This window comes from Rhinolophus ferrumequinum, chromosome 10 (genome assembly GCF_004115265.2).
Source record: "Rhinolophus ferrumequinum isolate MPI-CBG mRhiFer1 chromosome 10, mRhiFer1_v1.p, whole genome shotgun sequence".
Taxonomy (NCBI): Eukaryota; Metazoa; Chordata; class Mammalia; order Chiroptera; family Rhinolophidae; genus Rhinolophus; species Rhinolophus ferrumequinum.
Genome location: NC_046293.1, coordinates 41,934,269 through 42,078,447, shown reverse-complemented (window position 1 = coordinate 42,078,447; position 144,179 = coordinate 41,934,269). Strand labels below are relative to the sequence as shown.

General features: G+C 35.6%; 1 protein-coding gene and 1 pseudogene across 1 annotated transcript; one reads left to right on the top strand and one right to left on the bottom strand.

Annotated features, from left to right (window-relative positions):
- Positions 1 to 24,127: 24,127 nt before the first annotated feature.
- Positions 24,128 to 26,544, bottom strand: LOC117028607 (cytoplasmic dynein 1 intermediate chain 2-like; annotated as a pseudogene).
- Positions 26,545 to 47,499: 20,955 nt separating this feature from the next.
- Positions 47,500 to 105,706, top strand: SYT10 (synaptotagmin 10). Its single transcript, XM_033117427.1, has 7 exons — positions 47,500 to 47,949; positions 64,592 to 64,949; positions 78,854 to 79,421; positions 96,429 to 96,549; positions 99,719 to 99,890; positions 102,353 to 102,482; positions 104,291 to 105,706. Exons 1-7 carry the CDS (start codon positions 47,799 to 47,801, stop codon positions 104,360 to 104,362), a joined length of 1,572 nt encoding a protein of 523 aa, XP_032973318.1. The 5' UTR covers positions 47,500 to 47,798; the 3' UTR covers positions 104,363 to 105,706.
- The last annotated feature ends 38,473 nt before the right edge of the window (positions 105,707 to 144,179 follow it).

The following is a 144,179-nucleotide window of genomic DNA, read 5'->3' as shown; positions in this document are numbered from 1 at the left end:
AAGGATGACATTGGAAGCTATGACCTGGTCTCTGTCTAATTTGGATTATTAGTCTGTAGACTAATTTCCTTCAATCCCCGCCTCACTCCTTTGAGAAAACAGGGCATGTTTTCTTGTCTTCATGCCTTTATGCACCAACTGTCTTCTCTCTACCTCCTTTATCTAGTTAAAGCTAACTCTTTCTAAATACTACTCATGAATTAGCTACTTTCAGGGGCCTTTCCCCATCCCACATATCGGGCTAAACGTCTTCCTCTGGGCTACCAAATCTATACACAGAGAAAAGACATGAAGCTGGTCAAGGGTCAAAATGCCCATGTCCCAAGGCCTAAATTTTTCTCTTAATTTCAGCTGGGACCTCAGGTAAGTACTCACTTAACCCTCTTAAGTTTCAGTGTCCTCATTTGTATTTCAGAAATAAAAATAGTAGCCACTTCATGGAGTTAAAAAGAAAGAATGAGAGGAAGCCTCAGAGTTGCTACTATTATTATCGTTATTGTAATTAATAGTATCCATTTTGCCATTCTAAGTTCCCATAGAAATGAACATTTATTAGGTTTTCAATAAACAGTTGTTGACTGGAACTGTTCTCTTTTGCATATCTAACAGTATTTTTAGTTAGAACGCAAGAAATGACGTCAAATAGTAGATGCTGTAAAACTAAAATGTTAGAATTATGTAGATTCTTGTCAAGATTCAATTTTCTTCAGTTATCATCTAGATATATTTCAATATATTTACATATTTTCATTTAAATTGTCTTGAGCAATAAATTTTAGAGGCAGATAACTGAAATTTATTATCGTTAGAATATTACACTTCTCTAGTATAATTAAGCTGTAAAATCTGTCATGTCTACAGGAAAATCAATTTGTCTTAAATCTTTAAAAGTTATGTTTTCATTTTATGTAATCAAGAAGAAAAATTAAGATTAAGTGTCTAAATTCACTTTATTTGCAAACAAACAAAAATGGATCCAAAACTGAGATTTTACTCAGCTATTTTCTGCTAACAGCTTTGAGCAGCTCATCTCAAAATTCCTCTCATCTTTTTATTCAACACCAGCTTCATTCCAATGCTGTCCTAGTCACTTCACCTTCTTATGGCACCAACTCCAGCCCACTCCTACCTTCATCACTCTCAGTAGACGATTTCCTTCCATGCTTACCGGAGGAAATAAATACCATAATATTCCCTCAACTTCCTGCCGGACTTTGACATTTCCAGATAGTCTTACTGGGGGCTGAAGTAACTCTCTTCCTTAAGTTGACCCTATTCCCCACTTCTGAAGAATTTTTCATCAGTTGCCCTTTCTTTCTTCTGCGTATTTAATCTTTCTCATTACAATTTCTTAAGTTCCATCTACAAAAATGTTCAAGGTCTCATTGTCCTTAAATAACTTTCCCTTAATCTTTTTTCCTTCTCCAGCTCCAGCCCCATTTCTCTCTGTTCATTTTCCTACAATATTTTTTTAAAAGATAAACCTACATTTATTCTGTTTGTATATTTAAACTCTCACTCATTTCTGAATCTTACTACACACATGGTTTCTACTTTCATACCACAAAAATTATTTGTCTCGTCACCATGGCATCCTAATTTGCAACTGCTACTTATAATTGTTTCTCTTCATCACATAGCCTGTTTCACCTCTCTGTAATATCTATTTATTTTTGGTTATGTCTTCTTCTGAAAGTCTATTTCAGTATTTTCCATGACACTGCACTTTTCGAACTTTACCCTATATTCACCCACTCTTTTTCAGTCTCTTCTACTCTCTAAATACTAGTGTTACAAGTATCTGTTTCCTAAATTCTTTCCTGCCTAAAGATCTACCTAAGCCAGATCATGACTTTAAATTCTATCTATTCACCAAATCCTTTTAAATCTGTAGCTCCAGTTCTCTTTTCTTTTCTCCAGCTTAGAATTTTCTTGTGAGCTACAGATCCACATTCCCAAGTACCTACCACGTTTCCCCGAAAATAAGACCTAGCTGGACAATCAGCTCTAATGCATCTTTTGGAGGAAAAATTAATATAAGACCCAGTATTATATTATGATATTACATTACATTACATATAATATATAGTATATTATATATTATATATATAATATATACTATATATATTATATACTATATATATATTATATATAGTATATAATAATATAGTATATTATTATACTATATAAGACCCGGTCTTATTATAACAAAATAAGACCGGGTCTTATATTAATTTTTGCTCCAAAAGACACATTAGAGCTGATTGTCCACCTAGGTCTTATTTTCAGGGAAACAAGAAAGTAGGCATCTCTAGATGGACATTTTGCATGCATTATAAACTTAAAATTTTTAAAATAAAATTACCTCCTTCGAAACCAGCCTCTTTTCCAGAGTTTCTTAGCTCTGTTAAGGAAACCACTATCCTACAAATCCACAGTAGTTAAAATTCTGAAAGCCATGTTAGATCTTTTTCTGCCTTCTAACCTATCTGTTCAACAATTTTTGTGGATTCTCTCTGTATAAGATATATATGCATATGTGTATGCATGTGTATGTATTCTACCTAATTAGAATTATTCATAGAATCATAGAATTTAATAACTTATCCAAATATAGGATCACTGTACAAAAATATATTTGTTTTTAATACAGAGGTAAGTACAGCTAGAAAAATAACTTCAAATATAATATGCCTATAAATATCACAAGAATTGTTTAAATCTTTATAGATTAAAATATAATTTTGAAAACTTTAAGTCCTAAATAAATGGACATTTTTATTGGGCTCATGAACAGAAAAATGATATCATACGGATGTAAGCTCCTTGAAGTAAAGTACTTATTCATCTTATATTATCTATAACATATAGTTGAGTGCATTACACCGAGTTGCTACTCTATAAATGTCTATTGAGTGAAGGGGGTGGGTTTTAGAATGTCTTAAAAATTAGCTAATCAATGGATATAAAATTTTATTTACGCAAGATTAGTAAGTGCTAGAGATCTGCTGTACAACATGTGTCTATAATCAACAATACTGGATTGTACATTTAAATTTTATTAAAAGGATAAATCTTCTGTTAAGTGTTCTTACCACTACACACATGCATATCAGAGTGAAGATGAGATAAGTAAGTCATATCATATAAATTCACTTGTCTAGCATGCTTTCAGTAATTTTCCCCACAGTTTAAACCTAAACTATCTTTAATTCCTTTTTTTATCTAACGTTATGCCGAGATTTGAACAAAAAAGAACAAAGAGAAAGTAAAAGGAAAAAGTCAGGACAGAGCTTTCACTTGAGCAAGAAGAAGGTCAACTGTCAGGTAAGTCGGTAGGAACAACGCAGCAAGAACTTGGGAGAGGTTAGGAAGCACTCACAGCTAGAATGGAATTTGGCGATGGGCCCACTTCTTTATTGAGGCAGCTGTGCCTTTATGTTTCCTTCCTGGTGGCTAGCTTAATTTGATCCTGCAAACATACAGAGAAGAGAACAGTCCTTAACATTGCATTCTACTAATAACCATTTTTCAAACATAGGTCTCAGAGAACCAACACCATATCTCCTACACTTATATTGTGCTCAGCCAATAACACAGAGAAGTGATCACAGAATAAAGAATTTTTCTTCTTTTGGAGGCAGGTGAAATTAGAAGGGTTTCTCCTTTAGGCAGAATGATGAAGGAGGAATCATCAAACTACCAGGGGAGGAGTGGTGCTAGTAAGGGCAGGAGGTAAAGATGATTCTTCTTTAAATTCCTGAATACATTTTTTCTTCTCTGCTTTGATGACGATAACCCAATTCACTTGAAAAGAAAGTTTAATAGGTGAAGAAATGAAAAACCCTGCTCATCCTTTGACACAACTGAAATAAAGTTCTAATAAAAGAATGTGGAATGAAACAATTCCCAGTAATACCAACTATTTTTGGACTTCTTTTCCATTTTCCTCCACACCTGAAATTTTGTAAATTACCAATAACACTTGGTTTGAGAGTCCTATTAAAGGAACATGGAACATTAGCTATAAAAATAAGTATAAGCCCATTTGGGCAGAGCTTAAAAGAAAATTGCAGTGGTCTTACTAAGAATCGGAAGATAATCTTAATGAGAATGAGCCAGCAGACCTAAAAAGAAAACGTAAAATGCTTCTTGCTCTTTTTCATCTCATTTTAACTTGATATTTTTTCTGTGTTCCTCTGTGTTTTGAAGACTACTCAATGTGTTTTGAAGACTACTTATGAGCTCTAGGAAAATTTTTAGTTTTCTATATATTGAGCTGGGGAAGAAGAAAAGAATGATAGAAATGGGAAGAAGTGAAAATTTTTTCCCCAGGCATATGCGTATTGTTTTGAAGATGTTGACATGGCTATCTGTGCAGGGGAAATTATAAAAAGGTCAAAGACTTATTTTCTATAAGCTTAAGATATAACCTTACTCTAGAAATAACCTTGGCTTATTTCTAATATAACTCAGTCACAGGCCAGGTTAAATTTTTTAAAGCAACAACAGCATTACCTGGGTTGCATATTATTGCACTTTTAATTATTTGGGGTTTTGTTTTGTTTTTGGTTTGGGTTTTTGCCACCAAGTATAGGAAACAAAGGATATAGCTAGTTCTAAGTCTGTTACTGACTTATCACTGATTTTTGTTCTGTTATTTAAGAACAAAAGCTAAAAACATGCCTTAGTTTCCACATTTATTAAAGTGAAAAAAATAAATTTCATTTTATTGTACAAGAATATTGTCAAAGCATTTAAAATGCCTTGCATCAAATAAAATATCTGAGTAAATAGGAAAATGAACATAAATAATACTGCTAACAATTATTCAGACTCAATGTCATTTAAAAACATGACTTATTTGAGGGAGGAAAAATTGTAATTGAACCTAGCTGATGTTAGAAGGGTCAAAATTGCCAGGATATCATCTTGCTTGACCCAAGAACTTCCAATGCAATTGTGAATTTTAAGGATTATCTTCATTCCATGAGACCAATATTACCTTAAGATTAAAACCAGACAAGGACATCAAAAGAAAACTAAACATCAATACCTGTCATGAACATAGATCCAAAATTCCTCAAGATATTAGCAAATTTAATCCAACAATCTATAAAAAGAATTATACACCATGACCAGCTGGGATTTATTCAAGGTATACAAGACTGGCTCAGTATTCAAAAACAAATTAATGTAATCTATCATATCAACAGACTAAAAAAAAAAAAAAAAAAGCATGATCACATCAATAGATACAGAAAAATCCTTTGATTAAATCAAATAGTCATTCATGATAAAAACTCTCAGCGACTTAGGAAAGAAAGAAACTTTCTCAATTTGGTAAAGAATATCTACAAAAAATATACAGCTAATGTCATGCATAATGGTGAGAAACTCAAAGCTTTCCCACAAGATCAAAAACAAGGAAATGATGTCCCCTCTCACCACTCCTTTTCAACATTGTACTAGAAATCCTTGCTAATGAAATGAAGCAAGAAAAGGAAATCAAAGATATACAGATTGGGACGAGATGATCATGTCATCAGAGATGACATGATCATTTCTACAGAGAGTCTGAGAGAGCTGACAAAAAAAAAAATCTCCTAAAACTAATAAGTGATTAGAGTAAGGTTGCAGGATGCAAGGTTAATATACAAAACTCAATTGCTTTCCTATATACTAACAATAAACAAATGGAATTTGAAATTAAAAACACAATACTATTTACATTACCACCCCCAAAATGAAATACTTAGGCATAAATCTAACAAAAAATACATATAAGATATATATGAGGAAAACTATAAAACTCTGATGAATAAAATCAAAGAACTAAATAAATGGCGAAATATTGCATCTTCATGAATAGGAAGACTCAATATTGTCAAGATGTCATTTCTTCCCAACTTAATCTACAGATTCGATGCAATGTCAATAAAAATCCCAGCAATTTACTTCACCAATATCAACAAACTGATTATAAAGCTTATATGAAAAGGCAAGAGACCCAGAATATAGTGTGTGTGTGTGTGTGTGTGTGTGTGTGTGTGTGTGTGTGTGTATTCATAGAAAAATAAAGTGGGAGGACTGACACTATCCAACTTGAAGACTTAAAATAAATCCACAATAATCAAGACAGTCTGGTATTGGGGGAAAAAGATAAATAGATTAATGAAACAAAATAGAGAGGCCATAGATACAGACTCTAACATATAGTCAATGGATCTTTGACAAAGGCAAAGACAATGCAACGGAGCGAAGACAGTTTTTTCAATAAATGGTGCTGGAACAACTATACATCCACATGCAAAAATAAATAAATAAATAAGTCTAGAACAGATCTTAACATCCTTCACAAAAATTAACTCAAATGGATCACAGACCTAAATATAAAACACAAAACTATGAAATTCCTAGACAATAACAGGAGAAAGCCTAGGTAACCTATCTAATTTTTTTTAGATACAACACCAAAGACATGATTTATAAAATAAATAATTGATAAGTTGGACTTTATTAAAATTAAAAAATTCTTCTCTTTGAAAGACTTTATCAAGAGAATTAGAACACAAGCCACAGACTGGGAGAAAATATTTGCAAAAATACATCTGGTGAAAGACTGTTATCCAAAATATACGAAGAACTATTAAAACTAAAACAATAAGAAAACAAGCAGCCCAATTATAAAATGGGCCAAAGACCTTAGCAGACACCGCACAAAAGAAGATGCAGAGATGGAAAATTAGCATATAAAAAAATGCTCCAAATCATATGTCATCGGGGAAATGAAACAAGAGTGAGACACCACCATACCTCTATTAAAATGCCCAAAATCTGAAATACTGACAACATTGAATGATGATGAGGATGTGGAGCAACAGGAATTCTTACACATGACTGGTGGGGATGCAGACAGTACTGCATCCAAAATGGTCCATTTGGAAGACAGTATGGTGGTTTCTTATAAAACTAAACATTCTTTTACCATAAGATCCAGCAACTGTGCTCCTTGGTATTTACTTGAGACATTGAAAGCTTATGTCCATACAAAACCCAGCACAAAGATGTTTACAGCAGCTTTATTCATAATTGCTAAAACTTGGAAGCAACCAAGTTGTCCTTCAGTGGGTGAATAAATAAATTGTGGTACATCCAATGACATATTACTCAGCACTAAGAAGAATGAGCTATCAAGCCATGAAAAGACATGGAGGAATCTTAAATATATTTCATTAAGTGAAAGAAGCCAATCTGAAAAGCCTACATACTGCATGAGTCCAACTATGTAACATTCTGGAAAGGGCAAAACTGTGGAATCAATAAAAAGATCAGTGGCTGCAAGAGTTAGGAGAGATGAACAGGCAAAGGTCAGAGGATTTTAGGACAGTAAAAGTACTTTGTATGATACTATAATGATGGCTGTATAATTTACATACATATAACTTACACCACCAGAAGAGAACCCTAAGTGGACCCAAAACTATGGGTTTTGAGTGACTGTGATGTATCAATTCAGGTTCATCCATGGGAAGAAAAAAAGAAAGAAAAAAAGAAATGTCCCACTCTGGAGAGGGATGTTAATAAAGGAGGAAGCCATGCATGTGGGGCAGGGGACACATGGGAAATCTCTGTCCCTCCCTCTAGATTTTGTTGTAAACCTAAAACGACTCTAAAAAAATAGTCATTAAAAAAAACTTTGATGCTTTATTTCCATGGTATCTTAAAGTACCAGAAAACATTCTCAGACTTATTAGATTATGATTTTTGTTTCTATTTTGTAATTGTTAATTTTGGGTTGATATTGGCTAGCACTTCAATTCTCTTTTTTACCTGCTTTGCTCTGGCTCTTCTATTTGCTCTCCAGACAGTAATTTGTTCCCATGGAGTAGAATAAGAAATATGTGAGCAGCCTGGCTTAATAATATGTTTTGCTCTTTTGATGGCAGTACATCCATTATATGAAGCAAAAATAACACTTAAAACTTGCTGCTGCTTACTTTTTCCGGCTGTACATTTTGCATAAATTGGATCATTTCTTCAATAAGAAAATTTTTCTGTTTGAGTTTAAAATATAGAACAAACTTTGATTTAATTAAATGTGTAACTCATCATTCTGCATTTGTAAATGCCCACCTTTGCAAACACTGAGAGCATCAAAGATGTTTTTCCCTGCTGAAGGGAATATGTAATAAATTGTGAAATGTACACAGATGTTACAACATAAATAAAAATTAGAATTCAAGAATCATTTCAACAGAATCCTGAGTGGGTAAGAAACTACACTAAAATTTCTAGTATAAATTATTATTTCACAAGATCACTAATTCTTACCTCCCATACAGACTGACACAAAAATTTAAATAAAATAACCAAACAGTTTGCTTTTGTTTAAAATATGTTTATTAGCAAAGTAAGAAATTCACAATATTTAGTATTCTAATTTTGGTTATTTTTTATAATCATGCATTTTGTCTTAATTTGAAGCTGAAGCCTTCAACAGAACTTCAGTCTCAATTTTATAATTAGTTACTATGTAACTAATTTTATAAATAGTTACTGCCATGTTTCCCCAAAAATAAGACCGGTCTTACACTAATTTTTGCTCCAAAAGATGCATTAGGGCGTATTTTCAGGGGATATCTTATTTTTTTTATATATACAACAGTCTACATTTATTCAAATACAGTCATGTCATCTTCTGGAACATTGTCATAACGTACTTAAATGTGTCTGTCTGGCTGATGATCTTACCTGGAGCTTATTTTCGGGGCAGTCTTATTTTTGGGGAAACACAGTATGTAACTATTATAACTGCATTACTAAAGTGAAAAAGGTACCTCTTTATTGAATACTCAAAAAAGTTTATTATTAAAGCCATTAGAAGTCTTGCTATCTCTATTAAGTGTAATGACATAAAGGATCTTTATAGTTATCATCTTGCTTATGGCAGAAACACAGCTAGAATGCTTCCATATCATGCATATTTCTTTAATTCTTTTTTTATTAGCTTCAGATACACAAAACAATGTAATATTTAGACATTTCACCCCTCACAAAGTGATAACCCCTCTCCCCCAATCTATTGCCCCTCTGACATATCATGCATATTTTAACAAACTCGTACAGAACAAAACAAAGTGTCAGTTTCTGAAGCCTGGAAAATCCATTTATTATGTGTAAGAAGTAGAAAGACTTAATTTATTAAAGAGCTGTTGAGTTTTTATCATATCTAGATACCTAATCTATTTAAATGAGTAAGCTACATTGTTACTGTATTATAATAGGTTACTTGTATCATACTGTGAATGAACAAAATAGGTATTTTGAAGACTGCAACAGAAACATAAGTTGCCACAAATTCATTACAGTGTAAAATACTGACTTAAAAAATGTTGATACCTTTATCAGTTGTCCCTTTATAATTGTCTTATTTTAAAACTTTTCCGTGTGTTGATTTCTTTATTCCATTAGATCAGTTTGCTCCATATGTTCCAGTGCCCTCTGATGAAAACTAAGATGAAGTTGCTATTTATTTAATATACAATGTTAAAAACTGTTCGAAATATAATAAATTATAATTCCTATAGGTAACTGATTATTCCAAGGTCCTGTTGTATGGATAATAACACACATATATCAGTGCCTTAAGGAGTTTTATTAGGATGGAGGTGAAAATCATCACATAAGTACTTGTATCTATCTAATATACATGTTTTACTTATTTATTCCATTATCTTTCTCTCCAAAGGAATTTGGTTTCTTTGTGACTATGTATTATTATTGATGTGCACAAAATTTTCAACTATGTACACTTTTCATAAAATACATAACTACAAGTTACCTTTAAATTATCTTGCTTATAGGGATTTGTTCTCTTAAGCTCTTTTAGTTTTAGTGCCTATTTTCTGAATCCATTAGTATAAATGTCTATTTTTAATGCATTGCTTTTTTAAATAGTTCTATACTGAGTATTCTTATTTTAGTGATTATTTAAAAATAAACTCTGATGTTCCATCTTGAAAATAGACATGTGCCTTATTTAATTCTGCATCTAACTAGAATATATCTCTAATATCTTATGCTATGAGTATAAAGCAAGAACCCTATTCATGAATATCTGCATACCCACCACAGAGGGATCTTGGCGGTAAAAATGAGGTAAGGGTAACTTTTCCAAAGTTAAACACCTCTTATAAATTATATCATAATACAATAGTATGATGGCTACTGTTATCCATTCCCTTAAAAAGGTAATTCTATATTGTTTTGAGCAGCTATTATGGATATCAATCATTGTTTTCAGGCATATTGTATTTGTGCTGGACATAGGCAAGGAAAGCAGAAAATGTAGTGATCACATTTGAATGATCCAATTATTCCCTATATGAATCCTAAATAGCCATGTATAGAAAAGAAATAGTAATTGTCATTGAAGTTGCCCATATGGAAAATATACATAAACTTCTTTTGATGCATTTCATATAACATTTAAATGTAATGTCTAGATTAGAATATTTAAAACATTGTCAAATTATTTCCCTGAATTCTAGTCTTAAAAACAGTATTCTTATTGTAGTCCATCTCATAAACAATCTCTTATTCTTTTAAAAGCATAATAATAAACAATGTTTTTATTTTTTTATTTTCAGACACCACTTTTACCTCTTGGTCACATACCATAATAAGATATACTAGATGTTATAAGTTACAATCAGGTTCCAAGGTAAACTGTGGTCTTCTGAATTTTATCTGCTTCCATAAATATAGATGTAGATATAGATATATAGATAATATAGATATTGGTAATATAGATATATAGAGAGAGATAGGTAGAGATAGAGAGATAGATGAGAGAAAGAGAGAGAGAATTTCCCCATTATTCTAGTAGCAATTTAGTGTATCCAAGGACAAATGTTAATACCTTTCCATTTTGCATTTAATCTATGACTATTAGAGCCATATTACTGAAATAATTAAGAAAAAAATATAGGTGCATTTTGATCCAGCCAGGAAAATAGACATTTATATATTTCTACTACAGGATTTCAATATAGAAAATTGGTTACTTAAGTTTGGGAGCGTTGAAAAAACAAAATGGAGATGCTAAGATAACTCAGAGATAATAACTGTAGAAATTGGCTACCACCCCAAAACTGGTGGAATAAAAGATTGGGGTTCTCAGAAATTAGGAGCTTGGAGGTGAGGTTTTGTGTACTAGGTGCTCATGTTTTTGAAGGAGAGAGCTGTCTTGGGTCCTACTACACAGGTAGTACCTTGACAGTGTGAAGGAGTATTCTCCGACTTGTGAGGAAAGGGTAGTGGCATCAACAAGTTTATGCTGGTACCCTTGAGGGGACAAAATGAGAGTGGCTCTGGAAGCGCACAAAAGAGGCTGGAAACTGGAGCCAACTGCCCCTCCTGGGTGAATGCTGCTGCTCCTTTGGTGATGAAGGAAGACCAAAAACAGAAGGAAAGACGTTCTCTGGGACTGCTATCTGGTAGTATTATATAATTATTCTTAATCTTAGCCACTCATTGGAATCACTTAATTTAAAAAACCCAGATACCCAGTCCTCACTTGTAGACAATGAAATCTGAATTTGTAGATGTGGAAATTAGGCACTAATATTCTTTAAAGTTCCCCACATGTATTCTAGTGTGCAGCCAAGGTTGAGAACCACTGCCCTCGTGTCTCTCATTGTCAGAGGCCCTCTAGCAAATGAAGTAATATAGTTTGCAGTTCCCGCTCCAGAACTGTTGTCACGCAGCAGCCTACCCGTCTGTCCCCTCGTACCTGCCCCAAAAGAAAGGAGAGTCTGTGACACTGATCCCTTTCCTGGACTTTGCTTCACCTTTGTCTCCCTGTTTGGCCCCAAAGGATGGCTGGTTAGTCGATGATGGGTAAGATTCCTCAAGGAAGGAACAACCTAAGTCAGGCACAGTCACATGGGGGCCATCTGGAGAACTCACGGGGTTGACAGAGGTGGGCACAGACCCCCATCTTCCCCCGGCTAAGGAGAGCTCCTGCCTCTGTGGCTGCATCCCTTCCCACATCCTGCTTGGGAAGAGATTCAATGATGTGATAACACCAGCTCTCCATCTATTCATATGCATAACGTTTTGTCCCTTGGGGAGGTTCATACCTCCTGAGACTTACGGTTCCGCTGACTGCAGGCAAGGGTGATTTGTTTGAATCAGTTTCCTAGTATAATATGTGAGATTCACAGATCTTGAGATTAACAAGCTTTACTTCCTTTATTTCCCCATTTGTTAATCAATAAAAGCTATGTGTTGGCCTGATTTGGGGCTCAGTCCTTGAGGCTGGATTCCCTTGGCCCTACTTGCACTCTATTCTTGGCTACTGTATTTCTTAACCCTACACCGCCCTTCTCGCTTCCCACAACTCTTGTTGCGCTGGACACGACACAGAATCATAGAAAAGAGTATAAAAAGGTGGATGTGGAGTAGAGAGATAATAGTTAACTAATCAGCAAAAATGTGAACAACATTTCTTGGCAATTAAGGCAAAAAAATTTGCAGAAATTGTATACAGGAAATTATTTATAATGTGTTTAACATATTGTACAGTACCTGTCAGAATGACTCAATTTAAAACTCATCTGGTCCAGACTATATGATTTGTAAATTCATTTATTACATAATGAGTCAAACTTCTATAATATTGTTAATAAATATGTTCAAATTATAGAAGTCTAGGAAAAAATCTTTAAGATATAATAAATGTGATTGTACTACCTTGATTATCTTAACTCCCATCACATATTTCTGAAATCAAACAATCTTTCATACAAATGAACCATTTTAAATCTAAAATATTAGCCCCTTTCATAATGAAAGAGAACGTAGATCACTTATCTCAGTGTCTGAAACAATAAAATAGTACATAAATAACCAAAATAATAATTTTCTCAATATTGAACTTTAAAAAATTCTAAATGACATTGTCACTTCCCAATAGATTTGTGTACTGAATAAAGAAGCCCACCCACATCACAAGTCCTTGGACATAAATTACCATGCTGCCTTTAGTGAGATATGCTTGAAATTCTACACACACTGAATTAGAGACAGTCAAAAAGATATAAACACACACACACAATTTGATTTGATTTCCTTAGTTGAATGTATTAATAAATCTTAGATGGTAATGTATTATTCTGAACTGAGGCTGACCTGCTAGGAATCTAGATAACCAGAGACTCAGTAAGATAGTTGGAGTTGGAACTTGCAAACCTCTTAACTTAATATCAGACTCTTTGATCTCATTGACTTGGATGTATAAGCCATAGAAGCTGATGCTATTAAACATAAAATGTTATTTGTAGCTTTCATTGCTTGGAGCCTCTGTGTATACACTGAAAGAAAAGTCCCTCTGACAGTTGAACTGCATCTGTAGTCTTTCTGGTGTGAAGCATCTACTACTCAAGATGATTCACCAGGAATTATCTGCATCACTGGAAATTAAAATGAATGAACAAATTGGCATTCTACATTACACATGAAAAGTCTCATAATTTTGGTTAAGGTGAATGATTTGGTTATTCAACATCAAGACTTTAGATTGAAAGCCCATCATATCTTGCCCTAAAGATTCCTGAACTTGCTGCCTGCCTCTGTATTCTAACATCTTTACTTATAAAATGAATTGTTTTAAACTTTGATTAACACTTTTTAAGGCTATCTGTCTGGTATCCTAACATACCATTTTCTTATCTCCTTATTTGGTTATAAATGACCGGAAGTCAGATCTCTCTTGTAAAAATTTGTAACATAGATGGGATTACAGAACAAGAGGCCTCAAACACTTCAAACATCCAAACCTGTCTCCTCCACATTTTCATTTTATGAAGGAAGTTCTGAGGTCATGTGTTGTGGTAGACCTTGAATGCAGGTCTTTAATTCTACTGATCACTTACCAAAGTGAATGCATCTTCTACCAGGTGATCAATATATTGTTGTTGAGGAAATGAGTGAAGGCATGAATAAAGATATTAAAGAAATAATGGATGAGTAAATTATAACATCCTAAATTCACACAAATATAGAAGCTCAGTTCTCATAGAGACAAGATTTGTTGAACGAGCTCCTGAATGTTATCATTCATGACCCTGTCAGCAATTCCTATTTAATCACATGTCACCTTTAAAATACATAACACAGATTACTCAATCTGAATACCAAAGCGATCTTCCCAGTTTCAGATAAGGCAATAAATCTTGAGGTTGATACAAAATAATTATACTTTGGACTTCTGTAATCTTGGACTTTGCCTGCCTCCTTGTTAGCCTAAGAAAATCTACTGCATGTGTCAAGAACACAAGAAATCGTGTTGTTTCCACTTAAAAGATATCATATACTTATTCTTTGATATATCATTAAAATAATAACAATACTAATGTTTTAGGGTCCAAGATGGTGGATTAGGTGAATGCTATGCCCACTGCATCCCAGGATCACCAAAATTACAAATAAATTATAGAACAATCAACATCAAGAATCATCTGAAGACTAACTGAACACATCCCCTATAACTAAGGATATAGAGAAAAGACCAGTAGATGCAGGGGAGACACAAAACAGGCTGACCCCAAACCTACAGACAGTGGTGGAACACCAGGAGGGACACCTCAATGGCAGAGGTCTCCCTGGAAGAGGAAGGGGTCACAGACCCATACCAGGCTCCCCAGCACAGGGGTCTTGTGCCAGGAAGAAGAATTTGCACAACACCTGACAGTAAAAATCAGTGAAGACTGTCTGCCCATCCCAGTGAGACGGATGGCAGCTGGAAACCCAAACACCCTCTGAAACGGCCAGCACACAGATTCATTCACTTCCAAACACTCACCTGGTCTCCAGTGGATGGGCAGTAACTCAAGAGGTACCAGAGATGTGTACTGAGTGAAGGCATGAGTACTGATATGTGGCTTCAGAGCAAGGGCTAAAAAGAGCGCAGCCATTATCTTTGTATGGAGCCTGCCTCACATATAGCCTACAGGAGGGCACCATCTTTTCTATATTGAACCCTCCCCCAAAGGGCCAAATCTGAGACCACATCGGTCTAGTAAAATCCATGCATGTGCACCACCTGGGTGACACCCTGGGTCCCTGCCTGCCCACCACAGCGAGTACTGTATCACCAAAGTCACTCTTGGCTACTGAGTGGCCAACAGCACCCTACAAGCTGTGGAAGCCATTTTCAGTAGCAGACGGCCTACAGCACCTTGGGGAACTTTTGGGGATGGCCAGGCAGTGAGATGAGTCACAACTTCTGCCACAGTCTCTCTTTGGGGGCTATTAGGAACCTGCAGGCCTGGAGTGAGTAGGGACTGGCTGCAGTGTTCTCAGGGTGTTTTTGTGAAGTGGTCATGGGCCAGCACTGATGTAAGAACTGAAATTGCATTAATTTTGTAAAAACCACCACCCACAACCTATAGCTCCCTGGAACCTCACCCTGCCCAGCTAGTTCTGCATCATCAAAGTCACTCTCAATACCAGGTCAACCAGTCTGGCACACACACCTAAAATAGACCCTTTCAACAGCTCAGGCTTATGTGCAGCCAAGAGGTGGCAATAGGCCTAAAGATCCCTGGGCCTTTTGCAAATATGCCCCAAGCCCAATACTGGTGGGAACCAGAATTGGCTCAAAGTGAGGCCACTCTCACACACCTCGATGTCCAGTATAAGCAGCAGCCAACCACATGAGCTTTCTGCCTCATATCAGGTAACCACAGGCCAGTCACAAGCGAGGCTGAAATTGGCCTGCATGGGAGCACCTCCCAAAAGACACCAGAAACAGCACACCCAGAGGCCAGCTTCAGAGCACTATCTGATGAGCCACACAAGCAACACACCCAGAGGGTGGACTTTACAGGCACAAGAGCCCACAAGGGCAAACCCCACTCAAAGGGGTCAGCTCCCACACAGCAGCTCATACACTGTGGGCAAAGCCAACCCTCACAGTCAATCAGCCTGGGAGTCAATCGCACCACTGATGCACTGAAAGAAATCTAGGCTCAACTATTAACAGGAGAATACACATAAGGGACACTCCTAAAACAGACACACAGGAGATCAGGGAGAATGCACCATTGGGCTATGCAGGACACATACTACATAAGGCTACTCAGCAAAGACTGAGAGACATAGGAGATCTACCTAATAGAAGCAAACACAGAGTGACAGCCAGAATGGGGAAAGAAAGAAACATGTCTCAAATAAAAGAACAGGAGAAACCTCTGTCTCTGGTAGGTTGTTTGCCTCCATTTTGAGTTTAAAACAAAGAGTTTAAAACACTGATTATAAGAATGCTTAAGGAACTTAGTGAGAATTTCAACAAAGAGATAGTAGACATAAAGGAGGACATAGACACCATAAAAAAGGACCAGTCAGAAATAAATAATAAAATAACGGAAACAAAGAATATATTGGAAGGAATCAACAGCAGATTAGATGAATCAGTGATTTGACAAACAATGTAGTAGAAAACACCCAATAAGAACAGCAAAAAGGAACAAAGAATAATAAAAAACAAAAAACAAACAAAGTTTAAGGAAACTTTGAGACAACATCAAATACAACAACATTCGCATCATAGGAGTACCAGAAGGAGAAGAGAGGGAGCAAGGGATCAAGAACCTATTTGAAGAAATAATGACTGAAAATGTCCCTAAACTGGCAACGGATATAGACATATAAGTCCAGGAAGCTCAGAGAGTCCCAATCAAGATGAACCCAAACAGGTCCATACCAAGACACATCACAATTAAAATGGCAAAGGTTAAAGACAAAGAGAGAATCCTAAAAGGAGCAGGAGAAAGACAACTAGTTTCTCACAAGTCGCAGCATTCAAAATTGCATCAGAAAAAAAAAATACTAAGGAATAAATTTAAGGAAGTGAAAGACCTATACTCAAAAAATTGTAAGACATTGAAGAGATAAATTGAAGAAGATACAAATAAATGGAAACATATACCATGCCCATGAATCGGAAAAATTAATATAGTTAAAATGTCCATATGACCCAAAGCAATGTAGAGATTCAGTGCAATACCTATCAAAATACCAATGGCATTTTGCACAGAGCTAGAACAAATAATCCTAAAATTTCTACGGAACCATAAAAACCATGTACAGACACAACAATCCTGAGAAAGAAGAATAAAGCTGAAAATATCATTCTACTGATATCAAACTATATTACATGTTATAGCAATCAAAACAGCATGGTATTGGCATAAAAACAGACACATAAATCAAGGGAACAGAATAGAGAGTCCAGAAATGAATGCATGCCTTACAGATAGGTATGGAGAAAAAGGCATTTGACAGATCCACAGCTGAATTCCAGTTACTGGGGATGTGTTAATTTGCTCATGCAAATTAACCACATCTGGTATAACAGCTGCAGTAGGAGTCACCACATGGTTAAGTTTACAATAATCCATTGTCATTCTCCAAGATTCATCTGTCTTTCGCACAGGCCAAATAAGAGTTGAATGGGAAAGTGGTAGGAATCACCACTCCTACATCTTTCAAGTCCTTGATGGTGGCATTAATATCTGTAATCCTTTCAGGGATGAAGCATTGCTTTATATGTATCATTTTCCTGGGTAGAGGCAGTTCTAATAGCTTCCACTTGGCCTTTCCCACCATAATGGCCTGCACTGTATAGGTCAGGAAATCAACTTGTGGGATTTCTGCCAACTTCTAAGTACGTCTATTCTAATTATGCATTCTGGAACTGGGGAAGTAACCACAAAATAGATTCAGGGACCTACTGTCCCCACTGTGAGATAAATCTGAACTAAAACTCCATTGATCACCTGACCTCCATAAGCCCATACTCTGACTGGAGGGTAACGAAGTCACTTTGGGTCTTCTAGAATCAGTGTCAGTTCAGAGCCAGTGTCCAGTAGTTGTTGAAAGGTTTGATTTCCTCTTCCCCAAAGTACAGTTACCCTGGTAAAAGGCCATAGGTCACTGGGGAAGGCTGGGAGAATGATTAACAGTGTAAATCTTTGGTAGTATACCTGGGTATGTATTCCTCAAGGGAACCTGGCCTTGCCTTTATTAAAGGGTTTTGGGGTATGTAAACTCGCTCAAGTCAGAGAATTAAATCAAGGCCTATGACTCTCTGTTTTTATGATTTGAGTTAGACTTTTGTTCACTTGACCTAGAAATTTTCTTCTTACACAGATCCAGTAAGAATTTTAAGCTTACCATCTATTTCACTGCTAGGAGCACCATGATTAAATAGTCAATTCCGTAAGTCTGTAAGATACAAGAGTCAGAAAAGTTTGATTACTTCTTTGTCTCCGCTGGTTATTACAGTAACCACACCCACCGTGTCTTTGGCCATTAGGTGGCCCTTGCCACCCCAGGATCGACGTACTCCCACTGGGGTGAGATTTTCCAGTTGAATGGCTATGGTTCCCACTCTCAGTTCTGGCCTACAGAGAAGAGTGATCACATTGCTCTTCAAGAATGCTGGAACTCCCTTCACAAATTTATTTCTCGAAGTTTTGGTGAATGGTGTATGTTCTACGTGCAGACCATCCCAGTGTAGGTGAGTAGGTCAGACATAACAAATCCACTCTAACATTCCTATCTCCCTAAACGTCTGCATCTTGTTCTCTACATTCAACCAAAGGAGGCCAGGCATTTTCACTTTGCTCACAGTGAGACATCTTTTGGTCCATGTTTTAGCGGACCAAACAAATAAATTGTTAGATCCCTTTCTAACTCCCCAAGATGCAACATTAAATGCAAAATCTCCGGGTCGTGAGCCCATATCATTAAATTAAGCCTGATCCCACTTTATGTTCTTTCCACCATTATCTCACACCCTTAGTATCCATTCACACACGTTCCCTGGATTTGTCTGCATAAATCAGAAAACAAAAGTAGTTCTTTTGAAAGAAAGTGGACCTCCCTATGGATCACATTTTGTACCTCACCTTTAGGGGCCTGTTAGGACTTGAATCTAGATGAAGGTTTAGAAGCAAAGAGAGGTGGTAGAGATGAGCACTGAGAAGAATTAGCATAATATTACATGACAATCTTACAGGAGGGGCCATTTCTATTTCCTCAGGCTGTGCAAGATTAATCCTCTCAAATGGAGGTGGAAAGGCTAATTATCACTGTGGGTGGAGAAGATGCTATCAGTGGAAGTGGAAAGACAACTTCCACTAGGGCTGGAAAGGCCACCGTAGCTGGGAATAAGGTGGCCAATTCCAGTGGGGTCGGGAAGGCTATTTTTACTGGTAAAAAAAGACTCATCTGAATTTAGGGGACCAACGTCCTGAGCTTTGTCAACGTCTTCTCACACATCCTCATCCCAACTTACAGGATCCCATTCTTTTCCAATCAATCAATGTAGACACCCCGTGATGCCAAAAGTTCAACTTGCATGGTAATTAGCCCAGCTGCAGAACGAGGTTCTGCATTTGATTTTCAGCAATTTTAGTCCTGTGGCTACATCTTCAGATTACTCTCAAATTTGAAGCATTCCCCTTGGAGGGATCGGGTGCAGTTCATTCATTCACACATTTAACAAGTATTTTTTTATGTGTGTGAGTTTTTACCCTATTCTAGGTGGCGGTAATAGAGAAGTCAACCAAAAAATGTACTCGCCTTTGTGATACTAATATTATAATGAAGGGACCGAGATGTTAAGCAACAAATATATTTATAAAATTATCACAGAGTCATAAATGTGGTGAAGAATGAAAATCAGAATAACAGGATCAAAGGTAATTGAAATTAAGGGGGAAGGAGGCTATTTAAGATAGAATGTTTGGATAATACCTTTTTCACAAGGGACTTTGGAATGGAATTATAAGGAGAACACCATGTGAAGATATGGAGCAGGATACAGTGCCAGGCAAGAAGCCTGGGGCTCAGAACCACATTCCTTGTCTTTATTTGGGAAGGGGAGCACAAAGAATGGTAATCTATGGCAGAGAGGAGTAAAAAGGCAGTTCACCACAAAGGAAAAACTTAGCACAGGACAATATATTCTATTTTGGAAAGCCTAACAGGTTAAGGAGGTAGTACATCTTTCCCTCAGGAGCACAAGATCTGAGCTAACAGGCTGGAGAACTTTGTGAGTTCTCTCTGTAAGAAGACAGAAAGACAAAGGCAGAGCAATTAGAGCAGAGGCCACCAGAAGCAAGATGACAAATCTAAAGAAAATGTACATTTCCTTACATAGTTTGGAAAAGGTGTATCTCTTCTACATGGCCATATTTCCCTGAGGATAGGATCTTTCCCGTTTATTTTTGATGTGGTCATCTGCTTTCTCCTTCTGTTGTCCCCCAAAAAACAGGATCTATGAATGATTATGGAGGAAAAACTGCTTATTAATATCTATACAAGATATTCATGAAGTGGGAGACATTTAGGTAAAGACTACGGAATGGCACTCAGAGGTTATTTGAAAGAGACAGATATACCCCGGAGAGAGGAACTGTAGGGGCCATGATGGCCATACCAACACAGTGCGTATCAGAGGCAATTTTAAATACCTGAAGATTATTTTTGAACCACTCGAGATGATCACAGTAGCTCCAGAAACCTTTGCGTGAAGTATAACCTTTGTGTAAGTTTCACTTTTAACTAAGATTTGTGTATTTTCCAGACTCATCAATGAGGAAGGAAAGAGCAATCATACAACTGGTAAGAGCTAGCATATACAGCACACCAGGCTCGAAATTGGTGGTAGCAAAAATAATTAACAGATAATGTCAATGCACTGAAGTGTTGACACAAGATAATGGTCTCCTGCTGCTACATAAATGTTGAAGCGAAGCACGTTTTTCAAAAACAAACATCAAAGTTGAGACAGGAATTTTTATCACATAAAATAATAACCTTTAAACAACATTCTACTGCAATAATTTATTTGATACATTATACGTTGCCCTAAAAAATGCTAGAAAAAGTAATTATTTTATAATAGGAATGTTATAATCGTGTCCTAACAATTATTTGTTGTTATATTCAATGTTCTAGTTATTCAACTTGATCATAATCTGGCTTTTTTGTTTTTAACAATTTAAAAATATTTATTTGAGTGCATGTAATCTAATGGCAGATCATGCCCTTTATTATCAATAAGCATGTCTCATTGATAATGTTTTTAAATTCAGTGTTATATATTTATCTAATACTTTCAATTGAACATTACAGTTTAATATGTTTATTTTAAAAAAAGAACTAACTTATACTTTTTTCCTAAGGAACATATCTTTTCAATTCCCGAATGATTAGAGGTAATATCACAAACCCGATGACAACTAAGTAATTGCATAATGATTATTACATGCCTCTTGAATTAATACTGGAGGCTATTATCAAAGTTGAAGACCTTTGTGTATTATAACAGAGAACTTTGTGTATTATAACATTTCACCTGAACTTAAAAACAATTTAATAAACTTGGAAATAACTTTGTGTCAGTTATCAATTTGCTGTTTCTCAGCTGAAGACCCTCTTTTAGTTTTTGCAATAATGGACATAATAATGTAAACCTTTCTCCTTTGCCAGTTGGCACCATGCTAAATGTTCTTAGTGTAGAGTGCTGGAGGGACCCAGCAGGAGGAAGGAGCTTCTCTTCTTGCTTTCAGGGAGCTCCTCTTAGTGAACTCCTGCAGTGTGCTGCAGTCAGCAGCATTTCTCCTTGGATAGCTTCCCCCAGAAGGCAACTTTTCCAGTTCATCACCTTTGCAGGAGGATTACCAGTCAGTTCCACGGCACAGGGCCTCAGGGGACATTTCCACCATCCTATGGGCCACTGCCACACCCTCTCTAATCAAGTCTGAGTCTCAGCTTTGGGAGGCAGGTTCTTGCATATTTGTCCCTTTATGGGGTGTTCTGTCTCAGCCAAAAAGGTAGGTGCTCCCCCTTATATCTGTTCTTCTTGTATTCTGTAGACTTCTCTTTTCCCATTAGTAAGTAATCCATTATAATTAATAAATCTTTATATTAAACATTCACTGTTAAATTACCCTGTGGTTTCTGTCTCGAGTAAACCCTGACTAGTACAACTTTCAGTTTCATCACTGGGTTTTGTTTTTGTTAAGGTCAGAATATAGTGACTTATTTATTTTCTTACGGAGGTGCTATTTATTTAATATAAAGTTAATCACTTAAAAGTGTATAATTCAGTGTATTTAATACATTCACAATGTTGTTCAACCACTACCTATCTCTGTCTAGTTCCAAGACACTTTCATCTCACCAAGTGGTCACTCTTCATTTCCCCTTTGCCTCAGCCCTTGAAAATCACCAATCTGCTTTCTGTCTTTATAGGTCTACATAGTCTGAGTATTTCATATAAGTGGAAGCATATGATGTAACCTTTTGTGTCTGGCTTCATTCATATAAATGTTTTCAAGCTTCATTCATATTATAGCATGTATCAGTACTTAATTTCTTTTCTTTTTTTAACTTATCACCAACTGATACATCGGATAAGCCTGGATGTTTATTACCTGTCTCCCCACTACTAAAATGAGAATGCCCCATGAGGGTAGGGACTCTGTTTTATTCACTGCTGCCTGCCTAGGATATCAAACAATGTCTGGTCATAGCAGTCCTTAAGTAGAGATTTGTTCATAGATTGAAGAAATGAATAAAGAAATCAATTCTGACAGCTGCTTTAATTACCCAATGCTCTTGATTCAGAGCTTTACGAAAGCAGGAAAATTTAGTGTGAATATCCATATGTCCATAGATTTGGTGCTGGATATGCTTGTTTTATTCTCTCCACTAAAGGACTGCTATTAAAATAAAACTATGCCTTGTTTAACCAGACGTATCCATGAGCAACAAGAATTAAATTATGAGTCACCATCAGATGACATACTAAAACAGATTATCCTACCAGGAATAGTTTTTCTGTTTTTGTGATTATAAAATATAGTAAAAAACACAAGCTAGATTTATTAAATTTTAAAACTAAGGTATGTACTGTTATGAAACAGTTTTCCAAGACATATTTTTGTGAGAAACAACAACAACAACAACATGAAGAATAGTGTTCACGATGTGCTTTAATCCTAGTGGAAAATAATATGATGGTTATTGACAGCTTACTAGGTGCCAGGCACTTTATTATATATGCTAGATGAATTATCTCATTTAATTATTTCAACAACACCATGTCCTAAGTACTATATCTCCAATTTTTTTCCAATTATATATCTTTTCTTTGTTTTTTTTTCTTTTTTCTTCTTTTTTGTATTGACCCCCTTCATCATTTCTCCACCACACTGCCTCTGGTACCCACTAATCTGTTCTCTGTATCTATGAGCACATATTTTGTTTGTTTTTTAGATTCCACATATAAGAGAGATTATATGATATATGTATTTCTCTGACTTATTTTACTTAGCATAATTCCCTCAAGGTCAATCCATGTTGTCACAAATGGCAAGATTTCATTCCTTTTATGGTTGAATAATATTCCATATATATATAATTCTTTATCCATTTCTCCATCAAAGGGCACTTAGGGTGTTTCCATATCTTGGCTTTTGTAAATAGTGCTGCAATAAATATGGAGTAGATATATTTTTTCTTTTTTTTAAAGTTAAACCGTATTTGTTTTTATTTATATATAGCTATCCATAAATTATAAAGAAGAAGGATATTAGAATGTAACTTGGATAGATGTATGCATGCTATGGTTAAGAATAAAAAAATCTTCCTATATATTACAGTTAGTGAGAACATTAACAGTACAACAGGCGATTATGATTATTTAAAAATATGTGAACTATTTAATTTGTGGTTTAGAAATAACTGTACATAGTGTTAAAAGTTGAAAATAATTCAAAAGAATAACTAATACCAAATATACACCTGTATATACAAATTCAAAAATGGCTGCATTCAGTAAAGTCAATCAGTTGTATTAAAAATGACACTAATCCAAAATGTAAAAAGGGACACTTTAAGATTTGCTCGCTTCATTAAATCCATAGTTTAATACATAGAATTTCCTTTTAACTATCATTTAGACAGAAGCATGCAAATAGTCTTAGGATCTACTTAGAGTTTTCTCCAAATCCACTATGACTACAAATCCCCTTTTCAGGAGCTACGCGGGGATTTGGGTAGCAGCCTCCTTCTCTTTATCAGGTCGGTTTGCACCAATTTCTGCAAGTGTTCAGCTGAATCATGCCCATTCATCATTTTAGGGGACAGCATTCTGCTCTCCCTCATCGTATATAACAATCTTTCCTTCAGAATCACCCATAGCAATCTCTTTTCCAGAATGGTTCCATCTTACGCAAATAAGGGCAGGATTTCCTTCCACGGAAATTCTGGTAGTTGGTACCATTGTGTTATTATTGAGATTCCACAGATCTAGCCTCCCCATGCCATCCACACAGGAAAACAGGGCTGGGTGGGTGAGTGACCATATAACATCATAAAAATAGTATGAATTCTCTTCAAAGGAGTATAAAGGCTTGCTATTCTTAGCTGTCTAAAGGTTTATGGTCCAGTCAAATGATGCAGTGACAAAAAGATGTGAGAATTCTACTGCCCCAACAGCTGCATGACAATGGATGCCAGTGATTGGTCCTTTTTGCCCCTCAAACATCTCAAGAACTCCAGCTTTGCTGCCTTGGCGGAATGCTGTGTACACAGAACCTTCTTCACTCCCAACAAAAGTTTTTGACATCTCCAACAGGGAAGAACATAGATGTCACAGCTACTGCCTTTGTTTATGAATCAATCCCATGCTATCCTGTGGATGGGAAAGCATGTATAGATCCCATGAACAATTTTTTTTATCAGTACAGATGCTAATCAGATTGTGAGCATTTTGTGTTCCAATAACATTTACACAATATAGAGGATGTGTGAGCACAGCAGCTGACAGTGGAGTTCTTCTCACTGTGGTTCTTTTAGTGCTACACTCATCCGACGGCACCATTTGGCCTGAATCTGTACCACAAAAAAAAAACAAATTTGGATGAAATTTTGCAAATGTAGCAATCATCACAGCTGGCTTGCAGTGAAACACATACACTGGGGCAGTTTTTTGTATTTCATATTCCATATAAGGGCCACATCATCAGGCTCATAGGGAGCATCCTCACTGTTAGTATAGGAAGACACCAGTAACTCTGGATACTGAGTTGACCAATCCAAACAACTAACAACCCGATGCTTTCACCAATATTCATCAAAAAATTGTTGGTTTAATGACAGTTTAGCATCGGCATGAATATCTCATTTTTTGTCTTCCAAATCTCTTCCACTGTAGTCAAAGAAGATGTCAATCTGCTCAGAAAGAACTCTTTCTACAATTCTTGTAGAAAGGTCAAAGAAACTTAAAAAAATTTTCTCGGAGGGCAAGATCGTTGCTTTTCTTCTTCAGTCAGTTCATGAGGGGGCGCTTTACTATCATTTTCCTCATCTTTTCAAAGATTTCTCTTCTTCACTTTCAATAAGTGGTTTAGGAGTCACTAAATCGTCTCAGACTGGAGACGACATCTTTGTGTTCACCCATAACTGGAGTCTGAGTTTACTTTGTACAAGCTCTGACAATTTAGTTCATGAACTTGTTCCAACGATGTTGCTAATCTTTTTTGATATTAGAGGGATTAGTAATCATGAATTTGTACCAACTGGACAAACAGTTAATCAAGTTGACTATTTGCAAGTGCTAAACAGGCTGCATGAAAAAGTTAGACAACCTGAAATTTCGTCAACAATTCATGGCTCTTGCATCACGACAATGCACCGGCTCACACGGCACTGTCTATGAGTGAGTTTTTAGCCAGTCAACAAATAACTGTATTGGAACACCCTCCCTACTCATCTGATCTGGCCCCCAATGACTTCTCTCTTTACTTGAAGATCAAGAAAGTATTGAAAGAAAGACATTTTTATGACATTCAGGACATCAAGGGTAATACGACAACAGCTCTGATAGCCATTCCAGAATCACTTTGAAAGGTGGACTAGGCACTGGCATTGGTGCATAGTTTACCAAGGGGAGTACTTGGAAGGTGACCGTAGTGATATTCAGCAATGAGATATGTAGCACTTTTTCTAGGATGAGTTCGTGAACTTAATTTTTAGACCTCGTATGTCACGATTTCTCGAGGAGGAGGAAAGTCAACTTGTGTCATTTTAGCCATTCCAAGTTTAATATATCCTTGTCTAGATCCCACTGAACCATCTACAGAATCTTTGCTGCCAACTTCACTTGGAGTGCTCACAGATTTGGAGGATGGAGACCTAGTAGGAGGAGAGACAACGGGGGATTCTGGAATTAGCCCCATGCTTTGAAGCAATGCTTCAGTTTCTCTTTCTTTTTTTTTCAAGATCCGATTCTTCTTGCACAGGAGCAACTGCTTCCTTCTTCTAATCAGTTTCCTTTTCTTTTTTTATCCCTTTCTTCTTCTTTTGTCTTCTTTTCCTATCTGACTTGGGCCAACTGCTGCTTCTTTTGTTCCAACTCTGCCTTTAATTCACTTTTGTCCGACATGTTTGTGACCTGTCAGGTGGTGGGATGGGAAAGAGTCCTCCTGTCTGCAAGTGCCGGGTAATGTCCTTTCCTTCACTCTCAATGCCAACTATTGCCACCACTAGCTCCATGACTTCCTGAAGCACCTATATTTTCTAGTTAGTGTTTTCATTTTCTTCAGATAAATACCCAGAAGTAGAATTGTTAGATTGGTAGTTCTATGCTTAATTTTTCAGGAACTTCCTTACTGTTTCCTCTAGTGGCAGCACCAATAACACTCCCACCAACAGTGCACCAGGGTTCTCATTTTCTACATCCTTGCCAGCACGTTTTTTCTTTTTGACAATAGCCATTGTAACAGGTATGAGGTGATATTTCATTGCAGTTTGCATTTGCATTACCCCAGTGATTAGTGATGTTAAGCATCTTTTCATGTACCTGATGGCCATCTGTATGTCTTCTTTAGAAAAATGTCTGCTCAGATCTTCTGCCCATTTTCTAATTCGTTGTTTCTTTGCTACTGAGTCGTACAAAATTCTTTATATAATTTGGATATTTGTCCCTTATCAGATATATGATTCGCCAGTATTTTCTCGCATTAAGTAGGTTGCCTCTTTGTTGATGGTTTCCTTTGTTATGCAGAAACCTTTTAGTTTGATGTAGTCCCACTCATTTATTTTTGCTTTTGTTGCATTTGCTTTTGGTGTCGCATTTACAAATCATTGCCAAGACATATGTCAAGCAGCTTACCACCTATATTTTCTTCTAGGAGTTTTCCGGTTTCAGGTTTTACATTCAAGTCTTTAAACCATTTTGAGTTAATTTTTTGTAAGGATGTAAGACAGTGGTACGGTTTCACTCCTTTGCATGTGTCTGTCTAGTTTTCCCAACACCATTTATTGAAGAGACTAGTTTTTATTATAAATGAATGTTGAATTTTTTCAAATGTTTTTTCTGCATCTTGAGATAATCATATGATTTTTTTTGCCCTGCATTCTGTTAATGTGGTGTATCACACTGACTGAGTTGCAGATGTTGAACAATCCTTGTATCCCTGGAATAAATCCCAATTAATCATTTTAATGTAGTGTTAAATTCAGTTTGCTAATACTTTATTGAGGATTTTTGCAACTATGTTTATCAGGGATATTGGCCTGTAATTTTCTTGTGGTGTCCTTTCTTGTTTTGGTATCAGGACAATGCTGGCCTCATGAGTGTGGGAGAGTTCTCTGCTCGTCTATTTTTTGAAGAATTTGATAAAGAGTGATATTAATTTTTCTTTGACTGTTTGTTAGAACTCACTAGTGAAGCCATCTGATCTTGGACTTTTGTTTGTTGGGAGGTATTTAATTACTGATTCAATTTTTTTTTTACTACTAATTGGTCTGTTCTGATTTTCTATTTCATCATGGTTCAGCCATGGTAGTTTCATGTATCTTTTAAATTGTTCAGTTTGTTGGTATATAATTGTTCATAGTAGTTTCTTATGATCCTTCACATTTCCATGGTGCCAGGTGAACATTCTTTCATTTCTGATTTTAGTTGAGTCCTCTCACTGATTGTTTTATGCATTTATCTTTCAAATCATATATGAAAACAGGAAGTGCTACAAACAAAACATACAATAATTCTGGCTTTATATTTATTTACATAGTTACCTTTACTGGAGTTCTTTACTTCTGTGTAAGCCTTCAAGTTACTGTCTATTATCTTTTCACTATACCATAAAGGACTCCCTTTAACATTTCTTGTAGGACAAATATATGCTTTTGTTTCTCTATGAATGTCTTAATTATGCTTTCATTTTTGAAGAACAGTTTCATCAGATACAAAATTTTGGGTTGACAATATTTTTCTTTCAGCACCGTAAACATGTCCTCCCACTGTTTTCTGGCTTGTCTAATTTCTAATGGGAAATCAGTTATTACTCTTACTGAGAATCACTTGTAGGTAATGAATCATTTCTCTCCGGCTACTTTCAAGATTCTCTCTTTGTCTTTAGATAGTTTATTACAATGTGTCTCAATGTGAATCTTTTTTACTTTATTTTATTGGAGGTCAATGAACTACTTGGATTTGTAGATTCATATATTTCATCAAATTTGTGAGGTTTTTCAGCCATTATGTCTTCACATTTTCTTTCTTCCTTTTTAACTCTCTTTTCCTTTCTAGGGCTGCCATAATGCTATGTTAATACAATTAATAAAAGGTTCCTTAGGACCTCTTCACTTTATTTCACTTTTTTTTCTCTGCTACTCACAGTGGATCATTTCAATTGTTCTATCTTTGAGTTTATTCATTTTTTCTTCTGCCTACTCAAATATACAGTGTATCCCTATTAGTGAACCTTGCATTTTATCTATTATATTTTTTTCACCAAAACTTCTATTTGGTTCCTTTTTATACTTTCTATGCCCTTATTGATATTGTGTTATTTCCTAAGACATCAGTCTCCTGATTTCATTTAGTTCTTTGTCAATGGTTTGCTCTTTGCAAATTTAAGACAGTTGATTTTAGGTTTTGTCTAGTAAGTCCAATGCCTGGGTCTTTTCAGTTATGGTTTCTGTCCTTTTTTTTTATTTTTTCCCCTCTGTGGATGGGCCAGACTTTTCTGAAGTATTTATTTATTTATTTATTTATTTATTTATTTATTTATTCACTCATTCATTTTAGTATGCCTCATATTAAAAACTTGATATTTTGAATACTGCCATGTGGGAACTCTGGAAATCAGATTCTTCTTTCTCTCAATGTTTGCTATTTTAGCAAAATTGCTTTCCTTGTTTTATGTAGTCACTGAATTCTCTGGTTCATTATCTCTGCATTCAGCCATTTACCTGACAGAGATTTCCTTAAATGCTGAAATTTAGCAGTCTTTTCCTTCATTAAGCACTTCCCTGATTGTTATTAGTTTTTCATTAGATTCTAGAGTTTTTCAAAAAAGTTTATTCTGTCAGTTTTTGTCAGTTTAATAATAATTGTTTCAGTGGAGTGAGTTCCCTACTCTGCCATCTTCTATGCTGTCATTCTTGAAGTGTATTTTTAAAATGTTTTATACAAAAAAGTGAGACAAACTATTAAGACAGAATTCATGAATTACAAATGGAATTATATTATTTGCACTCATAAATTACTTATGGAACATATTTCCTAAAGAATCTAGATGATTAACCAGCTTTACTAAACCTTTAAGTACCATAAAATAATCAAATTATTTTCCACATATACCCTTTACACAACAAACATTATGTTTTGTAAAAATCTATTCAGAAGAATTTAAAAGTAGTAAAATTTCTTGAGCAGGTATCTTTTAAATGGATATTGTTCTAGCTATTACAGTACATTTCAATGAAATTCAAGTATATGGTATTATATAAACATTCAAGAAAATTGTAATTATACAAAAATTGCAAGATAACTTTTAAAGGACTTACCATTTTCTTTCAATATAACCATGTCTAGAAGTTTTCAACTGATTAGACTAAGGTTGGATATATGAAAATTTTCAGGCTATCAGTGATTACAAATACATAAATTCTCCTCTAAAGCATCATGCTGCTCCCAATAATATGTGAGAAACCCATCTGTGGAAGAGTGATGCTGCACTGCACAGACTAGCAAACCAGATAATTCTTTTTCCTTTATGTTTTATTTCAATCCAAATGAGAAATAAGCTCAAGAAGACATCTTATTTTGTAATAAATTTTTCCAATCTTAATTCCATTTTTGTTTGTTGTGCTATTCAAATGTTAATTAGAAAATTGCACATATATAACAAACACAATTTTGTCCATTTACCAACATTTATGTTACAAAAAAATAAGAGATATGTTGCCCATCTTTGAATTTTATTATCCACACAAAATAAAACAATGCAAAAATAATTATAAACACATTTAAAATGAGAACATTCAGAATGGGTGTGTTTTTTTTTTTCAATTTGATGGCTCTGCACAATTGATTTCTGATGTTCTTCCAGAATTCAGATAATGGAAAATAAGCCATTTATATTTGTTCTCAAAGGGATTTTTTTTTTTTCCCTCCAAGGAAGCAAGCAAACAAATTAACTCAAGGAAACAATCTGGGCTAAGCCATTTGTAAACTAAATATACATGAATTTAAAAATCAATTTAAAAATAGACTCACCAAACCAGAACCAATATATTCCAGGGATTTACAAAGTCTTTAAGCAAAACAAGAAGCCAGAATTAAAGAAAATGTTCCTGTATGCCTGAGAGGATGGAGTTAAACAGGAAGTCCAAAATTAAAGTGGTGGCAAGAGTGAACCTAAAATATATGATTAGGAATACATGTGTGGAATGGAGGATTTGGCTCACAAAGGCGGAGCAGGATAGACGATCAATCAATTCAATTAACTGACACAAATTTTAAAGTCTCTTTTTTCTTACCTCTGTATTTTTACACCCTGAATTGAAAGCCACTGTGGCATTTTGTAAAAATGCAGGTTTCTGGAATCGACCCTTGGATAATCTGATTCATAGGTCTGTGGTATGATCTACATGTTAGTATTTTAGAAAGCCCTGAAGATACCTCTGGTGAATGTCCAAGGGTGCATACCACTAATTCATATTTGTACGTTTAATGTTAATACACACAACTTTATATATCTGTACCCATTTTATTAGGCAAAATTATAATCTTGATTTTCTAACTCCACATAGTAATAGATGCATGAATTTAAATAATTTATTCCATGAGCTAGTTTAATTTTTATTTAATGATCAAATAAAAATCAAACTGGGATATTTTATAGCCCTACAGAATAGTAGAAGCATCTCTTCAAGCCCTAAAATTCAGGAACTACTCAATGTAAACTATGAAGTTTGCCTGCCCCAACCTCAGAGTCATTGCCTAGAAAGTCAAATAAAACTTGAAGTGCATATAATTCACTTCCTCCTATTTCTGATATGGAAGCAGAAATGCCTGCTATGTCCTTTCTCATGGCTTGCTCTGGCCTCTTAGTACAATGTCATTTCAAGCACCAGGACCTTTGCCCCTCCTGAAACAAATAAGGGTATAAATATGACAGGAAAATTGAGTTTTTACTCTATAAACAGATTGAAGGTAGCTACTCTGCGGACAGAAGGGCAACCTTAATTATAGAAAGTGTGAAAGAGCAGCAGGGCAATGGTGGAGTAAAAGTCATTCTCTGAGTGGATTGCGACAGTGACTCTTAAGCTTGCTCACCCAAGAAAACGATTTCCAAAAAAAGGCTACAAGTATCTATCACTCTAGAAGACTGAACTAGTGTTCATGCAGTAGAAAGGTCACATGTTTTAAGAGTCTGAATAAACAGCATTTATATTCCAGCCCCAGTATTTCCTATGTGGGTAACTTTAGGCAAGAAACATAACCTCTCTGTGCCTCTATTTCTAATTCTATAACCTGATGATAAGTATATTTCAACACTGTAGTGAGAATAAGAGATTGTGCGTATGGGTGTGTGTGTGTGGGGGTGTGTGTGTGTGTGTGGGGGTGTGCATGCGTGTACACACACACACACACACACACACACACACAGATATATCTGTTTTTCTGAACAGGCCAAATAGGCAAATGGGGTTATGGTAGGAATCACCACCCCTGAATCTTTCAAGTCCTCAATGGTGGCACTAAGTTCTGTGATTTCTCCAAGAATGGAATATTGCTTTTGCTTTACTATTTTCTTAGGTAGAAGCAGTTCTAGTGGCTTCCACTTGGCCCTTCTTACCATAATAGCCCTCACTCCACAGATCAGGAAAACACTGTGGGGATTCTACAAGCTGCGAGAACTTCTACCCCAATTTTACATTCCAGAACTAGGGAAATTACCACAAGATAGGTTAAAGGACTCACTGTGAGACAGACCTGGGTTACAATGCAGTTGATCACCTGATCTTCACAAGCCCCAGCTCTGACTGGTAGAACACAGTAACATTTTGCATCTCCTAGAAGTAATCAGTCCAGTAATCCTCTAAAAGTCTGATTATTTCCTTTTCCCCAATGCGTAGTCACCCTGGTGAAAGTCTATAGGTTCCTATGAGAAAGGCTGGGATAAAGTAACAGAAAAAATTGGGGGCAGTGTAGTGAGGTCCTTCCTCACTACGGAGTACCCATCCAGCTCCCTCTTCCTTCAAGGAGTCTGGGTCGATAAACTCACTCAACTCTGGGAGAGCCATGACTGTCATGAGGATTCAAGTTAATTTCCGGTTCACTCAATGTAGAACTCTTCCATTTATACGTATCAATTTAGAATTGAGTGCTATTCATCTATGTCTTTTCTAGGTACATTGTGATCAACTAGACAACAATACAGGCCTCTGGGAGTCAGACTATTATGATTACTAATTTGACTCTGCTGTTTATTACAGTAACCATGTTCACCTTGTCTTTAGTGATTAAGTGCCATCACTTGGCCCCTGCTACCCCAGGATCCAATTATTTCCATTGCATTTAGGGATCCCAGTTTAACAGAAGCAGTTCCCACTCTAAATTCTGACCTACTGAGAATAACAAACAGAGCTCTATAAGGACGCTGAAGGCTCTTCTCACAATTTTTCGGTCACAGTCATGGTGGAAGGAGTATTCTCCCACTTCCCTGGGAGGCTGAGCAGGTCTTACATGATAACCTGCCCTAATATTTTGATCTCCCTAAGATTTTGGATACTTTCCTCTACAGTACAACAAGGCAGTTCTGACATTTCAATCTCATTTACTGTATGCCATATTTTGGTCCGTATTTCAACCAATTAAATAAATGAACTGTTAAAGAGTCCTTTCTAACCCCTTAACCTAAAACACAAAATCCAGAATCTCTGCTTTGTTGACCCTTATCAATAAATTTGACCTGATCCAACTTTATGTTCCTTCTACCATTATCCCACACACTTATTAGACATTTCCACACATATTCGCCAGATTTCTATCCATCTAAATGGAAAACATCATGTAGTTCTTTCGATGTCTAGCACATCTCTTTGTGGGTCACACTTTGTACCTTACCTTTCAGGTATTAAGTACGTATTAGGTTGGTGCAAAAATTATTGCAGTTTTTGCAATTATTTTTAACCTTTTAAACCCCAATTATTTTTGCACCAACCTAATAGTTATAGGTCTAGAAACAAAGGAATTGATGAGGTATGTCCTGAGGAGAATCAGTGATGTCTCACCAGGCAACTACATCACGAGAAGTCATTACAGATTATTCAGGCAAAGCACAGCAAATACCCTCAGACAAGGGTGGATGGGCCGCTTCTACTAGAAATGAAGACTCAGCAGAATTTAGACATTCAATGTACTGAACTTCACTGAGATCTTCCCATATGTCCCCATTCCAATTTTCAGGATTCTATTCCTTCCCAGTCAATTCCTTCACTTTAATAGAGAACAGCTACAAAATTTGGAATTTTGTATTTGTGTTGTAATCCAACCAATGTTAATGAAATATGAGTTCACATGGAGATAGAATGGGTTTGGTATTCAGAAATCTCAACCCCATGACTACAGGAGTTAAATCTCAAGGCAGACACAGAAGTTTTCAGATCATTTATGCAGAACGGAGCTGGGAATTTGAAATCCTGAGCTCATCCTTTTTCTTTCTCACTTTCCCCAATGCAGTTAGGAACAATTACTCAATTTCATTATACTCCTTAGCTTGACTAAAATGTTCTAAGTTACCAAATGCAAGGTCACCCAGAACCTTGCCATTTGTAAGTATCTGGTTTGGAGTATCCAATAGCAATATTTTCTATTTTTCTATAGCCACAATCATGCCATAGATTACCATTCTTCGCTTTACAAAACAAGGTGCTTTGAATTCACTGACAGTTTCTGAGATCTATCTGTAATCACACAATATTCAGGTGTATATTTCATGGTAACAATTATTCTATGTACTCAGAACACTTGAGTTAAAAACAATTCAGAAGCATATTTTTATTTTAAATTCCTAGGAAATTCATTGTGTGCCTTCATTTGTTATTAACTCTGCTAAGAGTTATGCATGTCAATCCACGGAAGCATAGACTCCTTAATTATCAGACATTGATATGTTGTTGTATTTTGAGTACCAGGCTGGCACTTGTTTCAACTTAAAATAATCAGTGAGCTGAAAGAATTCTAAAGACATTTAAATCTAAAGTAGAATTTGTTTTCTTCAATAATGCCAATGGTAATGAAATATGAGCTCACATGTAGAATTTTCATATAATATTTTCATGATGGTCCTTGCATCTAATTTAAGTGAGATTAGATTTATCTAAGATTTATTTCGATAATAAATATGCAGGATAATGAAATGCAGTTCAAAACAAAGCATTTAAGAAAGACATGCATGGATGTTCTTTTGATCACGATGGAGAGATAGATGTGGTCTATGAAAGTTTAAGGGAGATTGGAAGGCTGCCACCATTTATCGAATTCCTGTCAAATGTAAAGCACTAGGATATGAGCTTTACATACATAATCTCATTTAATCTTCAGCCCATAAATAAAGTGTTACAATCCTCAGTTTACAGAAAATGACTGAGGTGTTGGAAGGGTTATTGCATACAAATACTTATAGAGGAAGTAGCAGTAGGGATTTAAACCTACAATGTCTATGGGGCCCAAACTCTTAATTACTAAACTATAATACCTTGTTACAAAAATTGTAATCTTAAAAGAAGCCCCTTTGTAAACTTTAGATTTATTTCAAACATTATTACTATTATCATTACCATTGTTATATACATAGGTTTTTATATTAAATAATACATGATTATTGTTGAAAATTTGTATAATACATACACGAGGTCAGACAATTAAGTTCACGAACTCATCCTAGAAAAAGTGCCACATACCTCATTGCTGAATATCACTACGGTCACCTTCGAAGTACTCCCCTTGGGAAGTTATGCATGGACGCCAGCACCTAGTCCACACCGCAAAGCAATTTTGGAACTGTTTTTCTGGAATGGCCATCAGAGCTGTTGTCGTATTACCCTTGATGTCCTGAATGTCATCAAAATGTCTTCCTTTCAATATTTTCTTGATCTTCGAGTAAAGAAAGAAATCATTGGGGGCCAGATCAGATAAGTAGGGAGGGTGTTCCAATACAGTTATTTGTTTACTGGCTAAAAACTCCCTCATAGAGAGTGCTGTGTAAGCTGGTGCATTGTTGTGATGAAAGAGCCATGAATTGTTGGCGAAAAGTTCAGGTCATTTTAGTCTAACTTTTTTGAGCAGCCTTTTCAGCACTTCCAAATAGTCAACTTGATTAACTGTTTGTCCAGTTGGTACAAATTCATGATGAATAATCCCTCTGATATCAAAAAAGGTTAGCAACATCATGGCAACAAGTTCTCAAACTTAATTGTCAGACCTTTGTATATGGTTACAGGATGTAAATAAAGTACAGCATAGGGAGTATAGTCAAAGGTATTATAATAGCCATATATGGTATCGGATGAGTAGTGGACTTGGGTTTATCACTTTGTGAGGTGTGTAAATGTCTGATCATTATCTTGTTTTGTACTAATACAAAATACAGAACGAAAAGTAAAATCACTTAAAAAATCAATTGTCCATAAATGTAAGGTTTTATTTCTGTACTCTGAATTTTATTCTATTGATCTATATGTCTATCCTTATATCAGTACCTCAGTCTGAATTACTGCAGAGGTTTGTAGTAAGTTTAAAAATGGGAAATGTGTGTCTTCCAACTTTCTTCTTCTTTTCCAAGATTATTTTGGTTATTCTGAGTGCCTTACATTTCCATATGAATTTTAGGATCATTCCATCAATTTGTGCAAAAAAAAACAGCTGGGGTTTTTATATGAATGGCATTATATCTGCAGATTATTATTTTTTTACTAATGAACTCGAGACACTTCATTAATTAAGGTCTTTAAATTCAGCAATGTTTTGTACTTATCTAGTCTTGCACTTTCTTCATTAACTTTATTCTTAAGTGTTTTATTCTTTTTTTTGCTGTTAAAAATAAAACTGTTTACTTAATTTCATTTTGGAATTAATTTCATAATTTCATTGCTAGTGTACAGTAATACAGGTTTTAAACATTGGTCTTGTAAACTGCAATCTTGCTGAACTTATATTGTAGCTATAACTGTTTTGATATGGATTCCTTAGAATTTTCAAAATTATGTCCTCTGCAGAGATTATTTTACTTCTTCCTTTCCAATATGAGTATCTTTTATTTCATTTTCTTGCCTAATTTCCCCAGCTAGAACTTCCAGTACAATGTTGAATAGAAATTGCAAGAGTGGGGATCCTTATCATTTCCTGATCTCAAGAGGAAAGCTTTCAGTCTTTCACCATTATGTATGACGTTAGATGGGGTTTTTCATAGACGCCCCTTATCAGGATGAGGAAGCCCAGTTCTATTCCTAGTTTGTGGAATGTTTTTATCATGAAATTTTTTTGTACGAATATCTATTTGTTCCTACAGTCAAGACTTAGCAGCCAGTATTCAAGATTGATAAATAAAATATTTAATCAAATTACACTATTATGATTTAAGTTTTTTGTTTTGTTTTATTTTAAATGCTGTTATCCTGAAGTTCTCTGGTTTTGTTGATAGCATCTGAATTGACTTTGAGGTCAATTCCAGAAAAAGCAATCACCAAAATGTTTTTTTGTAAATGTAGCATTATGGAAACTAGTGGTGATCCTAAAAAAAACAACTACTCAGAAAAACAACATGCTCCTTATTTTATAGGCACATTCTATGTTCTAGTACTTACTCATTAATGTTTGGAGCCAAGATTACAAATGCTTCTGCAGAAAACTTATTCATAAATTAAAATGGAAATATTGTGAGAATAGTAATCATTCTCAGACAGTCGTTTATCATATTAAGCCAAAGCTGCCTTCCTGGAACTTACACCATTTACCTTACTTCTGCTCTCAAGAGTGGAACACAACTTTATTGTCTCTCCTGATGGGAAAAGTATACTTGATATTAGGAGATTGGTTCTAGGCTAGTTGTCTTGCAAGAACAGAACTTGGAATTTAAAAGTTGCTGAAATGTACATACTGTATATTTTCTCATATATAAATTGTATGAATATTTGTTCAATGAATGAATAAATTGTAATCACAGTGCTTTACAAAGCATTTGATCAATGCATCCATCTTCCCTGAAACTTTCCAAAATAAACCAGTAATGTTTAAATTTTGGGGTATTTAAAAATTGGCATAGCACATCTAAGCTCCTATTTCAAATTTGTCAGTCCCAGATAAAATCTACCTACAAGATATTAAACAGTTTCATTTAGTAACTAAAAAGCTAAATTGTTGTTTTCTTCCTACTCTGTGCCCATCATTGTTCTCAGTTCTGGAGATGTAGTGGGTGAAAAAGTCAGAGTTTGTACTGTAGTATGGGGAAGATAGACTGAAAACAGATAAAAAAGCAAGAGGTTCAAACTTCCAGGTATAAAATAAGTTATGGGGATGTAATGTACAGTACGGGGAATATAGTCAATAATATTGCAATAACTTTGTATGGTGACGGATGTTAACTAGACTTACCATGGGGATAACTTTGTAATGTATATAAATATGATGTATACTTGAAATAGGATATTGTATGTTAATCATAAATCAATTTTAAAAATACGTTTTTTCAAAGAGGGGCTAGAACCTCCCCAATGAGTAGAAATCAGAGAACATTGTCTCAAGAGGAATTTTAGAAAGGTAAATGGTGTGCTGTGTGAGGTTATTCATCATTCTCCTCTTGAGAAAGGTATACAGTTACTTTTCAAAGACTGTGTGAGTCTCAACTGTTTTACTTAAAAATGAGATGTCAGTTTGAGTAAAGCCTTGGCATAGAGTAATAAGAATGAACTGTAAAATCCCCACCTTGCTTTCCCCCACCTCCATGTAATCTTCCTTATGTTCCCTCTTTAATTTTAAATGCACAAAAGAAACTGCAAGGAAGGCAACCAAGATGGCACAGTAGGTAAATGCTGTGTTTACCTTTTCTCACAACCACATTGAAATTACAACTAATCTACAAAACAACCATTATTTAGAATTGCCTAAAATCAAGATGAACTGAAGCCTTTCAACTACAGATGTATAGAAGCCACCTCCTGACTGATAGAAAGGGCAGAGACGCAGAACGGGATGTGGGCTTGTTCCACACCTGTGTGTGACCATTAAAGATCGGGAGGGCTATTTCGGCTATGGGAGTCCCCCCATCTCCTAAAGGAGTGAGAGATCCCAGCCCCACCCAAGCCCAGAGTTCCAGTGCTGGGGAAAGAAGTCCCCATAATTTTTGCTTGTGAAAACCAGTGGAGATTGTGACTGAGACAGTATGGCTGCACTGCCAGGTGCTCCTCTCAAAGTGACTGTGCATGGACTTACCCACCAATGGAATCACTTGTTTTGAGCTCCAGCACTGGGGCAGCAGTTGGAAAGGTTGCAGGGGCAAATGATGGGGGATTGAGTTGTCTGGCTTGGGACGGGAGCTGTAGAGGTGGCTGTCTCCTGAACGAAGGAGCTCGTGGAGGCCATTGTTTCTTTGTTGAGCCCTCTTCCTTCCCATAGCTCTAACACAGGTGACTGCCATTTATGAGTCTCTGCTGTTCATTTGCCCGGCCCTGGCGATTTAAGACCTGGTACTGCCCAACTTTTGGACACACCCAGGCTGCTTTCAGTGGCCTCTTGCCGTGGCTCAAGCTGCACTTTCCTAGGGTCTCTCAAAGGTTCATGGAACCCAGACAAACAGCATCTGGCTTGAGCAGCTCTAAGCTGCATTAGTGGGAGCCAGCCTTGGTTCGTGGCTTGGCCTCCCAAAGTCACTTCCAAGCACAGCAGAGGCGGCAGACATCTGCGGATTTCTTCTTGGCTCCTGCCAGGTGTCCCCAGGTGGGGCACGGGCTATAGCTGAAGTAGACCTACAGCAGATCTCCTCCAAGGTGATCCTGGGGCTGGCGCCCACATTGGACAGCTTCAAAATGAGCTGGAGCATCACCTAGCCATCTCCAAATATGACACATCCACGGGGCAGATTGGGTAGGCACCAGAGTCCTGCTGAGGCAGATCCTGCTATGTAGGGTCAGCCTCTGCACAACAACCCTTCCACTGTAGTCAAAGCCAGCTCTCACAACCAGTGAGCCTAAGGGTCAGTCCCTCTCACTGATGTGCAATTATCAACCAAGGACCAATTAGAAGAGGAGGGCACACACAACCCACACAAGAGACCCACCTGGAGCGCATGGCTCAGGTGACCAGAAAGAGTGAGCCACTGAATCCACTGAACCCCACAGCACACCTTATGTAGTAGGTGTCTACTACATAAGGCTACTCTGCTAAGATCAGAAGACATAGCAGCCCTACCTAATACATAGAAACAAACACGGAGGCAGCCAAAATGGGGAGACAAAGAGACATGTCCCAAATGAAAGAAAAGAACAAAGCTCCACAAAAAGAACTAAGTGAAATGGAGATAAGCAATCTATCAGATGCAGAGTTCCAAACACTGGTTATAAAAATGCTCAGTGATCTCATAAAAATGGAGATGGAAACCATGAAAAAGAATGAGTCAGAAATAAAGGATATAATAATGAAAACAAAGAATATGTTACAGGGAATCAACAGTAGATTAGATGAAGCCGAGGATCCAACCAGTGGTGTAGAAGATAATGTAGCAGAAAACACGCAACCAGAACAGCAAAAAGAAAAAAGAATCCAAAAAATTGAGGAGAGTTTAAGGGGCCTCCAGGACAACATCAAGCATATCAACATTCACATTATAGGGGCACCAGAAGGAAAAGAGAGAGAGCAATAAATTGATCTAATATGGGGAATACAATCAACAATGTTGTAAAGATCATGTAAGGTGCCAGATGGGCAAGGACTTATCAGGGGGATCAGGTCATAGACTGTGTAGATGCCTGACCAATGTGCTATATACCTGAAGAGCTGAAGTAGAATAATGATGAATGTCAACTATAACTAAATATATAGTCACGGGATGTGGAAGATAGGGAAGACAGTCGATGGTATTGTAACAGCTATATAAGATGTCAGAGGGGTAGTAGCTTGGGGGGTAGGTTATCACTTTATGAGGGGTTTAAATGTCTAACTATTATATTGCTTTGTACACCTGAAACTAATAAAAAATTCATTAAAAAAGAATGAATTGTAATGGGTTTGCATATCAAATAATCCTAATCCAAAGCATGGTGGTGATGATTTGTATTTGCATAGTGTTTGAAACATTTTTTTGATCATTTCCATATTCATGGCCTCTTTTGAGCCTCAGGGCAATCCTCTGATAAAAGTAAAACACAGTATTATTCTTACATTAGAAAAGAAAAACTAGGTTCACAGAATTTGAGTAAGTTATATATCACACAGCTCCAAAACGATGGAACTTAGACCAGAGGTTTCCTACCTAACTTGACTAACACACTCAATCTTTTATTTGATTGGTTATTTGAATTGATCAGGTATGAACGTTGGGGAACTTACTTCTGATGTAAATTCTTAGGAATACTTTTTGGTTTTTAAAGAGGCCATATGGAACATTGGTTCTCAAAGTGTGGTCTCTGGACCAGCAGCATTATCACCTGGGAAACTGTCAGAAATGCAAATTCTCAGACCCTACTTCTGACCTATTGAATTAGAAACTCTGGAAGTTGGGCCCAGAATTTATATTTTTACAAGCACTCCAGGTAATTCTGATACATGATAAGGTTTGAGATCACTAATTTAAAAGATAAGTAATGGCTACCCCATATTCCTTGTTTTATTATTAAAAATAAATGATTTAAACTTTTTAAACTTCATTTATATACATACACATTACATAGAGAAAAATTTACAAATATGTCTAAATATGACCATATCATTCATGATTTTTTAGTGCAGTCTTTGAAAAATGTACTCAAAATAATGGCAAGAATTTAAAAGTAGGAACATCGTTTTTGTAAGCAGGGGATGCAAAGAAAATGATATTGTTACATATTTCTGATGGAAACACAAATTGAATGTGATTTCATATAGCAGAATTCTCCCCCTTGGAAATCTAGATCACATAAATGAAATTCTAAGTATGTAAATAAATATTACAAGGTTTACTACAAAATGCACTATGCACTAGTACAACATGTGCTACTAAACAACAGAGGGATCCATAGTGGTGAGTAATAAAAAATGAAGTGAATTCCCATGAGTAGAGAAACAGTTGGATAAATTATGGTGTATCATCACACTGAAAAATTTATAGTCATTTAAAATAATTAATTAAAGGTACCTAGTTGAACTGGAAGGATTTCTGTTGGGTAAGAACTGCACCTTTTTGGGAAACAGACAAGACAGAACAACACCGATTCATTCATACACACATCTATCCATATGCTTCTTTAATTATACGAGAGAGGAGAAGAATATAACAAGATGCATGCAAAGTTTTTAAGTGGCATAACTACTGGGAACAGGGATTGGTTGATAATGTGAATGGGGAAGTTGGTAAAGGGCATGCTTTTATCATCATATGCTTTTATCAATTATAGCTGCCTGGCTGAAGAGCCTTTTAATCTTTTTCTGCCTACTGTACAAGCACCTCATGAGGTTAGATGAGAAGCAGCAGCACACTGCAATACTTAAGAACCTAAATTCTACAAACTAAGGCCTTAGTCCAAATCCAGGCTCTACTACCAATGGCTATATGCCCTAAGAAAGACTACTGCAGCCCTCTGTAGCTCAGTTTTCCAACCTGTAAAATGAGAAAATAATAGTACCTATATCACAAGTCTGTTGTGAGAATTAAGTGGGTTAATATATGTAAAAAGCTTAGAACCATGCCTGTCACTGTTCTAAATGAGTTAATATCTGAGTTACTATAACAATTCGCTTGCAAAGTACTTAGTTTTATATAGTAAATATAAATTATCATTATTAAATCATATGTATAAAATATATAACAGACCTGACACAAAGCAAGTGCTCAAAAGTTAATATCTAAGTTAATACCTAAGATACAAATGACCATCTTCTGCTTTCTTGAAGGACATATTCCATTCCTATCGCACACTCTTCCTTCTAACCCATCTTTTCCCAATTTCCCTAGGAATAGAACAGTTTCGAACAGTTTCTACCATACCCTACTATTTCTGAAACAAGCAAGTAAAGGCTTTTAATTGCTGACAGCTAAAAGAAAAAAGACAAGGTTAAAAAGTGACACATATTATTCATTCAGCAAATATTTATTGAGTGACTATTACTGCTGAAACAGTGCAAGACACATAGAAAAGAGCAGTGATAAGAAAGAAAGGTTCTCCACTTACCAGAGTTTATTATCAAATTAGTTATTTGACTTAAATTACATGTGCTACAAAAGAGAAATAGAGAATGAAAAGAAAGCACAAAGTCAAAGAATTTAGAAAAGAACAAAGAAAATAGGCAGACGCCAGGTAGAATAGGGCTGTTACAAGCCACTTTCAACGTCTTTGATGTATCTAAACCTCGATGGGAAGGCACTGAGAATGATGCAATCAGAACTGCCTTTTAAACAGTCACGTATGATGGATTGGAGACATGCTTGTGTTCCTGTCCCTTCTGAAATGACAACAGACCAATAAAAAGACAAAAAGAATACAGGAAGAGGACCCAGGAGATGATGACAAAAGGCCAAAAGCTGTCAGTAGGTTTATAAGGTAGAAGCAGGTGAAGGAGCAGAAACGGCCTTGCTGAGCAGAGGGAGCTTAAACCTCTAGAGGGAGACAGCAATAAGAAGCGACAGCTTCACCTCACAGAACCTCAGGAAAAAAACAAAAAAAAACAAAAACAAAAAAAGAAATGGAAATGACTTGTACTGATTCTGTAGAAGATGGGCGGTAGGGTAAGAGGCTAAAATAGGGGAACTGGTGCACTTCTTAAGGTATCTTCAGGCTCAAGTTGCCACCCACATAACTCTTTGGTCAGGTGATTACCCTTCCCCAAACTTGCAAATAAAAGACTTTAGCCTGAAGATATTACACCAGAAAGGCTTCAATCCAAGACACCAAAATTACAAGAGGGAATAATGAAGCCCCAGTTGGAAAATGGAGGGTTAAGTAAAAGCCGATTTTAATTATTACCCCCCACATCCCTAATGAAAGATTAAATATTACCTTCTAATATTTGGGGGTGCTCCAATTCAAAATACCCTGACTTACCCTTCAGTTAAGCCCTTTGGTTATAAGCTTTACTAATGCACTTGGGATTTCAGCTCCATATTGTAGTGCTCTGAAATATAAATGGAGAGCACTTATATTTAGTCATTTATATCAGCAGACACCTGAGATAATTCTACAACATGAAGAACAACAACTAAAAAAAAATTAAAAAGGAAGTTAATCAGAAAAAAGACAAGACAGAATCAGAGAGAAGAGAGTTAAAAGTACATTATCAATATGGTTAGAGAAATAAGTACAGACCGTGTATTCATAAAATAAGAAATTAAAAAATCAGTAAACAAAAAAGCATGCATATCTTAAAACTATAATAGCTAATAGCTGAAATTGTAGTAATTTAATAGGAGATTCAAAAGAGAAAGTCAAGGAAATCTCCCCAAAATTAGAGTACAAAGAATAGGGGGTGGTAGAGATGGAAATAGAACAGAAGTGAAACTTTGCACTCAAAATCCAAAAATAAATGAGTTCTGGTGAGGGGACTACACACACAGACACACACACACACACACACAGACACACACACACACACAAATAGGCAGAGAATTATTGAAGTAATAAATCAATAGAATTTCTCAAAACTGAAGAACTCAAAACTGAGTCTGTTTGAAAGGCTCACTGTGTACCTGTCAGGATAAAATGAACAAAGTGAACACAATGGAAAGAGAGAACACCAAACCTTGAGAGTGATGAAGCAGGTTGACTAACAGGATCTGGAGTCAGAATAGAACTGTACTTCTCAATAGCAATACCCACTCATGCAAACTAGAAGTCTGGTCATCATCATCACCAGTTGGGAATGGTGATGCCATTCTCTGAATCAAGAAATATAGGAAGTATGTACAAGAAGTTAGAATTACAATTGGGCTCTTATGAATCTGAGCTACTGTGTTTTCCCTGAAAATAAGACTTAATTGGAAAATAAGCCCTAGCATGCCTGATTTTTCAGGATGACATCCCCTGAACATAAACCCTAATGCGTCTTTTGGAACAAAAAGTTAATATAAGACCTGGTCTTATTTTGGGGGAGACACAGTAGCTGTAGAACACAGAAATGGAAGGTAGGGATTTTTTAAGTTATAATGTAATATTTGTCACTGATCTTCATTAGGGTAAACCTCAGATGTTCTGAGATGTCCTCATTTACCCCCTACCCTCTTAGTTCCTGTCTTGGAGGTCAAATAATAGTTGAATTTGTAATGATTCCCAAATTCCTCTTCCTTTAAGGAGATTTCTACCAAAGGAGATAACTCTTTCCCCTCCAAATTTTGAAAGGGCCATGGGAAGGGGAGAAAGAAAGAACTGGAAGAGGACTGAGCAAATGGAGAAATGAGTGTTGAACATTCAGTGAAAATTACCACTCAAGAGGCTAGCCTAGCTAACACAGGAACTATCTCAGGTCTTCAGCTCCAAACCAGTTCTTCCTCTACTTAATGCAGAGGTCACTCAGAAGGAAGCTGTGAAGGTGACCCTTAAAGCCTGTATTTGATTATCAGTATCTCACAGGAGTATAGCACTTTGCGCAGCACATGGTGCGCAGTAAATGTCAGTCAAACCTGCTCTCCCCTCTTTTACTATTTTAGAAACTCCTTCAGAGTGTGGGTGGGGAAGTATATGCAAATCTGTATTGTGTGGTTTACTTGTTAGGCTCTTGTTAGTTGAAATAGCTGGCAAAATTGTTTTTTAAAGATTGTGGATTGGAATTCTTGTCATCTTACCTTCAACACTGAAAAAAAGTACATTGACTGTAGTTTCTACTTTTCCCATAACTGTTACCAGAGCTGTTAATAAGTAAGAAGAAAAACTGGTTTGATTCACCTGCTAATGAGCTGTGAGATGGTCTGAAGCACAAAAAAACATCATTAATTTTAGATGAAAGCAAATATATTTCCAACAAATGAATTCATACAAATGAATATACACGTGAAATTAACTCTGATTGTTGCGGAAACAAGTAAGAGTAGCAACAGGCCAGGCACAGCAAATACCAGAAGGATATTTTCAGAATGTTTTTACTTAATATTTACCGAAATCAAACATAAGAGGGTCATTAAACAGACCTGCCGCATTACTCCACTTAAGCAATTACCATTTGTAAGTAGAATGAAGACAAAGTACTCATTTGGCCCTCCCACGCAACAGTTTGTTCATACAGTAAATATGAAAGCACAGCATTGCATTGCAGGTTGTTTTACGTATGTGGGTCTGTCTGTCTAGGTCATGGAGGCGTGGAGGGCAAGGACAACTGCAAAGGGCCTTATTAAGGTGTGTTACATCTCTTCAAACATACAGTAGATATGTAATATTTTTTAAATGACAGTGAAATTATTTCTTTAGTCAATCTGTCTTAAAAACCACCCAAATTAATGTGCATAAACACAAAAGCAAATAAAGCCTGCACGTTTTAGTTTGTTTTAATTCGTGATAAAAAATAGTCCTAGTTATTGTCCTATGAATCAGGTCAAAATGCTTCAATTAATGAATGCTTACCTACTGGGATGCTATGCCTAATATTTATAGCAAGCTTTACCATCCTGTCCTTACAGAGTAATTTACCATCAACTGTCAAGCAGTTTAAAATAAGACGACCTATTCTACTAGCAAAAATACGCTAACAAGTTCAGGATATTTCATTTCAGAAATAAAGAATCCTCATCTAATAAAGGTTAAATCAATCCTCGGGTTATAATACAGCACCACACTCTGCCTGAAAACAATTTAAAAAGAATGTAAACGCATTTACTGTAACCTGTGGCACATGTTTACAAACATTATTTTGCAGCTTTAGCTCCCTTAATGATTTGCACCTGTTAGCAATGCACCTGTTTGTAAGAACAGGCGAATTCAAGCCCCTCATTTTACAAATGAAGACCTGAAAGCAAGGTCTTCAAGGTTAAGCAGAGGTGTGTGAATTTGAATTTAACCCTCGTCTCCGTTAAACCCATGCCTTGTCTTTTCAGTATTTAAACCACCTGTAAAAGGGATAAAGGGAGTCAAGTTGTGCATTCTCAATTGCCAATCATGGATTAATCAACAGAATCCTGACTAGTAACCCAAATAACATATTTTGTTTGATCTCCTAAGAAGGTTAAAGAAATAAAAAATAAATCAAAGGCAATAAATTTAAAATCTGCCCATTCACAGTATTTATGCATAAAGAAAATCTGAACTGTATGAAAGTAAATGTACCTTATGGTGAATTTCATTACTAGTAATAAAAAGACCACTAGGGTTAAATAGACTGTCTAAATCATCATCGTTACAAATCATTTTTAAAATGATTTCCAAGGACGTCTGTCTTCCTCCCATGGACGTCTGGTTTGACTATGGATCTCTATTTTTTTTAATTTAACTTTTTCAGTTTGTCTTCAGACAGAATGACTTTTCAGAAAAGTAGAAGTGGATAGAGCAAAGAGAGGAGCACGCGTCTGTAATAAAGTTGAAGGCACACGGGACAAGGGGGTTGGGGTGAAGGGAGACTGAGTCTGAGAAAAGTACAGAGAAAACCGAGATTTCTCCTCCACGCTGCATGCCAAGAAGAGCCTCCCCGGGCTCCGTGGGGGGACTCAGCCGAGGCGGCGGGCCGCCCCCCCCCTCGGGTGTCAACCCCCTCCCCAGCTGCCCGCGGTGGGGGGGTTGGAACTGCGCGGACCGCCGCGGGTCGTCCGGGCCCGCGCCGGTTGCCATTGGACGCGCCACCCCCAGGCACCTGCCAGAAACACAAACGCGCCGGGAACTTGCGGGGGGCGGTGGCGTTCTTGCGAGTCGAGGGCTCTGGCTTTTCTCCGTCTCCCCCCTCCCCTCCGCACTCCAAGCCCGGGCTCTCTCTGCAGCTCGCCTCGGCTCGCTCGCGCGGCCGGGAGTTGGCGCAAACCTCGCCGCCGCCGCCGCGCGCGACTGCCCGCCCCATCTCTCCGCTCTGCTCGGCTCCCTCCGCTCCCGCCATGGGGCCAACTTGGGGCTCCTAAGAGTTGCTACCTCTCAGCAGCGCGCTCTCTGGCCCAAGTCCCCGCGGGCGGGATATGGCTTAGGGCGCAAGAGGGGCCAGCCTCGAGGTAACGAACAGGGGAGAGAAGTCGGCTAACTGAGGGCAAAAAGGCCAAACGATGAGTTTCCACAAGGAGGACGGAGTGAGCAGCCTGTGCCAGAAGGCTCTGCACATTGTTACCGAGCTGTGCTTCGCGGGCCAGGTGGAGTGGGAGAAGTGCTCGGGCATCTTCCCTCCGGACAGGGGCAGCCAGGGCGGAGGCAGCACAGGTAACCGGGAAAGGGCACCGCTCGCGCCCCGCGGGGACCCCGCGCCCCCCTTCGCGCTCCCGTGTCCTGCGCCTCCCGCGCGGCGCCGGGGCATCTTTGGGACAACGCGCCTGCCTACCTCGAGCCTTCTTTCCACTCAGCAGCTGGCGACTTCGAGCGCGGGCGGTTCAGCTTTTGTCTCATCTCCATCCGCCCGGCTCCTTCCACTTCTCTGGTCTGCTCTTTGCCCGCCAGCGCCGTCTCGCTCCCTCACCCCCTCGCCGCTCTCTCCCACGCCTGGCGTCTCCCTCCCGGAGTGGGACCGCGAGCGCGGGCGGCGGCGCCGAGACCTGGCCCGGCGCTGCCCGCGGGGTCCGCTTGCGGGAGGGACTCCGACTGCTCTAGCTCTTCCCGTGGGTCGCGGGTTGCGGAAGGGGCCGGGCGGGACAGTCCGTGCTTGAACGCAAAGAATCGCTTTGCAAATGGGGCTACTTTGGCTTCCGAAAGCAGCAAAAATCCCGGAACGGGTAATCCGCAGCTGCGACCTGTTGAGTACTTGACAGTTTCCAAAGCCCTTTAATGTATATGATTTTCTAGGGCTTCATGACAAAGTTGGCAAAACAGCAGGGATTACTATTGATTGCCCATTAGGCGACAGCTAAGGCCCAGGACACATATAGAGTAAGTAGAAGAGAGGGAAAACCCTTTCCACACACGCTCTCATACGCACCCCAACATAGGAAACTTGGGAAGAAATGGGGTGGGATAGAGAAAGATATCGATCGTCAGAAATCTGAAGGTGGTAAGGAATCTCAGGTGACAGATTTTTTTCAAGAGGGAGGGAGGGACCGTATGTTTTGGTCACGCGTGAGGACAGAGGTTTTAACGACCTGCGCCATGGTTTGTGCTGCCTGTTATGCTATTCTCACAGGAGAGATGACTGGGTTTATGGCCGCGTGGTTTCAAGAGCCCCTTGTGAGGGTCACTTGTTGCTTTGGGAGATAAACACTGGTGTCAGGATTTTCAGCATCAGGCTGGAAAGTTGTCATTCCTTCTGTAGGGTCTTGTTTGTTCCCCTTTGCTTTGCTGTCGTTTTAGTCTCCTGCCGGTTTTTTGCGGGTTGAGGGTAGCCAGGGCAACAAGAGCTGGACCGCTAAACCCAGGGGAGCTGACTGTAAGAGCCCTGCGAGCTGGGAAGGAGGTGAACAGGGCTCATAGAGTGACCCTCCATCACCACTAAAAACAAAGGGAGAGGGGACGGAGGTGAGAATAGATTTGGTTTAGCTTTTACATACCATTATTTGTATGGAATATCTGCAGGGTTTTCTCATTCTCTGATCATGGCAACAGGAACCAAGAGAGGCTTCAGTCTGCACTTGGCAGAACCTGAAGAGATGCTGCTGTTTCGATCCTGGAGCAGAATGATACATAATTGGTGCTATCCACGTGCTGGGAACTTAGACATTTTGTGCATAACCACAACAGAGTCTTTTCCATTTGTTTAGTAGGTATTAAACTCCTGGGAATGTATGAAACTCAGCTATTACTAGAAGCAACGGGGTGAACAAGGTGTATATGCATGCCATGTATATGGTTGCTGAGCATGAGATAATCGTAGTGTGTGTGGTCTTGAAGTCCTCTGTGGTGACATTGGATAAAGTCTTCTGAAATGTGTTGGTGATTCACATGCTAAAGACTCAGAGAAGGGGTACAATGGAAGACATGAGAGTATTTAAAGACCTGCTTTTGGTCATTTAGCAGTTGATACTGTGGAGAAAAATATTAATTCCCCACCCCTTTGTGATCCTACACTAAGCGGTTTCTCAGATTGGCTGGTAATGAGGAAAATTTGTGAAAGTTAGAGACCAAATAGTACTAGCTTCCAAATCTTTGTAAATGCACAACTCTGTTAGCTTAAGGTAAAACACAGTATTGTATGAACTATAGAAACGGTTCTGAGCTTGCCCTGAACACTAATTCCTTTTGTCATCCTAATTCCTGTTGGACTTTCCCTTGGGAACAAAAAGGGCATGGGTGGGATTAGTCAAAAATAAATACGTGGATATTTTTCTCCCCTTAAGGGAAAATATATACTATTCAAATGGAGTATTTGATTGAATATATATGAATATATATTGAATGGCTATCCCTAGAGAAGACCCTCTACTAGGTTGTATAGGAGATACAAGGTGCACAAGATTGCATTCCATTTCCCATTTGTAAATCTATGCAATAGAAGTAAAAGACTTTAATCAGCAAATAAACTCCCGATATCATGATATAGCTAGGAAGTAGATTCAAAGATTATTTACCAAAACTTTAATTATATTAATTAGCCACCCAGCTTCACATTGTGCTTTAAAGTAGATTTTCTTATAACTTATATACTCATGCCCCTTATGCTGGGTCCCAAAATGCCGCTTGTGGTAGGTGATTCTTCTGCTCACTGTTTAATGGGGAACACATTATCGGTCGGAGGACATTCACATTGGGTGGTACAGGGGTTATTTACTTTGAATGTTAATCAGCACCGCCCAGATGGTGGTAGTTACTCTATGGTTGCAGTGACAATTGAAAGCTTCCAGATTGTGTATATTTTTAGATTTCTTCACCTAGGGGAGAGGGAGAGAAATTCAGGTAATCCCGATGAAAGTCATTGTACATTAAAGAAGTTATGAATCACATATGTAAATAAGATATTATCCTGCTAGTTTTTTGAATGCCAATAAAGAACAAGCTTCACCATCCTCTTTACCAAAACCGCAGTAGCAGACGTAGCATCAGTGATACGGACATTGAGAATCTACCAATCGAGTTGACCAATTCCATATTTCAGTAAACTTTTTGAAGACTTAGAGCTGCCAACAGCTGCCAACACCAGTTGATTAACTCTTTTCGAATAGTTTTATTACAGACATTATCGATGTCAACATCACTAGTACACTAGAAGGTTCATCCTGTGTAATTTTTAGAAAGTCAGATTTTTGCCATCTTTTTACTACTGATTCTCCCCCTCAAATAAGTATGTCACCCACTAAATTCATCTTAATGCACAATATGATTTAATACTAGAATGCTTAGGAAAAAGACAAAACAATATATTGGTTTCAAATGTTATTTTTCAGATATACTGTGACTAAATATACGGAATAGTTTTGAACTGGAGTTGGGTTCATTTCCAGTCAGTCTTTAATTGCTGCTCCATATCCAAATGCTTATGAGGTTTTAGGAAACTACGTGGTTTGAAAAGCATAGCTCATAAATCATAGCTTATCAAAACCAGACCCACTTAAGCTCACAGCACATCACAATTGTAGAGACCTAAGCTTAATTTAAATACTTTAAATAGACATTTAATTCTTCAATGTTTTAACTTTGCATTTTCACACTTTTAATTTGAGACTAAAACTTTTTAAATAAAAGTTTAAACAAATGTTTTCTAAATTCATACATGTGTGAATTTCTCAATGTGGGGATGAGTAAAATTACATCATGATTTTCCTCTGTGATTAAGGCAGTTTTAAGTCTATCATAAGGGCTTAAAATGAGTAAGCCCTTATAGGTTTTTTCTACAAACACAAAGCAATGATTATTTATAAATTTTATATCAATATACTGCTGAGTTTTGCACATTCTAATGATCATATAAAGAATTACAACTTAGAAACATAGTGGAAAATTTTCCTTGAGACTTGTAGGTTTGGAAAAGAGTAACTGAACCACACACAATGAATTCAGAACTATAAACCCATATGAAGGATGCGTGAGAGGGTTTTTTCCTTCCTCCACATTGCCACTCCCTTGAAAAATGGCCGGCTTCTACTATTTCTAGTCTCATTTTTACTTGATCGTCAATACACGTTGTGCTTGGTTTCATGTTCTCTAAAGGGAAATGGATGGCTGTCTTCAAAGGCCAGACAGGTCTCAGCAACGACTTACTTTTCTTAATTCTGAAACATCAGTATTCTGGCAGTATTGTCAGGATATTTTATTTTAACTTAACCTTTTTTTTTTTCATGTGACAAATTAAGATATTTCCTCAGTGAATCTCTGAAACCTGATTCTTGTAAGAGTGATTTTATGTGCAAAGTATATAGCTATGCACTTTATTCAAATCACATTTTCTTTAAAATCTAATTATCATTGTAATTTTGTTTTATGGAAAAAATTAGCCATTATTTGCAATACATCTGCATTCATTGCAAGCTTTTTATTGTACAAAATTCTGACAGAAGACAAATATTATCATAAATGTTTAATAGAATTTCCAATGCCAATTAAAATGATCTATACTTGAAATGCAATTGTGTTCTTCCTTCCTGATTTACACTTTATTCTACTAATGTTGTGCACATGAAGTTAATAGAATGTAAGCTTTTTGAGGGCAGTGGTGTGTTTGCTGTTTTATCCTCATTGCTTAGAAAAATCTGTGGCTCTTAATATAATCTCAATAAATATTTGTTGAACGAAAGAATGAATAATTGAATTAATGAATTTATCCTCAAGAAGCCTCATTTTCCTTATTTATAAAATGATGTGTGCTATTTAATAATCTCCAAATCCCTTTTGAAAATAAATTGTATATGTTTGTATCTTTGTGTCTCCAGTGTCTATAATACAGTATCCTATGTAGATAAGCATCAAAATATTTAGTTTATGATAATGGCAGAAATTAGAGCACTTGAGGCATTTAAAATCCAGACTATAATGAACAACATACTCATAAAAAAGCATTTAATACCCTGGCTAAATTTGTGTTGCATAATAAATGTATTGAATTTATTGAAGTTCTAGAGAAGAGGAAACGTCTGTTTAGTATATCCACTTACAATAGTAAAAGGAAAGCCTGTTAGTTTGCTTAAATAGAAAGTAGCTTGGACAAAAATGTCATTCAAATTGCTGTTAGTCATTCCAATTAACACTAGAATCACTATTTTGCACGAGTGAAAACTAAGGCAGGAAAAGTTAGCAACTTCTCCTCAAATCACAACTAGTTAGTGATGGAGGTAGGACAAGAACTCCTTAGATTCTAAGTTCAGCAAAAAGTAGAAATAGGAAGAGATCCTGGGGGCATTCTTGGTGTTATAGGGCACTGGAACAATGTTTGTAAAGATAGGCTCCCAACTCTTTATATACTGTTGGCTGGAATTAATGGCATATAGGAAGGTATGAATAAGATTTCTCAGTGTACAATTATGACCCAAACCTCAAGCTTTCTTTTTATTAGATTTGCTGTCATCCAAATACAAGACACAATGTTTTTAATTTTTCTTACTTGAGTATATGCATGCATATGCACTTAAAATGCCCACAGCTAAGTTTTTACTCATACTATTGGCCAAATATAATTGATTTATTTCAACAGTAAAATCACGTAAAAGATTTTAGTGTGTTTTAAATGCACAACTTTGAGCTTATATAATTATAAATATAGCTCCTTTTATATGTTCATTTAAAAGCTTATAATGAAAGTAGATATTAAATTACCAGTTAAATTGTTTTCGTTAATTTTTAATTAGAAAAGAATCCATTAAAATATCATTTGTTTTATTTTCCAGCCATATTTTGGCTATCTACATTAAGTAATTAACAGTCCACATTATTAGTAAAATTCAGTACTATGAACATTGGAGACGAAATATTATAGTGGAAAAGAGCTGAGAGTCATCTGTTCAGAGATTCCAAAGTATGATTACTATGAATGTATCAAAGAAAATTGGACCTCCTGATAGGGAGTGTTATTGTTAAAGGTCGGTATATTATTTTGCTTGTTTCTAATTATACAATACTAATTTCCTTTGTTGGTGGCATGCTCAAAAATGATCATTACTTATCTTCTTTTGCTTATTTAATTTTTCAATTACGGGTTTTAATTATTTTTCTTTTTCAATTACAGTTAACATCCAATATTATATTAGTTTCATTATATTAGCATAGTGGTTAGATGTTTATGTAACTCACGAGATGCTCCCCCCAGTGTATAATATCCTTTATGGAATTTACTATGGTGGCCTCAGAGCTAGAAGGGTAGAATCATCCTGGGGTGGTTAGGGTGGGGGTGGGATGGAGTGGAGGAACTGATATTAATAACTCTTGTTTCATTCAGGTGTATCCTGAGATGTGTTATGATCTACTGTCTAACATTCCATTATTGAATAGAGGACATTACAGTCAATTTTTAAAATCTTGTAAATGTCAGTTTGTTCATATGGCAGAATTATTTTAATCAAACAACTAGGACTATTGTTTTCTCTTCCATGTTCATTGTTCCCTTCTATTTCCGTAGTCATAGATTTACAGGAATAGTGGATACAAAATATTAAAAAGCTTATTATTTCTGATATGTTTCAGTGTGAGTTGTTAATGTATCTGAAAGGTGGTTTTAGCATTATGCTTTTATTCAGCAAATATTTATTGAGCACTTACTATGTGAAAGCCACTGTTCCAGATATTAAACCATACTGGTGCCATTAATTAAATGTTGTGCGTAGTTGTTCAAGTTAACCTAAATGTAGAATTAATAGACGATCACAGATTATAAATTATTTACTCAGTAATGAGCATATGTAAAGATTATAAAAATAAATTTGGGTATTTGAATACCATATTTTATACCACATTTGATTGAACCTATCATGTTGTTGATTATAAGATGTACCAGTATCTTATATGGTACCGAAAAAGAAAAAAGAATGCTGCCAATTAAAGACTTGACGCTTTCTTATTGCGTAGAATTTTTATTTTATACTTATGGAGAGACCTCTGTTAAAATTTAACTAGACATAGACTTTAAAAATCATATATCACTCTTGTATAAATATAAAAAGGAAAGCATAATAAATAAATGGGTTAAAGTAGTTTTAAAATTAAAATTCTGAGTCTCAGTCTTCTGAATGGCCTTTTGATTCAACATTGATGACGCCTTTGTTATTCCACTCAGTGTTGAACTCTGTGCCATCAAGAGTGCTGTTATGAATGTTAATGATAGAGTTTTTTCCTTAAAAGAATTTATAAAAGATATAAAGGCCATTGGTGCTGTACTCTAAAGATACCTGCACAATTATTTGGAATGTGGGCAATGTTGCCAAACTCATATGACGCACTACCTTTCCTCACCCAATCCCAACAAAAGCTTGGCTTGTAGGGTTAAGGTTGTGCTTCACTGTTTTCTCCAATATTTTCATCCAAGCCACTGAGACTCATTCTTTGACTTTCAGTGATGATGCTTTTCCTTTAGCGCATACACATACGGAGAAAACTATGACACCATTGCTCCCTTGTTCTTAGTGATTGTACTAAGCCACTGATACTAAGATACATTCTGATTTCAGAAAACGAAAGTGTTTAAAAATATGGATTTTATACTCAATTAAATGTAGTATTCATGTAATTTTTTTTTTTACCATTGAAATTCTCAAGAAAGACAAAAGTCGATATAATTCAAATGGAAATTATCAGAAGCATTGTTGCAGGGATACGTACAATTGGATGATTATGTGTTTGATTTGTAGATGAGGAAGAGACTGCTAGTTGTTTCCCAGTACTCACGTTTCCCTTCTATCTTACAGTAATAGAATCCTCTCTTTTTACATGGCAAGTGACAGAATTAATAAAAAGATTAAGGAAACTTTAAAAGGACAGCTTTTCTCAGCCTTCCTGTGTTTATGACTAAGTTCTCTCCATCAGAATGTTAGCAGCAGTGGTATGTACCACTTCTAGGTTGTGCCCTTACAATGAAGGGACATTCCCTCACCTTCCCTTGTCCCTTGTTATTTTTCCTCCATCCAGCTGCCTGGAATTTGGACCTGGAAGCTTGCCATCTTGGACTTGAAGGAGAAGACAAAACCCTTCGAATAGCAAAGCGAAACTATAGAAGAAACAAAACGCTTTGAAACTAATGTATCTGCCCTGGCGTGCTTATGCTGGGACGGTTACATGAGAGAGAGAAAAAACTTCTCTGTTGTTTAAGTCACTATTAATTTGATCCCTTGTTATAGAAATTAGAATAATGTCTAATAATAATAATAATAATACCATATGAATACTATAAATAAGTTAACCTCAAAGATAATTCCAAATTTTCATCTTAGAAGCAGATTACCTGAGCTTTTTTGAATATAAGTTGCTGATTTAAATTTTATTCCCATTCTTTCTTTATAAAACTATGCTATGTGCATGGTCTGTGTTCAGGCAACAATGGGGAACAACCAAAGAAACAAAAGGCTTGGAATATCCATGAAATAAATTACAATTCATTAATTATGGGACATTGCATTTTTGTACATTTTGAAAATTAACTGGAACTTTAAAACAAAAAAAAATATGATACAGAATGACATAGATAAGAGTATCAACTAAGGCGATGGGAATTGGGAATTGAAAGCACGCCAATTGGTCTATACAATTCTGTGTGATAATAGCCGTCTGCATGGGTAGTCGGTAATTACACCTAACAGTTTTCACAAGCCACAGTGAATAGAGCCATTCAAATGTTACTGTAATCTGGTTGTACAGACATTAGCAAAGTTCTGCTTTCTAAAAGTTTCTGACAAGTTGGCATTTTTTGGCATACTCTTTCCTGATAAGAGTGGTTTTTTTTCTCAGTTTTTCAGAACTGTCACTTTATTTTGAGATATTAAAACATGGTAAAAGAGTAAGATCTTTCTAGAAAAAAACCGAGTCAGAGATATATAGTCAGACAGATAAATAGTGGTAGAACAATGGTTATGCATATGTATGTAATCTCACCAGAGTGTGAGCAATTTTAAACCTGATTATCTTAGAGCCTAATCTAATTTCTGTAAATTTCATTAACTCTTAGTCTAATCAAAATATAATAGGATGCATGCTATGTGATGTATTGCTATGTAATGGATTGCTTTTAATTATCCAAAGACATTGAAAATTTTGGTTAGAGAGATCTCACTCATCCAGTTTGCCCATTGCAACGGGTAAATTCCAAGTCGATATGGAAAAGGCAAGCCATTCATATTTATCATCCTGGCCTCCCCATGGTTTGCCTCTTTCTTCCAATGATCTTCTTTTCTTCTCTACCTTACCTCTTTTCTTTTATGATCATGCCCAAACACTTGTTATTATGCTGAACAATGCTATCTTAGAATTATAAATTCAGACATCTCAACCCTCAACCTAAAGCTCTGATGCTTTCATCTTACTTGTGTAGAAACTCCAAAGCATTCACCTGTCTTCTCTGTGAATTCCCTCTCAGTAAATATGGCAGCATATTTATGATGCATCCTTCCTCATTACAATTACTTTCTCTTCTGAGGTTTATCACATTCTCCTGGGGAGAGAGGGACCTCACTGATGGACAAATCTCTTTCAGTTCCTACCCCCAAACAGGCAGACTGATCTCAGTCTATTAGTATTGAATTTCAACAGAACTCTCAATTCTGACAAGACATCCTATGTTTTCCTATCAATTTTCTTCTCTACAGTTCCCTAACTCCCACTTTGGATAGAAAAGACTACTTGTAAACAAGAACTTACTTGACTTCTTACCCAAAGACCAATAAACTCACCAGATTCCAAAACCATCCTCTTTTTCTTACAAAGGAAAAAGTGATCCAATCCTTTCACCTTGCCCATCCGTTGTCACCTTTTAAGGGCCTTCACTATTAATTATTCACTCTGCTTAACTTTCTATTGCTTCTTGTCTAATCATTTCTTCCCAGACATTTTAAAACATATTTAAGTATTGCACATCTTAATACAAACACCTTCATCAACTCCATGTGCTACTCTAGTTATTACTCTTGATCCCCTCCTTTCCTAAATCCGGTTTCCTGAAAGAATTATCTACTTTTAATAGAATTCACTTCCTTACTCCCATTCATTAACTAAACTGCATTAATCTAGTTAAAAGTTTTACTAGTCTCATCGAATTCACTAAAGATCTACTTGTTAAAATTAGTGGTTACTTGTCAACCCTTGGTTTTTTTAAATTTTTTTTTTTTTTTAGTTACTGTTGACATTCAATACTGTTTTATATTAGTTTCAAGTATAGAGTGTAGTGGTTGGACATTTATATAATTTATGCAGTGATCCCCCTGATTAGTCAAGTACCCATCTGGCACTGTACATAGTTGTTGCAACATTATTGACTATATTCTCTATGCTGCACATCCCTGAGACTATTTTGTAACTACCAATTTGTATATCTTAATCCCTTCATCTTTTACACCTAACCCCTCCCCTCTGGCAACCATCAGTTTGTTCTCTGTATCCAAGACACTAATTTGAAAAGATGTATACACCCCTATGTATACATCACTGCAGCACTATTTACAATAGCCAAGCAATGGAAGCAACCCAAGTGCCCATCAACAGATGATTGTATAAAGATGTGCTACATATGTACAATGGAATATTACTTGGCCATAAAAAAGAATGAAATCTTACCATTTGCAACAACATGGATGGACCTAGAGCAGGGGTGTCCAAACTTTTTTCAATGTTTTTCACCAAGGGCCATATTCGGTAAAATACACAAACAGCCGGGCCACTCACTCGAGGTGAAGTACGTGTTGCCTCACCTGGTTTATTTAAGTAAACTAAATATATTTTTGGAATTTGCTGCGAGCCAATAAAAAATGGATCGCAGGCCGCAGTTGGCCCATGGGCTGCAGTTTGAACACCCCTGACCTAGAGGGTATTATGCTAAGTGACATAAGTCAGATTGAGAAAGTCAACCCTTAACTTTTTATACTATTGACCACTTCTTAAAATATTCTCCTCCAAATTTCTGTAAAAACACATTGACCTGACCTTTAAAAATACTTTTCCTTCTACTCTTTCTCAGTCTTTTATGCATGCAGGCTCTTTGTTGCTTAAAGTTAATAGTTCTTTAAATTCAGAGGGTGCCAAAAAAAAATGCAAAAAAAAGTATACACATTTTAAGAAAGGAAAAAACTATTAAAATTGTAATACTTAGTATATACCAATAATAATAGATGAATACAAGTCACATTTGACTTAAGCAACTACAAGAGGTGCTCAAAATTGTTACCATCAGTGTCCAGACACTTCTGATTACAGCGAACTACTGCTTGAGCAACGTTGACCAAAGTGTCCACTTGTATACATTTTTTTGGCACTCCTGGTATTAGTGTACATTAATATTTTAAGAAGTGGTCAATAGCATAAAAAGTTAAGGGCTGACTTTCTCAATCTGACTTATATCACATAGCATAATAGCATAATTGGTGTACCCTCCCGGTATAGGTGCACTCCCGGGATTCTGTGGAGAAGCTTTTATCTTCTCTTTCATGGATTCAGATTCCACTTTAAGGAAGTCCTTCAATTTTATCTTGAGTCGCAGTCATGTGTGACCAACAATTTATTCAAAATTTCTACTTGCATGACCACAAGTACTGCAGACTCAGTATGGCCCAAACTGAAATCATGATCTTCCTTATTTTATCATCCTGTTTGTTTCCCAAAGTGTCAGATTCTTGTCCTTCAGTCTTCACACTCCTTCACTACAGCTTTGACTTCCCAACTATCTCCAAAATCAGTTCTTTTTCCTATTTCAGAAACCCTCTTTTGGAGTGACTATAACCTCTCATGTGGGTAATTTATAATCTGTTAACAAGATTTTCCTCTTCCAGTCTGGCTTCCACTCAGATCTTCTCCCTAGCCAGAGTGTTATTTCTGAAAAGAGTATCTGACAGTTTCAATATCTGACTTAAAAATGCTTTGGGGACTACTTATTTTTTTCTTTGAACTAAGTCCAAATTCATAACATTCTTCATGTTATGGTTTAAAATGTTGAATCGAAATCATAAAAGAATCATTTAAAACAGGGGTGTCCAAATTGCGGCCCATGGGCCAACTGCGACCCGCAATCCATTTTTAATTGGCCCGCAGAAAATTTCAAAAATATATTTAGTTTGCTTAAATAAACCAGTTGAGGCAATACATTCTTCACCTCGAGTGAGTGGCCCAGCTGTTTGTGTATTTTACCATATATGGTCCTTGGTGAAAAACATTGAAAAAAGTTTGGAACCCTGATTTAAAACATTTTGATGACTTCGTAAATTCCTCCAGGTCCTCCCTTTATCTTTTGATAGATTCTTTTTTATTTTGTTAAACAAATTTTGTTGAAAACAATTGTCATAAAGATCTAAGTATTAAACAGTTGATTTTGTTTTCTGATATTTTTAATGATTAATAATTGCAAGTAATGTAAAAATGTATAAAATATAAGGAGCTTGTTTTTATAATTTTATTTTTTTTTTCAGGATACAATTTTAATGATTCCTTCTTTCTTTTGTTGCTCTTGCTTTATGTTCCTGATGGAAGAGTGTACAAGATAGGAATAAACATGGAATTTTGGCCCACTCCTATCCCTAGGAAGTGACTTATCTGTTTCCTTCTTCTTTGAGGTATAAGCTTCATAACCTCAGGAAACAAATACTCTACTCCATGTAGTAATTTTACAGGATCGAGGCCTCATGGAGAACACCTGTGGTGTCCAGCCAGGCGCATGACTGTATAGGCAAGTTCAGTTAATTCAAGGTGACATATTAACAAGTTCACATTCTGATAGACCTAAGCTGATAGTCCTTTAGTATTTCAATTGTTGCCTGCTTGAATACCATGTCTATCTCTCAGTTATTCTGAGCACAAATGGGTAGGAAAATGGAGTGTTACTTATTAGCTTCCTAAATATTCATATTTACTTAGAAATGTTGGTCTCCATTATAAACAAATGCATTCTTTTCAGTGCCAGATATCCTCAAAAGATGAGTCTTTCCTCTTCTTCTAATCTGTGACTCAACGTTCAATCCGTACCCAATCCATACCTTTGCTTCTTTTCCACTTGGCATTCCTGTTTAAGAAAAATAAAGAGTTAATCATGATACCAACCCATTGTTGCACTTCTTATGCCAATAACAATGTTAAATACTTCATATACATTTCCTCATTTAAACTTCACAACATTCTTATTAAATAAATATAAACATCCCTCTTTTACTGAGGCTCTTAAAGCCTAAATAGTGTGCCCAAAGTCACATAGTAGTGGAGCTGACGTTTGAATCCAGGTCTAAAGTGTTCCACAGTAGAAGCTATGTTATTACTGCCTTCCTAGTAAGAGGATTTCTGCATATTCCCTCCGGATCACTCAGCTTTTAATCATCCAGCCACCTTGAAATCCACAGACATTTGAATGCTTTTTTAGATAAGTCTCAAAATATGTATTCAGTGGCTTCATAAACATAAACATTTTTAACTATATGATATATACTACACACTAAAAATAAAAAGGTGAATAAATTTGGTTTTTGCTCTGAAGGATCTTGGAGGAGAGTTATCGGTAGGATGAGAACATGTGGAGCAGCAAAATAACTACAGATCTATAACGCCTTATCAACAATTATAAAACCTAAAAACCCTGAAAACAACATTATTTTGTAAATTATGACAATTTGGCATTCACACCGTACCTAAGTTGGCCTTAAGCTACATGCAGTTTTCAGTGATCCTACTCAATGTAAATAATTCATACATTTTATTAAGATATATTAATGTGTTTGGTTATTGAATGTTATCCCAGATAATGTGTACTATATAACTTTTCTAATATCCAAAAGAAAATAATAATGTTTGAAACACATCATGTACCAAAAATGTGGGATAAAGGATTATATGTCGATTAATTATTATAATACGAGTGTTACAGTGGTAGGTGCACTTTAAAAGCCCATTAGAAATATATATTTCTAATATATTCAGAAATAGAAGAGGCGGAGAGAGCTTTATGGAAGAGGTACTATTGGATCTGATTATTGAACGATGAATACAAATTTGCCAGGCAACCAAACAGAAAGAGAAAATGCACTGGCGCTACGTGAAACAGCCTGAGCAAAATCATGAGCATATTGGTGTGGTCAGAGTAGGAGTATAGGTAAGAGAGTAGCAGAAGAATGAAGCTGGATCAATAGTCAGGGGTCAAATCCCAAAGATGCTGTGGAATGCCACGCAAAGTTTGGATTTGCCCCCCAGATGGCTAAGAGGTGACCTAGAAGGATGTTAGGCTAAGAGAGCTACCATGGTGACCAGGGCATGATTTGGTTTCTACCTGTTACCCTGTAAGTGGTAGCATAACCTTTCAGTTTCAGAACTAACTTGGTTTGGGCGAAATATTTTATGGTCCCCTAAATGATAGAACCAGATATTGATTTTAGAAAGAAAATTGTCAACAGAAGTGAAGATGGAACTAGGGTCAGAGATTTTTCTCCTCAGGGCTTTGTCCTAAAGTGAAAACAACCTTATGAATGCCAAAGCCCATCACTTAGGAACAGTGACATAAGAATTTCATAAATTTTTGTGGCTGGCGTATAGAAAGTAATGTGATGCCCGACCTCCATCAGTAAGAAGGGAGGAATTTTCAGTTACAGACTGAAAACTACTTCCCTCCTTTCTCCTCCCCCACACTGTCCCGCAGTTTTTTTTATATCTTGGCTTTTATCTCAAACTGGGTCGAAGTTAAACTGTTGAAGAAGTTAGTTGACTTGGAATATTCAAAAAAATATAATGTAAATGGAGCTGAAAGTACGTGAAGATTATGAAGCCATAATTGTATTTATTCCTCCATTTTAAAATCATAATAATCAGGAAACACTAATTTTACACTTTTCACCCTTTTCTTTAAGTTATGGTGCTCATGAAAAATAAAAAGTAAAAATGAACTGCACAGTATAAGATATGATCACACATTTCTTACCAATGGAATATAAATGGGAAATATATTCAATGTTTTTTTTTTGTTGTTTTTTAATAAGCAACTGAAAAGTGAAGGGAAATATTAATGTCTCTGTATCACAGCATGTCAAAATTAATTTTTATCCTTATAAGTAACAATAAAAACTTGGAATTATTTCAATTTCTGAATGGATTTACATTAACTACAAATTGGGAGTTTAACAAAACCATTTTATCTTACCAATCAGGGAACTGTAAATTAAAACAAGGTATCATTTCCCCCCTCAAATCAGTGAAAAGCAAAGTACAACAATATTTCTCAGAGATTGTAGGGACTGGCAAACTCATGTGATGTCTTCATTACAGCCACTGGGGTACATTTTGGAACTATCTAGTAAAACCATGTGCATAACCTATGATCTTGCCATTCTATTCCTAGAAACGAACCTTAGAGAAACATTCACAAATATGCACAAGGAAAAGGTGTAAGGATGTTCATTGTTACTATGTCGTAATAGCAAAACATTGAGCATAATCTAAATGTCCATCATGACGAAGAATTATGGAATACTATGTGACATGAAGTTAGACCTCAGGTATTGATGAATAAAAAAGTAAAATAAATTGATACATTGTTAACTGAAGTCTATATTCCAATTTCCTTAGTTTTTAACTAATATCTTTTTTCTATTCCAGGATTCCATCTAGGATAACACATTGCATTTAGTTGTCATATCTTCTTAGTCTCTTCTTGGCTGTGACAGTTTCTCATATTTCATTTAATTTATTTTTTATGACCTTGACATTTTTGAAGAGTACTGGTCAAGTATTTTGTAGAATGTCCTTCTACTGAAATTTGTCTTATATTTTTCTCATGATTAGACTCGGGTTATGGGTTTGGGGGAGGAAGACCACAGAGGTAAAATATCATTTCCATTATATCATATCAACAGTACATGCTATCAATATGATTCATCCCTGTTGATGTTCACCTTGATCATCTGGCTGAGGTTTCTCAACTGCAAAGTTATCCCTTTTTTATCTTTTCCCATACTGTATTCTTTGGGAGAAAATTATTCTGTGTAGCCAACCCTTAATGAGTAGGAAGCTGTGCCCCACCTCCTGGAGGGCAAAGTATCTATGTAAATTGTTTGGAATTCTTCTACATGAGAGATTTGTCGCTTCTCTCCCGTTTATTTATTTACTCAGTCTTATTAAATTTTTTACTATATTTCTTTGACTCTAATCTAAATATCTATCATTTTATATAATGAGTATATATTATGTAACGAATATAATGAGTATATAGTAATTTTGTGATTGTTTTGAAATAATGTTTTAGAGCTACTTAGATAACAAATCATTAATTTTGGACTTTGGAAATTAGGAGCATGCAAGGTTATCAGACAATGGAGTTTGAAAATACAGCTAACAGTGCACACATTCTATATTAGTAATATGTTATTTATACTATAAAAAATGTTTTACGCAAATATTTAATATCATTCCCTGCTCAGAGAGTGAGAAGGTTGCATCTTTAGATCAAAGAGAAGCAAACAGAAGCCTCTTCTGTGTATGCAGTTTCTGAGTTTCTTAACCATCATGACTTTGTGGCAGGTTGCAAGTTGCCAGCCTTCACTTTGCAAACTCTTGGGCCCCTTGTAGTGTCCTTAGAAATAATATGCGTATATCATACTTTTCCTGTATACAACCAGAAACTTTTCTTGGGATGGGATTTTTCAAATATCTCCTTTGAGAATTTCCTGACATAATTGCTAATTGTTCCTCCCTATGAAGCTAACTTAAAATTAAATTTTTGAAACTAAATGAGGAAGCTGTTAATAATTATTATAATGTAAAATTATCTGACCATTTCTGCTCTTTTATGTATGTTGTCAGTGAATTAATATTTTTTTTACATTGTGATTTCTTCCAGATATTTCAGTCAGCTTGTTAGCAGTCGTTGTCAGCTTTTGTGGTCTGGCCTTGTTGGTGGTCTCACTTTTTGTCTTCTGGAAGTTGTGCTGGCCTTGCTGGAAGAGCAAACCCGTGACTTCCAACATCAGTACTCTTCCACAGAGCGCTTCAAGTGCTCCAACTGAAGTTTTTGAGACTGAAGAGAAAAAAGAGGTGAAAGAAAATGGAAAGCCAGCACTAAAAGCTATTGAGCCTGCAATAAAAATCAGCCACACTTCCCCTGATATCCCAGCAGAAGTCCAAACGGCTTTAAAAGAACATTTAATTAAGCATGCACGTGTGCAAAGACAAACTACTGAGCCTACATCTTCATCCCGGTAAGGAAAGATCAAATATGTAAAGTTTTGTATGTGGTGTGTGTGTGTGTGTGTGTATGTGTGTGTGTGTGTGTTGTGATTTCATAAGAGAAAAAACTGAGGTGGGAAAAAAGAAAAGACAAACAGGAGAAATGAGAAAGATACAAGAAACAAATAAATAAGGACGGAATGGGTCAGACAGATTATTATTTATTGACTCTTTCTCTTGAAATATCATTAACTGATAGCTGCTGCTTATACTCTTTCAATTTAGTATAATTCAACCAATAAATATCGAGAAACCAGACATATCATTAAATGATCTAGAAGTTCACCATCAAAATCTATTAACAGAGATTGATGTTTAGTCTACAATTGTTAAGCACCGACACCATAAGCGTGGAACCGCTGGAAAATTCTGTTGCTTCTTTGAACTCACATAGAACATACTTTTATAATGGGCAAATAATGATAACAGAGCTTTGGTGAATGCCATGTGTGTACCAAGTAGTATACATGAAAGGAAGATACTTTTTAACTCAGCCTGGAATAATCAGCAAAGTTTGCTTGAATGAAAATAATTTGCCATAGTGTATTTCTAACTGTGTTAACTGTAAAGGAAAAAGAGAATCTTGTTAAGAGTCATTTTTTTTGTTTGTTTCTGCGAAGTATGGTCTTCAATCCTTATAATGAACAAAAACATGATAATAGCAGTTTTTCTTTGGTTCCCAAAAGTTGCAACTAGTTTTACCCTAGGGCAGGGTGAAATCAATGGTATTGGGTGGTAAATTGCTAATTAACTGACTTCCTAATCTTACCTTTCTACCTCTCTAAATTGAAGGTGCATCCATGCTTTCTGACTTGACATGCTTTCTGACTTGACATGCTTTTGTGGGTATAGACATCTGTCAAATTGAGAAACTGTGCATGGGTTGTGTTTGCTACTAGGATGGAAAGAATATTCAATGTATCTTTGATGAAATAAAAAAAGGACTGTATCCATCAATAAGTCCTCTTCTTCCTGAAATAAATTCCAGAGGTATAATAAGTAAGAGTAATTATTATTTGGGGGGATAATGAACTTGGGGATAAGGAAGGAAGATGGATGGGGGTATTTTTTCCATGTTATACTTTTCTATGCTATTTACATTTTATAATCAAAGTACGCCTCATACTGAGTTATTATTTTGACAAGTTTTCCTGAGCAGTGGCATTTAGGGAGATTTTTAATTTTCTTATCATTTTTATGTAATGTGACCTAATATATATGTTAAGTTAAATTTATTTATTATGGATATTTAACTGTAAAATAATTATCCCATGTGCCACTTTTTTAATGCCTACAGGTAAAAACGTTTTGAAATGATCTCAGGTGGTTACCTTACTATCACTACTCTCATCTCTGCAAACTGTGGCCACATCTTACATTTAATAAAGCCTTAAGACACAGAAATTTCAGGGTAAAAATATTCAATTAATCTAAAAACATTTTAAAAATATTAACAACAGTTATGAGTTTATATGAGCTCTTTATTCTTCAGAATTATTTAACTCTTTTAGTTGATGGTTATACCCTGTATAAGGACTTTCAATTAATGGAGACAAATTGATGTAAGCTATGGAAATAGCTTGGCTTTCTCTGCGCAAGTGTTTTTCTGAAAACCACAGAAAAGCAAAATACTGTCTCCAAAATATTATCTGTTGAATGTAAAGAGATATCTTATCTGATTATCCTTAGCTAGGGGAGAATGAAAGAATACGTACTGAAAATACATGTGTGAAGACTTGGGCGTGGATGCAGAATTGGTGTCTAGAAATAATATATAGTAGGAATGAAGGCACATCATTCAAGCTCTGGATTTCTCAGTAATTATCTGAACTTGAATAAATCAGAAAAAAAATTTTGTCTCAGTCTTAAAAAACAAAAATTGGATTGTATATATCTTATATTTTCTAAGATAAAAAGTAGAACACAAATTTATAGTTTTGCTAACACTTTGATGTCATTTCCTCTGCCTCTTTGAATTTTCTTGTTTATATGAGAGACTGGGAAAAAAAGAAAATAAATATTATTTTTCAGGGCTTATAATTTACTCACTATGCCAGGCACTCCTCCTGCAAATCCTCCACCAACCTGCATAAAGTAATTATTATTAATTATCCCCATTACTTGTGAGTTAACTGAAGGCCAGAGACATTAAAAAATTCACCCAAAGTCATGCAGCTGGCAAGAGTTAGAATCAAATTTATCTAGATTGATGAAAAACATTTTAAGCATTAAAGCCAAGGGGATATAGTTTTTCGCAACAAATATGTTAGTTATAAGTCTGCTGAGGACAGGTAGTTTGGAGGATGGCAATAGATGGCAAACATACTCTTTAAAGTTTTATTTGTCTCTGTACTTAAATAACATCCTGATTGGTCCAGAAGTTCCCAGCATTGCTGGGAAGTGCCATATTTTTTAAGTTCTCATCTACCTTTCCAAATACCTGGACTTTTGGTCCCATCAGCCTGCCAGGCAACCAAACGACCCAGCAGGCATCTGTGTATTTCTTCATTATTAACATTCTTCTAGCATCCATCTTATTCAGTGATATTTACTTCTGGGAATAGTCAGTATATTCTGCACACTCTTTCCACTCTGCAAACTCTGAGTAGCTGGGAAAAAATCGACAACATAATTCAAAGATAAAAACACAATACCAACTTCGATATGAAGAAATACAAGAGCAAACTGTGTAGTGAAGAATGCAGAATTCAGAGAATAGAAAAGTTATTTCCAGTTGAAACATGGAGAAGGGCCATTAAGTTTGGCTAAAGGACACTAGAAATTCACATAAAAGGCAGTTGTGAAGGGGTATACATCCCAGATGGAAACATTTTATGTGAAAAAACATAAAACAGAAAACCTTGCTAAGAAAGCAGCAGGTTAGTTACCTTAATCAGAATATAAAGTTCAGTGGAAGAATAATAAAAGATAAAGTCAGCTGGAATTAAAGTATGAGGAGGCCATAAAATCATGGCCAGGATTTTCAAGGTCTGTCCTGTCAAAATTTTTTGCAGCAGAAGAGTCCCTTGGATAAAGAGCTATGTTATAGGAAAATTAATTTGGCAAACATTGATAGGAGAGACTGTAGAAGATGACATCTGTTTTGTAACTAAAATAATAAATCAGGCATAATAAAAATCAGGACGTAGCAAACAACAACAAAAAAGACAGAAACCTGAGAAAAGCTGTTAAAGGAACAACAGATCCCTTATGAAAAATATTAAATGACACTTCAGTCTTTCCAAGTCTAGTCCAAACCTTTTAAAAGCTTGACATTCAACCCATTAGAACCTAATGATACCAAGCTATCATTACGGTGTTTTTGGAGGCTCCACATAACTCACACATATAGCTCTACATTGCTTTCTTAGGCAGAAAACCTGGCAAATTCACTTCTGTATTGCTCTTGAAACCTAGACAAGGCACTGTAAGAACTCAGGCTGTATCTGTTTAATAATAATAATAATAATAGTAAAGCAACAAATGAATTTGATGACTTCATCTTATCTATTCAAATGGATCTTTCATGGTTGCCAATTAGAAGGGTACTTGGTCTTTTTGTCATCCTCCTGTAGACCTCAACAGTCTACCTCTGTGCTTTTTGCTCATGTTGCTTCCTTTGTCTAAAATGATGATTTCTTTTTTATGTACTATAAGATCATTAAGGAAAATGTATCTGGGGATCTACTTTTTCTGTCCAATTATAAGCTATTATCCTTTATCATTTGAAACCAGTTACAGTCTAGCAATTAATTACTTATTGTCTTCATATTAAGCTATAGCTGTTTGCCAAACTAGACGTTAAGTTCTCAGAGAATAAGGTTGTCTAACCTAATTTCCATCACTGAATAGGTGCATAATAAGCATCAAGTGAATGCTTTTGATTGATTGATATTGCTTTACTTCACTTTGCTCCTTTAAAAGCAGTAGCAGGTGGTGAGATAAATTGCGCTCATATTATAAAGAGGTTAATGATGGTATACTCCCAGCCATGAGTATGAGGACCAATTTTCTGGGCATTCATTAGTGGTGTAAAGATGAGGTAAATAGTAAGTGGCAAAATAATTTATTGAGGATGAGGAATTATATAGGTTAGCCAATGTTTGCAAGGATTCTAAGTACCTACTGAAAATAATTAGGAAACCTAATGGTAGATCCAATGGAACATGAACAAAAGCAGGAAAATGTATGTGGAAAGAAGTCATTGACTCATATGTGCTGATGGATTTACAATTAGTTTTGGTTGATTAGAAAAGTAATTCTTAAAATCATCACACACAATGTCAGAAAGAACTTTCAATGTATACTTCTAAAAAATAAGTGAAGAATTATGTAAAACTGGATTGCATAGTTTTCTTTAAGAGATTTTTTAAAATTAAATTTCTCTAAAATGATAGATAGCAAAAATTGCAATTATCCATTCCAGGACACTATAAGAAACGGAAAACAGGATGGAACATCAAGTGAGAGTTTAAAAGGTATATGTATAGTTAACTAGGATATCCAGAAGCAGTGCTTGTCCAGAACAATGGGAGGACCTGAGATCTATGTCCTTGAAATAAAATTTCATAAATCATGCTGGGCAAGTGGTTGAGGTAGTTAAATAATCCCCTTCCTGAAACATATGCATTTGGTGTATGCACTAACTTCTTTTCTAAAATGAGATGATTCTGTGAACCAAAGTCAGAGACAGAACCTTACAAAACAGATGCAAACTTGGAAAGTTTGTTTTCTGGCACTGATAAATATTCTCTCTTCTTTAAAAGCACTAATTATAAATTGATTGGGTCCTCCTTCTTCATAGTGCACATAATGCTTGGGAGGTTTGATTCTGTTAGTCACAGGAATCTTAGGGTAAATTATTTTCATACAAACTTTGGGACACATTTCCTGAGTCCTAGCATATGTTATTATGAAATTCATGAAAAGATGAATAATACTGACTCTGCCATTAGGAAGGCCATTATAATTTAGTAAAAGGATTGGGGAATGGAAGACTATCTGAAAACAAGGAATTTCAATACACTATTTGCAGTATGCTCAAGATGTGGAGGTACAAACGAAGGGTCACCCAGAGTGGTAGGTGAATTCACCTGGAGGACTAAAACATTTTTCTCCAAAAGCTAGCTAAGCGCACCGGGAGGTTGGCTTATGTTAGCTAGCAGGATACTTCCAAGTAAGGGAAGGCCTAAATGACATACTGAGCATAGAAATTTGGAGTTAGAATACATAATTAAGGTCAAAAGAACTTCTAGACATCTAGTAATACTAAATAGAATGTTATTGGATTTATTATTTTGACAAGTTGTTCAGAGATTTTTATATATATATATATATATATATATATATATATATATATGGCTTCACTTTGTATTACTTCTCTTCTTGTAATATAAAATGTGTTCTCAGCACTTTATTTGTGGATCAAAAACTACCATACAATATTCTCCACCCTGATTACATTGGAGCATTCCTTTAAATATATATTATATCAAGAGCAATTGCTTATCATCTGTTATGATTTTTTACACTGTTTTTTAACATGGAGAAAGGTCATGGGGCAAGTATTTTCAGGGTAACTGAACATTTATTTCATTAATTGCTATTAAATGACAAGTTGCCAGTAAATTATTTGAACAGAATAGAGATAAGTTACTTAAATGAATTTTAACCATCCTATTACATAATTGAGAAGAAAACAGTTTTCCTCCAAACAGCTTTTATTATTATTGGATTGTTAATGATATGGCTAAATTTTTCAGGAGAAAATATTTAATTAACTTATTCAACCATATTCATTGAAAACCTGTTATATGCCAGGCATTTTTCTAAACAGTTGGTACACATTAGGAAACAAAACTCTCAAAAATCCCCACCACATTCTTGTAGAAAAGAACCAGACAACATAACCAAGTAAATAACGTGATGTATTAGAAAGTAATAAATTCTATAGAAAGTAATAGTGCAAAATAAAGAGATTGTAGGTCTAAATGAGGGGGACAGTGTTGCAATTTTAAATGTGATAGGATAGAATTTGCTGAGAAGGTGACATTTGAGCAAAAACTTGAAGAAATAGGTGGGTGGCCACGAAGGGTTCTGGGCAGAGCTTTCTGTGCAGAGGAGGCAGCCAGTGCAAAGGCCCTGAAGCTAGAACCTGCCATTTGTGTTTCAACTGCAGCAAGGAGGCCAGTGTGGCTATAGCAGACAAAGCAACATGGAGAATGCTAGGAGAAAAATCAGAGAGGTAGCAGGGGCTAAACCATTTTCTGTTTACTCTGAATAACATGGAAAGCCACTGGAGGGTTTTTCATCAGAAGAGTGGCATGATCTGACTTATGTTTTGAAAAGATAACTCTCTTGTTTTGAAAATAGACTTTGAAGGAAGCATAAGCATAGAAGCAGAAAAACCTCTACGAGGCTATAGTCCAGGCCAGAGGTGATAGTGGTTCAGACCAAGGAGATGGTCGTTAATGATGGTGAGAACTGGACGATTCAGGGTACAGCTTGAAGGTAGAACAAACAGAATATCCTGACAGATTAGCTGTGGCATATGAGTAAATAGTGAGTAGACAAGGAGAACTCCAAGGCTTTGGCTTGAGCCTCTGGAAAGATCAAGTTGAGATAGACCAGACTGAATGGGGTGATTTTGAGAGGCAAGAATGGGAAAGTTGGACCTGTTGAGTTTAAAGATCCTATTGTAAATGGAGATCCTATTATACATCTAAATGGAGAAGTCGAGGAGGCAACTGGATAATGACTGGAATTCTGGAGAGAATCTGTGACACTTACATAAATTTAGGGTCCACATATAGATGGTGTCCAGAGCCAGGAGATGGTATCTTCAAAGAAGTGAGTGTGGATAAGAAAGAGAAAACCAGAGATGAATCCCTGAGGTTCTCTAGTATTAAGACATCAGGAACAGCATAGTGGACTGAGAAGTAGAGACTAGTAAAGTAGGAGGAAAGCCAGGAAGGAATAACCTGGAAGCCAAGTGAAGAGAGTATGTGAACAACCAAGAGAGACTCTAATAAGACCAGGTGGGATGAGGACTGTGGATTTACCTGTGAGTTCAGCAATGTGAGGGAGACTTGTTGACATTCTCAAGAGCAGTGATGCTGGAGTTGGGCAGGTGAAAAGCTAATTAGAGGCAGTTTAATTAGAATGGGAGGAGATAGATTGGACAGTGAAAATACCGCCCTCAACTCTAAAGGAGTTTGCTGCAGATGTTTTAGAGAAATAGCAGTGCAGAGAGAGGAAAGTGGAGTGAAGAGAAGTTCCTTTAAGATAGGAGAAATAAGAATATGCTGTTATGCTGATGGCAATGATCCAACAAAGAGGGAGAATGAATGCAGGAATCAGAGAGGAGCGTGCTTGAAGGTTCCATGAGAGAAAATGGGATTTAGTATACAAGTGGAGGGGCTGGCTTTCGGTAGGAGCATGATGGGTGGGATGAGGAGGTACTGAGAGTCTGTGGAAGTTTTCTGCTCTTTGCTTCAATTGTTTTAGTGAAGTGGGAAGTAAGGTCATTACTGAGACTGGGAATGAGGAAGAAGATGATAGAGGTTTGAAAACAGGTGAGAAGGAGTGAAATCGTCTTCTTGAATTTAGGAGGTTGAAAGGGAGAATGGATTGCTGTGCAGCATTAAGGCCTACATGAGGAATGTGGTCTTGAATTTGAAGTGAAACAGTGAGAGTTGTTTTATGGTTTTTCTCCAGTCGTATTCACTTGCTCATGTGTAAGTGCAGCCATGATGGAGAGTTGAATTCAACCAGCGCTGTGGTTTTGCCCTGGAACAAAGAAAGGAGAGAGCAACAAGGGAATTGGGGATGTGTGTGTGAGAGTGGCTTTAATAATTAATCACTGGACTGAAACTGGGTAGAGAAGGAAAAATTATATTAAGGCACTGGTGATTATGAAATGGTGATAAAAATCTGTGGATTGGAGGTTCTAGTGAGTTAAAGTGTAAGCGGATCTGAGCTAGAAAGATAAGACCTGTTGATCAGAGAGAGGCATGCATCAAGTAATATTAACTATATTTAGCTAGCTGCTCTTAGATGTTCAGATAAAATGGGCAACTTTTTCCTTCTCCATCTGAAAGAGTACTGGATGGTGCTTTCCTATGTTTGAAGTGTAAGAATGGGATCAGTAATAATCAAATGAGCTGTACTGTGATTGGCTGGATAGTTGTGTGAGACTAAATAGCCACTTATCACTGTCATTCCAAAAGAGAAACAGAAGAAAAAAGAAAGCAAGAAGAAAAAGATCTGTGTTGTCATGGTAATAGTTTAACATTGTAATAATTAAAGCCTCTCTGAACTGACTAGCTGAACTGTAACTTAAAATATGCACTATTTACCCTATAATTAGGGCACTTGCTTACTAGAACAAAAACGTTACTACATTTGATTCCTGTTAGAAGGGGCTTTACAGCTGCACAATTATATTCAGGGGCACAAGAAAAAAATTACTGATTTTTAGGGAGAGGATAGAAGATTAAAATTTCATTATATTGAGAAGCATGAGTGAGTGTGAAGTTATGGAATGAACTTATGAAAAATGAGGAATTAACTTTTGGGGGTTTTTTGCTCACAAACATTAAAAATAATGTTGCATAAGTGAAAGTCATTTGGGTAGAAATATTAGATTATTTAATAAAATATTATAAATCTCTTAGGAACATTGAATATATAAACTGGACCCTTTTAACAATTCACAACATTATGTACTACCTGTATTCCTTTTTTAATTCATCGTATTTCCATAAGTGCTCTCTGACAGTTCTCCGACCCTAATTTAGCCCCTGATCCAGTATATCTGGGATAGATTCAGGGTCAAAAAACATTTCATAGCATGCTTAATGCATTTAAATGGGATTAACCTAAAGAAACATCACTTCAAGCTTTAATGAAGCTAGAGAGGTTAGAAAGATGTATTATTCATCATTTAATGGTGTTTCTTAATGATGTTTATTTTCAGTATTTTTATTGTAGGTAATTTTTTCACCTCCTCTTAAGAGGAACAACGTTTATTGATGAAAGATGGGAAATGGTTAAGACACCAATTCTATTTCAAAAACAAAAGTCAGTTAAGGACTTATATATATGTATATATTCACTTAGATACAGAAACTAAAGTATTGTGTCTTAAATTCAGTATAGTTTTAATTAGGAGCTAATTCCCTCATCTGAGATAAAGTAGTCCTAGTGTGTTTTTTTACATAGAAATAATTTTTTGATTATTAATTATTAACTTAATTTTTTTAATATAATACAGAATAAATTACCTTACAAATTCCACTTTGCTACTTAGTATTTTAAAAACTTGTTATTGCTTATCAAATAAGGACTGCAAAAACTATAAACTTGATAAGAATTTTGTACACATCTCATCATAATTTTACCTACAAATTAAACATTTTTGCTCCCTTTCAATTTATGGTAACTTCAAAGAAGTTCAAAATATCTCTCTAAAAAAAAATCTCCAGCTATTTTAACCAAGTAAACTTTGCATCTTAGTGATTAAATAATTATAGTATATGTTATGTTTAAGTGGGAAAACGTACATAAAATCATTTATTATTTTATGATTACTTAGAATGATTAATTTTTGGAATAAATTAATCAAATGGGATAACCATCACTATGACATTACAACATGCTGGTTGCGATCATAGCCACTAGACCCAGACTGCCTCAATCAAATTGGTCAAATTTCAATTTTGGCACCTGCCTACCCATGGAACTTTAAATTAGTTACTTACCTCTTGTGCCTGAGTGTCGTCATTTGTAAAATGAGGAACATAATGGTAAGTACCACATAGGGTTACATGAGGATCAAGTGAGTTGAAGAATTTATGGCTGTACCTGCCACATAACTAAGCGCTCAATATATTAGCCCTTATTGGCAAAATCTGAAGAGTAAGGTCACACTTTAATTTTTTATTGTGAAAATTTTATAGTGTATATGTCTTTCCTTTTTCCTGTCTTTTATTATTCTCCTTTATTTCATCCCATATTCTTATTGGATATCATTTTCTCCCATTCTAAATACTGGAATATCATATTTTTCCTTAAACCTGTAATTCTCTATGACAGGACCCTGAAGCCCTCTCTTTTGGACACTGGGGCTAAGCAGAAGGCTGAGGAAGAGATCATCCAAAACTCCTGCAGTGTATTTTCACCTGTCACACTCTTCCACCACTTTACCAGTCTCAACTATTATCCTAGTTTGTGATATATACCATGTGCTGAATTGTAGTTCCTTTTTTTCTAATTAAAATTTATTGGGCAAATATATGGTAATGGAAGGAGAACTGGCTCTGGGTGGTGAACACACAATGTGAGCTATAGATGATGTATTACAGAATTGTACTCCCGAAGCCGGTGTAACTTTACTAACAATGGTCACCCCAGTAAACTTTAATTTTTTAAAAAAGCCTATATAAATATGAAAAATTTATTGGGGTGACAATGGTTAGTAAAATTACATCGGTTTCAAGTAACAATTCTTTAATACATCATCTATATATCACATGGTGTGCTCACCACCCAGAGTCAGTTCTTCCATCACCATATATTTAACCCCTTTTACCCTCTTCTACTTTCCCTACTTTCTTCTACTTTGTTTCTTTATTTGTTTGTCTTGTTCCTTTGTTGCTTTCAGTTTTATATCCCACATATGAGTGATGTCACATGGTTCTCGACTTTTTCTGTCTGACTTATGTCACTTAGCATGATATTCTCAAGATCCATCCATGTTGTATCAAACGGCACTATTTCATCTTTTCTTATGGCCGAGTAGTATTCTATTGTGTATATGAGTATATACCACATCTTCCTTATCCAATCATCTATCGAAGGACACTTTGGTTGTTTCCATGTCTTGGCCACAGTAAATAAGGCTGCAATGAACATCAGAGCACATATATCTGTACAGATAAATGTTTTCAGATTTTGGGGGTATATACCCAAGAGAGGGATTACTGGGTCATATGGTTATTCTATTCTTAATTTTTTGAAGAAGCTCCACACTGCCTTCCATAGCGGCTGCACCAATCTGCATTCCCACCACCAGTGTATGAGGGTTCTTTTATCTCCACAGCCTCTCCAGCACTTGTTATTTTTTGTCTTGTTGATAACATCCATTCTAACTTGTATGAGGTGATATCTCATTGTGGTTTTTAATTTGCATTTCTCTTATGATTAGTGATGTTGAGCATCTTTTCACATGTCTATTGGCCATCTGTATGTCCTCTTTGGAGAAAGGTCTTCTGCCCATTTTTTAATTGGATTGTTTGTTTTTTGTTGTTGAGTTGTATGAGTTCCTTATATATTTTGTATATTAGCCCCTTATCGGAGGCACTGTTTGCAAAAAGCTTCTCTCATTCGGTTGTTGTCTCTTTATTTTGTTGATGGTTTCTTTTGCTGTGCAGAAGCTTTTTAGTTTGATATAGTCCCATTCATTGATTTTAGCTTTTATTTTCCTTGTCTTTGAGATCAAATTCATAAAATCCTCTTTGAACCCAAGGTCCATAAGTTTAGTACCTATGTTTTGTTCTATGCAGCTTATTGTTTCCAGTCTTATATTTAGGTCTTTGATGCATTTTTGGTACATGGTGACAGATAGAAGTCTGGTTTCATTCTTTTGCATGTGGCTTTCCAATTCTCCCAGCACCATTTATTGAAGAGGCTTTCTATGGTTCCTCTTAAAAAACTTTTTGAGAAGTCTATAAATAATACAGTAACAGGCAAAGAGTTGCTGGTTCTTACATAGCTCATTTTGGTTTGTCTTCCTTATTTGTATAAAAGGTGACTATAGAGAGGTTGAATTAGTTTCAATACAACTCTAAGCTTTTTTATGGTGCTTAAATAGTTCAGTATTTCAGTCCAGTTATAGAAAATAAGTTCATTAAATGTAAGAGAGTGGACTTGGAATGCCTCAGATTATTATTCTGATTTTAACCAATTTTATTTTATTAATATACATAATAATTATGTCATGAATATTTAGACCAATAAAATTATCAAGTAACTATAGACTGATAGAAAATCATAGAAATTAAGTGTTAGAAACCACTTAGAGATCTAGCATCTCACCTGAGACAGAAATCTTTTCCTTCAACATTTAATCTTTGTTTCTACACTTCCTGTTTGACAAAGTTCATTACTGAGCCATTTTGGACAGCTCTAGATATTTTTAAACATTATCTTATATCAAGCTAAAGTCTGCCTACTTATAACTTTCATAAAGTCTTATCAATTCTGTCATGATAGTCCTTCATTTATTAGGAAACAGCTAGCATTAATCCCATCTTAACTCTGCCTCTGCTTCTTTTTGTCCTTTCAATGTTTAACATTCTCAGCTCCCCTAACTACTTCTCAGTGGTATCACGGCTGCATATCTCACTTCTTAATCAGTGTCATCAGTATTAGTGCTATCAAAGAAGCAGACCCGATGAACTAGATAACAGAAGTGAGTAAGGATTTTGAAGTAAGTGCTGGATAGATATTAAGTGTAAGAAAGAGCTGAAAAAGGAAAGTCAGCTGAAGGCTACTCTAGAAAGTGAAGTATAAGGTGATGAGGATCTAGACTGAGGAGCAGTGCACATTGGAATGAATGGACAATTACATGAGGTGTCTCAAAGCAAACATCAACTGGATGTAGTAGTTGAGTAAATCTCATGGACAAAGGAAAAGTGATTCAAAGCATCCTCCAGGTTTCCTAGCATGAATGACTGATAAAAATGTTAGTGCTATTGTCGGAGATTATGGAAGAGAGAACTAGTTTGGAAGCAAAAGGGAGAAAATAATGAGTTAGCTTGAGATGGGGGCAAAATTAAGACATCCATTTTCAAATCTCCTTTGCAGATATGAAGATATGGGACTAGGAGTTTTTGTGGCTGAGATATATCTAGGTAACGATCAGATTTAAGATAGTAATTGTAGCCCAAGAACTGACCATTAGTCCGATGGAGAGACCAAGGAGAGAAAAGAAGACCTGGGACTAAGCCTTGAGGAGACAAATAACTTGACACATATCATGTCGGAAATTATGGAGGATGTATTAAGAGAAGCAGATCTTAATGTAAATCACATTTACAGGATGCTAGTAAGCTTACATAGCTAATGTTCTACAAATGTTGAGTGGATGAATAGTAACAGTGACTATAGGAAAGCCAGTTTTGAATTTTGGAAACTTTATTATGTTGGTCCCAAATTCTAAAATTTTACATTGTTTTGATTCTTAGAATTTCTGGAGCCTATTCCAGGGTAAAAAAAGGAAAATGTGCTTATTTGGGCTGTCACAACTATCTAGTCCTTTTTAAAGTAAATGTTCACTTAGTTATCTTAAATATTAGAAATAATTAACATGTTAAAAGAGTATGTGGACTTACGTTTTTTATTTCAATGCTGTAGTCAATAAAACATGAAATCCATGAGACACAAATATCCAAATGAAACGAAACCAGCGTCTATGTGATTTGCCTATATAATACTTACCTCTACATATACCCAGATGATTGATGATTCACAGTATTTTGGGGAATATTGAATTTTGCTGGTAATTGTTTTTATTTATAATTGTATTTAATTAGTGCTTATGATTGAGTACAAAATTTCAAAAGCTCATAAATATTTACATTTGTGTGTTTCTGTAATTTTAGGAGATTTTCCTTTGAATATTGCATCCTCAGTTTTTCAAAAGTGACTCTTTCGGGTGTGTGTGTGTGTGTGTGTGTGTGTATGTGTGTGTTTATGTATGTGTATAGATATAATGCTTGTATTATCCTTGGAGCGGGGGATAGTTTATATGCTAACGTTTAATATTGTCACCAATAGTCTACCTAAATGATCTTGTGTATATGTGTGTATACAGCCACAATTCCTTCAGGAGACACCTACCAAGGCAAATGCAGGTTTCCAGTGTTGATTTTAGCATGGGCACAGAACCCATTGTACAAAGAGGAGAAACAACAACCAGCATTGGGAGGATAAAACCAGAGCTCTACAAACAGAAATCAGTTGACTCTGAGGGCAACAGGAAAGAAGATGTCAAAACCTGTGGAAAGCTTAACTTTACCCTCCAGTATGATTATGAAAACGAACTTCTAGTTGTTAAAATTATCAAAGCCTTAGATCTTCCTGCTAAAGACTTCACAGGAACTTCCGATCCTTATGTGAAGATGTATCTTCTTCCAGATAGGAAAAAGAAATATCAGACCCGCGTGCACAGAAAGACTTTAAATCCTCTATTTGATGAAACTTTTCATTTTCCTGTAGCATATGATCAACTAAGCAACCGAAAACTACATTTCAGTGTATATGACTTTGACAGATTTTCTAGACATGACATGATTGGCGAAGTGATTGTTGATAATTTGTTTGAAGTCTCTGATCTCTCCAGGGAAGCTACAGTATGGAAAGATATTCATTGTGCTACCACAGTAAGTAATAGTTACACCAATATATTGCTTTTTATTTGACCTGCAGTCAAAAACTAAAATTAAGTATTACCCAGCTTATTGGAATAAGTTTACAAAGTTACTGAAATTTATGTGCTAAGAACCTATAAAGGTAGGATTTGATTACATACATAATAATAATTCAGGCACCTCACAGAATATGTATGAGCAGCTCTTGTAAATTACCAAAAGTAGTAGGTCTTTTCTCTTGCAAAATATTTATCACCTATTTTTAGCACTCAATTACCTCATAGTTAATTCTGACTTTTATTATTTTAAATGACTTTGTTCCTCAGATCAAACCTAAAATGTACTTTGATGCTATTTCAAAAAATGCTTAGTTTGGTCTAAAACAGCCCATTCCTCCAGAAGCTTTTGTGGAATAGATATGATTACAGTAGTTGAAATGCTGAATGATGGAGAAGAGACTGTTTACTTAGAACTCTTGTTTGTATTGCAAAATGCTTTTTCTGATTATAAAATAATAGCCTTAATATTGAAAATTTGGACAAAAACACAGCATAAATTAAAATACAATGCTACCAATTATTTATACTTATATGTATACCGTGTTTCCCCAAAAATAAGCCCCAGATAAGATCTCAGCCAGGCAGACGAATTTAGTACGTGATGATGATGTTCCAGAAGAAGATGACATGACTGTATTTGAATAAATGTAGATTGTTGCACATGAAAAAAATAAGACATCCCTTGAAAATAAGCCCTAATGGAGCAAAAATTAATATAAGACCCGGTCTTATTTTCAGGGAAACACGGTATGCATATTGCTTTCTAATTTTTTTCTATGCATGTTTAAAATTATTAAGATGAAATTTAGTTTAAAATTTTTCACACTGATTTACTTTCGTGCTATATTTGTTTTAATGTATGACATATGCATAAACATATTATTCATTTATCCAACTATTTTCTTATTTTTGGACATTTGAGTTAGGCATAAATTTTGTTGTGCTAAAAATTGTTGTGTTCTTTTTTGCATGAATCTGGTTTTTTTCTTTGAAATTGTTTGTCCAGAATAGAATTATAGAAGTAGAATTAGAGACCTGGCCCCTTAGGTGAGATTGCTGAATTGTTTTGATTTGTTGGTTTTTAAACGGAGGCATTTAATTTTTACCACCATGTTGTCTTTATATATTTATCATCTTTTGTCTAAGTTTTGTCATAATTTATAAGCTTAAAATGTGGAATTTATGAATAGAGAAAAAGGATTATATTTAAAAATAGGAAAATTATACTTTTTTTCTTAAAATCTATTGGGGTGACAATGGTTAGTAAAATTACAGAGATTTCAAGTGTACAATTCTGTAATGCATCACCTATGTATCACATTGTATATTCACTATCCAGAGTCAGTTCTCCTTCCATCATCATACATTTGATCCCTTTTACCCTCATCTACCATCTCCCTCCCCCTTACCTTCTGATAACCACTGAACTATTGTCTGTGTCTATGAGTTTTTGTTTGTTTGCCTTGTTCCTTTGTTGCTTTCAGTTTTGCATCCCATATATCAGTGAAGTCATATGGTTCTCGACTTTTTCTGTCTGATTTATTTTGCTTAGCATAATAATGTCAGGATCCATCCATGTTATCCCAAATGGCACTATTTCATCTTATAGTATGCCATATACGGAATACTATATGGCAGAGTAGTATTCCATTGTATATATATTTATCCAATCATCTACCGAAGGACACTTTGGTGGTTTCCATGTCTTGGATACCATAAATACTCGTAAAACTGCAATGAACATTGGAGCACATATATCTTTACAGATAAATGTTTTCAGATTTTTGGGGTATATACCCAGGAGAGGGATTGCTGGGTCCTATGATAATTCTATTCTTAATTTTTTGAGAAATCTCCACACAGCCTCTCCAACACTTGTTATTATATGTCTTGTTGATGATAGCCGTTCTAATTGGTGTGAGGTTATATCTCATTGTGGTTTTTATTTGCATTTCTCTGATGATTAGTGACATTGAACATCTTTTCATATCTCTATTGGCCATCTGTATGTCCTCTTTGGAGAAATGTCTATTCAGGTCCTCTGCCCATTTTTTAATTGGATTGTTTGTTTTTCTGTTGTTGAGCTGTATGAGTTCCTTATATATTTTGGATTTTAGCCCGTTATCAGAGGCGTTGTTTGCAAATATCTTCTCCCATTTGGTTGGTTGCCTCTTTGTTTTGTCAATGGTTTCTTTTGCTGTGCAAAAGTTTTTTAGCTTGATATAATCCTATTTCTTTATTTTAACTTTTACTTTCCTTGCCTTTGAGATCAAATTCATAAAATCCTCTTTGAACCCGCTATGGAAAGAAAATTATTTTTTAATTCAAAGTAATTCCTTTTGCGTTTTGTCCCCATATCAACATTTTACTAATTACAATCAGTATTTGAGGTCATTATATTTTCACTATAAATTATATGGATGAATTAATTTTACAATTTATAGTGCCATTACATCATCACAACATTTTCAGTTGTTCGGTTTTTATTTTCTGGTCTTCGTTGTTACATGTATTATGGAACAAAGAAGAAATTTTGAAACTGAAATATATTTCAAAGATATTGAGGCTTTTTTGATTCGATATTGTTTTTTACCTTATTACTGATATTCCTACAGGGGAAAAAATGGTGAGCAGTGGTTTTTACTGTTTTTAGAAACATGACACCTTCTAGACTTCTACAAATGCAGATAATTGTTAGATTATTTCTCTTGATTCCTCAATCTTATATTATTTCTTCTTTTATTCATTCAACAAATATTTGCTGAGTGCCTACTATGTGTTTGGCATCCTCTAAGTACTAGAGATGCAAAAAATTGCATGAAGCATGTTCTATTCATACATTTAGGTTCAAAGGTAAGTAACCCCCAAATGAAGTCGAAAAATTAGTATAAACTTCTTAGAGATTGACAGTGATTTTTAGTATTTGTTTGTTTTTCTTTTTACATTTGTGAGTTTTTGGTCCGTTTTTAAAAAGTAGGAATTATTTATGGAAACTTCAATTTTTGACTGTTAATAAAACATTTGTTTGGGGGTAAATATTAATAAATTCTTTAATTGTATTTTTAACTATCCGATATTCCTGATATATTAATTTTCTATATCTGCTATAAAAATTACCACAAACTTAAAACAATACAGATTTATTATTTTACAGTTCTGTAGGTTAGAAGACCAACATGGGTCTTTTTTTTTTAATTAAAGTTTATTGGGGTGACAATGGTTGGTAAAGTTACATAGGTTTCAGGTGTCAATTCTGTAATACATCATCTACATCTCACATTGTGTGTTCACCACCCAGATTCAGTTCTCCTTCCATCACCATATGTTTGATCCCTTTCACCCTCATCTACCACTCCCTTCCCCGCTTAGCCTCTGGTAACCACTAAACTATTGTCTGTGTCTATGAGTTTTTGTTTCTTCATTTGTTTGCCTTGTTCCTTTGTTGTTTTCAGTTTTGTATCCCACATATCAGTGAAATCATATGGTTCTCATTGGACTAAAATCAAGCTATTGGCAGGACTGCATTTCTTTTGGGAGCCTTTAGGAGAGATCCATTTCCTTGTATTTTTCTGCTTCTAGAGGACAGTAGCATTCCTTGATTTAGAGCAGGCTGGTGTTGGTAATATAGGATAATATCCCCATCTCAAGGTTGATAATCTTAATCACATCTGCAGAGTTCCTTTTACCATGTACGTAACATATTCAGATTCTAGGAATTAGCACATGGCCATCTTTGGGGGTGACTTTATTCTGCATACCACACCTTTATACATTTTCATTTTAGTGTTCTGGATATAAAAAGAAGTAGGCAGATAATAAAATGTATTATTATATTATTCTAGTCAAATGACGTTTCTCTTTAACTGGAATATTGAGCCACACACTGTTCTAGGTACTGCTTACGGCTTTTTCTTATTGGAAGGATAGTAATGAAACCTAAATATTTTGGTTATGGGACCAAAGTTCACGATATACACCAGTATCATCTTTATGATTAGTCTAATATTTAATTAAAATCTTTCTTTAGCTTTTGAAAATCATTAAGCAATTTTATATTTTCAGATTAATAAAATAAAACAAAAACTGATGTGGGTTGAAATTTGCTTCAGAAACTTTTTTTTCTTACACATCTTTAACTTTAAATAATTTCATACAGAAATTATAGAGTTTTCTGCAAAGAAGGTTGAAAAAAGAAAAGAAATAAAAAACAATATATTCCTATGCCCTCACTCATTCAAGTCCTGTAGAAACCTGCAAAGGTGATGAATTATGTGGGCATAGATACAAAAAAAAAAAATATGTAACAGATAAAACATATATTTCAATTAAGTATTAGCTATCTTTATATTAGGGGAAACTGATGAAAAGCATAGGTAAATAACTACCTATTAAGCATAGGTTTTGAAAAAATCATTATTATAATTTAAGGTTCTCATTTGAGATAATCATATATGAGTTTTTAAAGAGTGCCTTTGTATAATTGCAGTTCTCCAATTTAAATAATCCAAAGTTTAGTTAAAAAAATATTTTGTCATTGTTTTGAAAAGAAATAGTTAATAATATCTTTATTTTTTTATTTAACTAATTTATTGGGGTAATATTAGTTAAGAACATTATATACTTTTCAGGTGTACAATTATATAATACAGTATCTTTATATTGCATTGTGTGTTCACCCCTCATAGTCTAGTCTTCTTCTGTCATCATATATTTGACTCCCTTTACCTTCTTCATCCTCCCCACAACCCCTTTTTCTCTGGTAACCATTATACTATGGTCTGTATTATGATATATTTTTAATTTTTAATGAATCTTCTTAGTGTCATTAAGTTGTGCTTTACTGTCATATCAGTGTAAATGCCACGGACCTCTTTTTCTTTCTTCAAGCCAGTGGTATCTTATTATTGTTGAAAATGGAACTCTACGGAAATGAGAGTTGCTGTTTTTTTTGTGATTGTTGCTTTTAATTATTTTATTTGTCTCATTCCAACAAATTTTCATCGTGGAGTCTTTGTCACATTTTTTTCCCATACTTCCAAAGGCTTGTACAAGGCCTCTTCAAACAAATCTTGCTGGGCCAGTTTATTAAATGAAATCGATGTTTTTTTGCAGTATTCAATTGAAATAATTTCAATTTGATAACATGAATATATACTGAGAATCTTCTGTGTACAAAGTTTATACTTTGTTCTAAAGTGGAAACAATGGCTAGTAAAATACAACGTTTAGTCAAGAACTTTAATGGAAAAAAACAAGTAAACAAAGAAATAAAGTATTTTCCAACGTATAAACAATACTACATAATCTTTTCCTGATAACCTCAAGAAGTGTGGTCTTGTCTACAAACATACACACAGAAACACAAATATACTTTTTCATACAGATTGTAGCTCAGAAGAAAATGGTATTTAAGATCACCCTTGGATGACAACAGAACTATGAAAAAAAGATGGATGTTCCTTGAAGAGAAAACAGCGTGAGGAAAAGGAAATAAATTAAGAGTAGAATGTTTTCAGAGGAAAAAAGTATACTTGTAAGTGGGAATATGGGATGAAGAAGGAACTAAAGGGAACACAAAGTAGAATGTTATATTTATACTACAATCAGGAAGACCTTTAGTAACATTAGGGTTTGTATTTATTTTGTTTTTATCAGGAGAGAGAAACCACTGGAGCCACTATCTTGTATGGCAACTGGGTGTATATAGTGGGTAGGCCTGGGAGGTTGTGAAATACAGGGGGCCAGGTAATAAATAGTCTTAACACAGCAGTCTAGATGAGATGAAATAATGTCCTACTGAGGCTAGTAACATTGGAAATGGAAAGAAGCAAATCTATGCTAATGCAAGCATTGTCTGCTGCAATTATTTGAACATTCTGCAAGTATACACCTTAAGTCTGCTATTTGCCCCTCAGCTTCTGGAAGACAGAAAGCATCTTGTGCATCTCTTGCCTTCCTCACAGCAAATATGAACGCTTAGTGGTTAATCAAGAAGTACTTTTTGAATAAATTAACTTAGCAAATTTTTATAGAAGGCCAAGTGTAAGAATTTAAATACAAATCTACCACCATCAGAGGAGAAAAAAACACAATGCAATGACGTACCCTATTGTCTACAAATTAATAAACATATGTTTGGTTTCATTTGCTAACATTAACTACTTTCTGTAGACAAAAAAAATAAGAAATTATTTAGTGGATGGTACAAACTCATATGTAACATAAACCAGAAATATTTTTAATTGTCAAAAATCCTATCAGGTTGAAACAAGAGCCACATATTTGATATTCATAATTTCATTACTAATAAATTATTTCTGTACAAAAAGGATTGATATTCTTATCAGGAATCAGTGGGTGTTTTTTTTTTTTTTAATTTGAGATTGAAAGACAAAGGAAATAATAAAGGTGTGTCTTTATTCTGTGGAAAAAATTTTCACTTTAGGAATCATCCCACTATGTATCACAAATGTGTCAAGCCAATCACCTATTGCTTTAATGTAGAAATATCTCTAACATAGGGAAAAATCACGCTGAAGAGCAGTGTCTACCTTATGCCACTGTTTCTGTTATGGGAAGGAGAAATATATATTCATATGCAGTTATATATACAAAAAAGTCTAAGGATACACAAAGAATTTAGTAATAGTAGTTACCTATTGGCAAAAAATGGTAGAAACTGTATGAATATGGAAAAGGAATAATTTGCAACATATTGCTTTTTACGCATCTTATTTTTAAACTATGTGAGTATTCAAATTTTTAATCTTTTTCAAAAAGTCAATCATTATACAGACTAATATATTTTGAATATTTAAACATAATTTTCTCATACCCACTCAAGAGCCATTGAAAGTGTAGGGAAAATATAGTAGATAAGGAAAAGTTTTCCCTTTTTTGAACAGAACCAACTTCAGTTTGCATATTTATTTATTTACCCATCTAGTCAATTGAACACTTTTTCAGCTCCATGTTTTAGACACTTAGAAATTTTCACAAGAATGGAAAATGTGCTTGTATAACCACACTGAGCGGTTTTACAGTTATAAAGTGCTTGAATCTGTTATCGTCTAAGGAACTGTCTAGTATTGTTGGAAAGAATAGACCTTGACATGACAAATACAAAAAAATTGTTGTATTCATTGTGCCAGCTATTCAGAGTACTAAATGTACTAGCTAAGCTTTGGTTTGAAGTAATCTATTTTATTACACATGACGAAAATTTCTTTAAATGTTTAAAAAATATTTTTAATTTGTCTTCTTATTTCCAGCAATATATTTTTTAATTTTTCCCTCAGTCATCCTGGATCTACCCCAGGATCAGAATAATACTATATATTTTTGCATTTAGCTATCAATGAATTCTCTTCTAAAGTTTGTTAACTATGGAGTAATGTGTTAGCCAATAACATTTTAAAGTGTGGCAAAATTCCAACCTCCATTCTAAGGAAAAAAGTGTGGTGGAAGACAGGGCAGTGGGGTGTAAAGCTTTTTGGTCAGAGGCTGTCTCCCTTAGATCTCCCAGGTACAGCAGGCGCTATTGTAGCAAAGGCCGGCAAATTGGGACAATGAACCCACATCTGCTCCTCTGTGAAGATTCCTGATGTTCTATTTCATCTCTGCAGTGAACTTGGCCCTGGAGTGTCACAGATATCCCACATGCTAATGAACCACCATTAATGGATCATTAACTCAAGTGATGCAAATAAATTCCATGAACCTATCTATAAGGTTTTTCAGTCGTTTGCAAGAATTGATAGGAAGTAACTATATTGTAATATAAAATTAAAGTTAAGTTTAAAATAATAGAGCTTATCATAGACTATCACGAAATTATGAGAGTTCCCAAAGCTTGATTCTTCTTGACCTTAACACCTGCTTAACTCAGGCAGACTGTTAAAAGGAACTTGGTCTCACAAATATTTGGTATTCAATAAATCACCGCAGTTTATTATCTTACTTTTTTTTTTAATTTTATTTTTTAAATTTATTGGGGTGACAATTGTTAGTAAAATTACATAGATTTCAGGTGTGCAATTATCTTACTTTTAAAATTAAACCATATGTGCAAACATTTAGAAGACAAGGCTTTGGTGTCTGTTCAGTCTATTCTGACTACCCTTGCATTTTACGTGGACTATTGCCGGTAAATTGGCTTTAAATAGCCCACATCAATGATTACATTAGACTTTTAGTATCTGTTTAAGCAGTTGATTCCTGTTCTGTTTCACAAAAGAAAAAAAATCAAAGTTGATGCATATCTCAACTTAAATTTGTGCCAATACCAGTAAAACCTCTGGCTACTGTATGGAGAATAGACTTTGGGGTGCAGGGGTGAAACCATGCGAACCAATTTAAGGTAGACCATAGAATAGTGAAGCCAAGTTTATCCCGTCTAAATGTCTACATATAGCAATACTGAGAGGGCTTCCTTTAATTGGGGATTTTGTAAAGGTATTTAAAAGCATCAAACACTCTAAGGAGAGCTGTATACAGTTTATTACACCGGTTTCTACGTCCCATCTATAAATAATGATTAAGGTTTGAGAATAACACTCCAGTTCCTTTCACCAAGAAGCTTAAGATAGCTCTTAACCAGTATTATAAAAGGAAGAGTTCATAACAAATTTGTATCCTCTTCTTATGTCTTAAATTGCACTTGTCGCAGTGTCTATATTGGGCTCTCCCCTCTTTGCTTCAGGCTCTTTATTACACAGGTAATTATGAGATTTGCTTTGTTAAGTCCAGGAAAGGCGGTTTTAAGGCCTCAGATCTGTCTCTACAACCTGAGCACTTCATGGCTCCTGGTAGCTAAGTCTACCGTTGTGTCAGATAGAACAAGAGCTAAACCATTTTGGCAGGCAGAGATATGTCCCGCCTGCACTGGGAGCTGAAAATGGTTCTCCCACTGAGCAGAAACACGACACTATTAAATAGCATCCCTGGCGATAGCAGCTCTGGGTTGTGACTGTTAATCACTTAATGCTAAGACAGGGTTTGCAATTACCCCATCTCTAACCTGCCATGTTCTCTGCCCTTTTCTGCCCTGACTTCAGCAACATTTCAACTGGACTTTGTACCGTGGCCAACCAAGCACAGTTCTTAATATCATGTGCTTAATACAAAGTGCATTTTTTCCTTCTTGCAGAAATACAAGCGAGTCCTCCTGAAGGGCACCTGGTGAGCACTTTCTGTCTTCAAGTGGAGATGGCAGGAAAAACTCAATAATGAAAACTGTGATATAAAAATGCAGGAATCTAACTAGGTTTTGTAATAGAGCCCTCTTGCCTGTGCCTGCCCTCACCCTCATTGAACACGATGAAATCGGATTTAATCAGAATACTGGGAGAAGGAGAAAGAGCAGGGAGGAAGTGCTGTGCAAAAATTGTGGTTCTTGAAAAGAACAAGAGGGCGGTGGATTAGAAGCTGGAAGTTATAACGTTAATTATATTTTCTAATTTGTATTCTATCAAACAGCTTCCTCCCCGTTCTCATTTGCCTCCCAGAGTCACTAGACTGCTTGTGCTGGCAGGTTGGAGGATACGACCATATGTGCAAAAAACAAAGAAAGCAAATTATACACCTTAGGAATATACTTGATTCTGAAATCCAATGTACTATAGAATTATAGCAAACATTATCTCAGATCACACTAGAATAGAGGAATCTATAGAGAAATAAAGTTCAATAAAACTGATAGATAAGTATCCTCTAACTTGAGCTCCCCAAACCCTAAGTATATCTTTCAATGACTCAAAACTATTATGAGTATTAGTTTATTGTCCTCTTAGGGCCACCATATATGGACATGCTCTTGCACAGTTCTGGAGGTTCCACCCACAAAGCCCACAGCACCCGTTAACAGTGTTGCTATTTGCTCACTTGTTCCCTGCTTCCTGAGTAACAATTAATCGTCACTCCTTCAAACAGATGTTCCTGCTGCCACTGAAATCATGACCAAGCCTGATGCTTTTATGATTTATTCGTTCATTTATTCATTCAATAAACTTTATATTAAGCATCAACTTTATGATTGTCACTGGCCCCAGAAAAAAATTGTTTTAAACTAGAAAAAAATAGTGTTTTGTTTTTGTTTTTGTTTTGAGCATCTACTGTGTCAGGCTGCAAACTGGACCCATGACATACATTATATTTTTGTATTATACCTTTAAAAATGAAATGCATCCCCTCTAGGAAATTGTTATTAACCATGGAAATGGATATCATACTGACTGCACAGAATCAGGGTTGATCTGAGTAAATATTCCTGAGGAGGAGTCATTAGAATAAGGTCAGTGTGTTGCTGTTTAAATTATCCTGTGGCATTGCCAGAGCCAGTGGTCCCTCTTTGACCTTCTCTTTGGTCCCTCTTTGGTCCCTCTTTGGTCATTGTTGGAAACTCCAAGCCTCCAAACCTCATTATGTGCATTTCTCTCTGTTTTTAATTCCCTTCACCTTTACTCATTCTTCAAGGTTCAGATTAAATGTCATGCACCTCTGTAGTCCTCCTAGGTTTTCATGGGAAGAATCTTCATAGAAAGAATTTTCATCTCTGTTCCTATAATTAAAACCCAAGAATCTCTCTAAAAGCATTTATAACACTGAATCAAAAACAAAATAAGTATGTTTTTTAAAATTCTGCAGAGCTGTTTTTCTTCCTGCTTGTTCCCTAAAAAATTAATTGTGTGATGTTCTGAGAGGTTCAGTGACTTACTTGTCTAAAATCACATATAAACCCTATGAGGAGAAAAATTTAGTATGGCCATCAGTGTACCCCCACTAACTAGAAGAGTGCCTGGCATTTTGGATGCTCTCAATAAACAAGAGCCTGTTAATGAATAAATGAATGTTTAGGGATCAACAAGGCTTTGATATATAGCTAGAGAACAGAATTTTGGAGTTGTGGCAACATCACAAGAAATTTGTAAGGTGAATGTAGAAAAAAACTTAGGACTCAGTTTGTTAGGGACCACATGTGTCATGTGAAGGAGTGTGGACTCTATATTTTAGACCCAGTGTGTCCAACATATATCAGAGAGTCAAAAACAATCCCCTTGAAGTTTTTAGCAGAGCCAGGAGACAATATAAATGATAATGCTGACTCATTATCCTCTTTAGTCTTTCCTCATGATTCTCCAACCAGATCAACCCTGATGTTCTCTGCCTTAAAAATTGCATCCTTCCTAAATCTAGCACATTGTCTGGAAATTTAACTGATAGTCATTTTTTATGGCCATTTGTTCTTGAACTTGAAATCAAATTATTAGCACCAGCTGATCCTTTGTGGTCTTTCTAATGAGGCTCCACCAGCTCTACAGCAAATAAGGCCTAAAAGGGCCTGTCCATATATTCCCAAACATGTCTGAACTGTATATACTAATTAGTCTTCATTTTGCCAGTGTTTACAATTATAAACTTTTATAACTAAAAATAAATTAGTCCATCTCTTTGAACATCCTCATGTTACACTAAAGAAACTGAGGTCAAGTGGAGTTAAGTGGATTGCTCAAGGTTAAATTCCACAATTTTCTTCGATGAATGGGAGGTATGAGTCAGAGAAATAAAAATTTTCCGATAGTGTGAATCCAGTAGATCCATTCCGGGACTGCATTTCACTGTAGCTTCATTTTGTGAGCAGGTGGGTGAAGGACTAGTAACTTAATGAAGATGCTCTTTGAACTAGTTACACGTTATTTAACAGAGTGTGGAAAACCATCAGTTTTCTTAATAACCAGGAAATGTGTAAGGCAAGCTGTGTTTAGGATACCAAGTGGAAGGCAAGCTGTATTTAGGGTGTTAAGTGGATGTGATGACTGCTGTCACTATGGCAACCAATTGTTTGTTTAAAGGCTCTTTTCAGTTAGTCTTAGTATTCTTACTTTCTAATATATCACTGAATTCAAACCTTTCTTCAGCCAACACCTCCCCATGCCTGTTTACGTTAATGGCCTCTCTCTTCTGTCTTTCTCCATCCTCATCTAGCCTTCTCAAAATAATATTTTTCAAATATTATTTTTATAACTGTCACTATCAATCATACTATTCACATACAACATTATTCCTCTTCTTCCCCATGAAATCCCAGCTCTTTAATCCTTCAAACCCCACTGTAATGGTTATTTCCCTCCCAGGTATGCTTCCTCAGGTTATTTCATCCATGGTTATCAAGGCTTCAACATGCCTGCTTTTCATCCCTTACACTCATTTGCTGTAGCTTGAGCTTACAGTTAGTCCTGAAATGGAATGTGCAGTGCAACTATTTGTATATCCATTTATCTTTCAAATGACTTTTATGTTTATTCTGGAGAGACAGTACATGGAAAAAACTTTGTAACTGTGACTGTTATTCATGAGGTTGACTAGAGCCAATTATCATAAAATGGTCTCTATCTTCCCAACTCTCCTGTGGAGCCAGGATGGATGAAATCAAATGTACAGGCCCTGACCCAACCTCAGTCTTAGGCTTTTCTTATCAGTTCTGTTTCCAAGTACAGAGTCAAGAGATCGTCACTGTGAATACATTAGTGTGTCTGAGAATGAAATAAAGGCCTTCTTACCTGAAATAGATTTTGTAGAACACTGTATCCTAGACATTATAGCCAGCTGTCAAATGATTATTTGCCCAAAGATAGAAGAGTTTTTCAGAGGTTAATTTGGGAAGCTCATGCTTATATAAAATTGTAGTAAATGAGATTACCCACAAATAAAATTTTCAAAAAGTCAAAGTCTTTCTAATTTTAAGCTAAAATTACCACTTCAAACATTTTAAGGATTTTTGGATAAGAATAACTGTAAATAATAACGTATACTTCTCTACCTTCTTAAACAGAACACATAGGATATTTTCCTTAGCCTAAGGAAAATAAGCTAAGCTAAGCTTAAGCTAAGATATTTTTTCTTAGCTTAATGACTCAGTCTTCTTTTTTACTATTAATGAGTGTTCAAGTCTGTAATAAAATGTTTTAAGTTACTAAGGCATTATTAGTGTTAATTCTCCTCGGTACAAAATGATCTAGGTTGCTATTCTTTTTAGTATATTTGTTTCTCTATATGTACATATATTGTAGGTATTGTGATGTGTTTTTGCAGCTATCATTTATTGCTACCTTCACTAAACCTCCTGCTATTAGTTTCCCCATTTCTACATTTCAAGTGCGTTTTGACCTGATGGAGGCTGATATACCAAGTAAACATTATTATTAGAATTTTGTCTAAAATAATAGTAAATGGGTGTTGAGTAAGAAACGATGTCGTCTTCTTAGAATTTTCCTGCATAACTTAGGTATATTTACGCTGGATGTTCAGAAACCTTTCAACTTATTTCCTGGTTCTTAGCTGTTCACTAGGGGGCTCCGGTTGTTGAGACTGAGTATGTTTTATAAGCTGCAGTGGTCTGGGGCAGACAGAGAAGAGGTGGCAATTAAAACTCAACCAGCTCCCTGGAGTTGGGCCATCAACAGGGAGACACACTCGGTGATGGGTACTGTGGCTCAGTACACTTACTGTAACCAAAATCTAGAGTTCTGCTGTTACATCTGTTACAGGACCTTTTTTAAGGTCACATACCTGTTTACTTTCATTAAGTTCATTTCTCATGATTATCCCTTAGATTGCTTCCAGATTTTAAAAATTGAAGAATATTGGTATTTACCTTAGAGAATACTCTGCCCTTTTTAGTATGTAGTAGATTTAGTTCTTTCACATCCGTACTTCCTGAAGGAAAAATTTAGTCTAATGAAGAATCAATTTTTGTGCATTTATTACAGATGCATACTACACATTAATTTTTACCACCCACTTTGATCCAGTTTCCTTAAAATGTTTGACTACATGGAGTTTAAATATTTAAGTAGATTTCTTACTACTGCAGTAGGCAAAAAGCCACCAGCTTGTCATACACAGCTGCTTAGAGATGTCACCTAATCATGCTCTTTGTTTTCAATTGATTTGGCCAAGTACTTTGGTCAACTCCTCACTTTAGCCTCTTTATATTTACGAATAACTGTTAATAACTGATAGTCAAAATTATGTTGTACCTGCACCCATCGAAAAGATATTTGAGAGATGGGACCAAACTCAGCAAACTCTTTGTTCCAGCCAGTAGGCACGTAATATATCTAGAGAAGTATAAAAAGTACTCCCACAAATTATCTAATGTGTAAAAGTAAAACCATGTCAGTCAGACATGTGAAAATATATTTTATTTGCTAATCCTTTTCGATGTCTCTATTTGTGTACTTTATTTCTGTTTGCATGTGGTGCATTGCCTGTTGGACCTTAAGCATTTCATCTCTGAGATCACGTCTCCTATTTCTTTCCTAACTTCTCCATCACCACCCCCACCTTGTTTCTTGGTGGAACTTGGTATCTTGCTCTACATTCACAAAGGGATCCCTTAACTTTCACCAGCTGACAACAAAATATGTCTATGTCTACTCTAATTGATTTCCTGGAAGGAGAAATACCCAGTGAGGGAATGAGGAATGGCTGCCAGACAGAAAACTTAAGCCCATTGCCTAAACCTAAAGAAACACTTGGAAAAAGAGATAGGAGAAACAAGGAAAGAATCATCAGATAAAAGTAGAATTCAGACTTATTTTCTTAGCCCTTTACAGACTGTTCTTTCTTTTCAACTGAGATCGTCAAGGGCAGAATCATACCATGTCTATCATAGTGTTTACAGTACCTACCAGTGGGCCCGGCAAGTGATACTCAGTACTTGCTTGGTGGTGAAAAGAATGAATCATTGGCAGAAGGTTGTACTCTTTCTGTTTTTGCCTCACGTCTCTCCTATTGGATCTTGCTTACTATTTTGTGTCTGCAGCAATCAAATAGCCCAGAGGAGATCCAGTTGGATATATCTTTCTTATAAAATATTTATTTTTTACTAATTTTCTCGAAAAATAATAATTACTTCCCTTGATTAATTTTTTCCATTTATCCAGTTCTTACTGAGCACCTGATATGTGTAAGGCACAGCTCCGTGTGATAGCAATACAGCAATGAATAAAACAGCATCCCTTATCATATGCCAGACACTGTTAAATACCTTGGGCTTTGTTTACAGTATCTTATTTAATGATTAAAACCCCTGTGGAGAGGGTATTTTCCTCAATTTGGAAATGAAGTTTCACAGATTCAAAGCTTAATTAAATTTCCTGGGATCTCACAGCTAGGAAGTAGAAAATAGGAACAAACCAAAGTTTAATTGATTCAAAGTTTATGCTCTTAATTACTAGGCTCTATTACTTCTAGACCATGACTAAAGAAATAGAATTACATAAATCTGAACCTGAGCTCTAAGAATATGTCCAATAAATATTAATAGCCTGTCATGAAGAAATTTTAGGAACCTCGTTCTTTGACTTGAATGCATAGCAACTTATTCCCCCCAAAATTAAATCTATTATGAATTGTCTTTCCAGGAATGGTTTGATTAAATCTGTAAACAACTTTTTTTTTTTAATTAAAGTTTATTGGGGTGACAATTGTTAGTAAAGTTACATATTGAGAAGCATCCTAAATGTGCATTTCTCACTCTCCATTTCATTTGTCCGTCATCTAGGCAGCCATTGACAACAAATATATCTATATCAACGTACTGTGGACATTTCTACCTTATAAATGAAACAAAGCAGATTGGTTTTTATCCACATTAATTCATAGTCTTTCCATTCCTAAGAAAGAAAAATGCACTGAGAGCCAGCTATGCATCAGACACTTTAGTAGAATGTAAAAATAAGACAGACAAGAACCCTGATTTTCTAGACCTTATGTATGGGAATCAGGGAAACAAACAAACAAAAGAACTTAAAGGGTAATTTCTGATGATGGTAAGTGCTATGAAAAGAATGTAAAGGATCTGTGTGAGTGGGGTGAGTGTAGGATAGGATGGGGGAAGGCCTCGTTGAAGAGATGCTGTTTGAGCTGAGTCCTACATGGTGAGGACTCAGCCATGTAAAGATATAAAATAAAAAAATAAAAAAACAGAGGTCAAAGGCAGGAACAAACTTCATTTGTATGAATAAGAGGAATAAAAAAAGCTTTTGTGTTTGCTTCAGAGTGAGCTGAGCAGGAGAGGCAAGATATAAAGTTAGAGAGATAGGTAAGGTCCAGATCACACGGGGACTTACATGTACAACCTTGTAATGCATGGTCCAAACTAAGATGTGTTTAACAATGGAAGGGGATGTTCTGAATAATTACACCAGAACAAAAGGTATAAACCCGGAATTTTCCAGATACACCAGGATTTATAGTTACCCCCACTTATGTCCCAGGGTAAAGGGTTTGAATTGTATTCCAGTACAGTTGTGAGCCCTTCGATGATTTTAAGCAAGAGGGTGAAATAATTTGATTTGTATTTCGTAAATGATCACTTTGGTTGCTGGTGAAGATCAACTTCTGAGATAAAAGATCAGTTTTAAAAACTAAGGAAATAATAGTCCTGGACAAGAGGGGATAGTGGCTTGAATGATAGTAATAGACCTAGAAACAAAGTCACTGGTTTGGGATGTATTTTGTAGATAGTGCAGACAAAACATGGTTTGAATGTGGTGAGGAAAAGAGAAGAATAAAAGTGACTGCTAAGTTTTTGGCTCCCGCCTCTGGGTGAATTATGACACCATTTGCTGAGTTTGGAAAGACTGACAGAAGACTTGGTTTTGGAAGATGATGGGGAATGAGTGGAATGAGCCGTCTGATTTTGACTACATGAAGTTTCAGGTTCCTGTTAGAAATACAAGCGGAGATGTCAATTAAGCAGCTGGCATATACGTACTCTCCTTTCTTCCTCTGTTTAAAGCAGCTTTCTTGCAATGTTATCTGCCTCCTTAATAAAATAATGGAAAATGACATTCAAATATTCTATTAAAGTGATTTTTCACTCAACATCTTCAATTATATTTTGTTTTCACTATCTGGTGTTTGAAATGGCTAACAATACCAATTGCCTTTCTAGGAAAGTATAGACCTGGGTGAAATCATGTTTTCCCTTTGTTATTTGCCAACTGCTGGACGTATGACATTGACAGTCATCAAGTGCAGAAATCTGAAGGCTATGGACATTACCGGAGCATCAGGTATGCACACAGTCGGCCAGTGGGTCAAGAGTATATCCCCAAATAAAATATTCCATGTCCCCCAAATTGTATATAGCGATTGAATTGTTGAGTTCATTTGTCTGTTGTGGGGTAATAAATATAAAAGTAGAAAAAGAGATTACCAATCAAAGTGCTCCAAATCACCTCTTTTAGTTACATTATCATTGTGAACTTTTTAAAAGGTACTATTAAATAGATTGACTTTGAACTCGGGTTTTTATTTTTATTTTTTCTCTACTGATTTAGCTCTTTCTGAAAAATCCATAATTTACCATCTACTTCCCTACTTCCACTTAGTCACTTACTTATAAGGGAAGATTTTTGGCCTTTAAGCCATCATTCACTTCAAACTCGCTCTATGAGTAAGGACCATATGAAGCCATATTTAGACTGAATTTATTTTCCTCACCTGATCTGCAGAGAAATAACCAGGTTCCAAGACCACCATTTGCATTCTTACCACCTTTCTAAGTACAAATCTGGCGACAATAGGGACTGAAAGAAATAAAGGAAATGAATGTCTCTTGAAGTTTCTTAAAGACATTCTTGAAGGAAATTTCTCTTGTGCTAACTTTTATAAAGTGGTAAAGCCACATCATGTTTTTTTATCACTTAATTTAAATCACTACAGTCTGGAGGATTATTTATAACTGAATATGTGAAGTTGGGCATTGCTCTGTGAAAGAAAAAATGATAAGAGCAGAGTAGGGAGAAGGTCAGTAAGCATTTGTTGAATAAAACAGAAATAAGAAATAGTGGAGGTATAATAAAAGATGGCATAGGGGGTAATCCATAACTCTGTGGGTAAGAACAACAACAAAATTAATAAACTAAATTTGCATTACAAAAAGAATGAAGGAACTCCAAGTTCTGGTGTAGATAGAGCCCCAGAATTTACTAAATGAACAAAAGAGGGAGGTGCAAAAATAAATATGGCTATCACATTCCTTTCTGTGTAAGAATGGGAATTTTTAGAATATTCTCGTTGCTAATATTTGCATTAAGATATACTAGAGTGATACACAAAAACTAAGCGGTGGAGAGTTATGGAGACAAATGAGAGAGAGACTTCTGCTTGGACATCTTTCCCTATCATCTTGAACCTTGAACTATGTCGATTTACTAATTTTTTTAAATTTGCAATACAGACTTATATATATGTATATGTGTGTGTGTATATATGCGCACATATATATGTAAATTCAACGTATATGTTACATATATACGTATATATTCATATATATGTATACGTATATATGTAAATTCCACATTTATTTTGAAACAACCCAAGAAAAAGTCTTGGATCCATAAATGTTGAAGAAATATAAACAGTGTGCTCTGTAAACTATTGTTTAGTCTACTCTTTCTACCATATATCAAACACGATCAAATTTTTTTTGAGTTCCACCCAGATTTTTTTTTAAATTAAATTTATTGGGGTGACATTGGTTAGTAACATTATATAGTTTCAAGTGTACAGTTCTCAAATACATCCTCTGTATATTTCATTGAGTGTTCACCACCCAGAGACAAGCAAGCAGCCTCAAAGTTGTAATTAAGTAAAAGATTGCTTCTTATTTATATGAGGCTTTTCATGAGAGGACTGCGTGCTTTGAGAACACCACCTCATTAATTCTCACAAAAAGCTTGTGAATCAGCTAAGCAGCCAGTAAATTATCCTTGTCTCAAGTAGAATAGAGAAATATCGTCAGAGACCTGATGGGGTCATCAAAGGATAAACCAGACCTCGTCCCTGTTTTTAATGAGAGGCCTAGACCTGGGGGCTCATACACAAAAGTGCATCACAAAAACGAGTTTCTTCCTTAGAACATACTTCCTATTATTTTGAAAAAGTTAAAAATAAATGGAATATAGTCATTAAACAATGCCCTTTCACCCTGTTTTCTTCTACATATCCTATTTCTAGCCATAAAATATGTTTTTGCCCTTTGGTGGAGATGTTTATGTAATATGCAGATAGATCTTTCTAGAGCTCAAAAAAAAATTCATTTGCCCAAATAAATTAACATTGCCATCATGTTGCGCTATTCTAAGGAAATAAAATGGATTACTACATTGATGGAAAGAGAGAAAAAGTGGTGGTGGTGCTACAGTTGGAAGGTGACCAGAATGCAAAAAAAAAAAAGAAAAAAGAATGAAGATAGAGCAGAAACTGACAGTTTTAACCATCTAGCATGCTCACCCCAGTGCCAGCATTTCCTCCCAAAGCCATGCCTCCTTTTTATAGAAAAAAAGTAAGGCTTTTAAGAGAAACTTTTACATAATACCTTGTATTTTCTATAGTATTATAACAGTTGTTATACTTAAGGTGGCAGGAATAAAAAGGTAGAGAGAGATCAGTCAGCTGGAGCAGAACTTGTTAACAATTATTTGATCCCTTTGGCCCATAAAAATATAGCCCAATTAAATTGTTCTCTTTCCATTTGGCATCATATAGTCAATGTCATATTAATAAGAATCTTCCTTGAAGCCATCTTTAAGCCAAATATTCCCTTTCCTGTTGTATACTGCTGAGCATTTCATAATGATTCGTAGTGATCATTTCTTCAATCTGAGCTCCTTATCAAGTTCCAACTCTATAATTGTAAAATGAAACCTCTGTACCTTTTCCAACGATTACAGAAAAATTTAACTAATATAGTTTTTGCTTTCTAATTTCTACTCATTATGATTACATATACTTGTCTAGGTATAATGTTGCTCTTTCACCAGTCTTAGTATTCTTATTCTAAATCATTTTGAGGGAAATAAACTTTAATACCATTATTCTTACTTGTTAGGGTTACTTTCCCTAAAAATCACTTCTAACAAAATGTGTCTTCAGATAACTGCGGCAAAAAGACACGTAGCTCTGGACTGGCTCCTGATAAACTAGTGAGTTTTCTCCATTGTATTAAAAATAGTTATATCAAATGAATTATTTTCTAGTTCATTCAAGAGAAATATTTCCATTTAAAATAAGAAGTCTCAGAGAGTCTGTTGCTCCCAAATAAATTATCTGAATTTAAACTGGTAATACCAAAGGGTTTGATATACCACTTTTCTTACTTAGTAACAATTAACTACAGTCTTATTTATGCTTTGTACCATTCCTTTTATTTTAATAAAATTACCTTCCCACTCCTAGATCCTTATGTCAAAGTGTCTCTGATGTGTGAGGGTCGAAGATTAAAAAAGAGGAAAACAACTACAAAGAAAAACACGCTAAACCCGGTGTACAATGAGGCCATTATTTTCGACATCCCTCCAGAGAATGTGGAGCAGGTCAGCCTCTCCATCGCAGTCATGGATTACGATCGGTATGTGCTTCTCTCTACTCACTGAAGATCAGCCACGTTTAGTCATATGCAGACTCAATTCAGCTTTTCAGGTTATTAATTGCCACAATAGTTTTAATATAAATTGGAAGAGGGAAAAATTAGTCATTCAAAATTCATTTTTTCCATGTTATAATATTTCTTTTATTCTTCTTCTCCAAAAGAAGTCATGCTTAAGTTGAGAACAGAGAACACTGGGTGCAGTGAATGGGTGCAGAAGCAGTGTGGGATACATTACAGAAAGCACTCTTGTGAAGCCTTTTCAGAGGAACAACAAAAATCACAATCAATGGAGTTTCTCAACTGGGCTGATGTATTGATATAATGATTCTTATCAGAGCTCTATTATTAACTAGCTGTGTGAAAGAGAAAGCTATGTAATCTCTTGGGGATTCACTTTTGTAGCACTTTAGCATAATATGGAACTGTGAACAGCAAGTATTAAGAGTAGAAGGTGAGTAGTGACCGGAGGAATACAGCCTTGATGGTTTCATATCACCCTTAAAACATGGCTTTGTGGATAGCTCTTCCAGCTCACACACTTGGGGTCACTTCTCCTTTCATGAAATAAATTGTAAACTCCCAGGTGCAGCTCTAAAGGTTCTCCCTGAGGCAGTTTCTACATTTACCCTCCCACCCGCCCCTTGTCTGAAGTATCTCCCTGCTCTGCGTGTCTCACCCACCCAGGCTTTACAGCCCTGCTTAAGTCACCACTTCTGTGTCTTTCCCAGCTAACCAACCTCTTCTTCCTCTGAATTCCTGTTCCACTACAAGTGCATATCTCTTCTTTGGTCCTTGCTATATACTTCTTTTTATTGTTTTGCTTTTTATATTTATAAACCTTTTGGAAAAGAATGCTGTATATTTAACCTACAAAATTTTCAGCACATAGACAGTGCCTTACCGCATTTGTTTTGTTCTAATGATATCAGAAGTGCTACAGAACACACATATACAAATATTCAAAAAGAGTGTCCATTTTAATATTTGAAGAGTGTCATGAAAATGGTAGAACTAGGATCCTATAACCAGAAGAAATTAATAGGCTATGTCCTCTGACTCAGCTAGTAAAATGAAGCACTGAAAAATAAAATGATCTGTACCATCTTTTTGAAATTAGTTTATATCACAGGTTACAAAACAAAAGCTATCATTAGAGAGAGAGAGACAGAAAGAGAGAGATTGAATTAAATTAGTTGAAATTTTAAACTCTAAACATGTTGTAATGTTTTCATTGGAAGCCCTTGTTCTGCTTGACCAAATAATGACTTCTATCGATTTCCCACAGCAGTGATGGCAGGTAGATTCAATTGAGCAATTGTCACCCAAACAATTTCAGGGAAAGGGATCCTGACAATATATAAAACAGAAAGATAAAAAGCACTTCTTTCTAAAATTGTGCTTGTTTGGGAAACTTCATATTGAGGAAAACGGTACTAACTATACATAGCTGTATCAGTGATAAGAAGAGAGGAATGAAATTCCCTGAGATCATCTCAAAGCCCTCTGAGCGATGTCTATCAAAAGAACCCTTAGAAAAGCCATTACATTACATTCCGTTCTTGAGACGCAACTTACCACTTGCACACTTGAATTAACTGTCTTGATTCAAATCCTGCCCGTGCCTCTTACTAAGTGGGTAAAGGCAGGCAGGTCCCCAGACTTCTGGGTGTTTCGTTTCTGCATCCGTAAAATGAGATGACGGTAATGATACTCATGATCATGGTGTGATTGAGTGAGTCGATACATTCCAATTACTTAGAACAGCGTCTGGTACATAATAAGGTCTCAGAAATATTGACTATCATTATTTGGATTTGTTGCTGTGAAAACAGGACATGAATAGAAAATAGGAAGATTGTTTAGTCTGCTCTGGTGCTATGCAATAATAAATTAAACACTGTGGTACTGAACATAGCCCTGCCCTGTTTAATTGTAGTACAAGCATAACATTCACTGATATATCATTTAAAGTCAACTAAATATGGTCGTTTATACAAGAAAGTGAGTATTGAGCTCTTGGTGAGAAATCTAAGCATCATCATAAAACATTAAGCCTTGTGGAAAGAATAAAATTTGATTTACATCATTTAAACTTAATAGGATTCCTTCCAAGAAAGAAACTCATCATATAGGTAAGGGCCAGCTGGCATTGCTCATTCACACTATTTTTATTACTGTGAAATGTGCTCAAGTTACAGACCACTAAAATGGATTGTGTGTGCTCCTTTTATAAATTCATCTTTGAATGTGGATCCTGTTTAGTAAATTTAAGTTTACTTAAGATTTTTCATTTGACCTGAAGTAGTTTAATCTGCAAAAGCTTCTGGAACCTGTCACAAAATCTTGGGTTTTAATCATATGCTTAAAATTCTGCTACGATGTATGAAAGCCCATTTATCTTTGAATGTTGGGGTGAAAGTGTGATATTCTTTGAATCATAGGGTAGGACACAATGAGGTCATAGGAGTATGCAGAACAGGACTGGATGCCAAGGGTCTTGGGCGAGACCACTGGAATGAAATGCTGGCCTATCACCGAAAACCTATAACACATTGGCATCCCTTGCTGGAGGTAAGCTCTGTGGTTTCTTGACACCTACTCTCTTTTATTATCTCTTTTGTTTAAATATTATTTATCTTCCAATTCCTTTTTGACATTTTATATAGTCACTTTTTTTTCTTTTTAAATAGACGTTGCACTTGCTTTTGTCCCACACACCCGATCATCCAGTATTCAATGTTCTGTGTGCCTTGTTGGATTTTAAAATCAACTACACTTTCTGGGTTTGATATTTGTTTGGACATTAGGCCCATAAAACTGCAAGTCTATTGTTTTCTTGGTAGAGCCTGAAAACTTACATCAATGAGTGGTGAAATGATCAAGTAAATTCATTACTATCTGGAAACTGAATGTTGGCGCTTCTCCTTTGTGAAAATGGCCACCTCACCTAAACTTCCCCAGAATCTCTAAATAGAGGTACTGACAGTTAATTTCATGGCTAAGAATCCTGATGGAAACTGGTATTGCTTCCTCTTGTTAATATAACTATTAATGTTAGTTATAATCGGAGCTGACAATGTGCCACACTCAGTGCTAAGAATTGAATATTCAGCATTTTAGTGAGTTTTACTCTATGAGTTTACTACTATTACAGAGTAATAGCAGAACTTAGAGATGTTAAGTAACTTGCCTGTATAACAATTACCTGTACAACTCATCTATGTAAGGGACAGATATATCTCTGCCAACTCTGGTCAGGAAGTAAAAGCACTCACTGATTTTTAAAATATTGAGGAATCATTGCCTGAGTTCAAAGCCTAGCTTTGCTGTATGCTGCATATTGGTTCTAAGTTCTGCTATTATTCTGTAATAGTAGTAAACTCATAGAGTAAAACTAAAATGCTGAATATTAAGTTCTTAGCACTGAGTGTGGCACAATGTCAGTTCTGATTATAACTAACATTGATAGTTATATTAACCAGCAGAGGAAGCAATACCAGTTTCCCTCAGGATTCTTAGCCATGAAGTTAACTGTCATTCTACTTGATACACTGAATGCTGCTAGACAGAATGACTTTCTCTGCCAAAGACAGTTGCTGGAGCATCTTGAAAGAGTCACAAAGTAAGTCATTGATTAACTGGGAGGTAATGCAGGTTGACAGAGGATTTGTGGTAGATGACGGAATTTATGCAATTCAGTAAAAAGAATAGTTATGGTAACCACATAGTAAGTGAATGATATGTTGCCATCTTATCTGCAGAATCTCCAGACGAAGATTCTGCTTCCTATTCAGGCACTAGGCACTGGGTTGCACGGGAGATGCAGTACAGTGTGATTTATCACTAAATGGCAGTGGGCCTAGGTTCTGATCTCAGCTTTGTCACAAAAAATGTGACCTTGGATGTGTTACTCAGGACATTATAGGGAAAATTTGTTGAATATGGTATGAACATTGCATGCTCAGACAACGTCATGGATATCTGCTTATGTGTATATATATATATGTATATATGTGTGTATATATATATATATATATATATATATATATATATTAGTGTTTCAAATCTGTACCTCACTTCTTCATTTAATATAAGTCATAAAAGTCACACACACACACACACACACACACACACACACACACAAATGCACATCCACACAGCACTTTCCCCTAGAGTGCTTCAGAAGTATAGACAAGTGTATTCTCTAAATAGCTCAATGAGTTTTGGGATGGTTGTATTTCATTTCAGGAGTATGTTGTCTAAAATATAAAGTATACTCTACTGCTTCTTATACAGTTACTATTAAAAGATAGCAACAATTACCCACTTCATTATTTTTTTTACACTAGATCATACATTATGAAATTATTGTCTTTCAGTTACCTGGCCGGGCAAGCAGTTTTGATAGTCAAGGATCCTGTCCATCTCCCAAACAACCTTCCACACCGTAATGCCTCCAAAATATGACCATTACAGTAAGGACATGGGACCATGTGCTCATTGGATCAGAACAAAAATAGGTTTGATTTTCTCATTTAAATTGTATCCTGATAATGAACAAACTTGATGTGCAATTTTTCTTTTACTTTTTTATCTGTTTATTAACTTTGGACATCTTCGTATATTTTACTTGAATACAAATAGTCCTTCCTCCATAAGGTATTTTATTCTTCATGTCATATGCCTATTAGCACAAAGAGTGTTTTATTAAGTTGTAATTCTTTGCATAAACAAATACATTTTTTCAAAAGAATCCATACTTATCTAAAATTATATATAGTTTATGCTGCTGTTGTATAAAGTAGCACATGTCACATATGTATGGTTTTGATTTTGTTACAACTATGTTCATTTCTAGTTATGCACATATTTCCATATAAACTTTAATGGAAATTTTGATCTTAATTTGCACAGCATTACATCCTTGTGCAATCAAATTAATGTAACTTATCTGATAATACATTCTTTCATTCTCAGCAAATTATTTTTTTGATAATGTTTGGCTCTGCTAAACTCAAAATGTTGTCTCTCAAGATTGTGTAAAACATATAGGTAAAGCTATAATTTAAAGAAATATTTGAATATAAATTTAAGAAGTAATATTTAGTAGCTGGAAAACGGAGGTTTAGCCATTTGGGCTGCCACTTTATATTGTCTTAATGTTACATTAGTTCACACATTTGTTGCATTGTTTAACTGATATTTTCAAAATTCTAATAATCTTAAACTCAAAATGTAGCATTAGTATTTCCAAATGAATAGAATTAGAAGCCGTTCATTTTTTTAAGTGTTCGTAAGGTTCTCAAGTACTGTGATATGTATATTTTGTGACATGAAACTATCATGTAGATCTTGTATTTCTGATAGACCATACTAACAGACACCAAAGGTACAATAACTGTCTGCTCATTGTCGTTTAGGTTGTATACAGTAATGGTGACTTTTACCCCAATCTGAAGCTAATTATTAAAATTGGGTATTTTCTTAAAAAAAGGATGACTTACTTTTCAGCAAATTATATGATATACCATAAATAATATAATTTCAACATTTAGTGAAAATAAACAATTCTAACAGTCCCAACCCACAGTCCTTTCATGAAAAGCATTTGGCTTCATAAGGATCAAGGATCAGACCACTAGTGGTAAAAACTATGCAAACGTTTTTACATGACAGGTCAACATTTTACTGTCTCATTTCTGGGACGTACTGGAAAGTATCTATACTGAATAACTTCAACCTTACTTTTGAGATTTGTCCTGTGGATAGTGCATATTTCAAGCTTATCCCAAGATAGGAAGTTAAAAGAACAAAACAATACAAAACAAATCTGAACTTAAAATATATAAACACATTCATCAGAATGAGAAATTTTTATTAGCAATTATAAAATTTTAATCTTAGTAATATCCCATGTTTCTAAATAAGAAAACAATGAAAAGTTTTAAAAGCCTTGAAATTTTGTTTGTTGGCATCTCTCATAATGACATATTGTTAATTAAGATGTATTTTACACATTTAATATTTTAAAGGCAAATACAATTCCCTAAAATTTTTCAAATGCTTGTTAACATCCTAATGAAAACAAGTATTCCTCATTAAATTTTCTAACTGAAAATAATAGAAGAAACCTATTTGAAAATACCTGGCTACCTTACCAAGAATAAAAGAACCACTTGCTGTGGACAGAATGATTGAAGATGACACTTCCATTTTGGAATTCTTTGTTTTACTGGGAAATAACAGTTATCAGATGGGAAGATAAAAGTTATCCTCTTAATAAAATGACATTTTCAGAGATAATTGTTTTACTAGTAGATATGGCTACAGTTTACAATTAATTAGTGAATGTATTTCCTAAGTGAATGTAATAATTATTTTCGTCTGAAAATGTGGTTTCAGGACTTTATATTCATAATTAGAAGCTCATGCTTTTCTTTGCCTCCTACGGAGAAAATGCCAATGTTTGTGATGAAAAAAATGCAACCAGCCAACCAGGAGACTTTAATATGGGGATCATAAATTAAAATAAGTTTTTAAAATAATTTTTAAAAAATGTTTCCTAGGGATTAGAATAAATTCATCATGCCAGAATATTTATTAATTCCGTGAGAGAGATTAAGGAGAGAAAATTCACAAGTCATCTGTCATGCAATACATGAGAGGTTTGCCCTCACATTGATGAAGCGTGATCGTTTAAAATGATGGTTCATATTATAAAAATGTAATCCTACCACTTTCAATACAACACGTCCTCACACTACACAGCCACACAGTCATAAACATAACTTATCCTCTTTCTACTTGCTATTGAAGATAGAATATGTTTTATTTCGATATTTAAAATAAGGTTTGATGTTACAGATTTCCTCCACTAATTTGTGTGGGACACCACATTTTAATGACAGCAGCTTAGGTATATAATGAATACCTAATTTCAGGGATTTATTCAGGGACTTGCCAAACATAAGTCTAGGAAAAAGGAGCACATGTTGATTCATTAGCGTAACAACCAATGTTCTTTTCCAGGTTATTTATTTATTTATTTATTTATTTATTTATTTATTTATTTATCTATTTATTTACCTCATTCACTAAGTAACCAGGAGAATGAGGAAATTGAATATGAAAAGAACATTTGTGTTTGTGCAGTATATAATCTCACAAAAATCTGAACAGTTGATGCTTTCTGTACACAGGTTTCTTAATATGTTTCTTGACAATTTTAATTTTCTTTGTCAGGCCAGTCCAGTTTCTGGTACTTTATTTCACATGTAAAACTTCTGATATTCATATGTTCACAATTCAGTAAAAATATCATTAGAACTAGTGCCAGGGAACAAGAGATGGGAACTTAGAGCCAAGCACCCACTTTCTTATGCAGTTTTGGGGAGTGTGTACGTGTTCTAGTTACTGCAGGGAGATCACAACTGATCAATACTGACTCAGGTTTTAGATAAAAGCAAATATATTTGAACCTATTTGGTTGTGATATTTAACTGACATTTTCACCTGTGTTTATTCTCCTGTAATGTTTATTATTTTAAAATTTTGCAGACTCAGTAAAGAAATATCAATCTCTTAAGGCTTTGATTTAATGATTGTTTCAAAAATGAAAGAACCAAACTTTCACTCCTTTTTGAACTTTTATTATCCATAAAACGAAATATAACTTATTTCAGAACGAGTTATCAACAGAGCCAAAGATATTACAAATAAAGGGACCGAAAATCTTAACATTGAACAGATGGTCATTTCTTTACCTCTTTAAAAAGAGTATTTGATATTATCTCACAACATATATATTCATGGAATGGAGTTCCATCTGATGTTTTTATTTGCTACCTTAGTTGCGATTATGACTGATTAAAACATGATATTTAAGAAAAAAAAATTAGGGTTGATAAGGATTTAAGAAAGTCATTCAACCTCTATTGATTGTAATGAAAATGTGGAGATCTGTTTTCTTCACAACTTGTTCTTGAAGCAACTCTGGTTGTTCCAAGGTACTTTAATTGAGCTGAACTTTTATAGTTTTTAGCCTAATAACTTATTGCTGCCAATAAGAAATAATACAAAAAGCACAGAAAGTAAAATAATTTAAAGTAAGAATCTACTTAACCAGATGGTAAACAGATGTGTTAAAGCAAATGGAAATAGAGATACTTGAATGCAAAACCAAAAACAACTTTGTATTTTAACTTTCAGTGGAAAGTAAATCCTCTAACATTGTTCAAAAAACCCACGACACAGCATTTTAATTGTTACTCAGTCACATGGCTCAGGATATGATTCATCTGAACCTAAGATCCATTATTTAAAAGAATATAGTGAGTTTGTATTTTACATGGGAAACAGAGCTAATTAAACTAAATGCTGTTTTCAATATGTTATTCAGTGATACTCTTTAAAGTAAGAATTTTCTATTTCATTAAAAGACTTTTCCTATATTTACTCAATCTTATGTTAGAGTTATTGGTAATTTAATAAAAGATCCATTGGTAATACTTGTGATCTGCCATTAACAGTTCACCAAAAAGATGCGTATTTGAACAGTGGCATTTAATTTTCGTTTCAGGTGTTTTCTCATCAAAGTAAAAAGTTATTTTCATTTTTGCCCTGTTCATCATAAAGATAGGTAGCAGGTTTGACTTAATGGGATGACAATATCATGCTATAGCAACTTAAAAAAGAAATCAATAAATTAAGGTATGAGGTGGGACTTAAAGATTTATTAAATGCCAACATTTTGAATACTAGAAATGGTGATTGAAAAAATAAGTAGAAGATATTCAAAAGAAAAGATAGACTTCTTTGTGCCTGAAATGATTTAAATACACACCTACAAGGAGGAATTGATCAGAATAATCCTATGTTTATCTATACTGAGACACTGGAAGTGATTTACTATTAGATCTAGAGATGCAAATAGTATTTATATGGAAATGTCTTCATCTCAAACTGACAATTACTTCTAAGCTCACCTGGGTCATGAGAACCCTCTCTAAAGAGCAAACTATTCCTGATCTTATCATGAAAGTGTAAAAATAGGCCATTTTCTTTGGAAATTTTGTTGCGATTTCATCTGCTATGCACAGAATCCCTACTTACTGTCTAGGGTGGTGGATTTCAATTATTCAATTTCATGTTTTCCCTCAAAAACAATTTATTGGATAATAATGCATATTATAGAAATGAGTTAAAAATTATTGAGAAGTCTCAATATTGGAAGGTTAATGCATTGAATTTTTGTTTTTCTTACCTTTCAAAATTGTTTTTTATTTTTTATATACATTATAAAATGTATACATTATAAATGTATACATTATAAAATGTATTATTTTTATATACATTATAAAATGTATATTCCCAGTCTGAACATCAATACAGGAAATTATGTTTGACTATGATTTTGCTGTAGAATGAAGTTTGTGAACCAGAAAAAAACCTGTAAACCCTAAGGCTATGTACAAACTGGCCATAAAATCATTCTCTATGAAAATTGCACGGTTTATTCTATTTATATAGAACGTTTTGTGGGTTTTATTATTTTTTTTGTTTTTTTTAAAGACCCTCTAAGCTTTTTATTTAAAAAACACAGAAATCCTCAGTGTGACTAGCTTCATAAATTCTATTACTGTAGAAGAAAGAAACAGATAGACAAACTGTAATATGCAAAATATTTGGTTTTGTTATAAGCAAAAAGTCCAGACCAAGTTCTTGTCATTCGCATTAACTTTTTATTGATCTTTCAAACTGAGAGACGTGATTGGGTTCATCTTCAAAATATGGATAAGTCATGAAACACAGTGAAATGAAACTTTCATTTCAGAATGAAGACGGAAGAAGTCAAAATAATATTGTCTCACATTGTAAATGTGATGATTTCACTAATGAATTGTCCAAGATTACATATTATTCTAAACTGACAGCAACCATAAAAATTCTTCATTTCATACATGACATTGAATAATTTAGATCCATCGTATTTGATCTTGCTTTGTATCCTTCAATGTTCATAAGGTGACTTTTTAAGTGAACTTTGTGGTGTAATATGTAGCCATTGTTTAATCAATATCTTTGACTTCCATATTATAGAACAGAAATTTTAAAATCTTTTGAAATTCGTGTTTCTGGCTTTTGTACATGGTAATGAGCCATTTGTGAAACTTGACAGCATATAATTGTATTACTGAGAACAAATGTTTTGCAACCACCTTTAAAGGATGTTACACATTTCAGTATTTTTACAATGTCTTCTTTAGAATGTGTGAACATATTTGTCAGGTTCAGATGAATTATGTAACAATGAAACCTCAAAACTGTTATGAAGTGTACAGTTTATGATTACTTTTGTAAAAGAAAATGGAAAAGCACTTGAAATATAATTTTACTGTTTCATATGTATTTTGAAAAATAAATAAAGTGATTATAAATTATTTTTGTCTTTGAAGAAAATACCTTTTCCAGATTTGGTTTTGAGACCTCTGTGTTGCTAAGTGTTTCTTTAATACTCATTATTTTTGGCACTCATTAGACAACAGTATAATTCGTTTATCAATATTTCAATAATTCAAGCGACTACATATATCTTAAAAACCTCATTTAATACGTGCCATTTTTCAACAAAATTATTAATTTAAAGTCCTGGACTGTTTCTATTAAGGGGTAGTTAAACAAGCATTAGTCAAGTGTTGAAAGAGGCAAATACCACTTACATGTATTAGCTACATTTGTTTCATCTTCAAAAAGTCCCTATAAATACCTTAGCAGGTGATCCAGTAGTTGGAGTACACTAGCAATTTTGTTTGTTTCTGTTTTGCCTCTGATTTTCAAAAATATTTTCATAAGGCATGTTTATAGCAACTAGTTTCAGGCAGTCGACACAGCACTGACTCAAAGAAATCATAATCGTTGATAAACCAGATAAATGTTCTGTACCTAGAGCCATTGTTTTCAAAGAAATATAACTCATAAGAAGAAGCAAGTAAGTAAGTTTGTGGAGAGTGTAGGATAACGAAGAGTCAGTGATCAGACTTGTCTGTCCTTGCTTAAGTCCTTGTTTCCAAAAAGTATAAGGAGCCTGGCTGAAATCTAAGTTTCTTCTGAAAACAAATGACCAGTTGTTAGTATTGCTAAATATTTCCCCAGGGAGTATTTATATTTTTTTTTTTTAGGAAGTGTATATATTTATACTCACACTGATTTAAAATGTATGTTCCCACTAACAATGTATGGGTTTCCAAATTGCAGTAGTCAATACTTGGAATTATTATTTGACTTTTTGCCAATTTGAACATGACAAAAAGGTATCTCATCAGTGTTTAAATGATTTTTTCTAGTGGTATTCATCATTTCTCATATATTGACTGAGAATTTGGATTTCACTATTTAAGATTTTTCCCATTCTTCTGTTGGAAGTCTCTTCCTTATTGATTTTTTAAAATTATATTGAGGTTTTTAATTCTATTTTTCTTTTAATGCAGACAAATTCTTCATATGACCACATCTCAAACAGATCTCCATTCTGCACAGCAGAAAGCATAATATTAGGTTATAATCTTAAAGACAACTTATAAAATATATATGAATGAAAAAATATATATAAAGAGAAAAATTGTGAGAAATAAAAGCAAAGTGTGATTAAAAGTTAATCAATTCTTGAAAAGTATGAGTCGTTATCTTGACACTTTTCTGAAAGAATTTGGAAACATCCAATTCATAGATGTCATTATTTATGCCATTGCTTAAAATTCCTATTTGTGCTAGATTTGAACAGTTTTAACTCTATTTACTCTTAGAAAGTAATATAGAACAAAGGTTAGTTATATCCATTAACGTTTACAGAGAATAAAACCAAAAATCTGAACAGTAAACACAAATAGGACTCTTCACACTTTTCATGTATTTTAAACCCACTTTTCCTCCAAATGAAAAATCATCCAAAGTTCCAAATACGAGTATAATTTCTGATAGTGAGTCTAATTATTTAGCGTGTGTGCATTTTTATGAGCAAGTTTTTGTTTGTTTATAAATTTCAGGACATACTTGACTGAAAATTTTATCTTAAATGAGAGTCAGTGATGGGAACTTAAGCCAGAGAGTAAAGGAACTGATAGGTAAGAATCATATTGAGAATACAAGACACAAACAGATCAACAAATTACACAACTGGAGGCATTGATCACATGGTGGCCTATGTAAATGATGCCTTCAGGAGCTCACAAATCTAACCACCTTACATTAGTGAATAACAAGAGAGAAGCAGTACTGAAAGCTACAGAGTTACCTTAACCGGAAGTTGTAATTGAAAACTAGAGTCAGAATTGAAAGAAAGATTTTTCTTTTAATTGGATGTATTGCCTAAAACATACAGAACATGTACTATGCACCAAGCACTGTGCTCATAACCTTCCTTATCCCTAATCTGTACAAAATCCCTGTGATTTATGACTATTTTCAAATGAAGAAATTGAGGCTCAGCTCAATTAAGTGGATATACTTGTACACGTAGTTAATGGTAGAGTACAGCTTTGAACACATGGTGAACTCATTCCAAAATCTGGGCTTTTATTCTCTACATGTCATGAAATATGAAAATTAATATTTATACAACTTTAAAATATTTTCACATATGCTGTTTTTTAATTTTTACCACAAGGCATGTAGGTTTTATCACTCCCATTTTACAGAGATTGTGACTGTGGTTAAAAGAAAGCCCAAGGTCATGTAGAAGCTGACAGGATGGGGCCTCAAATCTAGGTCTTTAGCCCTCAAACTACATTCACAATTTATTATCTGATGCGTTTTCAGTAGAACACACTAAGTATGCTATGAAACAAAGAAGAACTCATTGGCATTTGTGCTGCTTTCAATAAATCACCAAGATGAAAGATTTATAAACTTCATTGACCTTTACTTTACTCATCAATAAATTGAGATCAGTTGTATCTGCCTGATCTGGCAATTAGTTAATATGTGTGTCATTTATATACCATGTAAACCACTATGCAAATAGTACTTACTAGTTGTTGTGTCCAACATCATTGCCATCATTAATGGATATTCATGTTAATCCATGGATAGGATAAATATTTTTAAGAGCCATAAGACAGGTATATGTGCAGATCAAGTTGCTAAGAAGAAGGGAGTTAAGCTACTGAATTGATCCTGACCTAACAAAAAAGGAGCAAAGAGGGGAAAAGAAGGAACATGGTGCATTGGCTCAAGTCCTATAGACTCCTGCTAACCATATCTCCTTTTTAAATTATTTTTCCATTGCCACTATTCCAGTTCAGGCCATGAAACCTCTTTCTGCATTTTATAAATCTTGCTAATTGATTTAAAAACCTCCAGATTCCCATAGAAGTCACTTTCTACTTAGGTTGTTTCCATACCTTGGCTATTGTAAATAGTGCTGCAATGATCATAGGGGTGCAAATATCTCTTCGAATTAGTGTTTTGAATTTCTTCAGATAAATACCCAAAAGTGGAATGCTGGATCATATGGTAGTTCTATTTTTAACTTTTTGAGGAACCTTCATACTGTTTTTCATAGTGGCTGCTCCAATTCATATTCCCACCAACAGGGCTCCCTTTTTCCACATCCTGCCAACACTTGTTATTTTTTGTCTTTTTAATAATAGCTATTTTGACAGATGTGAGGTGATATCTCATTGTGGTTTTGATTTCCATCTCCCTGAGGATTAGTGATGTTGAGCATCTTTGCAAGTGCCTGTTGGGACCTGTGTATGTTCTTCGGAAAACTGTTTAATGAAAGTATCTTTTGTTTTGTTGATCTTTTTGGGGGGGATTTTTATATATCAGTTTCAACATAAAACAATGAGACAGAGCTGCATTGTTTTGCAAAATTAGGGAAAGGAGAATTCAAACTTCACAGGAGGTAAGTGGAAGACGGAAGCAAGAAAGCCTGAGAATTATAGGGAGAGGTGTCAAAAGAGAAACTTCTGGTGACAATGAAGCCTAGAAGGGGCATCAGAGAACAGACGTGTCTGATGAGATCTTAAGATTCCGTCGTGGACCCCCTGAACGTTCTTCCTTCTATAAAGCCTTCATGGTTCACACTGACATTTGTGAATGTCAGATCCCTTAGGGGACATGTAAAGGTGCTGAGTTCCATTTAGGGTGGTGCTCGGGGGAGGAGAGCGTGCACACAGCAGTACAGGGCAGGAGAGGTCGAATGCTCTCAACTGCCCTCTCAGTTACATTTTGATGCATAAAAAGAAATTTCAAAGTAGGTAAAACTGTGACTGTTTCAGAACAATGTGTTCTGGTATGATTAGTTTTCTCTTTCTATGTCTTTTAATACATTTCCAATATAGGGAGCCCATTTTACTATAAATGCCAATGATTTGCTAATGAGGAAAAACAAAAAACGAATCCTTCAGTCGTTAGTTTATTAAATAAATACCTACCGAACAGGTACTCTATGTCAGTCATTCTTGAGACGTAAAATTTATCAGTGATCAAAAATACAAAAATAATCAAAATCTGTGATTTCATGGTGATTAAATTCTAGCCAGAGTCAGACAATAAACTATACATAGTAAATAGATAAAATATGTGTGGCAGAATCTGACAAGGGTATTAAGAGAACACATTGAGAAGAATCATGGGTGCTGGGGAGGGTGGGATGTACTTTTAAATAGGTGGGTAAAATAAAAGATTAAATAGGGTAAGCCATTGGGAGGTCAGATTTAAGCAAACACTTGAAGAGGGAAGGAATTAACCATGAAGCTGTCTAGAGAGAAAAATGTCGCAGGCAGAGGGAATGGCCAGCGAAAGACCATAAGATGAAGCTGCCTTAGACGTTCAAAGGAAAGCAAGCTGGACATTGGGCTACAGTGGTGTGCGTGAGGAGGAGAGCAGCCAGACACAAGATCAGAATCTAAGTGGAGACAGATCACGTAGGACTTTGTTGGCTACTGTAAGGACTCTGGCTTCCTTCTGAGTCAGGAACCCATGATGGAGGTTTTAGAAGATGAGACAAAATCCAATTGTTTCACCAACAATCAGCCCAGGACTGTGTCAGGCATTGACTCTATTACAGGGAGGCAGAGAGACCAGCGGAAGCACGATAGCAGCAGTCTAGGTGAAGGATAACGGCCATTCACACCAGGATAATAGCAGTTAGAGATGGAGATAATCGTTTGGCTTTTCATTTATCTGAAAGTTTGCATCAAGGTTTCCTGGCAGATTCAAAAATAGCTAAAAGTATGTTGGCCTAAACAGCCGGAAGAACTAAGCTGCCCTCAGCTGAAATGGGAAAGCATATAGAAAGAGTAGATTTGGAAGCAGAAGGACAGAAGGTCAGTTTTGGACAAGTTTAAGTTTGGAATATCATGTAGCTGTCGAGGAGGCAGTTGTATATCAGTCCAAACGGATGATATAAATTTGAAAATCAACTGCATATACTTGAAATTTAAATCCATGGTATCGTGAAGGGAGTGAGAATAGGTACAAGAGCAAAAGAAGGGACTGAGCCCCAAAGAATTCCAACAATAAAAGGCACGGATCAAATGTAGAAAGTGGTAAAGGAGACTAAAAAGGAACAACAGGGATGGTGCAGGAAAATCAGGAGCATGCAGATTTCTGCAAGTCAGGTGAAGAAAGAATATTAAGGAGAAGCATGTCAACAGCTGAGTCAAATGTTACAGAAAGATCAAGTAAGATCAGGACTGAGAATTGGCCAATGGATTTAGTAACATAGAAGTGACTTGTGACCTAAATAAGCACAGCATCAATGGAAGGGTGGGACCAACATCTGGCTGGGAGTGTGAAATCAGGAGATTAAGAGATAAATTAGAGGGGAGGAATTTGTGGCAGTGAACATGAGAACTATAAAGCAGAGCAGAAGAATGGAACTGTATTTGGTAGGGAAAGTTGGGTCAAGAGAAGTTTCAATTTTTTTAAAAGATGGGAAAAATAACATCATGCTTGTGTATTGTTGGGAATAGCCACGTAAACAGGGAAAACATAATACTATAAGAGAGGGAGGTAGAATTTCTGGAGAAGAGTCGTTACTCGAGTGAGAGGAGCTGAGGTCTAATGCGCCAGTGGAAGGACCCACGTGAATCAGGTGCACGGGCAGTTTACGTATCAACGTGTTGTCAGAGCTTTCAGCTACAGGTGTTGGTACGTTGGTAAATGTGGTGATGGAAGCTGGGGAAGTTCTCCTTTGAATGCTTCAGCGTTCTTGGTGAAGGAAGCAAGGTTTTCAGCTGAGAGGGAAGGCTGCAAGGGAAGTTATTCAAAGTCTGCGAGACGAAGAGGTAAGAAAATCTTCCAGGAGAGTGGAGGGTGGGCAGCCTAGAGAAATGTGCTATCATTGCTGGCAGAATTAATCTACTTTGAGGTTTGTGGCCCTGAATTTAAAGGAGGAACAGTTAGTGCGGTTGTGTGTTTTTCTCCAGTCATGCTCACTTTCAGTGGTACAAACACAAAATTTTGATGGAATAGGATGAATAGAGTGAGTTGGAAAATATAGGACATAGTGATTCAAGAGAAGATGCATCAAATTGAGAAAAGAGAAGGGTTGCTGTTATGTGTGTCTTCTATGAGGAAAGAAAATCATACCACTGTAAGTCACCATAAAGATTAAATAATTGCGATTTCTAAATGTAGTAAACAGGCTGATTTAAAGTCATTCATTCATTTTTTTCCCCCATGGATGCTATTGAGAATCTATATGAGTGAACCAAGTAGCCCCAGACCCTACCATTATGGAGCTTAGATTGAGGATAGGATAGATATTTTAATAAATAATTCTAATTGAGACATAAAATTTTTTATACTGTGTAACAGGAAGATCCAACCTGCTGGTGCTCGATCAATGGAGACTTCGTTGGAAGAAAGGGTATTTTAGTTGAGACATGGAGTAATGGGAAACTGAGAAAACTGCCTGTGCAAAGGCACTGAGTACAGTAGAAGAAATAAAGCATGCTGATTATGGGTGGAAGAAAAAGACTAGCAGAGTGAGGAGCAGGACAGGACGAGGCTGGAGAGATCTCTCGGTAGAACCCACCTCATGCAGTAGTATGACTACTAATCATTTGGACTTTCTCATAGAGGAGTGGGATGCCTAGACAGGAGAGTATCAGCTTTACGGATTTTTAAGTATTGAGAAAATTGGAAGTGTGCAAGAGCGAAACAGAGATAAAGCACAGTGTGGGGCTCATCTTTTGATGGAGGAGGAAAGGTCCAGAAATATTTTCCACATACTCAGTTTGAGGTAACTGAAACATCTAAATGTCTATGTCAAGTAGTCCAAATCATTTGCTGACAGTAAGAAGGAAGTAAAGTTTTTAAGGATAAGAGAGGAAAGTTCTGAAACAGTTACACAAAGAAAGCTATATGAGTTAATGTTGATGCTGAAGGGCTAAAGCATAAAAATAAAATAATTATGCCACAACACGAGCGACCTTGAGGGTGTTATGTTAAGTGAAGTAAGTCAGACAAAGAAAGACAAATACTGAATCACTTACATGTGGAATCTTAAAAAGCCAAACTCCTAGGAACTGAATAGAATGGTGATTTCCAGGGGTTTGGGGTGGGGAAAATGGCGAGAATGTTGGTTAAAAAAACAACAACAACAAAAACAAACTTCCAGTTATAAGATGAATGAGTTCCAGAAATCTAATGTACAACATGGTGACTGTCGCTAACAATATGTATGATATACTAGAAACTTGCTATGAAAGTAGAGCCTTAACGTTGTTACCATAACCGTAACAACAAAATGGTAATTATGTGAGGTAAAGCATGTGTTAACTAACCTTATTGTGGTAAACATTTCATAATATATACTTGTATCAAATTATCACGTTGTATACCTTAAACTTGCACAACATTATATGTTAATTATATCTCAAATCGGGAAAAACCAATTATGTTCATAGGCTATATAATAAGCTGATGAAAAATATAAGAGGTTGTGGCCTTGTACCGTGGAATGTCTGAATTTGGGATTTTGAGGTGCAATCGTTTGGGGTGGCAAAGGTACGAGATGCACACATGAAAGTGAGAATGTCAGGTGGATGGAAGAACACCATTTCAGGCAGGTGGTGAAGGTGCTAATAGCCTAAGTGTCTCATATGCTCTGACCCAGAGATGAGTGGAGTGTAAGCAGGTGAGCAACCACTGCTTGAGAGATGCCCCAGGAGGAGGTTAGGTTAAGGCAAAAATGCGCAAGGCACTGGGGCTCTGCAAGAGTTTGCTCCTCGTGGGTCAGGAATAGCAAATAGCACAATGCGAGGGTTAGGGGACTGTAAATGGGGTGAGACGCTGGATGAGTGGAGGATGCCCCCAGGGCATTGTGAGAATGTGAACTTGGAGGTAGTGGAAAGACTAGAGTGTCTGAGGACCACAGGAATGACAAACAGCAGATTTCACTTCAGTAGTTCCTGGAGGGTGGTGGGCTCTCAGCTTCCCAGCATTGCTGAAGTCTGGGAAAGATGCCTGTGTTTTGTGATGGGGCGGGGCAAGCTTTCTTGATCTCTTTGAGTGACAGCTATGGGAAGCTCCTAGTGAATATTTCTTTTATTAAACTGCATTATCCAACATCTCAATTGTGCTTTAATTCTCTGAAAAAAAGGTAACCTTTTCCAAAAAAAAAGAGAAAAATTAATAGCTTTTAGTGAGGGTTGGGAACATGAGTCACTTCGTCCCCAAGGACCACCCCCATGCCCTGTGGGCTGATCTAGAAAGCAAGCTCTCTAATGAAAAGTATGTATTTTCATTTTCTGCTGCTTCATGACACTTAACTTTGGACAAAATGGTATGTTCTACCATAAATGGAGACTCTTCAGCTGAGGTATCGTACAGTTTCAATTAACTGATTCTCTTATTCTAAGGTGTTTTTGATAAAAGTTAATTTATATAACCCATTTTGGCTAAGTGAATCATTGCATACTCTTGTAAGTTGTGTCTATATCATGAAAGCAATGACTAAAGCACTTCAAAGTCTCTTTACATAATGTAATTTGTTCACCTGGGTAAGAAAAGTCTCCTGAGTTCAGGCTATTTGTTAACTGCCATGTGTGTGGAGGGTGCCACACTCAGGCTCTGTTCTAAGCTTCTGAAAGGAAATAGCACCAAAAGAAAGCTTCAACCAAATATTTATTACTTGAGTTGCTGCCCTGACTCTCTCCCTTATTTGTACCTTAGAGAATAGTTTGGGACAAATTAGGAATTAAAAAAAAAAAAGTGGTTTTCCTTTAAGCTCTCCTTTTGTGAACCAAAAGTGCTAAGCAGACCCCCACGAGACATATGACACTTCATCTTGGCTTCTCATTCCCCAGAATTCAAAACTCATCCCAAACTGTAAGTATTCCTTCCATTAATTGAAAGAAAGACTGAGCCCTCCAAAACCTGAAAAGGCACCACACCAATACCTCAAATGACTATGAACCTTCCTTTGCTTTCTGAATTTGGTAATCCCATTTCTTCTCATAGGAAAGCTAATAAAATTAGTAATCCTAATGGACATTGAGCGCGTACAAGGAATCACTTATCAGCAGCTGGCTGTGTACGCTCTTGGGAAGGGCATTTACAATTTTAGTTTACTAACAGATGAAGAAACTAAGTCATGGCACCTTTCAATAGCTTCTCCTGATTCACTCCATTTAGAAATAATAGGGCAAGATTTTCATTCCAGAAACCGAACTCCAAAGTCTTGTGTCTTGAAAGTTACACTCTTCCACCTTAAGGTGGCTGAAAGAGGGGGTGGACTGAAATGGCAGTCAGTTACCTTTCCTCCCAGAGTATTTTTTGTTTTTGTTCTCTTGCCTCTCAATTTCTTTCTATGTTTAATGCAGTGCTTCTAACCCCTAGCAGACAAAATATTTTTTATCACAAAAGTTTTATAATACTTCCTTTCATATTCTGAAATAAAATTCATAATGTTCAATGAAGGATTAACTCAGCAGACCTGGGTTGTCCAAACACTGTACATTTCAAATGAAAGTCTGGCCCTTGACCAGCTCCTGGAAGGAAACCTCTGAGTCCTGGGGATATCCTGCCTCAAAGGAGTGTCTTTGTTTACCTGTGGCTTTGGGCCACAGCAGATTATTTCTGCTAACAAAGTGATTTATGATGGAGGTGTGGGCCATACAGTATCAATTTGATCTTGAAAGAGCTAGAGACTGAGTAAGGCCAGCCACATGGGCACTCCATAACAATGTGTCCGACTCCCAATGAAAACCCTGGATACCATGGTTTAAGGGAGCTTTCCTGGTTGGCAATACTTCATATATGTTGTCATGTATTGTGGCTGGGAGAATTAGGTACTGTCCGTGGGACTCCACTGGGAGATGACAGCTGAGAGCTTGTGCTTGATCGCTCTGGACTCCGCCCTATCCATACAACATGTTTAGTATAATATAAAAGAACACATGACAAGGAAGTTTTGTGTAATCAAAAACCAGATACTTAAATATGGAATTGTTTGGGCATGACTATAATGTATAATGTAGTCACATGCTTGGACTTAGGCCTCACGCCAACTGGTAGCATTTATCATTGGAAGCATGATTTTTCTAAATGGTTAACAACTCTTGGCAAATTTCCAAAGTATAATCTTCCCTCAATAGCACTGTTCCTGGAAAATTAAATATAGTTCAAAACAATGCAAAAACTAGTTTGTGCTTATGTATAAAACGGGTAATTTCTAGGTTCAAATAATTTTGAGTAGATTTTTATCTACCTGGATGTTCTGTGGATCAATTAAAATTCATGAAGGATGCTAGACAATTCTTTCTTGTGAAGGCTGCCCTGAACATTTCAGAACAATAACATCATTGGTCCTTTCTCCTTAAATGAGACAGGACTGTGACACCCAAAAACACTTCTCTGGGAGTGGTGTCATTTTTGTTGATAACTACCAATCTAATGACATTACTTCTTTCTCCATGGATCAAGTCTGTGTGACATTTCTAAATTCGCTCCGTTGGTCACTTGTTCCTTGAATCCCTTCTTAAGGAATCAGGAAGTGGGGCTTATAGCTGTTTACATGCATACACACATGCAGCTAGTGGCATAACGGGCATGGCAGGATAGTATTTTTCGATGTTTACCAATGTCGTTGCTTTTTCTTCCTCTTTGGAGTTGATGTTTTCCGCCTCTTTCTTCTCCCACTCTCAACAGTCAAAGAAGCCAGATTTTGCCTGATCATCTCAGGGAAAAAACGTAACAGAGGAGTTTCTTGCTGGCTTTTTTGTTTTAGAAGCCAATCCTCACTGGATCTTGGGGATGACTTAGTACAATTGAGGCAGAGCTTTCCTCCACTTCAATTCCTGTGAGACTAGAACAAGTTTTTAGACTGGATGGTGGGGAACTGAGCCAGGGTGAGAAGGCCTGATATGAATGAATCATATAGACAGGAAAGAGGGATTTTAAAGCAAAGGATCACTCTCGGGGAGCATTTTATTCAAAGACCTAGCAGCTGTAGGAAAACTGACCTTCCCCAGTTACACTGCAGGGAGCACTTCTCACCCCCCATTCCCAGGGGTTAAGCTCCCTACTGATTACTTCCCTTGGACGGCAGCCAACTCTAAACTGAGTGCCACCTACAGGGAGTGATGTCTGCCGATGTTGTAATGCTGCTTGGACCCTTACCGATATATTCCAACTACTACTGACTCACATGAATCTCCTGGCAATATCCCAAGACAAAAGAAGTGGTGGATGTTAGACTTGTAATGGAACTGAATTTAGGGAAAGTCACTGTCACTGTTTTTGGGTGGGGATGCACCTCAAGATCTTCCTCAGCTGACAGATGACCTAACTCATACCCATTGCACTAGCAAAACTGGAGCCAGCTCAAGTGTAGGGTCACCTCACCTTACATACAAATGAAGATACTCATCTCATTTCTCCATATAGGAGAGAAAGTGGTTTGGCTACTCAAGGATGAGGTTTTGTTTGTTACTATGGTGTGAGGAGTACGGGAGGAGTATGGTGTAAGGGGTACGGGAAGAAGTGGTGGTTGGGTTTTTATGTTTTGATTTTGTATTTGTTGTTTTAGTTTGGCTTTGCAAGCATACAAATATTGATGGCCGATTACTCAGCTCATTTCTAGAGATCTGGGTGCTCTGTAAGTTCTTCCCTGACTGTGCAAGGCTGGGCAAAATTGAGCTCCTGTTGACTACTGACAGTAGACTGGGTATGGGCAGATATGGCTGTTTGCTCCATTTAGTCCAGTTTGCCCCTCACTTCCCTTCACCCCTCCCTGTTGCTCCCTTCTCCTCTCTCACAGTCTTCTTCTTTGAGAATTTTCTTACATTCTAAGTACAAGATTAGAAGTGGGTGTTGTGAGTCTTGTTTCAGATGAAACATGTTATGATGTGACTTTGCCAGTAGCGACCTATCCTGAACACTATGAGGGTCTCACAAGGTCCTCCAAGTCCCCACATCAGACATACGGGGCCTATGTTGAGTGAACCACTTGCACAGAGCCTACTTACTGCCCAATAACCACATGAAACAATTCTGAAATCAACTAGTTAAGTATGACATTGGGCAACTGGATCACATGGTGTTAACAGAACAAGATTGGAGTAACTTAATATGTATTGAGGTAACTCTCATTAATAATATGATTTCATTTTAAAATTCTTTTTTATGTTTTCTTTCTTAATTTTTATTTTTTATATATTTTTTAATTTTTTCAATTACAGTTGACATACAGTATTGTATTAGTTTCAGGTGTACAGCATATTGATTAGACACTTATATAACTTACAAAATTGTCACCCAATAAGTCTACTCCCCATTTAACCATACATAGTTATTACTCATATAATATTATTAACCATATTCCCTATGCTGTATTTTATAACTCATGATTTGTACTTCTTAATCCCTTCACTTATTTTACGTTCCTCCCAATCCCCCTCCCATGCAGAAACCACCAATTTGTTCTCTGTATGTATTTATCCAAAGAAATCCAAAAACACTAATTCAAAAAGATACATGCATCCCTATGTTCATTGCCTTATTATTTACTATAGCCAAGATATGGAAGCAACTTAAGTGTCCATCGATAGGCGAATGGATGAAGAAGATGTATATATATAAGAGGAAATATTACTCAGCCATAAAAAAAAAAAAGAATGAAATCTTGCCATTTGTGATAACATGGATGGACCTAGAGGGTATTATGTTTAGTGAAATAAGTCAGACAAAAACAAATACCATATGGTTGCACTTATATTTGGAATCTAAAAAATAAAATAAACTAACAAACTAACCAGAAACAATCTTACAATTCTTTTAAAGCTTGGTCATATCAGCCTGTCTAATGAAATGATAATATCACATTAAAGAAAACAAATGTGATTCTTGTAGGCATATCAACACTTAAGAGCTAGCAAGCCTAGCTGGTGGCTCCCATGCTGCTGGTATCCCACCCCAAGTGACTGATTTTAGGTTAGTACTGTATTCTCTATGCTTTTTAGCCTCATGGCTCAGACAACGTAGACCCAGGGAATACTGGACTTATAATCATGTGTACATGCTCATGAAAAGTTTTTTGGTTTGAGGTTTTGTTTCGAGGAGGGAGGCAGATGGTGGTGTTTTTAAACTTGATGCTCACCCAGCAGGCAAAAGCAAAAGTGTATGATGTAATGGAGGAGAAACCTCCCAGCTCCTTCTAGTATGCTTTCCCAGATTAAAACTCCGAGGTATGCCTGCTGAGTACTATATAGGAAATAGAAAAGGGCTTCAACCACAAATATCCAGGCAATGCCTCAATCCTCTCAACTACTATTTGCCCCCTTTGTGCCTCTCATGGATATTTCTTCCCATCATGGGTACTGCAACCAGGTCAGCCAAGCATACTGTTTCTTTACTGGCCTACTGAGTGTATCAGTCTGCTCAGGCTGCCATAACAAAACACCACAGACTGGCTGGCTTAAGCAACAGACGTTTATTTTCTTACAGTTCTGAAAGATGGATGTCCAAGATTAAGGTGCCAACAAGGTTGCTTTCTGGTTAGGCTTCTCTTCTGGCTTGCAGATGGCCACCTTCTTGCTTTGTCCTTAAATGTCCTTTCCTTTGTGGACACCCAGAGAGAGATTTGTGGTATCTCTTCCTCTTCTTATAAAGCCACTACTCCTATTGGATTGATGCCCTGCCTTATGACTTCATTTAATCTTAGTTACTTACTCAGAGGCCCTATCTCTAAATACAGCCACACTGGGGATTAAGGCTTCCATATATGGATTTGGGTGGGGACACAACATAGCACTCAGTCCATAACACTAAGTATTGGGTTCAAGGAGGGAGCTGATAATCCATATTCAGCTCATCGTACGGTCTCTTTCCCTTATTTTCTCTGTCTCTGTGTATATGTCTGTCTCTCTTTAACTGCATCCTCTTTGTACCTTTCCATTTCTGTTTTTGATTTCTTTCTCCTCTGCACTATAGCATTGGGGAGGATCTGTAACTACTGGATCTTGGTAAAAAGAGGACAAATTCCAAGCTGAGTAGAGTCTGAAACCATTTTTCCTGACTGTCCAGAAGTCACCGAATCTTTACTATTTCTACATGAGAGTAAAAATCCCTTCCTCTTTGCAGCTCCTTGAAATCTGATGCGTGCTATATGCAGATCACATCAGTATCATGTGTTAACTCTTGTTTGTGACATATTTTATCATATTATGTTGTTGTTTTTCTCCAACATAAAAATATGTTTCAGATTCTAGCACCTGAGAAAAATCTTGGCCACATGTCCAACTGTATTTTATTATCTGGCTCAGAACATTTTGTCTTTCATCTCTGAATCACAAAGTGACCTTAGCAGTTAACCTCCCATTATTGAAATAAAATCTAAATAACTTCCAGAGCTATGGCTGTGTCTAAACACATGTGGCAAAATTGAACACCACTGAACCTGTTCTAATTCAGTTGGTATAAACCACCTCATCAAGCCTGTCCATTCCTATCAACAGCAAGAAACCTCAAAATCCTGTAGTTCTAAAGAAAACACATATTGTGGAGAGTAGGTCCAAAGAAATCTTGAGGTTAAATAAAATTTACAGCCCCGGAGGGAAGGAGGTTACACATCCTTTGATGGAAACTGACCTCTACCATGTCCTCTCCTTTGCCCTCCTCACCCATCCAATAATTTAACTCTCATATTTCCTTTAAGGGCGATAAAAATCCCACACCCCTCAATTAATGTTCCCTTAAGATTCCAACATGCAGATTTTTTTAAAAAAATCTCTCAGCTTTTATGCTGTAAAACCAGAACTTGACGACATATATAATGGATTGCTCTTCTTACTTGTTTCCTTGTCAAGAATATAAAATTTGCAGCAACAAAAGACATGTGTTTCTTTATAGTAAACAATATAGAACGAGGCACATATTAGGATTACAAAAAATGTTTTTGCTTTGATTTGATATGGTCAATTCTTAGTTCACTTAAGAATCCTCCTCCAAATTCCTAATTGCACACAAAAAAAATCCTTGGTTTATTAAAAAAATAGTAATTCTGAGGAACATGATCATATTTGCACAATCAATAAACCATAGACGGACTGGAAACAGTATAATATAGGAGCAAATTTTTCATAGAGTATATTCGTATTTTAATTGTCTCAATGGTTGTATTTTCTATTTGGTCCTGAAAATAAAAATCTTAATGAAAATAATCATGCTGTATATGTCAGAAATATTATTATTTTATTATTATAAATACAAATTGTCAAACCTGATTCTCGCTATGCAACTTATTACCATTACTCTATATCTCCTGGAGAGAATTAATGAAAGGGTACGCCTTAGAATTTATAATGGTGAATTTCTGCAACAACAACAAAAAATTGCTGTGCTGTATTTTTTTTCCTCCAGAGAATATTCAATGTTCTCTCTAGCAAATAATTTAGATGTAAGAAACCATGAAATTTTAATCACAGAAATAACCCTCTCAGCTTGATAGTCACCAAGCACTATTACAGGGAATAAAGATTTGCTAAAACCAGAAATCAAAGGTAATCAGTAATGAAGTGAGGAAATATAGTTTGAAATAGGATACCACTGGTGTATGGTCTGATTTTAGACCAGATCCCCTATGGAACTTGTACTGGACAATGCTCTGAGTATAAATAAGAATAGTAATGACATTTCTGTGGACCTAAGAAAACTAGGAATGAGAGGGTAAGTCAATAAGAGGTGAGATGACTATGAAGTCATTCACCAAGAGAACCATAATCAAAATAAGGACACCTGAAAACTTCAACTCTATTTCTAAATGAGACTCAACTCTATTTCTAAATGAGACTCAAAAATGAAAGTAAATCATATAAATGCAATGATATCTAGTATTTTTCATTTGGAGTTATTTGTAAGAGAAATTCAAAGTGTGGTATAGTGACTGAAAACGTGAAACACAAAGTAGACCAATGTAGAAAACCAATCTTTCTTATATACTTGGCTACATGTCCAAATAAGGATAGAGTAAGCTGAAAATTGATATAAATTGAGTAAAAACCAAGATGTAGAACAATGATGGGGAAGGTAGTTGATGGAGGGTCCCAAAAGATGGACAAGCAGCCAAAAAGAGGCCTGACTGACTGTGGATCAGTCTCAGATCAGCAAATCACATCACTACAGCTGGAAGACACCAGGTTATAGAGGAAGCAGCAACGGCTGACTCAGTACTGAGTGGATCTGCAACTAGCATAGGTTCCTAAGTTTCTGTTGTCTTGGACTATGCTCTATAATTAAATATGGAGTATGTCTACACCTGCAGAGGCACTTGAGTAGTCTCAGATTCAGGGCTTAGAGAAATGTAAAGGTGAGAATTTCAAGAGCTATTACATCCTCTGAAAAGTCAAGTTGGCTAGGTTTCTTTAAAAAAAATAACTTTGATATTTGAGAATTATACAATGCAAAATGCCAGTGAAAGCAGGGAAATAAACCACTGGCTATTATAATCTCAAAGTCCATTGTCTTAAAATAATTTTAGTTTCATATTAAAACCTATTTGGTAATCACACTATTCATGTAACTAACATAGTAATCGTACCTCTCAATAAATATGCTTCAAATTAGATTGTCCTGACACAAAGTTTACTTTCGTGTTTTTAAACCTATCACAGTCAAAAGTAATCATGAGAGAAGATTATTAGAAATAGGAATATATGGCACTGTTGATTCATATTTTAATAAAATTAAATCAGTATTTAATTAGAGTGAATTATACTCTTCTTCAATCCTTTGGCACTCTCAGTTTACTTTACACCTAGAGTGAAAATAATTCCTATAATGTCTTCCAATAATATAATTTTTTCTCGTAACTGAAGGCAGAAGTTACAAAGTAACAAAAAAAGACTCAACTTGTGGTACATATTTATTTATCCTATTATCTTTGTGAAAATTACTGCTAGTTAGCCAGACACTGCTTCTGTGCTAGTAATGTATCAGTAAGAAGATATACAAAGTTGCTGTGGTTAGAGAGTTTATATACATGTCTGAGGTAGAGAGAAAGGCAATAAAAATTAAAAATAAAAGATAATGCCAGATTGTGATATAAGATAAAAATAAATAAGGTGATTGATATGAAGAAGAGTAAATGAGTGGACCTACTTTGAAAAAGATAACAAAAAAAAGACCTTTCAGAAGATGGCACATTTAAGAGATGAGACAAGAACAAATCCAGAGACAGTTAAGATGAAAGCAGACAGACAGTAAAAGGCAATCAATCCCCTAGGCAACAAAGCAACCGATGTCCTGCAGGAATCTGAAGAAAACTTGCACTCTGGAATCTATGTCCTTCCAGGGCAAATTATTACCTTGAAATAGCCCTGTTCTCCACCTTTCAGCATGGGCTGCTTCCAAACCTTTAAGGCAGACATCCAAAACCTGCAGGAGACCTGCAGGTGTGCCTGCAGCAAAGTAAATGGGATAGAGTAATGAGATTCTAATAGAGCTACGATGAGGGAGGATGAGGAGCAGTAAGAACAACTGAATGAGGAGTGTAGACATTACTCAGTTGCAACAGAAATGCAAAGAAGAGTATTAATCAAGATCATGACATGAAGCCATTTGTATTTTTGATCAAACACAATGGCAGCTGTGTTTCTTCCTTACCTCTAATGGTCCTGCTCTTAGGATATAGCCAATCCAGTAGCAGTCAGATGGAAGCATTGCCAGTTGAAACTACGTAAGCTCCAAGAGTGGGCCCTGACCTCATGTGTGGATATTGTGCCTAAGCGAGAGCACTGCCTCGTCCATCACAACTAGGGCTGAAAGGATCGCAAATTCCACACAAGCCCTGCTGAGTTCTCAGAGGTCTGTAAAATTAAGGTATCGCAATGATTCTTGAGAAATTCAGTTAAGTTAGTCAATCAGTCATTTTTCAACAAAATATCACTGCACAGTAGGGGACAGGCAGAGGAGCCACAGTGCAAACACTCTGGGTTCTATGTGTTCTCTGAGGGCAATTATCACCTTAACATGGCCCTTTTCTCCACCTCCTGAAACAGGCTGCTTCCAAGCCTTTAATGAAGATGTCAAAAACTCAAATGCCTGCTAGAGCCAGGAAAGGAACACAAATGACTGAAACAGGTGTGGTTGGAACCAATTCATATACCCTATCTAAAGAGGTCAGCAGCTACTTAACTATAGCAGATGGTTGACTTGTAAACCCATATTTTAAAAAGAATCTCCCATATTTTAAAGAGAAGCCAAAATCTCTATGTTAATAAAAAATTGTTTAAATCATTATAAGGGTCAAAATTTTAATAAGAAAAAAGACATTGCAGTCTTGTAGCTTGGATCTGACCTGTCAGTAACAAGACTGCAAATTTTCCCTGTAGGTTCCTTTGAAAGCTCACACCAATTTAAATCTGTCCAGACCTCATACTGTTTCCTGAACCACCAGCAGGGCCTACTAAGATTTAGACAAACTTTTCAGAAGATCCAGTAAACAATAATTGGTGGACCCAGGAATATTCACATCAAGCATTTTTCTTGAAGACTGCAGTATGCATAACAAAGGAAAAATAAAAGACAATGAAAGAGAGTCAAAATTAGAACTGAAATGCAAAAGAAAGTGGGGGAATAAGCAACAAGATCATGGAAAGTAGAAACCTAGAAACTAAAAAATATACAACCGAAATTAATACATGGGAAATGCGGGGAGAACGAACTGAACAATATCCTACTGGCCCATGTAGGAGAGACAGAAGAATGAAGTGGATCTAGAATTCCCATCGACACAGTGATTTTATATGTGAAACTGAAAAGCAGGCGCATGAAATACAATGCAGGGTGCTAAGGGGAGGGTGTGGCAGGTAAGACAAAGTGAAGATAGTGGTAAGAATAGCTAAATGAGAGTATGTGTCTGCTAGAAGGACTTGAGACTTGAAGGGCACAGTTGTGATTGTCGATGCTGTACTAGGAAAAAAAAAATTGTGAACCAGTTTCATAGTCTACTCTTGCAAGTAGCACATTTGAAAAAAAATAATGAACATAAGGGCTTACACTCTTGCAAATTATGATTGCAGGAGCAGTAAAGAAGGAGCTCCCAGGTGTGTGGGCCCTGTATGTAGTTCTATAGTAAAAACCAGGAGTCACAGCTGTGTGAGAAAAGACATTAATAACTCTGAAGAGAACAATAGCAGCTGCCTTATTCTGAATCCCCCCACACCTTAAAAACCCACAAAATCAAGGGAGTAAATCAAATCTCTTGATTTCTTGTTCTAACAAAATACACATTAAAATATCTAGGAGTAAATGGCCATGATACATGCAACTTCCTCTTAAATTTTTCAGAAGAGAGAAACTTTCCAATTTTCCAAATGTCGTCATTCATTCATGCATTGTTTGTTCATTCACTCAACAAGTGTCATTGGTTATATATGCTTTATTCAATGTTACCTCTCTAAATAGATTGCCTGCTATTTGATATGTGCTTAATAGATGTAATACACAAAAACGTATCTTATTATATTCAAATCTATGGAAGTCCAGCTCCATAAAATATTCAGAATATTGCTGGCCTTTGTCGCACTACACTTGAAAATGTATTGGAATTACTTTCCACCTTAGACAGTAAAACTTTTCCAGCTCTAAGTGTCACTTTAAATAGCAGCTACTCACATCTCTTAATTCATTCCTATTTGCAAAATTTCACAAAGCCCCTTTCTTCTTACTTCCCCTTTCCCCCATTTGACCAACCCCTGGCAATCTCAGATTCTCTAAATTTCTTTTTGTTGTTTCCTGTATCAGACATCATCAGATCCCCTGTCTCTTCCAGTGTCCCTACTCCTATACGCACCACTTTTAGGGTCTCGTAAGCGCAACGAAGACATTTAGCTGACCAAACTACAAGGCATTCTTCCTCCTTAGAAACCTGGGAAGTTTGGGGAGGAGGTGGAGGTGAAAAGGAAAGGGAAAGACAAGCAATTATACATTTTTCCTTTCTTCCTGTCACACAGACACATGTGGAATAAATTAAAAAAAAAAAAAAAAACTCTCCTGCTCTTTCTTCAAAATGAGATAGAGTTTCTTGTCTTGAGAAACTCTCAATTTGGTATCCATTCCAAAAAAACCAAAAAACAAAAACAAAACAAAAACAAAAACCTGATTCTTGGGGTGACTCGGCACATCCTGAGACAGTGGTGGTTTATGACTGGGATCCCTGTGTGTTTATTAACAGTATGCCCTTCGCTCTCAGTTGCCTCAATTTGGATGAGAAGTTATGTTTGCCCTATCTGTCAGGAAAGTTGAGTGAGGTCTAAATTTAATCTGACAGAAGTTCCTTTCCAAAGAAAGAGGTGGCCTCTCTCAGGATCTCATAACAACTAGGTTTTCACTGGAGAAATTCTTCAAGGGAGATGTCTGCTAACCTCAGGCTTCTACTATTGAAAGAAGCTTTCTTTAAACTTTAATATTAGTTAGGGCTCCTGGGGAAACTGTATACACCATAATATATTCAAACACCAGAATCCTCCATTATTATGAGTTTGGAGCTATTGGGTGCTGAGGGTGTTTTAGGCCGGGCCGTTCTTGACCCTCAGGAGACTAGCTAGACTTTGGATGAGACAGACAATGAATGACAAGATTTCAGTCCTGATCCTCTCCAACTTCAAGGGCTAATTTTGATAATTCCAATGATATCAAATTGTTATCTTAATAGAATGTTCAAACAAATCAATGATCAGTTCTGAAATTAAGTAAGTCTGCACAGATATCTACAAATTGGTACAGAGTGAGTATTTTTAAAGCAAAGGTTCTAAATGGGGGGGGGGGACGCATACTCTATGTGTGTGAACCCACTTTATTTTTTTAAGATTTTTATTAAAATATAGCTAATATACAATATTGTTAGTTTCAGGTGTACATCATAGTCAACAGTACCCACTTGGCACTATACAGAGTTATTACCCCATTATTGATTATATTCTCTGTACTAAAGAAGTGGTAATGGTAAGTCCAACAACCATCTGACCCTGTACCATGCTACCAACAATATTGACTATATTTTCTACGCTGTACATGTTATCCCCAAGACTTATTTTTTTTATACCTGGAACTTTGAACTCTTATTCTTTTTTATCTTCCCCCCTTTTTTAAATTTTTCAATTAAAGTTGACATTCAGTATTATTTTATATTAGTTTTAGGTGTACAGCATAGTGGTTAGACATTGACATAATTAGGAATTGATACTTCTGTACTCACCTGGCACTATACATAGATATTACCATATTATTGATTATATTCTCTATACTTTATATCCCCATGACTATTTTGTAACTACCAGTTTGTATTTTTAATCCTTCACCTTTTTTCACCCTGCCCCACAAAACCCATCCCATCTATCACCTTGATAAATCTAGTACCCATCTGACACCACACATAGTTATTACAATATTATTGACTGTATTCCTTGTGCTATACCCTACATCCCCATGACTATTGTGTAACAGTCACTTTGTGCTTCTTAATCCCTTCCTTTCACACACCTCCTACTCCCTCTCATCTGGCAACCATCAAAATGGTCTCTGTATCTATGAGTTTGTTTCTATCTTGTTTGTTTATTTTGTTCTTTAGATTCCACTTATAAATGAAATCATATGACATTTGTTTTTTGCTGTCTGACTTATAGCACAATACCCTCTAGGTCGATGTATGTTGTCATAAATGGCAAGATTTCATTTTTTATGGCTGAGTAAAATTCCATTGCATATATGTACCACCTCTTCTATGTCCATTCATCCATTCAGAGACACCCAGTTTGCCTTCATATCTTGGCTTATGTAAATAATGCTTGAATAAGCATATGGATGTGCACGTCCCCTCAAAGTAGCATTTTTTGTTTCTTTGGATAAAAACCCAGAAGTGGGATTACTGCGTCCTTCTTTGTCTCTTGTTATAGTCTTTGTTTTAAAATCTATTTTGTCTGGTATAAGTATTGCTACCCCAGCTTTTTGTTTGTTCTTTTGTTTCCATGTTCATGAAATATCTTTTTCCATCCTTTTACTTTCAGTCTGTGTCTTTTGATCTGAAGTGAGTGTCTTGAAGGCAGTATGTATAAGTATCTTGTTTTCTTATCTATTCATCCCCTCTATCTTTTGATTGGAGCATTTAATCCATTTTCATTGAAATTAATTGTTCATAGGTATGTAGTTATTGCCGTTTCATTATTCATGTATTTTATTTTTTTTCATCTTAAAGAAGTCCTAACATTTCTTGTATTACTGGTTTGGTGGTGATGATTTCCTTTAGCTTTTTCTTGTCTGAGAAGTTCTTTTTCTGTCCTTTGATTCTAAATGATAGCTTTGCTGGGTGAAGCAATGTTTGTTGTAGGTCCTTGTTTTTCTTCACGTTGACCAATCTCTTCTGGTCTGCAAAGTTTCCGTTGAGACTCAGCTGATAGTCTTATGGAAGCTCCCTTGTATTTCGGTAACGAACTGCTTTTCTCTCTCGCTGCTTTTAAGATTCTCTCTTTGTCTTTAACCTTTGGCATTTTAATTATGTTGTGTCTTGGTGTCGGCCACTTGGGTTCTTCTTATTTGGGACTCTCTGTGCTTCCCAGCCTTGTGTATCTATTAGGTTGGTGCAAAAGTAATTGCAGTTTTTGCAATTATTTTTAACCTTTTAAACTGCAATTACTTTTGTACCAACCTAATATTTCCATCACCAGGTTAGGGAAGTTTTCCATTAATAAACAGCAACTGTTTTCAAATTTAAAAAAAAAAAAAAGACACATAATGAGGTACCATCAAGGAGTTGTGGGATAACAAAATGAAGTCTTACCCTGAAAGAATTTACAATTTCCTGGCAGGGACAAACATCCTCCCAGTGCTAATGCTAAGTAGAATATCCTAGGAGTTTATTAGAAACACAAAGTGCTAGACAAACATTTTAAAAGCTTCTATTATTTGCCAGATTCTGTATATGATTCTGGCATATTCCTTAGCTCATTTCAAGAAAGGGGTGCATTCTCAGGGAAAATTAAGGCGGTTTGATGGTTATTTACAGACCAACTGGTACAGATTGAGCAAAAGCAAGAGTTTATAATTCTGGACACTTAGCCAATTTTGACAGAGCCTTTCTTTTGCTCTCCAGCACCTAGATATCTCTTGATAATGTAATTGCACAGTTTGAGTGGGCAGTAACCATCACCAAGTACACAAATTATGTGAAGGTGATCAGGAAAATTATGGTAAACTATTTTTATGGGAGGAACCATAATTAATGCTTCTTTGGATCCTAATATAGAAGAGATGATGATAAACTATAACATGCTTAATAAATACAGTATTGCTAGATTCAATTAGAGGCGTTTTTTTGTTTGTTTTTTGTTTTAATTGCTTTACCTTGGCAAACTTTTCATAAACAAAAAAATTCTCAGAAATTTAGAAGGAATTTTAAATAGATCTAATCTCTGTCTGGATTATGACTGTATATTGCTATAAAATATCTAAAAGAGATTTTCTATGCTCACACATAATGGAGAATAATATGACCACTACCTCCTCAGAAAGACTATAGGATCCAAAGAAGCATTAATTATGGTTCCTGCCATCAAAATAGTTTAAGACAGATTAGTAAACCATGTGAAAACATATAATGCCAAGATGAATAATATAGATAAATCCTTTTGAAATTTAAGGAAGAAATCAGTGTGAGTTGAAATATATTATCTGGAAATAATAATGTCCTGATGTACTAAGGAGTTTAATTTGAATTAGTAGAGATTCCTTTGAAATAAATGCCTTTACCATTTCTGGTCCTCAGTCTAATAGGAAAAAAAAAAGACCACTCTAAGGGTTAACCAAATCCAAGTCCTGGAGCTTAAAAGCTCAGGTGAAGTAAAGAACATGGCTCAATCCCTAGATAATGGGAGAAAGGTTATAAGAAAGCTGGTCCAAAAAATGTGCTGGGGGTGCAGGAAAGATTTCCTTGTCACCTGTCAGCCTCCCGACTTGCTTCTAAGTTAACCACGAGTGCTGAGAATATGACATTGGTCCAGAGAACAAGTGGAACCAGACAAAAAGGAGGTTTGACCCTAATGGTGCCACAGAACATTCTGGTTTGCAGCATGCTTATCAGCAGGACAGAAGACATCCACCTTACTCAGGTTTCAGAGTGAGTGCAGGACCAGATAAAGAAAGTGAGAGATGGTATAAGGAGCTTTCAAGGCTAAATCCAGACTAGTAGCTTATAACATTAGGGGGAAAGATGACAGCTAATGGATTTGCAACTGTTCACTTTTTGTGAAACTATCTAAATGTAGTCAGAATGCATGATGAGTGCTTCAGTTCACCTACATGTAGATCACCTGTTATCAAGAATAATTCTGAAACAAAACATGAAAAAGGATGAAATGCCCTATATTAGTCAGGGTTGTCCAGAAAAATAGAACCCGTCAAATGATATATGAAGAGAATTGTTATAAGGAATTGGCTCATGTGATAATAGAGGCTGGCAAATCCTGAGATCTACAGTGTGAGTCGGCAAGCTGGAGACTCAGGAGAGCCATGGGTTAGTTCTAATCCCAAAGCCACTAGGCTAGAGACCCAAGAAGACCCAATGTTTTAGTTTAAGTATGAAGGCAAAAAACTCTGATGTCCCCGTTTGGAGGCCATCAGGGAGGAAAGAATCTCTCTTACTCAGGAGAGGCTCAGCCTTGTTTCTTCTGTTTAGGCTTTCAACTGACTGGATGAGGCCCACCCACATTAAGAAGGTGCTTCAATCTGCCTTACTCAGTCTACCAACTTAAATGTTAATTTCATCCAAACATAGTCACAGAAACACCCAGAATCTTTGACCAAGTATCTTGTCAACCGGTAGTCCAGCCAAATTGATGCATAAAATTAGCCATCACATGCCCCTTTTCCAAAGTCTCCCACAGCAAAATTGCCTTTAAAAAGTTTTTAAATATTTCAGACTCATGGCCTTTAAATTTTATGATGATCTTTCATAAAAGAAGAGAAGCTGCATATTTTAATTACTTTGCTGACACATTTCTAAAATAAGGCATTGCACATATTTATTCAAATTGAGTCAATCAGAAGCTGACAAAACAAGGTGAGCAATGGCATGTCATCCAGAAAATTACAAAAACTTAAAAATAAGACCAAGTTTTACTGAAGACAGACTTTTTTTGATAGACTGATTTTATTCTCTTTTTTGTGAGATCTGTTTTATCCTCCAACTATTCCACAGAAATTTTATATTCATTTAGAAACTATGACTTAAAGTAAAGGAGCTTTTGTAGGACATGAGGTATATAGACCTGGTATCTTTCTCAGATAATAAAAATGGTTAACATCTCCACTGGAAAAAAAAAATTTATAACCTTTGTTGGTCTCTGAGCCTATAAAGGTACTACTATAAAAGCATGAGAAACAGTTAACCTGCCAATAAAGGTGGCTGCTTTAAGAACCCAGAGATGTCAACTGAAATTCAGTCTTCTGGTGCCTCTCCACACACCTCAAGGTACATGAGACTTAAGAGGGATGTCACTCAAACCCTCAAATCTTCACTCTCTCTAAAGCAGTATTCATTATAGTATTAATTTTGAGATGTTTGTGTTTTCATTAAATTCAGACATAAAAGTCTAAGACTGCAGACTATGTGAAGTGAGTAAACTCTATATTACAGCTGTTTACAATGACTAATATCTCACTGCCCATCACCTAACTATTATATGTCAGATATGCTAAATGCTTCCTTGGATCTGTCATACAAATGTGCTCTGCTTGAAAGCCATCTTTAGTAGAATACCATGTGCACGTGTGTTCTTTCTCTCTTAGCTTTTGAAAACTTAATTGCAACACTATCAAAGAGATCACAGCAAAAAATCTATTCATTTCTCATCATTCTCATTCAAATCTGTCTTGCAGTAGTGTACTTGAATTTGTTAAGTAGGAGAAATATTATGTAAAATATATATTTATATAGTATGAATGAGTAATCTGTGTAACAAGTTTTTACTAAATAAGAGCACTGAGTGGACAGAACAGAATATTCAAACTCTCACAAATACAGAGACTATTTTAGTGATTAACAAAATACCTATTATTAAGTCAGAGGGCAACATATACCCCTCCACAAAATGGGTTCTTAATTGGTATATATTTCTTTTCCATTTACCTCTCAAAAATATTTTTCTTTGAATGTAAATTCTAACAGAAATCCAGTTATTTAAAGTTAATTGTAGTTATATTATGAAATACATTAAACACTAGATAACTTCTAGTCACACAGAGATTCTTTGATCTCCTTGCACTTACAATTATTTTATTATCTCTACTTCAAATAGATCACTAGGAAGAAATAGTAGTGCTTAAGTTAAGTTGAACCACTTTTGCAGCTGTGGGAAGAGATTGTAACTACAGTAGTCTCCCTTTATCTGTGGATTTGATTTCTGCAGTTTCAGGTATCCCCAGTCAACCATGGTCTGAAAATATTAAGTGAAAAATAACAGAAATAAACAATTCATAAGTTTTAAATGGTGCGCAGTTCTGAGTAGCATGACGAATTCTCTCAAGGTAATGCTCTGTTCCTCCCGGGATGTGAATCATCCTTTTGTCCAGTGGTTCCACACTGGAGATGTTTCCCGCCCTTTAGGCACTAAGCAGCCATCTTGCTTATCAGATTGACTGTTGTGGTATCCTAGGGCTGGTATTCAAGCAACTCTTATTTTACTTAATAATTGCTCCAAAGCACAAAAGTAGTGATGCTGGCAATTCAGATGTGCCAAAGAGAAGCTATACAAAAGGTGAAAGTTTTCCGATTAAAAAGGAAAGAAAAGTCGTATGCCGAGGTTGCTGAGAAACATTGCTGAGATCTATGGTAAGAGCAAATCTTCTATCCCTAAAATTGTGAAGAAGGAAAAAAAAATTCATTCTAGTTTGCTTTCACCTCCAACTGCAAAAGTTATTGCATGATAAGTGCTTAGTTAAGATGGAAAAGGCATTAATTTATTGGTTGATGACATGAATAGAAAATGTGTTCCAATTGATGGCAATATGTTACACCAGGAAACATTGAGCCTATACAAAGGCTTTAGCAAGTGATTCCCTGAAATGAGTGACATCAAGCCATTTACTGCAAGCAAGGGGTAGTTACACAGATTCAGGAATAGTTTTGGCATTTTAATATCTCACATCATCACAAGAAGAAGAAAGGTGAGTATAATAATACAATTGGATATTTTGAGGGAGAGAAAGAGAGAGAATATTCTCATAACTTTAACTGCAGTATGTTGTTACAATTGTTCTATTTTATTATTGTTGTTATCTCTTACTTTTCCTAACTTATAAATGTTAATATAAGTATGTATGTATAGGAAAAAAAATAGGCTAGATGAGATGTACTGTATGCAGTTTCAGGCATCCACTGGGGGTCCTGGTATATATACCCCGTGGATAAGGGGGAATTACCGTAATGGCAAAAATAAGGGATTATGTATCTAAGTGATAAGTCTACCCAAAACAGTGATTAAGCAGATAGAATAGTCTTTTGTTTCCCATATCAAGATCTTATTTAATAGACAATATCATCTACGGACCATGTCACCTTAAACTACTTTAGTCAGAGATTGGAAATAGAATAAAAATGACAGCAATATTATCTATCAGTGAGAATGAGGTTTAGCAACGTGTAAGAGAAATAACAGAATCCATCAATAATACTGACTAAACGTGGGATTATTTTTCTCTTATTTAAAAGAAGTCCTGAAACAGAGAGTCCAGGACTACTATTTGCTGTTTCTTGGTCATTAGCTTTTATGTTTCTATTCAACCATCCTAAGTGTATGACTTTCATCTTCATTGTTTCCTCATGTTCCAACATGAATGTTGGAGCATGGTTATTACTTAAGTATTCCAGGAAGGAAGCAGCAGGAAAGGAGGCAAGAAGTGGAAAAGATCAATCAATATAGTCTCAATAATTTCTACATTTTTGGAATTTATAAATTTTTGTGTGTTCTATAATTTTAAATCACTTAATAAAATACTTACAATTATTCCATTGCCACTTGGAAAGGGTTATAGTCTCTATAAATTATAAATTTTATACTTTATAGATTTCAAATAAATCTTATCATTTAGCTCCTTTATTTTTATAATTATTTTTATTGGCTTATTTTTAAAGCTTGAAAAAGTATTCTATATAATTACATTTCTGAAAATAGTTCTCTATATCTTCAACAATTTTTCTTTCATATATTATAGTGTGATTCTATTCAGTGACCATTGATTCATCATCCTTTCTGTGGCATATTTAACCTTTTTATATCTCCTTTTTCTTATCTATAGAATAATGATATCAATATCTATTTCATAGAGATGTTGCAATAAAAATGACATAATACTGGGGGTGCCAAAGAAAAGTATATAAGTGGAAACTTTGATCAATGTTGCTCAAGCAGTAGTTTGCCATAATCAGAAGTTTCTGGATGCTGATGGTAACCACTTCGAGCACCTCTTGTAATTGGAGAAGTCAAATGTGACTTGTATTCATATTTTGTTATTGGTATATACTGAGTATTACAATTTTAATACAGTTTTTCTTTCTTAAAATGTGTATATGTTTTTTGGCACACTCTGTATATGTGAAATATTTAGCAGATTGCTTGTCATATATTAAGTGCCAAATTAGAGTTACCCATCATTTCCATCATAAATAAACAGTAAACGAGTAAAATATGGCATGATTTTAAGCAATTATGGGTACATATGAGCATATTATTTCAACTTAGCACTTAGGACTATTATATGACAAGAATGCAGGAGTCCATTGTCATGCTTCCATTTTGTGAAGACAATTGATTTTACAGAGAATACCATGTTGCAAGAAACTAAGTTTTCCTGCTGGCAATCAGCATGACTTGCCAGGCATATGAGTGGCCCTAAATGGACGAAAGTGTATTCTCTAAATCTAGCCAAACCTTCAGATGATTGGCGCACTGACCAATATTTTGGCTGCTACCTCATGAGAGAATACCTCAAGCTAGAATAGCCACTCCCAAATTCCTGATGAACAGGAACTACTCATAGTTGTTTTAAGTTTTCAGGTAATTTGCTATGCAACAATAGAAAATTAATACAGATTTTGGTACCTCGAAATAGGGTCCTGCCATAAGAAAACTTAAAACGTAGAAGTGGCTTTAGAATCAGGTACTGAATGAAAGATGGAAAAACTTTGAGGAAAGAGCTAGCAAAAGACTGAACATCTTTGAAGAATCTTTTAAAACACGCATGATAGACTTTGGGAGGCTATGGGTAAGGGCTTAAAGGAATGTGAGGAAAATATTATTGGAAATAGGCGATAAAAAGATTTTTGCTATGGCAAAAATTTTAGGAACATCATCATTTTCTGTAATGTGAAAGGTAGAAAATGTGCCCAAATGTATGGGATGATCTAGCTAAATAGATTTCCAGGAAGAGTGTTGAAGGCGTCATCTGGTTTCTTTTTGCTTCTTACAGTAAGATGTAAGAGAAGAGACATAAAATAAAGGAAGGGCTGTTAAAGAAGCAAGAGAAGAGACATAAAATAAAGGAAGGGCTGTTAAAGAAGCATGGACTTGCTTATGAAATTTCCCAGCCTTTCTAGTGACAAATGATGAAAAAATTTAAAAATGACTTCCAGGCAGAGATCAAAACCAGAACACTGCCAGGAAAATTTGGCCTAAAGGTGAAGCCTGGCCTTCAATAATCTGCAATATAAGCAAAAAATTAATTGTTGTGGTCAACCACTGAAATTTGAGGGTTTTAATAGTTATTGCAGAATAGCCTAGACTATTCTGATCAATACAATGAGCAAAGCCAGCAAAGCAGATTAGAATGGATAGATTGTATCTGAGAGTTTCTAACAAGGCAGTGTGTCAAAGTTATCTTCAGGCCAAAATTCTCATACCTACTTCTCCTCCCTAACCCCACCTTTAAAGAATTTCTTTTTTATGCGACTGGTCCATAGTGAACAGAATAACGAGGAATGGGTATCAAGCTAAATGAAGAAAGAAGTAATTGGACACTAGAGTCGTATTGCATTGTACTACTTCAGTTCTTGAAATTGCTTTACAATACATAGGCATGTGCTTAATGGTTAAAAGAAGCTAAGTACAAATCTCAGCTTAGTTGTTAGACAATTTACTTCACCTCTCTGTGGCTCAAAGAAATTGTGTATGTCTCCTGAGCTTGTTGTAAGATTTAAACCCATTTATAATAAAAAGTGCTAAGAACAGAATCTGTTCAGCTAAACTGAGACTAAAGTTTCTCTATATACAAAGTCTCAAAGACAACAGTTTAGTGACGAATAACATATTATAGATAGATCCTGGATATTTGAATCCTGGCTCTACCACGTATCTATTTTGTGACCTTACATTTAACTTTTCTATCCCTCAACTTCCTCATTTGTAAAATGGGTATAATACGAGTTTTTAGCTCATAGGTGTATTGGAAGAATTGATTTAATATTTGTGTATTAAATGGGTTAATTTGTGATTAAATAAGTTAGTTTATAATTGAGTTAATATTTATGAGCCAGTGCCTCACTTATAGTAACTATTATAAAACTAATTTTTAAATAAATTCAAAAATCAACATGTAAGTAAGGCCTCATGGAGAATACAGATTTTCATAGTTATTGTAGCTCCTGTTTTTAACCTCTTTATACGTTTTTTGGGGGCTTGACAAAAAGGCATTTGAAGAATTCTGGATTCTTCTTCCCTGTAATTCCTATTAGGTTATCTCAATTTTTTAAATCTTCAATTGAAGTATATATCAATAGAAGTTAAATACTTCTCTAGTCACCTGGAAGTTTTTGACATGTCGTTGATAGGCACCTGAATGATACAGGTTTTTATGACACATTAATCAGTCACTTCAGCTTTGAAAAGTTCTGTGTTCTATTCTGAGAAATTTGGCAATTTCTTCTGTCTTTAAATTACTTGGCTTGTGACAAGTAATCTTCTGTACACAATGTAACTTTACATTTCAAAGCTGCATCACAAAGCAGTCTTTTCAAAGACATTTTAAGCAAGAATTAGAAATCCAGAATTAACTTAAAATGCAATCGCCTGTGGAGTGATCAATATAAGTGTCGCTACCTAAGTGACAATCAAAGAAACCTCTATAAAAAGCTGAGTTCTCACAGGCAAAGGCAATGAAAACATACTCCTTGCACTGGTGGCCAGAATCTTCTTTTGACATTTCGAAGACACATCCCAATTTCAGAAAGAAGATAAAGAAAAATGTGCAATTTGGAAGAGAGGACAGTAAAACAAATCATTAAACACCTTGAAGAGATTCTGTGCAACTTATTTTACATATTTTATCTTTACTCCTCATAATCTGAAAGACTGTTATTGTTATTGGCTAGACTCACTAAGATAACGTTGATTGCTCATGATTTGGGCTACTTTTGTCTACCCCTATGAAAACATTCCTGAATAAAATCTTGTTAATTTTTCATATCCTCACTTTCCCCTTGCTAAGGTATCATTACTAATTATTAATTATTGTTTCATTTTTGTTTTCATCTCAACATTTTTATAGTTTTATATTTTGCCATATTTTAATTGTACCCAGAAGTTGTCCTAGGCTATCATTAAAGATGTGTCCGTGGAAATTTTACTGAGTCTTTCTTGATCTGCTGTCTATTTTCATAACCTTAAACCTCTCTAAAAAATTATTCTTTTGTTCCTTGATTTTGCTATTTTTGTCTCAATCTCTTCACCTTTAGTTTCTTTAGTCTAGAACTTGATTAATTGAGCTTGTACTAAAGAATATCAATTTTTGCTCTTTAAACTTTGTTTTACCCTTTTCCTTGAGAATTCTCCTCATTTGACATTTTTAAGTCTATCACTTTCTGACCTGTTAAAAAGAAAATAAGAAACAAGAAAAATCCCAAATAACCTGCTGTTACACCTTAAAGAACTAGAAAAAAAAGAACAAATGAAACCCAAGGTCAGCAGAAGAAAAGAAGTAACAAAAATCAGAGCAGAAATAAATGAAATAGAGAACAAAAAGACAATAGAAAAAATTAATGTGACAAAGAGCTGGTTCTTTGAAAAGATTAACAAAATTGACAAACCCTTGGCTAGACTCACTAAGATAAAAAAGAGAGAAGACACTAATTAACAAAATCAGAAATGAAAAAGAGAGAAGACACTAATTAACAAAATCAGAAATGAAAAAGGGGAAGTTATCATGGACACCACAGAAATACAAAGGATCATCCAAGAATACTATGAAGGACTATATGCCACCTAATTCAATAACCTAGAAGAAATGGACAAGTTCTTAGAAACATATAGCCTTCCTAGGCTGAACCATGAAGAACTGGAAAATCTAAACAGACTGATCACCAGTAACGAAATTGAATCAGTCATCCAAAACCTTCCCAAAAGCAAAATTCTTGGACCAGATGGCTTCACTAGTGAATTCTACCAAACCTTCAAAGAGGATCTAGTACCAATCCTGCTCAAACTCTTCCAAAAAATTGAAGAAGAGACAGTACTCCCTAACTCATTTTATGAGGTCAACATTACCCTGATACCAAAACCTGGTAAGGACAACACAGAAAAAGAAAACTACAGACCAATATCTCTGATGAATACAGATGCAAAAATCCTAAACAAAATTCTAGCAAATCGAATACAACAATGCATTAAAAAGATTATTCATCGCGACCAAGTGGGGTTCATCCCCAGGACACAAGGATGTTTCAACATCCACAAATCCATCAATGTGATACATCACATAAAATAAAAGACAAAAATCATATGATTATATCAATTGATGCAGTAAAAGCATTTGACAAGATACAACATCCATTTATGATTAAAACACTTAATAAAATAGGTATAGAAGGAAAATTCCTTAACATAATAAAGGCCATATATGACAAACCCTCAGCTAATCTCATAATTAATGGTGAAAAACTGAAGCCCTTTGCTCTACAGGAACACGACAGGGCTGTCCCCTGTCACCTCTGCTTTTCGACATAGTGTTGGAAGTCCTCGCTAGAGCAATCAGGCAAGAGAAAGAAATAAAAGGCATCCGAATTGGGAATGAAGTTAAATTGTCACTCTTTGCATATGACATGATGCTATATATAGAAAACTCTAAAGACTCCACCAAAAAGCAATTAAAAACAATAAACGAATACAGTAAAGTTGCCGGCTACAAAATCAATGTACAAAAGTCCATTGCATTCCTATATACTAACATGAAATCTCAGAAAAAGAAATACAAAAAACAATTCCTTTTGCAATTGCAGCAAAAAGAATAAAATACCTAGGAATAAACTTAACCAAGGATGTGAAAGACCTATACGCTGAAAACTATAAGACATTTTTAAAAGAAATTGAAGAAGACACAAAGAAATGGAAAGACATTCCGTGCTCATGGATTGGAAGAATCAACATAGTTAAAATGGCCATATTACACAAAGCAATATACAGGTTGAATGCAATCCCCATCAAAATCCCAATGGCATTTTTTAAAGAAATAGAACAAAAAATCGTCAGATTTGTTTGGAACCACCAAAGACCCCGAATAGCCAAAGCAGTCTTAAGAAAAAAGAACAATACTGGAGGTATCACACTCCCTGACTTTATCTTGTATTGCAGGGCTACAATAATCAAAACAGCATGGTATTGGCAGAAAAACAGACACATAGACCAATGGAATAGAATTGAGAACCCAGAAATAAAACCACATAAATATGGACAGATAATTTTTGACAAAGAAGCCAAAAACATACAATGGAGAAAAGAC

Excerpts from the sequence above, each read along its gene's own strand:
- SYT10 (XM_033117427.1), top strand. The coding sequence starts at position 47,799 with ATGAGTTTCCACAAGGAGGACGGAGTGAGCAGCCTGTGCCAGAAGGCT. Across the intron at positions 47,950-64,591 it reads CCAGGGCGGAGGCAGCACAG|ATATTTCAGTCAGCTTGTTA; the intron begins GTAACCGGGAAA and ends GATTTCTTCCAG. Across the intron at positions 64,950-78,853 it reads GAGCCTACATCTTCATCCCG|CCACAATTCCTTCAGGAGAC; the intron begins GTAAGGAAAGAT and ends GTGTGTATACAG.